This window comes from Leucoraja erinacea, chromosome 50 (genome assembly GCF_028641065.1).
Source record: "Leucoraja erinacea ecotype New England chromosome 50, Leri_hhj_1, whole genome shotgun sequence".
In the NCBI taxonomy this organism is placed as follows: domain Eukaryota; kingdom Metazoa; phylum Chordata; class Chondrichthyes; order Rajiformes; family Rajidae; genus Leucoraja; species Leucoraja erinaceus.
In genome coordinates this window covers 147,774-291,952 of record NC_073426.1, presented here as the reverse complement: position 1 = coordinate 291,952, position 144,179 = coordinate 147,774, and the positions used below count along the sequence as shown (strand labels likewise).

Here is a 144,179-nt window from a genome sequence, read left to right as displayed (position 1 = left end):
ACCAAAGTTGTAATGCAAAAATCGGATGGCCAGGTTACAGTTTTCCAAGAAGTACTCAAAAGAGTAATCACAGTTCTGGAAAAAAGTCTTGTGGACAGATGGACAAAGATTAACTTATATCAGAGTGGTGACAAGAGCAAAGTATGGAGGACAGAAGGAACTGCCCAAGATCCAAAGCATACCATCTCATCTGTGAAACACGGTGGTGGGGTGCTATAGCCTGGGCATGTGTGGCTGCTGAAGATACTGGCTCACTTATCTTCATTGATACAACTGCTGATGGCAGTAGCATAATAAATTCTGAAGTGTACAGATGCATCCTATCTGCTCAAGTTCAAACAAATGCCTCAAAACTCATTGGCCAGTGGTTCATTCTGCAACATGACAATGATCCCAAACATTACTGTTAAAGCAACAAAGGAGTAAAACATGGTAAATTCTTGAGTGACCCGATCTGAACCCAATTGAGCTTTATACGTGAGCTTTTATATGCTGAAGAGAAAACTGAAAGGGACTAGCCCCCAAAACAAGCAAAACCTAAAGATGGCTGCAATACAGGCCTAGCAGAGCATCACCAGAGAAGACACCCAGCTACTGATGATGTCCATGAATTGCAGACTTCAAGCAGTCATTGCAAGCAAAGGATATGCAACAAAATAGTAAACATGACCTTTCATTTACATGACATTGCTGTGTCCCAAATATTATGGTGCCCTGAAATGGGGGTGACTATGTATAAACACAGCTGTAATTTCTACATGGTGAAATCAAAATGAAAAAAATGACCTTTATTAAAATCTGACAATGTGCACTTTAACCACATGTTTTTTTAAATTACAAATATCAACTGTTGCTATTGGCATCCTAACTCACTGGCAACAAATTCACCCATCCCTAGTCTCACTTCTGTTGGCTGTTGCCGTGTTCATCGATTCTACATGTAGTCCGTGGGGGGAAAAGGAAAGTTGATGGTTTAGGTCAAGAACCTGCATCAGCATAGGATGCTCATTTTTGCTTCACAGATGCTGCTTTCCTTTGAACTGACTTCCTTTGGCAGCTTATTTTTTCATTTTATTCCAACATATGTAGTTTCTTGAAGATAGACACAAAACGCTGAAGTAACTCAGCAGGACCGGCAGCATCTCTGGAGAGAAGAAATGGGTGCCGTTTCGGGTCGAGACCCTTCAATTTCTTGTCCTGTCCCATTGACTGCAGGTACACCCACTGCTGCTGGTCTGTGATTCCCCACACCCACTGCTGCTGGTCTGTGATCCCCCACACCCACTGCTGCTGGTCTGTGATTCCCCACACCCACTGCTGCTGGTCTGTGATCCCCCACACCCACTGCTGCTGGTCTGTGATTCCCCACACCCACTGCTGCTGCTGGTCTGTGATTCCCCACACCCACTGCTGCTGCTGGTCTGTGATTCCCCACACCCACTGCTGCTGCTGGTCTGTGATCCCCCACATCCACTGCTGCTGCTGGTCTGTGATTCCCCCACACCCACTGCTGCTGCTGGTCTGTGATTCCCCCACACCCACTGCTGCTGCTGCTGGTCTGTGATTCCCCACACCCACTGCTGCTGCTGGTCTGTGATTCCCCACCCCCACATCCACTGCTGCTGCTGGTCTGTGATTCCCCACACCCACTGCTGCTGCTGGTCTGTGATTCCCCACACCCACTGCTGCTGCTGGTCTGTGATTCCCCACACCCACTGCTGCTGCTCTGTGTGATCCCCACACCCACTGCTGCTCTGTGATTCCCCACACCCACTGCTGCTGCTGGTCTGTGACTGCTGCTGCTGGTCTGTGATTCCCCACACCCACTGCTGCTGCTGGTCTGTGATTCCCCACACCCACTGCTGCTGCTGGTCTGTGATTCCCCACACCCACCACTGCTGCTGGTCTGTGATTCCCCACACCCACTGCTGCTGCTGGTCTGTGATTCCCCACAGATCACTGCTGCTGCTGGTCTGTGATTCCCCACACCCACTGCTGCTGCTGGTGTGTGATTCCCCACACCCACTGCTGCTGGTCTGTATTTCGCCCGCACGTCATTGCTGCTGGGTCTGTGATTCCCCACACCACTGCTGCTGCTGGTCTGTGATTCCCCCACCCACTGCCTGCTGGTCTGTGATTCCCCCACCCACTGCTGCTGCTGGTCTGTGATTCCCCACACCCCCTTGGCTGGTCTGAGATTCCCCACACCACCCATTGCTGCTGCTGGTCTGTGATTCCCCACCCACTGGCTGCTGCTGGTCTGTGATTCCCCACACCCATTGGCTGCTGGTCTGTGATTCCCCACACACCACTGCCTGGTCTGTGATTCCCCCACCCACTGCTGCTGCTGGTCTGTGATTCCCCCACCCACTGCTGCTGCTGGTCTGTGATTCCCCACACCCACTGCTGCTGCTGGTCGGTGATTCCCCACCCACTGGCCTGGAGAGGGCGCCACCTGCTGTGGCTGGTCTGGATTGGGCACTGGGCTGGTCTGGATTCCCCACACCCGGCTGCTGCTGTCTGTGATGCCCCACCGCTCGGGCCGTGGTCTGAGATTTCCTGAGGGACTGCTGCTGGTCTGTAATTCCCCACACCCACTGCTGCTGCTGGTCTGTGATTCCCCACACCCACTGCTGCTGGTCTGTGATTCCCCACACCCACTGCTGCTCCAGTTGACCACCTCCTCTTGCCCAAAGATCCTTGCCCGCTGTCTACCCACTCCCATTGGCTGGTGGTTCACCACTCCCATTGGCTTATTTCGCCGCGCACGTCCATTGGTCGCGGGTTGGACGCCACCTATTGGCCATGGAGAGGGCGCCACCTATTGGCCAGGGAGACGGCGCCACCCATTGGCCAGGGAGACGGCGCCACCCATTGGCCAGGGAGACGGCGCCACCCATTGGCCAGGGAGAGGGCGCCACCCATTGGCCATGGAGAGGGCGCCACCCATTGGCCATGGAGAGGGCGCCACCCATTGGCCAGGGAGAGGGCGCCACCCATTGGCCAGGGAGAGGGCGCCACCTAGTGGCTAGGAGGAGTGGGCGCTGGGGATGGCGGTGGTAGTGGCGGCGGCCGAGCTGCTGCTCCGCTCCGGGCCGTTGGAGATCTTCCTGAGGGACCGGGGTTGGCACCGGGTACAGGCCGAGCTGCGGCAGAGCAGCCTGCGCCTCAGCGGCGAGGGGCCGCCACCCGAAGCTAATGCCTGGGACGGGCTGTCCAACGGATCCCCGCGGGCGCGGAGTCCGAGCCCCAGCCCGGTGCACATGAGCCCGGCGAGGCCCGGGATCCACGGCGGCAGCCCCGGGACACTGATCCATGGAGGCAGCCCAGGGACAGTGATCCATGGGGACAGCCCGGGCCCCGGGACGGGGGACAGCCCGGGCCCTGGGCCGGCGGCGCTGCCGGACCGGGTGCGCACGGTGCGGGTGCTGAAGCAGGAGGCCGGCGGGCTGGGCATCAGTATCAAGGGCGGCCGCGAGAACCGCATGCCTATCGTCATCTCCAAGATCTTCCGCGGCCTGGCGGCCGACCACACTGGCGCTCTCTTCGTGGGCGACGCCATCCTGGCGGTGAACGGAGCCGGGCTGCAGGACGCCACCCACGACCAGGCCGTCCAGGCCCTGAAGAAGGCCGGCAAGGAGGTGACCCTCGAGGGTGAGCGGAGCCTGGCGATGAAGGTGTCTAGTGTTCCAGGGGAGAGAGCGGGAAGGAGCGCCGGGCTGTACCCCCGGGGAGGGGGAGGGAGGGGGTGGGAGAGCCGTGGGAGGCACGCCCCCTCCCACCACACCCCACACACACCCGCAAGGGCAGGAGAGAATGAGGGGACTGGAATATTTTTTAATTGAGATGAGTGGATTTTTAACCAGAAATTAGGAAATCGGAACATAGCAACTAAACCCCCTTTTGTTTTTGTTATAAAAAAAGATTTGAAAACATTACGTGGAAACGAGTTTTGGTCAAAGAGAACCAGAGTCGTTTCTGAGCTATCAATTCGAATGATCTATTCCCCAGGGTGTTAATTGGTGGCTGATATTCTGGTTTTCCAAATTTCTGTTAATGGTAGGATTGTTATTGTCGATTGTATCTCTGGTCTAAGCAGATTTCCCTGGTTGTCGAGTCAAGAACTAAGCAAAGACAGTAAAAACTGTAGTAACTCAGTGGGTCAGACAGTATCTCTGGAGAAAAGGAATCGGTTTCGGGTCAAGACCCTTCTTCAGACTCCTTGTCCTTTTCTCCAGAGATGCTCTCTGACCCGCTGAGTTGCTCTAACTATTTGAGTCAGTCTTTGGTTTAAAGAAGCATTTACAGTTCCTCCCTACACTGAAACTAGGCATTACGATTTTAGAATTAGCATTATTGTTTAGGATTGCTCATGGGAGGTTATTGAATCTTTTGAGATTTGCTGCATTCTAGGGCTGTGGAAGTCTGTTTAATTTTGGGATATTAAGGGAAATGGTTAATACAGGAAGGTAGTGTTGAGATGGAAGATGAGCCATGTTGAGGAATGGCAGTAGTAGATTACGAGTAGTAGTAGAGGGAAAAGGGGCTTTATTCAGGCAAATAGGAATGACATAAATTGGCAATGTGGCGTGAAAGAAGTGTGCTGAAAGGGATAGTTTCTGTACTGTACAACTCAATGATTCTGTGAAGTTAAATACGGTATTAAATGTTAAGGAAATATTTGTAAAGTGGGGAAAAAACAACCAGCCTGAGGATTGAGAGTGCTCAAATTCACTGCTCAAGATTGCAGCATTGGCAGTCACTTGTCTCAATCAGTTTTCCCCAATAGTTCTCTGTGAGGCTCGTTACTTGCATAGATTGAAGGCTGTGAGAGTCAGATGCTTAAACTGTAGGGGAGGGGGGAATCTGATGAGACAGTGTTGGTACAGCAATGAATGTTGGAGTGGGCTCCAGGGATCTCCTTACCTGCTCTTGTTTCTTATTCTGTGTTTTCATCGGGATTATTCTGTTGGGAACAGCTGGGGCAATGTCCAGACCTTTTATTTCTTAGCCAAGGCCAGTATGTTACCCCAAATACTGCATGTTCCCCATTTGTTCAATAACATTTATTGAAGGGCTCCAGCAACTGATTTGTCCTCGTATATTATACTGGTTATCGTCTCAAAAATTTCCACAGATCGGTTAAATGTGAACTAATAATTTCCTTCTTGACATATTCCAGCCCATGGTTCAGGCTGATGGGCCTGTAGTTGTCAGGAGTGGGGGTCCATTTGATGTCTCTGGTAAACATCAGGGCTTTTGTAGATGACAATTAATGTATCCATCTGGTGTATAAAATCATGAGGGGAATTCTCACAGAGGTTGTTGGGTGTATGGAACATGCTACAAGTGGCGGTAGTGAGGCAGGTACTATAAACAACATTGAAAAGGGATTTGGACAAGTACATGGATAGGAATGGTATAGAGGGATATGGACCAAATACGGGCAGGTGGGACTAGCGTAGATGGGGTATCTTGGTTAGCATGGGCCAGTTTTGCTGAAGCTGTTTATCTGCTGTATGATTATCTCCATAGCTGCTTCTTAATGCTGCTCATTGAGCCCTGGCAATATATTTGCTTTCAAACCCATTACTTTCTTCGACACATTTTTTAACAATGCTATTTCCTTTGAGCAGCTGTTCTGTGATATTCCCTGAAAGTGTTCCAGGGTCTTGTGAATTCCAACCTAGTTTATGGTCTTTGACGGCCCACATTGACTTTAGCTTTGACAGTATCTCATCAACCATTGCATATCGCTGTTCCTTCACCATTGATGGATGAAAATCCTGAAACTCTGTCCCTAACAAACTCTCAAGGACTACAATGGTTCATGAAGGCAGCTCTCCACCACCCTCTCAAGGCGACTGGAATGGGCAATTAAATGCTGGCTCGGCCTGCGATGCCCACATCCCTTGGGTGAATGAAAGATCTTCTAACTGACTAAACATACCTCCTGCATTCACCTCCCGTTGACTCAACTCTGTCGGTTATTTGTCGTGTTGTCCGGCACTGAAAGCTGAGCTTCATCCTGCGCATTCCCAACGTGTTTTATTGAAGATTTCAGTGTTTAAATCTCCCATGCAGCTGAAGTGCATTTCTTGCATGTGACAGCTCTATGGTTAGTTGCAGTGTAGTCTTCTCGATTCCACCTTCCCCAGCCAAGGATGAGGATTGAATTTAACGGGAAATAGATTCTAAAATAAAAGGAGAGACAAGGTTCTGAATGGTAGGCTGCTCTGGAAGGTTAGATCGCATGGGATCCAAGGAGAGATAGGTGAATGGATAGCAAATTGGCTCCATGGAAGGAGGCTGAGGGTGATGGTGGAAAGTTGCTTCTCAGACTGGAGGTCTGTGACTAGTGGTGTGCCTCAGGGTTCGATGCTGGGCCCGTTACGGTTTGTCATCTATATCAATGATTTTGTGACTTGCTTGTGAGAGGACCTCAGTGACTACGCTTCAGGGCTCTGAGCGACCGAGTCACTCCTGTGAGTCAGCAGCGTTTCCACAGGAATTGGGGGAGTAGCTGTATGGGGCGCTCGGTTTTTAGCTCCTGCATGCTGGTGTTTGTAGACATTTCATCATAGAATAAAAAGGAGTAAGAGATCCAATTAGAGTAAAACCAAATGCGGACTGGAACTACCAGTTTTGTTTGGGCTATTGTCACGTGTACCGAGGTACAGTGAAAATCTCTTGTTTGCGTGCTTTGCAATCAAAGAAAAGACAATACACATAAAATCAAACCATCCACACTGCACAGATAAAGGATGAAGTCCGATTAAAGATACTTCAAAGGTCTCCAGTGAGGTAGATGGGATGTCAGGCCTGCACTCTAACTGATCAGTTGCCTGATAATAGCAGGGAAGAAACTGTCCCTAAATCTGGAAGCATGCGTTTTTAAACTTTTCTACTTCTTGCCCAAGGGGAGAAGAGAAAGTGACCGGGGTGCGACTCGTCCTTGATTATGCTGATGACTTTGCCAATATAGTGTGAAATGTAGATGGAGTCAATGGAAGGGAGGTTGGTTTGTGCAATGGTCTGGGCACGTCCACACTCTCTGCAATTTCGTGGATGGAGTTGTTCCCAAACCCGGCTGTGATGTATCCTGATAAAATGATGTCTAGGACCCATCTGTAGAGGAAGGTTGTTGGTGATGTTACTTGATGGTGAGCTGGGACAAGCCTGTTTCCACTAAAACAAGGCAGGGCTACCAAACCAAGACCAGGGTCGAAAGAGGAGGCACAAACAACTATCTTCTGTCATGAAGGTACACACAGAATGCTGGAGTAACTCAGCAGGAAGGGCAGCATTTCTGGAGAGATGGAATGCATTACATTTCAGACCCTTCTTCACACTGATCTTCTGTCACTTGCTGATATGCGAATACTGCAGGAAACCTGGGAGAAAAATAGAGAATTGAATAAAATGAAAGAATGAAGGTCATGAGGGAGAGAGGACATGTTGGAGCGACACAGCCATGTGTACGTGGGGGATTGTGCGTGAAGTTCTTGTTGGTGATAGCAGCAATGCGTTCACTAAAGCCAGGGCAATACTGGTGTAGTTAAGGAAGAAACATTGGATGGGATAAGGATAAGAACAGAGGACATATGAAAAGGATTAGTTTCTTTGAAATTGGAGAGTTTCTAGATTAAGTATTATCAAGCTGTTATTTATAAGAAGGGAAAAGAGGAAATTAAAGTGGCTTTGACGTCATTTTTGATCAGCGCTGGTTGCAGAAGTGATTCCATCTGCCAGGTCAAAGATTGGCTAAGATTTAGGAAACAGCAAAGAATGACTAATAAGTTGGTAAGGAAGTAAAAATGAAAACACGAGGGGATGCTAGCCAGAAATTGAGTGCAGTGTGGGGGGGGGGGGGGGGGGGGGGGCAGCTGTTAGACTGCTACCATCAGGTTGGGCAGCCTCAACGTGTACCTATTCGCGATTTAATGAGTGATAGGCGTCTGGACTAAAACATAATATCCAAGTGGTCTTGACAGTGTGGATGTGGGAAGATGTTTGTTCTTGTGGGAGAATCTAGAAGTCAGGTTTATTTAAAAAATAAGACTTATGTGCTGTTCCCACTTAGGCGACTGTCAAGTTGGCGGCAGTCATGTGAAAAACCGGCAATTGGAACGGCGACTCAGAGTGACAGAGAGACGCACACACACACACACACACACACGACAACACACGACAACACACGACAGCGCTCCCCCCGCTTGCCCTGTCTATTAAGACGGCTAAAACACAGTATTTGGTAGGTCCTTTAAAAAGGGGGGGAGAAGGAGTGGAGCCAAGTTTTAAGAAGCCAGAGAAACACGGCTGTGAAGCTTGGCGGACATTTAACGCATCCTTGGTTCAAAAACTACTGCTTACCTTTTTCCCCCCCAATGAGCCAATGAAATTCACCGGTCAGCACCGGCTACAACCTAAGCGAATCTTCGACCTTCTGGCGACTCATTAGGACCTCCTAGCGACCCACCTACGGCTCGAGAATTCTCGCTGCTCTCCATGGCGGCTTCATTCTAGGCGCCATGTTGAAAAATTCACAGCGACCATAATGAGGCCGCGACTAGTTCCCAGAATGTGGGAACTCCTCACGACCGTGAAGGCGACTCCACGGCAAACATGTGGTGACCGCATAGTCTCCTGCAGTTGCCTAAGTGGGACAGGCACATAAAGAGTTAAGGTTTAATTATCATATATACTAACAACAGATCAATGAAATTCTTGCCTGCAGTTGCCTAACAGACCAGTAACATAATACACATATATAAATGTATCGTAAACAAAAATTCAATAAATGAATAACCACAATACTAGTGCAGAATAAAAGCCTCGAGTACCTCATTGCAACAAAAGTCCATACTTCATCGGTTACTGTTGTGTTCTAGATCCCTGATGGTTTCCAGGCTCCTATACCAGCTACCCAATGGTAGGAGTGAGATGAGCACGTGGCCAGAGTGGTATGGGTCCCTGCTGGTTGCCTTATTCAGCTGGATGGTGTCCACCATTCTCTGTCATCTCCTTCGTTCCTGGGCGTTCCAGTTGCTGAATCAAACCGTGGTGCAACCAGTCATTATGTTCTCTACCGTACACCTGTAGGTGTTCAAGAGAGTATTTGTGGACATATTGAGCCTTCTCAATCTTCTGGGAAAGTAGGGATGTTGTTGGAATTTCTTTGATTGCATAAAAGTGCTGGAAACAGGACAGATCGTCAGACATATGCAAACCCAGGAATTTGAAGTGACTGTACACAAAAATGCTGGAGAAACTCTTCTTCAGACTGATAGGGGGTGGGGGGGGGGGGGGGGGAAGAAGGAAGGAAAAAGGGAGGAGGAGGAGCCCGAGGGCGGGGCATGGGAGGAGACAGCTTGAAGGTTAAGGAAGGGGAGGAGACAGCAAGGGCTAGCAAAATTGGGAGAATTCAATGTTAATGCCCTCCGGACGCAGGCTACCCAGGCGGAATATGAGGTGCTGTTCCTCCAATTTCCGGTGTTGCTCACTCTGGCAATGGAGGAGATCCAGGACAGAGAGGTCGGATTGAGAATGGGAGGGGGAAGTTGAAGTGCTGAGCCACCGGGAGTTCAGGTAGGTTATTGCGGACTGAGCGGAGGTGTTCGGCGAAACGATCGCCCAACCTTCGCTTAGTCTCCCCGATGTAAATCAGCTGGCATCTAGAGCAGCGGATGCAGTAGATGAGGTTGGAGGAGATACAGGTGAACCTTTGTCGCACCTGGAACGACTGCTTGGGTCCTTGAATGGAGTCGAGGGGGGAGGTAAAGGGACAGGTGTTGCATTTCTTGCGGTTGCAACGGAAAGTGCCCGGGGAGGAGGTGGTACGGGATGGAAGGGAAGAATTGACAAGGGAGTTGCGGAGGGAGCGGTCTTTGCGGAAGGCAGACATAGGGGGAGATGGGAAGATGTGGCGAGTGGTGGGTCACGTTGGAGGTTGTGAAAATGGCAGAGGATGATATGTTGCATTTACCGGCTGGTGGGGTGAAAGGTGAGGACTAGGGGGACTCTGCCCTTGTTGTGAGTGCGGGGATGGGGAGAGAGAGCAGTGTTGCGAGGTATGGAAGAGACCTTGGTGCGAGCCTCATCTATGGTGGCGGAGGGGAATCCCCGTTCCCTGAAGAGCGAGGACATTTCCGATGCCCTGGTGTGGAACGTCTCATTCTGGGAACAGATGCGGCGTAGGCGGAGGAATTGGGAGAAGGGGATGGAGTCTTTACAGGGGGCAGGGTGGGAAGACGTGTAGTCCAGATAGCCATGTGAGTCAGTGGGTTTGTTGTGTATGTCGGTCAGAAGTCTATCCCCTGCGATGGAGATGGTGAGGTCAAGGAATGGTAGGGAAGTGTCGGAAATGGTCCAGGTGTATTGGAGTGCCGGATGGAAGTTGGTGGTGACAATTTGAAGTGACTGTCTTTTTAAACAGACTAGGCATCACTTTGCTGAGAGTTGAGTCATTGGAACTGTTTTCCTTAAAGGATGCTGGCAGCAGTCTTTGAATATCTTGAAGGCCGAGGCTGACAGAACCTCGATGTGGAAGGGTCTGGTATGGGGATGGGGGTTAATGTTACTGGAGATTGTGGACTTGAGGTAATGACCAACTGTAAGAAGGGACAGAGCCGGCTGTACTTTGTGAGAAGGCTCCACTCATTCAACGTCTGCAGTGGTGGTAGCCAGTGCTATCTTCTACGGTGTTGTGTGCTGAAGTAGCAGCACTAAGGCCGCGGATGCCAACAGAATCAACAAACTCGTCAGGAACGCTGGCTCCGTCCTGGGAGCGGAGCTGGATTAATTGGAGGTGGTCTTGGAGGGGAGGATGCTCCTCAAACTGTGGAGCATCTTGGACAATACAGCTCACCCCCTCCATGACACACTGGTCAACCTGAGAAGCACCTTCAGCATCAGACTGGTTCCACCAAGAAGCAGCACAGAACACCACAGGAGATCCTTTTTCCCTGTAGCTATCAAACTGTACAACTCCTCCCCCTTCTGTCATGGGATAAACTGAATCTCTTTCCAACTCCCACCCACCTCCCCAATCTTTGCACATTCTCAATCCTGGACTTTCCTCTCATCATTTTAATTTCATGTTTCATGTATCTTGTTGTGTTTTGTGACTGTTGGCCGACCAATTCCACTCCTGGGATAAATAAAGTTCTATCGTATCATATAGCTCTTGGTGGTTCAACTGATTTGAGGGGAAGTTTCTCACTAATTTGTTTGTTTTAGACACTGTTGGTGATGATTAAAAAAGAGGAAAGCTGAGTAATTCCAGGCTGCTTGTTTTACTTCAGTGATGGACAAATTATTGCTGTCTAATCTGAGTAATGGCCGTGTCTGTCCAACAGTGATTTTTTTCTGCGGTGACATAGATTTCCACAAGATGAACCCACATGATATGCCGGTGAAAAATGATCTGTCGTGAATATCTTTTGATGCTGAGATCTGCATTTTTCTTGGGTTTGTTTTGAAGAAGAGGAATAGAGGGCAGCACGAAGGGGAGCAGTAATGTATGCATGCATGAGTGTGGGGAGGGTGTTGAGGCCAGGACCCTGACCCTGGGACATAAAGAGTGTTCAGTGTGGGGGAGAGCTGTCAGGTGTGGGGAAACATGAACCCTTTCTTTGTTGGTGTACAGAAACAACTTGTAGCAGCTTCAGTGTGTTTATTGTCCCAAATTGTGTCTCACTGACAATAGTTGATAGTAGTGAACAAGTTCTGAGAGTAGAGGAGAAAAGGCAGGGATTGTGGGAATGCATTCTAGCCCATGGGCCGGGCAGCTATTGTGTGTGGCAGATTGGTTACACTTTCCCAGTGCAGTGTGTGAAGTCATTGCTTGCCTACGGCAGGGTCATGTACTGTGTTGAGTAAGGAAAATTACAAACTGAAACATTATTTCAGTCTGATTCAATGAAATGTAATGGGAGCTCTGGAGTATACAGGAGTGTCAGTGTAAGCATCTAATAGAAATAGATGTTAGTCAAGTCAAGGGTGTTTTATTGTCATACGAGACTAAGTGGAACCGGCGGGTCCCAGCTTCACACGGGAGGGTGGTCCTCCAACGCAATATTCCACCTCTCCACCAATTCTCTCTCTCACACACACACACACACACACACACACACACACACACACACACACACACACACACACACACACACACACACACACACACACACACACACACACCTCCCACACCACACACACCACACACACCTACCCCACCTCACACACACACACATACACACTCACATTCACATATATGACAGTAAACTTTCTTGAACCTACTCACACGGCTGTGCGCGGCCTCCTCACTGTGGGGTTTCCGCAGTCAGCAGCACTACCGCAATCAGCGCGACCTCTGCACTCACCAGAAATTACGCAATCAGCGCGACCTGTCCACTAAGCGGAAGTTGGACCTAATAAAGCATTTATTCCTTCCAAGCACAGTCGGACCTAATAAAGCATTGCAGTTTCAAGCACAGGCAGGGCAGCAGGCCAAACAACTCAAGGCATTTTCATTTCATTTCCAATTAAGCATTGCACTTTCAAGCATAGACAGGGCAGCAGGCCAAACAACTCATGGCATTGTCATTAGGGGCTAACAAATCATTTATTGCAAATACATTGCAGACTCACAGTTCAGTTGATTCACAGCTTAGAATGACAGTCGTGGCCTCACCCTCGCGATCTTGCAGAGTGACTGACTCGCGTCCAGGCATCTGGGGTTTTATAGTCCTGCCTCCCCCAGGAGGGGCGTTACCTTCATCGCGGTGATTGACAGGCGAGAGGACCAATCAGCTGCTCAAGGTTTTTTAAACATTCATAACTTTTTTATTTTTCATCGATGGGAAAAATCCTACGGGGTAGCGTTTTTTTCTAAAATCAATATACAGCGCAGGCAGGAAGTGATCAAGATGACACTTTAAATTATATAGATGGTCCTAAATGGAACAATGAAATTCTTACTTGCAGCAGCGCAACAGATATGTAAAACCCATAATGAACACCAACAAAAAACTTTCAGTATATAACAACAAAAAAATAAATAAATTGTACTAGTGCAATGTCAAAAATAATGTCCCCAATTCTATATCGTTTGGAGCCTATTTTGAGGTTGTAGTGTTTAATAGCCTGATAGCTGTAGGGTAGAAGTTGCTCCTAAACCTGGACGTTATAGTTTTTGGGCTTCTATACCTTCTTCCCAATGAGTGTATGGCCAGGATGGTGTGGGTCTCTGATGCTGGCTATATTTTGAGGCAACAACTCTTGAAGATCTCTTCGATGGTGAAGAGGTCAGTACCCATGATGGACTGGGAAATGTCCAACACTTTTTACAACCATCCTTGTTCCTGGACATTCCAGTTGCCGAACCAGGGCCGCGATGCAACCAGTCAATATGCTTTCTACTATACGCCTGCAGAAGTTCAAGAGAGTTATCGGTGGGATACCAAATCTTGGTACTTACCAGGATTGAGAACAAAATAGTTTGTCTTTGAAACATGTTAATTGTCCTTCCTTGACGTGTCATTTTTTCCTTCCAGTTACTTACATCCAGGAAGTGACGCAGTACTTTAAAAAGCCCTCGTTGATTGCAGATCTTGCATGGGACAGTCTGATGCCTCAGTCTCCATATCTGGGAGGTGATTCCTCTGGTTCTCCAAACCACAGTGCCAAAGACAGCAAGATTTTTCCGTTGAAGATGTGCTACGTCACAAGGAATCTGAGCATGTCTGACCCAGAGAACAGGTTAAGTTTCACCTTTGTAAATAATCAAAGATGGTCAAAGATTGAACCAGATTCCGTTATGTATCTGCGCTTGGGGGTTTGGGTTTCATAAATAAAGGCACAGAGCACACCTCAAGCAAATCACCAGAGCCCTTTTTAAGATGCTGTCTGGGCCACAGCTGGAATATGTAGCCAGTCTGTCCAGCTCACAGGGCAAGATGCAAAGGCCTGCAGTGGTGACATGGAATGATGAAAGGCTTCAGTTTCGTGGGCATGCTCTGTTCTCCGTGGCACAGACCTCAGGGTAGACACAAAAAGCTGGAGTAACTCAGCGAGACAGGCATGTCTGGAGAGAATGAATGGGTGACGTTTCGGGTCGAGACCCTTCTTCAGTCTGAAGACACAGATCCGAAACATTACCCATTCCTTCCCTCCAGAGATGCTGCCTATCCCACTGAGTTACTCTCGCTTTTTCTGTCTATGGTTTTAAACAACATCTGCATTTCCTTCTTACACAGACCTCAGGGTATCTGGAGAGCTATTTAAAATCATGCTGATCTACAGACAGTGTATAGAGATATAGACACAACCCAGAATTGTCACTGATACACTACGCCTGTTGCAACACACAGAGACAACACATGGCCCTGACTGGCAACATGGCGCTCATTTCCACACCCTTCATGTCATTGTGACTGTCTCCTGCAACAGCCCCAGTGACTCTCACTACCTGCTGCACTATTGCCGGAGCCTTGGCTCTTGCATTGGGGTTAGCTGCAGCAACTGAGTGCAGGTGTGGGTGCGTGGATCTCACTGGTCACCTGGCTGCATCCCGTCACCGATATCCCTTGCGCTTGGCTACATGCCGTCCAACTGGAGGTTCACCGGCTCCGGTGTCTGTGTCTGCTGCTGATTCTCTGCTCTCTGTTGCTCCCGTAGGTTATTTGAACTTCGCTCCCCTGACGGCAGGCATGCGATCGTGCTGCGGGGCAGAGATGTTGCTACAGCGCATGCCTGGTTCATGGCGATCCATGGCAGCATCGCAGCTCTCACCCCGCAGGTACTGGTGGAGTTGCGTGAGGTCTTGGGCCCAAGCTGCAGGGCCGTCCAGCACCTGGGCTGGCTGGCAGAGCAGGTAGAGTTACTGGTGTCCGTGGTGCAGGTAGAGTTCCCGACGCATGCTCCGCATCTCAAAGTTTGGTTGTACTCTCCCGCCACTCTGTTCTTGCTGCGCTGTAACCTGACCAAGGAACAGCACATCCTCTCCGCTGACAGTTGTGTGAGTGGTTGATGATTCGGGGGAGGCCACCTCTGCCTCCATTGGCCACTGGACCTGCACGAGCTTGTAGTGGCTGATGCAGATTTAATAAACACACTGGGCACACGAGGACACTGAATACACACAATTTATTTTCCGCCATTCCTTTACATCCCAGCAACATGTCTGACCCGGAGGCTCAGCACTTCAACTCCCCCTCCCATTCCCAATCCGACCTCTCTGCCCTGGGTCTCCTCCATTGCCAGAGTGAGCGACACCGGAAATTGGAGGAACCTCGTATTCCGCCAGGGTTGCTTGCGTCCGGATGGCATGAACGTTGCATTCTCCCAATTTTGCTAGCTCGAGCTGTCTCCTCCCACCCTCCCATCCCCCCGCCCTGGGGCTCCTCTTCCTCCCTTTTTCCTTCCTTCTCCCCCCCACCCTCCCATCAGTCTGAAGAAGGGTTTCGGCCCGAAACGTCGCCTATTTTCTTCGCTCCATAGATGCTGCTGCACCCGCTGCGTTTCTCCAGCATTTTTGTGTGCCTTCGATCTTCCAGCATCTGCAGTTCCTTCTTGAACAACATGTCTGACCTTTCTGACTCATAGTAACACTTACATACAACGTCAGTGACCATCACAGTGGCAGCTGCCCGTCTGACTCTGCGTGAGGTTGAGTGGCTGGTGGTCCTATGGCAGGGGATGTGCTGGAGTCGGGGGGTTGTCCCGGTTGGGGATGCCCAGGGTGGGTGAGGTGGGAGGTTTGTGCTGTTCGTGGGCTGCCCTGTGGATGTCTGTGCAATGCTGTCATCTCTCTTGTGCTTGGGCCCTAGTTGAAGATGGAAGGTGGCAAACAGGAATGGAAACCGGTGGTGGCCATCCTGACAGATAAAGATCTGTTGCTTTACAAAGCCGTTCCCTGGAACCGGGACCTGTGGGCGTCTCCCTGCCAAATCCACCCGCTGCTGGCAACCAGGTACGCAGGGATTGGGTGTGTCCTTTCCTCTTCCAGTGCTGCTCCTCTGCCCCCCCCCCCCTCACCCCCCCCCCCCCCCCCCCCCCCGCCGTGCCAAACGGGAGTAAAGCAGAATGAAAGGCACCTCCTGATTCAGGTGGGATCAGAGAGAGGTTCATTCCCTCCTTGCGTGGGCTTACGTTGCTTATTTGAAATGAGGAACGATGTTAAAATAAATCTTTGGGGGCTGATGGATGCTCATATTGAGCTGTTTCTGTGATGTATATGGAATGAACAGCCAGAGGAATCTGGAATTACAAAGTTTAAAAAAACATTTTGACAATGAATAGTGGATAGGAAAGGTTTAGAGCAATATAAAACAAGTAGGACTCACCCAGATAGACATCTTGGTCAGCCTGGACGAGTTGGGCCGAAGGGCCTGTTTCTGTGTTGTATAACTGACTCTGATTAGACACAAAGTGCTGGAGTAACTCAGTGGGGCAGGCAGCATCTCTGGAGAGATGGAATGGGTAACGTTTTGGGTTGGAACCCTTCTTGAAGAGTCTCAAGAAGGGTCTCAACCTGAAACGTCACCCATTTCTTCTATTCAAGGATGCTGCCTGTCCCGTTGAGTTCTCCAGCATTTTGTGTCTATCTTTGGTGTAAACTAACATCTGCAGTTCCTTCCTTCCCATTTGTATTACCAACTCCATGGCCCTCTGTATTTGCCCACACAATTCCCCCCCCTATCCCTGTGCCAGAGGTGGTGCAAGCTGAAATGATACATGCATTTAAGAGACTTTTAGATAGGCACCAAGGAATGGAGGGATATGGATCACGTGTAGGCAGAGGAGATGAGCTTGTGAACAGTACAGACATTGTGGGCCAAAGGTCGCGTTCCTGTGCTGTACTGTTCCATATTCTATTGGGATCTTTATCAGTGTGGTTTTATGTTGTTACTCATAGCTGGAGGGGAAAGAGCAGAGTGCGTTGTCAGGGAGAAGGTGAAAGTGCGGGATCTCTCGGTGATCAGAGATATTTGGACTGGTTGCTAACATCAGTGTTGTCCACTGTGTGTCCAGCTGGAGTGAGTGCTGAGTAAGGTGAAGCACAATCACCTGATTTGGTTGGGTATTAACATGAAACGACCATGTTGGGATGGAATTCTCTGACTCTTCCTCCTCTCACCCATCACCCAGATTGGTTCACTCGGGGTCTGCACGCAGCTCCCCATCTATCAGCTCGGAGCTGATGTTTGCCACCAGGACAGGCTCGCGACAAGGCATTGAGACGCACGTGTTCCGCGTGGAGACGCACCGGGAACTGTCGACATGGACGCGGATGCTCGTCCGAGGCTGTCACGGGGCTTCCGAGCTGATAAAGGAGGTGACCCTGGGTACGTGTGCTCAGCACATCTCTTGTCAGCGTTGTGTGTGTTCTGTATCGGATGGTAGATGGAGGAAGTATGCTGTAAAGCAGGGAAACAGGCCCTTCGGCCCACTCCGTCCATGCTGAATAGGTTAGCATCCAGAGCTCGTCACATTTGGCCCATATTCCTTTAAACCCTTCCTATCCATATATATGTCCAAATGTATTTTAAGTCTTAATTGTATTATCTTCTATATCTTCCTCTGGCAGCTTGTTCCAGATACTGACCACCCTCTGGAAAAAGTTGTCCCTGAGCTCCCTCTTAAATCTCTCCCCTCTCGCATAAACCTATCATAGAATCCTCCTAGATTATGTGAACGTTTTCATCAGCATCTTGTGATAGGAGCGCGGTCAAGTATTGAGGCCATTCAGCCTCTTTGCTGTGCTATCTGGTGATAATGTGGCTAATCTATGAGCTCATTCGGAGAGGAATGTGGAAGGAAGAACTGCAGGCAACAGAGGCAGTGGAAGACCGCCCTTCTCTAGTGTCATCCAAAAATAGGCAAAGGATTCAACTGTAGGAGGCCGGTCCTGACATCTGTTTGCTACCTCACAGTATCTCTTCATTGATAAGATGATCCTAAAGTAACAAATCAACATGTGGAAGCAGGTGAGTGGGACTGAATGTTAATTCCTGCTCCGGTTTTCTGTGTGTTTTTATGTATTGAGTTGTTTCTGTACCCTGGGCTAGATGCTGTCAACTTTTACTGACACAGTGAAACGATGAGTGAACCCTCTAACTCTAATTACAGAATCTTTTAATTTTCCCCAGGATGTACTTGGAACGGGCGGGATGTCAAGCTGACCATCAACTACGAGAGTGGTTTTGTGATGTCCCAGGGCGGCGCCATGTCAGATTCGCCCAACATCCTACTGCAGTATCCGTTCGAGAGGCTGAAGTCGTCTGCTGACGATGGCATCCGGATGCTCTACCTGGACTTTGAGGGGCCGGAGGGAGAGCTGGTGTGTACAGGCTCTGCAGAATCTGATTTGTGACCTAATTTGTGCAAATTGTGTGACTACAGGCTCCAGATTAGCCTCAGTCACACAGATGGAAACAGGCCCCTCAGCCCAACACGTCCATGCCAACCAAGATGCCGTTTCAGTCATTTCCATGCCACCTGTGTTTGGCCCATATCCCCCTCTACCTTTCTTATCCATGGACCTGTCAAAATGTATTTTTAAATATTGTTACTGTATCTACCACAACTACCTCTTACAGTTCATTCCATATATAGCCACCACCTTCCGTGTAGAAATAAATTGTCCCTTGGGTTCCTATTAAATCATGCCCCTCTTATTTTAAACCACTATCTTCTGGTTTTTGATTCCTCTACCTTGCGTAAAAGACCGTGTGCATTCATCCTATCTATTCTCATGAATTTATATATCTCTATAAGATCACTGCTCATCCTCCTGCACTCCTAGCCTGCCTAATCTCGCCTTAGAACTCAGGCCTGGCAGCATCCTCATAAATCTTCTCTACACTCGTTCCAGCATCTGTATTGATATCCCTTGAGAATGTCTGATCACTAAAACGCCACAGTCCTCTTGCCTGAGGCTTCCAGAACGCTACCTCTTGCTTTGAAACTCTGATCCCTGATTCTAGAAGCTCCACATGGAATCATCTTCCCTGTATCGACATGTTCACAGTGATTTTTGAGGCCAAACCCACCCACAGCCCATGATGATGCTGAAAGCTTCTAAATCGTTCTCGGGTGCTGGGAGGGGATTAGGAGTTTGTGTTGAAAGATTGAAGGTGATACTGGACCTGGTTGATGTATATTGAGTCATTTTTTAAATTTTTTTTTATATTTCTCTCTCCAGGCCCTGGACTTGCACTCTTGCCCAAAGCCTGCAGTCTTTGTAGTTCATTCATTCCTCTCGGCTAAAGTGACACGGATGGGGCTCGTTGTTTGAATGTTTGCCTGGTGGGACGTCTGGATCATCAACTCAACCAAAGCTGGTGTGTCTCGGGGAACTGCAGGAGTGACGATGCTGCTGGTGAACGACCAAGTAGTGGATGGGAGACATCGCAAGGCTGACTCGTGTCGATGTGACTGACTCTTGCCAAATGTGCCTTTCAATACTGAATAACTCAATTCTTAGAATTGCACATTAAGCTTATTGATGTAACTAACGACAGTTGCTTTAACTTTGGAGTACGTAGTTTTGTAACTTTTCAATGATCTTAACTCTAAGCTAGCTGGTCTGGTGTAACCCTGCACCTTGTGCAATACATTTCAATCAGGGGGGCACGGTATTATCATCTTTGAACACGCCTGTCGTGGAACCAGGGGCTTTGTGATGTGGCATGGGGCTCTTTGTGGTCACAGCAGGATGTCGTGTAAATCCCCAGGCTTTGATATGTGTGGCTTGATTCTGGAGCAGCCTGTCCCTGTAGGTAGTGTTTGGCGTTGCCAGCACAGATCGTCAGTGGTTGGTGGTGCCAGGACGGCTCGGTCTGGGCATGGATGCCAATGTTTGGGCAATGCTTGATATGGAGTTGTGGGGGTGAGAGGACAGTTTCCTCCCCCTGCCTGGTGGTCACCTACATGAAGGATGTGATTAAACTGGAGAGGGTGCAGAAGAGATTCACCAGGTTGTTGCCGGGGCTGGAGTGCTTGAGCTAGAAGAAGAGACTGGATAGGCCCCGGAATGGAGGAGGTGATCGATAGGCTATAACATGATGGGCAAGGTAGATGATCACACTTTTCCACGGGATCTGGGAATCTAAAACTAGAGGGGGTAGGTTTAAGTTGAGAGGGGGAAGATAAGACGACCTGAGCGACGCCTTTTCCCCACACGGTAGGTATGTGGAATGAGCTGCCAGAGGAGGCTGTGGAGGTAGGTATAACTATGCTTCGAGGAGATTGGGACATATATATGGGTAGGCAAATGGGACTAGCCAAGGTAGATATTTGGTGAACATGTGCAAGTTGGGCAGAAATGTCTGTTTCCGTGCTGCACGACTATGTGGAATCCACTCCTTCACTGTTTACTGTGACACAGTCATAGCGCAATGGTGGAGAGTATTTATAGTTAATGGTGTGACAGGGCAGCATCTGCTTTAAACAAGGCTCCGTGCAGTGGCTGTGGGCCTTTGGATGGAGAGCACTGTATGTGTTGATCTCTGTGGAATCTGACAGTAGCCTCGGACTCGGTGCTCCCTCCGACAGAGAGGGACACCTGGCTTTGTGCTTTGCAAGTGTTGGGTGGAATTCCTATCTCACTGACACACTGCCCAGTCACGTGCTCGAGGAGTGGCGGCCTGCTGACTTGCAACGGAGTTTGATTGTGTTCTATTGTCTTCCTCCAAGGCCTCCTGTGTCTTATTCCTGAATGTTTATGGCTCAGTGTTACATGTGGGTAAGCTCTTGTATTAGATAGATCTAAAACCGACTCTGTGAGAGTTGGGGAAGAGGACTGCGTCTTATGATTTCTCTTTCATTATTTACGCTGAAACCCTGGAGTGACCCTCTCCCAGTCTAGTGTCTGTTTCGCTGCCTGATTAACACTACACCCACTGCACTTTATGCACAGAGCCTGGCCTGCTGCTGTGCTTGAACGTCTGGCACCGAGCAGTTAGACTACCGGTCAGCAAATCATTAGTCTCGTAACTCACCTCACTGTCTCGTGGTTCACCTCTGCCTCGCCTTATTGACTGTCAGTGGGATTGTGAGTGGACAAGGATGAACATGGCTTCAAGGGGAGATGAATGGGTGAGAACGTCAAGGGTGAAGTCACCCACTGAGATACCAAACACGGTGATCGTTAAAGGGACCCAGGTTTCCGTGTACAAAAGTCAGTCAAAGCAACATGATACCTGCAGAGAAATGGTTCAATCCTGACACATGGTGCTGTCTGTGCGGAGTTTGCACATCCTCCAGATGCTCAAGTTTCCTCCCACATTTCAACAACATGCGGCTGCTGTAAAATTCCCCTTGTGTAGGTGAGTGGTAGATATTAGATAGGAACATATGGACCAGGGAGGAGGAGTCTGACCCAGTTAGTCTGCTCCCCCATTTGCCTTTTCGCCATGACCACCAACCATGGTTTGGTCACCCTTGACTTTCCTATTGACCATTAGGGCCTTGAACATATTGCGACTCATTCTGAGATCTCTAGAGAATTACATTTCTCTCCATATGAACAATGTGCTACCTTTCTGGGTTTTTCACCATTCCTTGTCCACTCTTGGCTTTTACACTGCTTCAAAGGCTCTACACAACTTTCCCACCATTGTACAGTTAGTACATTATATTCCTTCATCTAAATTATTGACTTTAAGTGTTAACACCAATGTGCCAATATAAAGATGATATAATTACCCTGACCCATTTGTGTTAGTTAGATTATCCATTCTAATACATTGGCCCTACCACCATCAACTCTTGCCTTATGCCGCATTCTTCTGCAGTAGCTTATTGAATGCTTTAAAATACTTAGTGTTCCATGGTAACCATCGACCTTCTGGTCCTTGGATACCATCCAGGCCTTGCTCATCTGCCACACAACTCAAGGCTGATGATGCAAGAGAGTAGTTGTGAGAGGGCCCTTTGCTCTGGGTCTGAGTGTGTTGTTTAGTGTGGATTAGCCGGTAGGTGCAGATGGTGAATGTGAACACTCTCCGTAAGCTGGTGGACATAACTGACAACGATGGCACCTGATGGTTATATTTGTACAGAACTTATCACGCAACATAAATGCCCCAGGAAAATTCCTGTCACTGACGAGTGCCTTGGAGAAAGCTGTTCTGTCACTGTAGGCACAAGAACAGCATCCACTTCCAGTCACCTTCGTGTTTGATTAAAGTGTAACTGAGCTCCTGTGAATCGGGAGACATTTCTAATTGCCAAAAATTCTATTTTTTTAACTGTCTTGTGCTTGAATCCTGTATTGTGATACCAAAGTTAAAATGGTGGGACATTCAGAGTTTTCTGGGGTTCCCCCTTCCCCCTTCCCCCTTCCCCCCCCCCCCCCCTTGCATCTGTAACTGAGACAAAAGATTGTATCTGCACTGGACCCCAGTGCTACCTCTTTGTATATCACATGTATAGAAATAAATTATCCATTTTACCTTCTGTTGATTTTTTACCTTTTTTTAACCATTTTCTGGTATTTGTTGTGGAAAAAAGGCTCGCTGAGATGCATTATATTTGGGCTCGGGTGCTGCAGGATGAATGTGACGATATGACATGACGTGACGAGCCTCGTGAGCATGTGGCCAGGAATGTAGAAGTGAGGAGAGAAATCCTGGGCAGAGAGTGTCTTTCATAGTCAAACAGCACAGAAATAGGCCCAACTCATTCAAGATGACTATGCTAGTTCATATACCTGCTCCTAATCTCTCAATCTCCTGTAATCTGTACACTTGTCCAAGCATCTGTGAAACGTTATGATTATACCCATTTCTAAACTGGGTGGCAGTGTGGGCTGCGATGAGGCTGCCGGGTGACTTGGACAGGTTAGGTAAGTAGGCAGATGCATTATAATGTGGATAAATGTGAGGTTATCCACTTTGGTGGCAAGAACAGGAAGGCAGATTATTATCTGAATGGTGTATGATTAGGAAAAGGGGACATGCAACGAGACCTGGGTGTGCTTGTAGATAGATAGATAGATAGATAGATAGATAGATCCTTTATTGTCATTCAGACCTTTCGGTCTGAACGAAATTATGTTGTATATCAGTTACAGAATTTTTTTTCTTGTCTTTATTGGTTTGCCCAAACCATAATTTGTCACAAACCAAACAATGATATAACATGACCCATTACATTTTTTTCATCTGTGTCAATATTTTCTGATTGACTATATTTTAGCCTGGAATCATCTGCTACTGAATGTTCAGATATTTTGTTACCCGACTCAGCTACAAATGTGTTGCTTGGATCTGTTGAGTCATCCAGATACAATTTTGCATTCTGATGCTTTTTTTCCCCCCATCTTCTTTGGTAGATAAAATATCTTCTGGTACTGGACATGGCGCTGTGGGGGGCGGCGGCTCCGGGCCGGACGCGGCGCTGTGGGGGGCGGCGCTGTACTGGGGCCGGGCCGGACGCGGCGCTGTACTGGGGCCGGGCCGGACGCGGCGCTGTGGGGGGCGGCGCTGTACTGGGGCCGGGCCGGACGCGGCGCTGTGGGGGGGCGGCGCTGTACTGGGGCCGGGCCGGACGCGGCGCTGTGGGGGGCTGCGCTGTACTGGGGCCGGGCCGGACGCGGCGCTGTACTGGGGCCGGGCCGGACGCGGCGCTGTAGGGGGGCGGCGGCTCCGGGCCGGACGCGGCCACTCTTGTCTCCTCTGTCAGTGACGTCGCGCAGTTGCTCCGCCCGCCGCCATTTTGCGGTTCGGAGCCGGGAGCGGGAGCAGGCGAGCCCGAGGCCCAGGCTGAGCCCGAGCGGAGGCCGCGGCGCACCACCACCACCACCGGGAGGGGGCCCGTCCGCTGAGCACAGTCGGAGCGCCCGGAGATGTGAGATGTCAGCGCCCAACACCCTCCAGGTAGCGGGGTCTCCGGCCCGTTCCCACAGACCCCCCCCCCCCCCACCCTCCCCACACAGACACCCCCCCTCCACACAGACACCCCCCTCCACACAGACACCCACACTCCTTAGACACCCCCCCCCCCCCACAAACCTCCCTCCCCACAGACACCCCCTTCCCTCCCCAGACCCCTCACCACACCCCCTCCCAGATCCTCCTTATCCCCAACCCCTCTCCTCCCCCCAGTTCCTACCTCGCCGCCTCCGTCCCCTTGCTCTCTACAACCGCTGCTCCCCCTCCTCCACCTAGGTTCTCTATGCGCTGGGACTGGGGTCTGAGCTCCCCTGCACTTTCTCCAGCACTCTCATATCCCCCACATACCTTGGTGTCCAAAACTGAGGTCTGGTCAAGCTGGAGCATCACATCCTAACTCTTGTACTCAATATTGTGACTGATTGCCTGCACCCCATCTACCTTCTTGCTAGTTCTGTTCTGTTAGCTTTGAGGCTTTTGGATTTGTCATCAAATTCCCTCTGTTCCTGAAGAGCATCCAACCATTCATGGTGTATGCCCTAGCTTTATTAGTGCTCCCAAATGCATAACCTCATATTTATTGGGATTAAACTCCATCTGCCATTACTCAGCCCATTTCACCAACACATTAATATTACACTTTAGTCTAAGATTATCCTCCACTCTGTCAACTCCACCAATCTTTGTATCATTTGTGAATTTTTTGATGGTAGGAAGGAACTGCGGATGCTGGTTAATACCAAAGATAGACACAAAATGCTGGAGTAATTCAGTGGGACAGACAGCATCTATGGATACAAGGAATGGGTAACGTGTTGGGTGGAGACCCTTGTTCAAACTGAGAATCAGGGGAGAGGGAGATACAGCGATATGGAAGGGAAAACGAGAGATCAAAGGGGATGAAGTTCAAGGGAAATGGAGAATAGATCATTGTTAACTAGCAGAAGGTGACAGGAGGTATACAAATATATAATTGAATCAGGAGGATAGTCAGACTGATTGGAAAATTATTCTGGTTGGCAATTATAGATGTTAGTTTGAAATCAGTGGTGGGAAAATTAATGGAAAGGATATTTAGAGATAATATATAAGCATCTGGATAAACAGGGTCTGATTAGGAACAGTCAACATGGATTTGTGTCTGGAAGGTCATGTTTGACTAATCTTGAATTTTTTGAGGTTACTAGGGAAATTGATGAGGGTAAAGCAGTGGATGTTGTCTATATGGACTTTAGTAAGGCCTTTGACAAGGTTCCTCATGGAAGGTTGGTTAAGAAGGTTCAATTGTTGGGTATTAATGCAGGAGTAGCAAAATGGATTCAACGGTGGCTGAATGGGAGGTGCCAGAGAGTAATGGTGGATGGCTGTTTGTCAGGTTGGAGGCAGGTGACTAGTGGGGTGCCTCAGGGATCTGTGTTGGGTCCACTGTTGTTTGTCATGTACATCAATGATCTGGATGATGGTGTGGTAAATTGGATTAGTAAGTATGTGGTGTTGGAGATAATGAAGTAGATCTCCAAAGTCTACAGAGAGATTTAGGCCATTTGGAAGAATGGGCTGAAAGATGGCAGATGGAGTTTAATGCTGATAAGTGTGAGGTGCTACATCTTGGCAGGACAAATCAAAATAGGATGTACATGGTAAATAGTAGCGAATTGAGGAATGCAGTTGAACAGAGGGATCTAGGAATAACTGCATAGTTCCCTGAAGGTGGAATCTCATGTAGAAAGGGTGGTAAAGAAAGCTTTTGGTGTGCAAGCCTTTATAAATCAGAGCATTGAGTATAGAAGTTGGGATGTAATGTTAAAATTGTACAAGGCATTGGTGAGACCAATTCTGGAGTATGGTGTACAATTTTGGTCGCCTAATTATAGGAAGGATGTCAACAAAATAAAGAGAGTACAGAGGAGAGTTACTAGAATGTTGCCTGAGTTTCAGCAACTAAGTTACAGAGAAAAGTTGAATAAGTTAGGTCTATTCTTTGGAGCGCAGAAGGTTAAGGGGGGACTTGATAGAGGTCTTTAAAATGATGAGAGGGATAGACAGAGTTGACGTGGATAAGCTTTTCTCATTGAGAGTAGGGAAGATTCAAACAAGAGGACATGACTTCAGAATTAAGGGACGGAAGTTTAGGGCTAACATGAGGGGGAACCTCTTTACTCAGAGAGTGATAGCTGTGTGGAATGAGCTTCCAGTGGAAGTGGTGGAGGCAGGTTCGATTTTATCATTTAAAAATAAATTGGATATGTATATGGATGGGAAAGGAATGGAGGGTTATGGTCTGAGTGCAGGTAGATGGGATTAGGGGAAAATAAGTTTTCGGCACAGACTTGTAGGGCCGAGATGGTCTGTTTCCGTGCTGTAATTGTTATATGGAGAACTAGAATGGAGGAGGGATGGAGAGAGGGGGAAAGCAAGGGTTACTTGAAGTTTGAAAAGTCAACTTTCATACCGCTGGGTTGTAAGCTGCCCAAGTGAAATATGAGGTGCTGATTCTCCAATTGGCATTGGGCCTCACTCTGAAAGTGGAGGAGACCCAGGACAGAAAGGTCAGTGTGGGAATGGAAGGGGGAGTTAAAGTGTTGATCAACCGGGAGATCACGTAGGTCTAGGCGGACTGAGCAGAGGTGTTCAGCGAAACGATCGCCGAGCCTGCGCTTGGTTTTGCCGATATATACATCACATCTGGAACAGCGGATACAGTAGATGAAGTTGGAGGAGGTGCAAGCGAATCTCTGTCTCACCTGAAAGGACTGTCGGGGTCCTTGGACAGAGTGATGGGGGGAGGTATAAGGACAGGTGTTGCACCTCCTGCAGTTGCAGGGGAAAGTACCTGGGATGGGGGTGGTTTGGGTGGAAATTGATGTGTTAACGTGCCGCATGCGATGGCTGATAGGGTGAAAGTTGGGAACTAGGGGGACTGTGTCGCTGTTGCGACTGGGAGGAGGGGGAGCGAGAGTGGAGCTGCGGGGTACCGAGGAAACCCTAGTGAGGGCCTCATCTATGATGAAAGAGGGGAACACCCGTTCCCTAACGAATGAGGACATCTCCGATGACTTGGTATCTTGGGCACAGAGGCAGGGTGGGAAGAAATGTCGTCTAAATAGCTGTGGGAGTCAGTAGGTTTTAAAATAGATGTCAATCTTCTGCGATGGAGACAGTGAGATCAAGAAACGGTAGGGAGATGTCATAGATGGTTCAATTGAATTTGAGCGCAGGATGGAAATTAGTTGTGAAGTCCGTGAGTTCTGCATGGGTGGAGGAGGTAGCACCGATGCAGTTGTCAATGTAGCAGTGATAGAGTTCAGGGATAGAGCCAGTGTACGCCTGGAACAGGAATTGTTCGATGTACCCTACAAATAGGCAGAGCTGAGGCCCATTCCAGTGCCCATACCTACGCCTTAGAATTGGAGAAATGGGAGGAGTCGTAGGAGAAGTTGTCAAGGGTAAGGACCAACTCTGTTCGGCGGAGGAGAGTGTTGGTCGTGGGAGATTGGCTGGTTAATTGATCCTTTATTGATTTATTGATAATTTACTGATTCACAGTCCAATATAAAAAAGACCACTGTTATTTACATGGAGCTCCCCTTTCACCCTGCTGCCAGGAGCTTTTCATTATCTTCAGTACAGATATTTGCTCAGTTTTCCACTGTCATTTTTCATTTCTGAGTTTGTAAAATACTCTCACATATGGAAATGGCAAAGACCTAGAGTGAGTGTTGTAAATCGAGGGGAGGCCATTGAAAAGTGTCCAGGAAGGCTCTGGGCATCAGGTATTTCCCACGGAGTGGATGAGGGGGTCTGTTTGTTCCTGACGATAACCATTCACTATAAAATAAAGATTTTCTTCATGTAGCTGTTTTTCAGTATTCCTTTATTTTTGATCCCTGTGCCATTGCAAATAATTTTTCACTGCATCAACACCATTCATGAACTTAAATACGTGTCAGATCATCCTGCATCTTGCATTGATCCCAGTTCAGCAATCCAAGCTTTTCCTTTTTATCCATGTAACCCACATCCTCATTTTAAACAATTTATTCTGCACCCTCTGTAAAGTTTTTCCATCTTAAAGAGCGATGCCCAGAACTTGACTCATAAGACATAGGGGCAGAATTAGGCCATTGAGTCTGGAGCATAGTTCAGAGCACCGAATATAAAAATGTATATGTTGTAAGTGCAACTTTACAAAACACTGTGAGAGGGAAGGGGGAGCTACAAAAGACTGGTTAGGCTGTAGTGGTGTGCTGTGTGGAGTTCTGGTCACCACACAAGAGGAGGGCTGTGAATGATGTGCCGAGAGTGCAGAATATATTCACCCAGATGAATCTCCAATGGGAGGGCTGCTTGGTTATAGGGAGCGATTGAAAAGGCTGTCATTGTTTTCCCTAGTGCAAAGGAGGCGTAGAAAGGTCAAATAGACAAAAACTCGTTCCCGTGGTAGGGGTATCAAAAACAAAAGGGCATTGTTTTAAAGTATGGGGGTGGGAGTTGTAAATCTTGGGTACATTTTCTTACAGTGATTAAAATCTGGAACTTTCTGCCAGACGGATACAATTGCTATGTTTTAGAAACATTTAGACATTTAAATCAGCAGGGCATAGAAGAATAGTGTCCACAGCAGAAAAAGGATGGCATGGGATGTGGTAGGCCGAAGGGCCCATTTCTGTCCTGTGTGCCCCCGTGACTTTGTATACATTTTGTACAGGTGTTTTGTGACTGCTCTTCTCACTTCACAAAGATTTGTTGGATCAGAAGTGTATTTAGTTCCAGTTAAGAAACCCGTCCCCATCTAAGAGAATGTTTGGATAGTTTAGATCTCCAATTATATGACCGTATGATATTAGCGAATCTCTGTATTCTTGCTGTTCAGTATCCTCCCCACAGCAGGAGGTCTAGACAACAATCTGAGTTCAAGAAATCACACTCCATTTGTTTTGCAGACTTGATTTCAATGTCATTTTGTTAACCTCTGCTTCATAATCTCACTGAATATGAATAATGCAGCCAGTGTCATGATGAGTTGCACTTTGCCATGTGCAAGTGCCTCTGGAAATTCCTTGCAGCTCTCTTTCTCCATTGCCACCTTACAGATGTGAAAGGAAAGGTTGAAGAGATGAAGCAGAAGAGCTGCAGTCCTGCTTTTATTGCTTAAATCGGGATTGTGCTATCGAGTAAGTAGGATCAAGAACGAAGGATGTCATTAAGTTGGGAAGGGTGCAGAAGAAATTCATTGGCATGTTTCTGGAAACTTCAGTATGAGTTATAGAGAGGCTGGAAAGACTGGGACTCTTTTCCCAGGAGCACAGGAAGCCAAGGGGTAACCTTACGGAGGTATACAAAATCATTCCTCACAGTTCCATCCACCCAGCCCACCCCCTTAACTCTAATGCAGGCTTCTCCTTCCTTTCCTAACAGATTCCATCAGCTGCAGCTCTTTGTTTCTACCTATCACCTCCCTGCTTCTGTTGCTATCTTCACCCTTCCCTCCCTTACCTGACGCCATCTGCCAATCAGCCCCATCCATATCTGAGGAGGGATGTGCTGCTGTTGGAGAGAGTCCAGAGGAGGTTCATGAGAATGATCCCGTGGATGATTGGTTTAACGTATGATAAGCATTTGATGGCATTGGGCCTGTACTTGCTGCAGTTTAGGATGAGGGGGAACCTCATTAAAGCTTACCAAAAACGAAAGGCCGGGATAGAGTGAATGTGGCGAGGATGTTTTCAGTAGAGCGAGTGTCTAAGACCAGAGGGCTCAGTCTCAGCATAAAAGGACGTACATTTAGAAAGAAGATGAGGAGGAATTTCTTTAGTCAGTGGTGGGGAATCTGTAGAATTAATTGCCACAGACACTGTGGAAGTCAAGACATTGGGTATCTTTTAACCGGACATTGATAGGTTCTTCATTAGTAAGGAAAAGGCAGGAGAATGGTTTGGAGGGAAAAGGCAAGAGACTGGTTGGGAGGGAAAGATAGATCAGCCATGATTGAATGGCAAATGGGCCGAATGGCATAATTCTGCTCCAATGACTTAAGAACCCTTCCTTGCCTGGATCCAACAGTTCATGCCTATCCCTCCTCTTCTCTTCTTTATACTGGCTGTCTTCTCTTCTTTCAGTCCAGATAAAAGGTCCTGACCAAAACATTATCTGTCCATTTCTCTCCACAGATGCTGCCTGACCCGCCAAGTTCCTCCATTCTTTGTGTCATCTGTGAACTTGCTAACCAGTCACTGCCTTTCCTAGCCATTGTTAATCCTTTCCCTCAATTTTTTAACGAATAACTTCCCTCCTCTTGATGCACGGCTCACAGTTCTGAAGTTACCGGCGTGGAGACGGTACATTTGCTGTCCTCCAATCATCTGGAACCTCATTTTGTGGCAGAGAAGAATTTAAAATCTCAGCCAGATCCCCAGCATACTGGCCTCCCCTATCTGCCTGAGATAAATATCAATTGGCCCTGGGAATTTATCCACGTTTTAGCCCGCTGAGGCATCAAGCAGGATTTCATCTCGTTCACCAAACCCTTCAACTGCAAAGTCTGTTTCCTCTGTGAATAACTATTAAACTGTAGGTTCAGTCTTGCTGGTTCTGGAGAAAGTATGTTTTTATGGGACATTTATTGTACAAAATGAAAAAACTGTGAGGAAAATGGTCTGCTTATTTTGACCGTGGTTACAGTAGACTCTGTTAATTGGAGACACAAGAGACTGCAGATGCTGAACTTAAGTATAAAAACAAACTTGGAGAAACTCGGTTGGTCAGGCAGCAACTGTGTAGGGAAATTGATAAACAATGTTTCAAGCCAAGTTCTAACTAACCCTTCCCAAAGGGTGACCATCCAAAACATTAGCTGACCATTCCCCACGCAGATGTTGCCTGACCCACTGAGCCCCTCCAGCCTTGACTTTCACCCACCACGCTTGATTGTTTGATTGCTAGCATTTTTTGGAATTCACTTTTTTTGTTTTTAATTTTCAGAAAGCGATTGATCTTGTAACTAAAGCCACAGAAGAAGACAAGGCTAAGAATTATGAGGAGGCGTTGAGACTGTATCAGCATGCAGTCGAATACTTCTTGCATGCTATTAAATGTGAGTTCTCCAGTGTCTCAGTAGAGGGATGATGATGGAACATACATGGGTGCAGGCACAGGCCCCTCTGGCTGTTCAAAGCTGATCCACAATCATTCATTTGTGACATATCTGATCTTGGTCTGTCCTGATCTTGACTGTATTCAATCATTTGGTGCTTGAGAATTCCAAGGGTTCTTGCCTCAGAATAGACATTCCTCCTCCAGGTCTGAAATTGGAAACTTTTTATTCATAAATGTCCCAACTTGCTTCAGGAATCACCCCCGTAAACTTTTATTGATCTGTCTCCAATGCCAGAATATCTATTTTTAAATGAGGAGAACAAAACTGCCTAGAGTGCTCCAGGTATCGTCTCTCTAATGCCCGGTGCGGTTTGCTCCTAATCCTGTGGGAGGACAATCACTGAGGGCTGCTGCGCTTCAACAAGGAGGCTCGTCACCACCGCAGATGTGGGTAACAAATGTTGGCCTTGACAATGAAATCAGTTCCCAGAAATAAATAGAGGTCCTCTGCTCCTGATCACTACCTTGACCCCTGGGTTAGGGTGGAGGTTTGGGGTTAGTGAGGCTGTCTTTATTCCCAGTCACCATGCCGTGATGTATTCAGCTGGCAGCCTGTGTGGTGCCATGGGATGGGTCAGGGGATGGTCCCCCAGTTTGCCAACAGTCTGCTGCTTGAATCTGTCATGGACGAGCCACGTGGGCGCGGTGCTGGTGTGACGATTCCTTGGGACCTGGAGGAACCTGACACCTGGGGTGGTGGAAGTAGAGTGGCATTTGATTCAACCTTGACTGACATAATGCAATGTTCTCATTACAGATGAGGCGCATGGAGACAAGGCGAAGGAGAGTATTCGAGCCAAATGTGTTCAGTACCTGGACAGAGCAGAGAAACTGAAGGAGTATTTAAAAAACAAAGACAAGCAGGGCAAAAAGCCAGTGAAAGAGTCGCAGCAAAATGACAAAGGGTATGTGCAGATAAGTGATGATTTTTGGGGAGATTGGTCTCCAGGGTAGTAGACAAATAACAATTCCAGTCCCGTTACCTCCATCAACTTTGGGTCTGTCTGTGTCCTGCCCGCCCACTGTCTCATCCTCAGCATTAACTGAGAAGTTACTGGATAACCATTACTGCAATATCTAAATGTCCATCATCTCTGTCTTGGACATGCCCCATAGCTGAGCCTCGGTGTTCTCTTGGTTATCGTTTCCAAGTATTTCCCACCCACAGAGTGAAGCCAGTTTGTGATGTCAATGCTTTATCCTTGTTTTAGGATAGTGTGACCTTTGGTTGTAGACATGCTAGCTGGGTAAATTGTGAATCCACCTCCCGTCAGCTGCCAAGCTCTGGACAGTCTGGGTCCCGGGTTCCTACTCTCCACCCAGGAGTCAGTCTGGTGAACATTTGCTACCTTGGATGGGGAGACCAGGCTGGTGCATGGTTTCCAGGCGCAGTCTCACCGGAGCTGTCAACATCTGAACAACTGCTTGTGAGACTTCCAGGTTGTCTCCGTTGGTGATATCCATGGTACATCCAACAGCCTCTGAACATGCACGATTTTTCCACCAGTCATTAAAATCCTCCCCTATTCCATTTCCTAATTGAACTGTGACTTTGAAGTTTTCCACATGTATTTCATCTGCACTCAATAAACGGATGGAATGGTGGCACAGCAGTAGAGTTGCTAGCTTACAGCGCCAGAGACCCATGTTCGATCCTGGCTACGGGTGCTGTTTGTATGGTGTTTGTACGTTCTCCCCGTGACCTGTGTGGGATTTCTCTGCAAAGCTCCGGTTTTCTCCCACACTCCAAAGACGTGCAGGTTTGTAGGCTATTGGCTTGGTTAATTGTCCCTAGTGTGTGTAGGATAGTGTTAATATGGTCGGCACCGACTTGGTGGGCCGAAGGGCCTGCTTCCGCACTGTATCTCTAAACTAACCAGACATTTCTTCAAAAGCATATTAGGAGAGATGCTGAGAAGTTGCATATCACTGCAAGCCTACTGTAAGCGATCTTTACCACTTGATCTACTTGTGTTGCCACTTTCAGGAGCTATGTACTTGAACCCCAAGATTCCACTGTACAACAATGCTCAGTTTTGCAGAATTTTGTGTTTAGTTTAGAGATACAGCACGGAAACAGGCCCTTCGACCCAGATGGTCCACGCCGACCAGCGATCCCCGCACACTAACACTATCCGATACCCACTAAGGACATTTTTTTTTTTTTACATTTACACCAATCCATTTAACCTATAGACCTCTATGTCTTTGGAGTGGGGGAGGAAACCGAAGATCTCGGAGAAAACTCACGCAGATCACGGGGAGGATGTATAAACTCCATACAGACAGCACCCGTAGTTGGGATTGAACCCAGGTCTCCGGCGCTGCATTAGCTGTAAGGCAGCAACTCTACTGCTGTGCCACCGTACAGCCAGAGAGAAATCTGTTTGCGTGGTTGGGGTGGCACCTGTTGTGTGGGTGGGGCCCATAATGCAGAGAGTTTCAGGAATATAGGATGATTTTAACTTTCCTAATATAGACTGGCTCTGCCATAGTGCTAAGGGTTTAGATGGGATAGAATTTGTCCCGTGTGTTCAGGAATGTTTGCTCTGGTAATACATAGAGGACTCAATTAGGGAGAGGGCAAAGCTTGGTTTTCTCTTGGGGAAATAGGGCAGGGCAAATGACTGAGGTGCCGGTGGGAGTACACTTTGGGATCAGTGATTACAGTTCTATTAGCTTTAAAATAATAATGGATATGGGCAGAACTAGTCCACAAGCTCTAAATTAGGGTAAGGTCAAGGTTGACGGTAGTAGACATGAACTTGTAAGCGTAGGAGTAGTTGTTTGAGGGCAAAGAGGTCTATCAAGTGGGAGGCTTTTAAAAGTCTTATCTAAGGTGAATTTGAGGTCTGCATGTTCATGTTAGAATAAAGAGAAGGCTGGCAGGCGTACGGGACCCTAGCTGATGAAAGATATGGATGCACGGTGGCACAGCGATACAGATGCTGCCTTACAGCACCGGGTTCAATCCTGCCTAGTGACCACGTGGGTGCTGTCGAGTGACCACGTGGGTTTCTCCAGGTCCTTCGGTTTTCTCATAAATCCCAAAGACGAGCAGGTTCTGAAGTCTGAAAAACTTCACCTATTCCCTTTCTCCAGTGATGCTGGCTGACCCGCTGAATTACTCCAGCTTTTTGTATCTATCTTAGGCTGGTAGGTTAATTGGCCTCTGTAAATTGTACCTAGTGTGTAGGATAGAACTATTGGACGGGTGATAGCTGGTTGGCGAGGACTCAGTGGGCCGAAAGGCCTATTTCCATGCTGTGTCCAAACGCAGCTAAACTAAATATTTAAGTTGTGGTCAGAAGAAAAAAGGATGCATGGGCCAGGCAGAGATCGCTGAGATCAAATGTAACCTGGATGTTGTCAAGTTGCTTTGCAGCTGATGGCGCTGCTCTCATTCTAGCAAATGAAATGGCTCTCAGATTAAACAAGCTTTCAACGGTGCATTAATACCCAGCGCATCGGGATGCCAGAGTTTTAATCTGACTTTTTTTCTCAGGAGTGACAGTGACAGCGAAGGAGAAAATCCAGAGAAGAAGAAACTACAAGAGCAGCTGATGGGTGAGTGAGCTCCTTACTATTGCAGAGGTAGCTGCAACTTCCCTCTTACGCCATCTCTAGTTGCAGAGCCGTACAATTAGATTGCACCCAGCCTGTCTTAACGTCCAGGTTGAAAAGCCTGGGTAAAATCAAGGACTGTCAGGCGTGGAGCCTCGTGCGGCTGTTGTAGACGTGCCGGAAAGCAGGAGGCAAGGAGGCATGTCAGTGAGGGATCCCGGTGGGCAGGAATTGTCGTGGTGAATAGGGGGGAGTGTGGTGAACGGGAGGGGGGGGAATGCGGTGGGGGTTTGTGGTGAGCGGGGGTAGTGTGGTGAACGAGGGGAAGTGTGGTGAGCGGGGGGGTAGTGGTGGGGGGGGGTGTGGTGAGCGGGGGTAGTGTGTTGAGTGGGAGGCGTGCGGTGAGCGGGGAGGATACAGTAAGCGATGAGGATGCGGTGAACGGGGGAGGGGTGAGGGGTGAGGGGGGGTTTGTGGTGAGTGGGGGGGAGTGGTGAGCGAGGGGAGGGGTGAGCTGGGGGAGTGTGGTGAGTGGGGAGGGGTGCGGTGAGCAGGGAGGGGTGCGGTGGGGGTTTGTGGTGAGCGGGGGGAGTGGTGAACGGGGGAGGGGTGAGTGGGGGGCGTGCGGTGAGCGGGGAGGGTGTGGTGAGCGGGGGAATGCGGTGGGGGTTTGTGGTGAGCGAAGGGGGGGGGGGTTGTGGTGAGCGGGGAGGAGTGCTGATGAGGAATCCCGGTGGGCAGGGAGTTATTTCGGAGGCATGTGGGGGGTTGGGTGTTGGTGAGCATGGAGGTCTCTGATGACCATCCTCTCTATCAACAACTGCACTAATCCTTGCGTCATCCATTCCCTTACTGATCATGCCTCTGATATCCACATCCAAGTTATTCACTGAACTATCAACAGCAAGGATCCCAGTGCCAATCGATGTGAAACACCAATAGTTGCGAGCATCCAATTACAAAAACGGCCTTGACCCTCGCCGTTATTCAGGTCATGTTGCAGCTTTATTAAACTTTAATTAGGATACATTTGGTGTATTGTATGCAGTTCCCATCATCACGTTCCAAGAAGGATATAGAGGCTTTGGGGAGGGTGTAAGAGGTGGACCAGAATGCTGTCTGCATTAGAGGGTATCAGCTACAAGTAGTTGGACAAATTTGGATTGTTTTCTCTCGTGTGTTGGTAGCTGAAGAGATACCCGGTAGGTACAATATATCAAATTATGAGGGGCACAGATGAAGTAGACAATTAGAACCTTTATCCCAGGTGAAAATGTCAAAGACTAGAGGTCACAGTTTATGCTAAGAGGGGGGCAGTTTGAAAAAGACATTGAGATCCTGGGGAGATATCCACATTAATATTGTTCAAACCATGCAGCCACCTCCTGAGTGTCAACATGCCTCTCCCTGATCTCTGTGTCATTCTCATCAGAATAGCAAGTTTTGCCGGTTGCATCCAAATTCCAGTTGAATAAGTTCAAGAAGAAACTGCAGATGCTGGAAAATCGAAGGTAGACAAAATTGCTGGTGAAACTCAGCGAGAGGCTGCATCTATGGAGCGAAGGAAATAGGCAACGTTTTGGGCCGAAACCCTTTCGGCCCGAAACGTTGCCTATTTCCTTCGCTCCATAGATGCTGCCTCACCCGCTGAGTTTCTTAAATTGAATAAGTAATGGATAAGTGAGTTTATTGTTTATGGTTTATGTACGTATCTACGTTATTACATTCTAAGTGCCTGTTACCACTTACTTAAAAATAGATACTGGTATTTTTGCTGCTTTTGAAGTCAGGTTAACTGCTTTGTGCTTCCAGCTTCCAGCTCAGTGATATGAATATTGATTTCTCTCAATTCAGGTGGCCCGACATTCCCTCTCCATCCCTCCTCCACCCAAGTCGCACTAGCTTCTCGTTTTCACCCTACAAGTGGCCTGTTTCCTTTATCAGCGTTACTTTTTTGCATGTCTTTCATTCATTGTTCTTTCTCTCTCCACATCACCGTCTATATCTCTCGTTTCCCTTATCCCTAACCAGTCTGAAGAAGAGTCTCAACCCGAAACGTCATCCATTCCTTCTCTCCAGAGATGCTGCCTGTCCTGCTGAGTTACTCCAGCTTTTTGTGTCTGTTATCAGAATGCAAGGCCTGCTATGAGAATGCAGGGTGACTTGGACAGGTTGGGTGTGTGGGCAGGTACATGGCAGATGAAATTTAATGCAGATAATGGTGAGGTTATCCACTTTGTTAGCAAAAACAGGTAGGCAGATTATTATCTAAATGGCGTCAAGTTGGGAAAAGGGGAAGTACAACGGATCCTGGGGGGTCCTTGTACATCAGTCTATGAAAGTAAGCGTGCAGGTACAGCAGGCAGTGAAGAAAGCAAATGAGGGGTTGGACAGGCTAGATGCCGGAAGATTGCTCCCGATGTTGGGGAAGTCCAGGACAAGGGGTCACAGCTTAAGGATAAGGGGGAAATCCTTTAAAACCGAGATGAGAAGAACTTTTTTCACACAGAGTGGTGAATGTCTGGAACTCTCTGCCGCAGAGGGTAGTCGAGGCCAGTTCATTGGCTAGATTTAAGAGGGAGTTAGATGTGGCCCTTGTGGCTAAGGGGATCAGAGGGTATGGAGAGAAGGCAGGTACGGGATACTGAGTTGGATTATCAGCCATGATCATATTGAATGGCGGTGCAGGCTCGAAGGGCCGAATGGCCTACTCCTGCACCTGATTTCTATGTTTCTATGACATGTTGGCCTTTATAACAAGCGGAATCGAATATAGGAGCAAAGAGGTCCTTCTGCTGTTGTACAGAGCCCTAGTGAGACCACACCTGGAGTATTGTGTGCAGTTTTGGTCCCCTAATTTGAGGAAGGACATTCTTGCTATTGAGGGAGTGCAGCGTAGGTTTACAATGTTAATTCCCGGGATGGCAGGACTGTCCTATGCTGAGAGAATGGAGCAGCTGGGCTTGTACACTCTGGAGTTTAGAAGGATGAGAGGGAATCTCATTGAAACATATAAGATTGTTAAGGGTTTGGACACGTTAGAGGCAGGAAACGTGTTCCCGATTTTGGGGGCGTCCAGAACCAGGGGTCACAGTTTAAGAATAAGGAGTAAGCAATTTAGAACGGAGACAAGGAAACACTTTTTCTCACAGAGAGTAGTGAGTCTGTGGAATTCTCTGCCTCAAAGGGCGGTGGAGGCAGGTTCTCTGGACGATTTCAAGAGAGAGCTAGATAGGGCTCTTAAAAATAGCGGAGTCAGGAGATATGGGGAGAAGGCAGGAACCGGGTACTGATTGGGGATGATCAGCCATGATCACATTGAAGGGCCGAATGGCCTACTCCTGCACCTATTGTCTATTGTCTGTTCCTACTTTCAATCTCCCTCTTCTGAAATAGTGGGCTTCCATTCACTTGGTTGTAAGGCTATATTCTGTATATAGTGTCTCCGAGGATCCTCCAGTGCTTCTACTCAGCGGCTGTGGAAAGCATCTTGTCCGGAAATATTACAATCTGGTTTGGGAATTGCTCTACCCAGGACAAGAAGGCTCTACAGAGAGTAGTGCATTCGGCCAAACGCACTATGGGAACTTCACTCGCCCCTCTGCAGGAACTATACATCAGGAGGTGCAACTCCAGAGCCAATAAGATCATGGGAGACCCCTTCCACCCATGCAACGGACTGTTCCATCTGCTATGGTCAGGCAAACGCCTCCGTTGCCGTGCTGTGAGAACGGAGAGGTTGAGAGGAGTTTCTTCACAGAGGCCATTAGGACTGTAGGCTCCTATCTCACCAGGGACGAACTTTACTGAACCACTCTGCTGCTTTTTTAAAAAATTGCTGGTTTTTATTTTCCCTTTTTCCTTCCGCCCACAATATTTAATATGTAAAAGAATATGTGATTCTGTTCCATTCTGTTTGTAGTTTGTTTATGTTTGTTTTTTTGCACAAAGTCCGCGAGCATTGCCACTTTTCATTTCACTGCACATCTCGTATGTGTATGTGACAAATAAACTTGACTTGACTTGACTTGACTTGACTTGTATGGATATTATTTTCAGTGCATTACCTGTTGTATTCGTGTATGGCATGCTTGGACTGGATAGCACGCAACAAAGCTCTTTACTGTACCTTGGTACATGTGACAATAATAAAGACACGCCAATAAACAAAGCATGAAACCTGCTGCACTGCACTGCACTGTCCATGGCCACGTCCAACACCCTGGCAAACAGCTCGGCAGCTTCATGCGCATTATCGGCTTTCGGCTAAATTAGTTTCTCTGCTAATGATTTATTTTGACAAATTCGGGTGATGAAGCATTATAACAGACCATTTGGCCCACCATGTCCACTGAGCACCAGCCTGTGTGAATCTCATCGTTGGCCACCGTCTTTAATGACTATTCACGTGATCACCTGGACTCTGCAATACTGATGTGACTCTGCCTCCAGCATCTCTTTGGCAATGCATTCCAGGTACTCGCACTCCCTGGGTGAAGAAGGTCCCCCCAGATCCCCCCAAATATCCTCGCTCACCCTAAATCTATGTCCCTTTGTTCATTTCTTTCAGCTCTTTAGACCTCTTGTGGGCCACTATTTATGATAATTCATATGTTGACATCCCATGAAGCAGGCAGATTTTTGTTTAATTTTAATTGAACTTGGTTTCTTTATTTGATTCTTGTTTTCCAGGTGCTATTGTGATGGAGAAGCCCAATGTACGATGGAATGACGTGGCAGGGTTGGAGGTAGCAAAGGAGGCTCTGAAGGAAGCAGTGATATTGCCTATCAAATTCCCTCACCTGTTCACAGGTATGGTTTTAAAGCTGGCAGCGAACCTTAGTTGACATTTTATCCCTGCTCAACGTTTGTCCCTTGTTCTGACCTTTGTATCTTTTCTGCCTTCTCTCTGGGAAATGGTCATAAAATGTAACTGCTGAATTATTTTACTGTGGGTTACATCTTTGTAGAGAATTAGAGTTTGTGTTTTGGGTTAAAGATCTTCATTGGGATTAGGTGGAAAGGAAAACGTCTGCCCTCTCACATTAAACGTGTGCTGTCTAGATTTTGACCCCTACCCAGGGATCTTGTTCCCCTCATAACTGTTAACATTCCATAAGGTCACCCTTTTAGATTCTCTCGTATTAATAACAGCCCTCCATTGCAGAAAAATCTCTTCTACTCACGCCACTCTCTCTAATGCCACCACATCAAGGTGGCGACCAGAACTGTACATAAAACTTCCAGTGCCTAGAGTGGTCTAAACAATCTTTGTACAGTTTTAACACTGCCCACTAGTCATTGCCTCAACCTACAAAGGCAAGTGTGCCAAATACCTTGTTCACTTTTGTTCCACTTGTGTCATCACTTTCAGGAGGTATAGATTAGCATTCCAAGGTTTCTCTGTCCATCAATGCTTCTAAGGTCCCTGCCATTTACTCTTGATGTTTTACTGTAATTTAATTTCCCAAAGAGCATCACCTCACACTTGTCTGGATTAAATCCAATCTGCCAATATTCTGGTGTACTTTCCAGCTGATTGATGTGCTACTGTATCAGTTTAATTAATCACTGAATTTAATTCATTATTTTTAAAAGTCAATTAGTTTAAACCCTTCCCAACAGCAAGAGCAAATCTCCCTGCAGGGATCTTGGACTTGTTTATATTGCTGCATTTCACCGTTCTTCCATAATATCACTGCCATTTCTCAGCATTAAACTTACCCAGCCACCTATCTACCCAACCCATCAACGTGAATGCTTATTTTACTCTCCTCATCACAGCTCATGCAGTAAACACAAGGAACGCAGGTGATGACATCAGTCATTTTACATATAAAGGACCACAAAGTGACAATAAAAGGCTATCTATCTATCTATCAAAGGTGGCTCTTGGGGAAAGCTCTACTGGCCAGTTCCCTCCAATATTGTAATATAGATTAACATTACATTACTGAAGGGAAATCTGGAGTGCAAAGAGGAGACACAAAATATCCAGACAAATATTTGAATTGCCAAGGCATAGAGATCTACAGACCAAGTACTACGATTAGTATCAATGGGTGGATGAGTGGACGTTTTCTGCGCTCGTGTCTGTATCCACTAGAGGGCACAGTTCTGAAAGGTGGACAAGAGCAAACAGATTGTGTGGTCTGTGTACAGGACTTAAAAATGGCAGGTAGGTTGAACAAGTGGTTTACCTAATGTAAGTGAAAGAAGCTGTCAACTAGCAGAGATCAGCCTAAGTAAATACTTTCTTCTCATGGGTCAAGACAGGCCCTGAGAAAATATCAGCTTCAATCAGATGTTACTAGGGTGGAAAATTGAACCAGGATGTCAATTAGGAGCAGGATTCAGAGAGCCAGACAGCAAACAGACCTTTCAGCCCAATGCATCCATGCCGACCTTTTTGCCCATCTGTACTAATCCCTTTGCGTCACCATTTAATGTCATGGCCAATTTGATTAGAACCACATTCCTGTCGACCCACCTTGCAACATCTTTTTTTTAAACTAAGTTTCAATCTACTGCTGCTGCAAAAATATTCAATGTATTTTATTTGTTGCTCATCCACATATTAAATGGAGCCACACGCTATTGAACAACAGCCCACAGTTCTAGTTTCTCCCAATATCTCAACCATTTACAACCGTCAGGATATACCTTTGCCTATAATGGTTGGTGATGTTTAACATTTCTGGGAGAGGTAGTCATTTGCAGACTCAAAGCTCAGAGTTCCAGCTGTGGCATCCTGAGGTACTGCTAATAGACTGTCCATCAGAGCTGGCAACATTGTGAGGTTCTCAGAGACATGATGGTTGGATCACTGGACGATGTTACTCACTTTCTCCAGGATAATAGAAATGCAGAGAATTGAAGGCAGCCAAGAAACGGCTGAAGGGGAATCCTGACCTGAGCAAGCTGCTCTTCTGTGGTCCAGCGTAGAGACTGAACCGTACTCTCAGTCACCGAGGACAGCAAGAGGTTGAAGAGAAGCACGTGACTTCAACAAAGGAGCAAGACGTCATGTCTAACAGAAAGACCAAAGACCCTGCAGGGTAGGCTAGTTCGGAAGGTCAGATGACATGAGAACCTGGATGAACTAGCCGACTGATTACAATGTTGACTGAAAGAAGCAGTCAGGATGTGGCCTTTGACCATTGGTGTGCAGCGGGGATAACAGCTTGGTCTGCCTCTGTTTGACATGTATATTAATAAACTGAATAAGAATGTAGGTTTGTAGATGATACCTGCTGGTTTAATGGACAGTGAAGAATGTTGCTAAGGTTACAACAGGATGTAGATCCACTGGGAAAGTAGGTCAAGCAATGGCAGATCAAATTATATTTAGACCAATATGAAGTGGTGCATTTTAACATTAAACCAGGACCATTTTGAAGTGGTGTTAAACCAGGACATGTAGTGAAGGGCAGAGAATTGGGGAGTGTTGTATAACAAATAGATCTTGGTGTCAAGTATATAGCTCCCTGAAAGTAGCGAGACAGTACTCAGAATCTGCCGGCTTGAGTACAAGAGTTAAAACGTTATGGTACATCTGCACAAGATGTTGGTGGACTGAACTTGGAACATTGTGTGCAGTTTTGGTTGCCCAGCTACAGGAATGATATGTTTAGTGGGAAAGGAGGCAGAAAACATTGGATTGGGAAACAAAGCTGGCCAGGTAACTGGTATTTCAGTGGAACAGTGATCACAACTCCGTACATTTTAGGATAGTTATGAATAAGGATGTCTGCCTTGACTTAAGGTACCAAATTGGGATAAGACAGATGACAACATTATTAAGTCGAAGCTGGGGAGAGTAACCTGGGAGCAGGTATCGACTAAGTCCACAACTGACGCATTTAAAGGCCAGTTGCAGAGTTCAGAGATAGCTGGATGTTCTAGTAGGGAGGGAAGGTAAGGGAACCATGGATGGACAAAGATGTTGTACATTTGGTCAAGAAGGAAAAGGAAGTGTATGTAAGGTTTAAGAAGATGAAATCGGACAGGGCCTTTGAGGAATATAAAGCAAGCAGGAAATAACTAGGGTGGGCAGTTAGAAGGGCCACAAATTGGTTTTGCGCGCAAGATTTGAGAAAACCCCAAGGATATTAGATTGGATTCCAAACTTGGATTGTTGTCTCTGGTGTGTTGGAGGTTGCGGGAAGACCTGACAGAAGTATGTACAATTATGATAGGGATAGATAGGATGCTCAGTCTTCTACCCTGGACAGAAATGTCAAATTCTAGAAGCTATAGGCTTAAGGTGAGAGGGGGAAAGTTTAAAGGAGATGTGAAGGGCAAGTGCTTGTTTTAACAGAGTGGTGTGTGCCTGGAATGTGCCGCCAGGGATGGTCGTGGAAGCAGATACGACACTGACATTTAAGAGGTTGTTAGATAGGTATGTGGGTATGCAGGGAATGGAGGGATGTAGACCATGTGCAGGCTGACCATATAGCATCATGGTCAGCACAAACTTCATGGGATGAAGGGTCTGTTCCTATGTGTAGTTTTACTATAAACTGACAGACAAAGCAGCCTGAAAAAAACATTGCCAGGTAAAATCAAGTCAAGTCCTAAAGATTTATTTCTAAGCGTGTGAAAGAAAATAGTAGATTTCACAATGACTCTCTGCCCTCTTGTGAAGGCAGCTGTAATGGATACAATGTTAGTTGGGCCATTGATGGAGTAGTGTGCAGTTCTGATCACCGCACCGTGGGAAGCTGGTGATAGAAGCATGAGTTCACCACAGGTTTATAGGTGGAACAGGGAGTGTTCGAGATGTATTGTGAGGAGAGATTGTCATGGTTGGATGTTTCAGGGCAAGAGTGAGGGCAGATTTGAGGAATGCATAATGAAGGTGACACACTTTGAGCAGAGAGGTCCAATAGTGGAGGAGTGAATAACGTGGAGATGTGGAAAGCTCTTCAACGAAAGACATGGACATCTGGAACTTGCTGCCTTGAGCATGGTGGCGTCAGAGATTCTCACCATAATTAAGGGTTACCTTGATGAGTGCTTTGAGAGCCATAAACTACAAGGTTACAGGGCTAGGGCTGGACAGGAATGTCCAATTGTAGAGGCACGGATCTCCACTGTAGAGGCACGGATCTCCACTGTAGAGGCACGGATCTCCACTGTAGAGGCACGGATCTCCACTGTAGAGGCACGGATCTCCACTGTAGAGGCACGGATCTCCACTGTAGAGGCACGGATCTCCATTGTAGAGGCACGGAGATGATGGGCCAGATACTGTAGCTGTCCCCTGTGGCATGAATTGTACATGATTCTGCGATTGAAAATAAATGTTTTCTTGTCCCTTGCAATCATTGTAGGATTGTGACTGGGGCTATCTAATTGTTGCTGTGGTCTGTTCATGTTTGTAGGTAAAAGAACACCTTGGCGTGGGATCTTGCTGTTTGGCCCTCCAGGTACAGGGAAATCCTACCTAGCCAAAGCTGTAGCAACCGAGGCCAATAACTCAACATTCTTCTCTGTATCTTCATCTGACCTCATGTCCAAATGGTTAGGAGAAAGTGAGAAGTAAGTGACCTCTGATACCTGCACTCCACGAGCTTCTATGTCAGGAACAGTTCCATCTCTCGGCAGAGTTACACATTTGCCACCTGATTGATTGTCCAAAGAGGCAGGTACTTAATGAATCTACAGAAATAAATGCTTGGTGATGTCGCCACCTGTTGTTAGATCAGAGAACACGGAGAAACAGATTGCATGTGTTTCTACAACACCACCCACCAGCCTAAAATTAGCTTCACAATCAAAATCACACTTCAAAGGGAAATGATGAGGAATTGCTGTGGTGAGTGTGAAGGTTAGATTGGAGGCTGTGGTGACTTTCGTGGCAGATCAGGCTCCACAACTGGTGTCCAGTTTAAAAGAGAGGAGCCAGGGTGAAAGCCAGAGACACAGTGGCCATCGCATCTATGTAGGAACTATGAGGGAATCATTCTTGCAAGATTCATCAGAATGCTGTTTTAGGAAAGTGAAGTCGGAGAGCACAAATAGAATTCATGAGAACACATTTACCCAAAGCATCTGGAGAAATCGTTTTTACTCAGAGGATAGTCAAGCTGAAAAAAACAGTAGAAAAATCTTAGTGAGTTGTTTGTTTCTTGATTCCAGTAGTTCATCTGGCACTTTGCTGTCTGTGATCTTTAGAGAGAGTGAACTCCACACCTTTAGAAAAACTTCCATTTATTCTGTGTCTTTACACAAGCCTTTATCAAACAAATTTGACATATGGCGGGTAAGGTTTAGAGCGATATGGGCCAAATGCAAACATATGGGATGAGTTGCGATGCGGCATCTTGGTTGGCATAGATGAGTTGGGCCAAAGGCCCTGTGTTCATGCTGTATGGCTCTATGACACACACAGGTATAAAGGTGACCTAAACCTTGGGTCAAGTTCAAGTTCAAGTTCGTTTATTGTCATGTGTCCCTGTATAGGACAATGAAATTCTTGCTTTGCTTCAGCACACAGAACATAGTAGGCATTTACTACAAAACAGATAAATGTGTCCATATACCATAATATAAATATATACACACATGAATAAATAAACTGATAAAGTGCAAATAACAGAAAATGGGTTATTAATAATCAGAGTTTTGTCCGATCCAGGTTTAATAGCCTGATGGCTGTGGGGAAGTAGCTATTCCTGAACCTGGTTGTTGCAGTCTTCGGGCTCTTGTACTTTCTACCTGAAGGTAGCAGGGAGATGAGTGTGTGGCCAGGATGATGTGGGTCCTTGATGATACTGCCAGCCTTTTTGAGGCAGCGACTGCGATAAATCCCCTCGATGGAAGGAAGGTCAGAGCCGATGATGGACTGGGCAGTGTTTGCTACTTTTTGTAGTCTTTTCCTCTCCAGGGCGCTCAAGTTGCCGAACCAAGCCATGATGCAACCGGTCAGCATGCTCTCGACTGTGCACCTGTAGAAGTTAGAGAGAGTCTTCCTTGACAAACCAACTCTCCGTAATCTTCTCAGGAAGTAGAGGCGCTGATGAGCTTTCTTGATAATTGCGTTAGTGTTCTCGGACCAGGAAAGATCTTCAGAGATGTGCACGCCCAGGAATTTGAAGCTCTTGACCCTTTCAACCATCGACCCGTTGATATAAATGGGTCTGTGGGTCCCCATCCTACTCCTTCCAAAGTCCACAATCAGTTCCTTGGTTTTGCTGGTGTTGAGGGCCAGGTTATTGCGCTGACACCATATGGACAGTTGCTCGATCTCTCATCTATACTCTGACACATCCCCATCAGTGATACGCCCCACAACAGTGGTGTCGTCAGCGAACTTGATGATGGAGTTCGCACTGTGACTGGCTACGCAAAGAAGTAGGTTTTAAGTTGCATCTTGGAGGGGAGGGACATAAATAGGGTGTGTTTTAAGAAGAAAATTCTATTTTGCCTGTAAAGATAAAAAATCAGGGCATGAGGAATTTGGGTGTTGAAGAATGAGAAATGCGGAGATTTGAGCAAATGGGGAGAGAACCAAACACATACTGTTCATCTCTGCTTCACCCTCTTCACAATCCTGCAGGATGCTCATGTACTCTGCACCACCTCGCTCTCTCTCTCTCTCTCTCTCTCATGTGCTTACAAATACTTCTGTAGCATTGTCACACAGCACAGAACCAGGTCCTTTGGCCCAGCTTGTTCATGCAGTCCAAAAAGCTAGTCCCACCCGCACACATTTTATCCATATCCCTCTAAACCAGGGATGGGGAATCTTTTTATGTTTGTAGGCCGCAGTAAGTTAGCTGTAATCTAATAAGGCCGCATCCAAGAAACTTCAATTAGATATACTTCAAAATGTACAATATTTTGTAAAATTCTAACTACTGTACTAACTTCAAGAAAATGAAAAAAATGTGTTCATAAAGTTAACTAACTTTTTAATGACTTTGTTGTGACTGCTTTTTGCGGGAAAGCATTTGAATATTTGTTTGCAAAATGGAGGTACGCAGTTTCAGCTGATCTTCTAGATGGGTATGTGTTAGGTAGGAGAATGTAGATTTGCAGCAATTAGTGGTTGAAAAGCAAGAAAGCATTTTTCATGCATGTTGCGGATGACGTGGATATTCTATTGCATTTCTCCATATTTCAATTGGATCTCTCGTAGTGTCAAGTAAGGACTTTAAAATGTCATCTTCTGAGAGCTCAATCAATTCCATCTGTAGTTCTTTAGGAGCCTTGGAGACATCAACTAGGTGAGGTTGAAATGCTCATTTGAGTGTGATGTCATGATTCTCAAAGTCGGTGAACATTTCATTGTATTCTTTAAATAATAATTCTATAACAGCTGCGTATTCTTCAAATGATTCGCATGAATCCTCCTGCTCAACAATGACCTTCGCTAACGCGGGAAAATGTTTGGATTTTATTGCCACATATATAGAGACTTAGTTTTACCTTGCAAAGAAACATTCATTTTGATATCACACAGAAATGCAGTATTTCTATAGAATTCTTTCAATAATTCACATTGCTGATTCTGTTCTTCATGAAATTTAACAATCTTCTCGCAAAGAAAAAAACGTTGCTAACACCTGTCGCTGCGATAGCCAACGCACTTTACAATGATACGGCAAATCCACGCTGAATGCCTCATCGTCCAACTTTAGCATATCACGAAACTGATGATGCCGTGTTGCATTTGCACGAATATAGTTAACAATACTTATAACTTGTTGCAAAGTGTCACTTAAATAATAGATTTAGCACAGAGATTTTGCTGATGTAAGATACAATGAAAAGAAATGAGAACATTAATAATAATAATAAATTTTATTTATGGGCGCCTTTCAAGAGTCTCAAGGACACCTTACAAAAATTTAGCAGGTAGAGGAAAAACATGTAAGGGGAATGAAATAAATAGTAGAGACGTGACTAGTACACATAGTAAATACAGAATTCAATACAAAACACAGTATGAGGCAATTAATGCACAGATGAAAAGGGACGGCACGTGGGGCTAAGGATAGGCAGCGGTGAAGAGATGGGTCTTGAGGCGGGACTGGAAGATGGTGAGGGACACGGAATTGCGGATCAGTTGGGGGAGGGAGTTCCAGAGCCTGGGAGCTGCCCTGGAGAAGGCTCTGTCCCCAAAACTGCGGAGGTTGGACTTGTGGATGGAGAGGAGACCGGCTGATGTGGATCTGAGGGACCGTGAGGGTTGGTAGGGGAAGAGGAGGTCAGTGAGATATGGGGGGGCCAGATGGTGGAGGGCTTTGTAGGTGAGGATCAGGATTTTATAGGTGATCCGCTGGGAGATGGGAAGCCAGTGAAGTTGTTTGAGGACTGGAGTGATGTGATGCCAGGATTTGGTGTGGGTGATGAGTCGGGCGGCTGCGTTCTGGACCAGTTGGAGTCGGTTGATGTAGGTGGAGCTGATGCCAAGGAGAAGTAAGTTGCAGTAGTCCAGTCTGGAGGAGATGAAGGCATGGATGAGTCTTTCAGCAGCGGGAGGTGTGAGAGAGGGTCTGATTTTGGCGATGTTGCGGAGGTGAAAGAAGGAAGTTTTAATGACATGGCGGATGTGAGGCTCAAGGGAGAGGGTGGAATCAAAGATCATGCCAAGGTTGCGGGCCTGGGGAGATGGGGAGACAGTGGTGCCGTCGATGGTGAGAGTGGGGTTATTGATTTTGCTGAGTGTGGATTTGGAGCCTATGAGGAGGAATTCTGTCTTATCGCTGTTGAGTTTGAGGAAATTATGTTGCATCCAGGTTTTTATAGCTGACAAACAGGTGTTGATATTGGAGAGTGGGGGGAGTTGTGGGGGGATTTGGTGCCGAGGTAGATCTGGGTGTCATCGGCGTAACAGTGGAAGTCCAGGTTGAAGTGGCGGAGTATCTGACCAAGGGGGAGGATGTAGATGATGAAGAGGAGGGGGCCGAGTACGGAGCCTTGGGGAACGCCTTGAGTGACTGTGGCTGTAGCAGAGGTGTGGTTATGGAGAGAGATGAAGTGGGATCTGTTGGAAAGGTAGGAACGGAGCCAGCTGAGTGCAGAACCTTCAATGCCGAGGTCTTTGAGTCTGGTGAGCAGGATGTTATTGTTCACTGTATCGAAGGCTGCGCTCAGGTCGAGGAGGATGAGGATGTTGAGGGAACCAGTGTCAGCAGAGGTGAGGAGGTCGTTGAGGACTTTGAGGAGAGCAGTTTCTGTGCTATGGAGGGGGTGAAAGTCAGATTGGAGGGGTTCAAGTCGGCTATACGTAAGAAGGTGGGAATCTGGATCTGGATTTGGATCTGATAATATTTGTGCATCCTCTATTTTATCTAATTTATCTGTGCAATAAACCCTTCACGTTTTCCTGTCATGGAAGGTGCACCATCTGAACATACACTCACTAAATTAACCAAATCCAGTCCAACTTCACGACATTTATCTTGAAAGTTGTTGAAGAAATCTATTCCTCGTGTTCCACCCATAAGAGTGTCCAAAGCGAGTAACTCTTCGTAGCAAAGAAAATCTTCTGATATGGCCCGAATGAAGTATAAAACCTGTGCCGAGTCAGTAGTATCAGTTGATTCATCCAAAGCGATTGAATTATGTATATTTTCCTGCGTGGTTGTTCTGTTACGTTGAGGCTAATTCATGCTACCGATCAGTTATAGTTCTCCTTGAAAGAGGCAGTTGTTTGTACGTTGAAACCTTATCGGGGTCTAAGCATCCTACAACTTCGACAATGCATTCTTTTATGATTTCTACATTACTAAATGGCTTCCCTTTGTAAATAATTATAAAAAATACGGTCAAACAAATACGCTGTTTAACTATTCTCAAATTCAGTTTCAAACGGAAAGCCCCTTGCACCGCTATCAAATGTTGATAATACTGAAGATTGGAGGGCCAGTGGACACTCCCTGACATTTTCCCTCTCGTCAACCAGCATCAGGCGGTGGTGGCGCCAGTCAGGCAGGGAGGTTAACGTACATTCTAGAGTGGCATTAGAATCAAATCATGAGCATAACAGGTGTTAAAATAGCCCTCATGACTTACTAATGTTTTAATTGTGGCTGTCAGTCGGGGAGGATTATTTTGTTGAATCTTCTTTTACTCTTTGGTATTCTAAATACTTTCATTTCAAGATTAAAATAAAAATAATAAAAGATGAACAAAAACATTAATAAAAATAAAAGGATTTGTTCTACAAAATTTGGATTCATCCAAAAGGCCGCACTTAATGGCCTAGAAGGCCGCAGGTTCCCCACCCCTGCTCTAAACCTTTCCTATCCACGTACCTGTCCAAATGTCTTTTAAACGTTGTTGTAGTGCCTGCCTCAACTACTTCCTCTGCAACTCATTCAAAATGCCCACCAGCTTACTTCTGAGAAAGTTGCCCCTCGGGTTCCTATTCAATCTTTCCCCTCACCTGACACCAGTTCTTGATTTCCTCGAACCTAGAAAAAGACACCGCGTATACCTTATCTATTCCACTCATGATTTCATCCACCTCTATAAGATCACCCCTCGGCCTCCTGCAATCCAAGGAATAAAGTCCTAAATTGCCCAATCTCTCCATGCAGCTGAGACCCTTGAGTCCTGACAACATTCTTTCTCATATTTTCTCTGCTCTCTATCCAGCTTAATAACAACTTTTCTATAGCAGCATGTTGCTGATTGACGAGCTGATTACAAATTTGAACTTTCTTTTCAAATTCATTCAAGGAGTCTAAAACATGTTCAGCACATGGAAGACATGGATGGTTTCATTCCAGGCCAGGCCAATCTCCCTTGCCTTGCCTTTCCTGAAATCATTTTTAAATCCCATTATCCTTGAAAGGTGCTCTGGGGTTTTGTGTGATGTTTGTTTCCCTATCTCCCCTCAGACTTGTGAAAAATCTATTTGAGTTGGCCCGACAGCACCGACCTTCCATCATATTTATTGATGAGGTCGATTCTCTTTGTGGATCCAGGAATGAGAATGAGAGTGAAGCCGCCCGGCGCATCAAAACAGAATTTCTGGTCCAGATGCAAGGTACGGTAGAGCCCGTTTACACCTGGCCTGAACAATGCACTTTATATCCACCTGTTTCATTTACTAGTTTCTGGGCAAGTTCACTGATAGTACTTATATTTCTGTAGAAGGGTCAGTTTTAAATAGGAACGGGTCAAGTGATGGAGCTTGTATCATTAGACTTGAATCTTTTGTTTTTCTTGCACCAATTGTGGATATACAAGCAAAGGATTATTAAGGGTTTGGACACGCTAGAGGCACGAAACATGTTCCCGATGTTGGGGAGTCCAGAACCAGGGGCCACAGTTTAAGAATAAGGAGTAAGCCATTTGGAATGGAAACGAGGAAACACTTTTTCTCACAGGGAATTGTGAGTCTGTGGAATTCTCTGTCTCAGAGGGCGGTGGAGGCCGATCCCTGGATACTTTCAAGAGAGAACTAGATAGGGCTCTTAAAGATCGCAGAGTCAGGGGATATGGGGAGAAGGCAGGAACGGGGTACTGATTGGGGATGATCAGCCATGATCACATTGAATGGCGGTGCTGGCTGGAAGGGCCGAATGGCCTACTCCTGCACCTATTGTCTATTGGCCCATTTGATTCAGATGTGGATCCTGTGTGTCGTTGTAACTTGCTTAAAGGACGGTAGAGGAAATCTTTGAATATTTTCAAGACAGACAAGAATGTTCTTCATAAGCACGAGGGCAAACGGTTGCAGTTTGAAAGGTTAAAGGGGTTGGTCTAAGCGCAGTTGACCTTCTGGTCGATCAGATGGAGTAACCTTGTCTTGCTTGTGATTCACGTGATTGATGTCTGCTTGTGTCAGTGTTTGGACCCACTGGATCTGGGATCAGCTTACTAAAGCACCTTGCATTTAGGCTGTGACTTGTTGCTTCCTAGCTTGTAAACACCTTAATCCATTGGAATGGGAGCCTGTGCTAAAACTGACCTGGTTACTCTGCATTTATGTGTTTTATTCACAAATAATTTGTTTCACTTCTTCAGGTGTTGGGAATAGCAGTGATGGAATCTTGGTTCTGGGAGCGACTAATATCCCCTGGGTGCTGGATTCTGCCATTCGCAGGAGGTCAGCATCAGCTTAGCATCTGACGCCAAACTTTCCAGATAGTTTCAATCAATATGTGAAAGCATTTACAAATGTCTTCTTTTGTTTATTCTGTCAAGATTTGAAAAGCGGATTTATATCCCATTGCCAGAGGAGCCAGCCAGAGTGCACATGTTTAACATACATCTAGGCACAACCCCACACTGCCTCGGAGAGGCTGACTTCAGGGAACTTGGCAGGAAGACAGAAGGATACTCTGGAGCGGACATCGGCGTCATTGTACGCGATGCACTAATGCAGCCAGTGCGCAAAGTGCAGTCAGCCACCCATTTTAAAAAGGTAAGAGAGGGCGCAGAAGCTTTGTATAGGGTGCAGGAATGGTAACAGGATGCAGGAAGGATTCCCGTATTAGAGACATTGACTAGAAGGAGCCGTTAGACAATAGGATCTTGATCGATTGGCCAGGTGGGCTGAGGAATGGTTGATGGAATTTAAACAGAAAAATGTGAGGGCACTGGGGAGAGTTGTAGAGCAGAGGGATCTAGGGGTACAGGTGCATGGTTCCTTGAAGGTCGAGTTGCAGATAGATAAGGTGGTCAAAAAGGCTTTTAGAACGTTGGCCTTCATCAGTCAGAGTATTAACTATAGAAGTTGAGAGGTCATGTTGCAGTTGTATAAGACATTGGTGAGACCGCATTTACAGTATTGTGCTCAGTTCTGGGCACCATGTTATAGGAAAGATGTTGACAAGCTGGAAAGGGTACAGATTTACGAGGATGTTGCCAGGACTAGAGCGCCTGACCTATAGGGAGAGGTTGAGTAGGCTGGGACTCTATTCGTTGGAGCACAGGAGGATGAGGGGTGATCTGATAGAGGTGTATAAGATCATGAGAGGAGTAGATCGGGTAGATGCACAGTCTCTTGTCCAGAGTAGGGGAATCGAGAACCTTAGGACATAGGTTTAAAGTGAAAAGGGGTAATGTTTTCACACAAAGGGTGGTGGGTGTATGGAACAAGCTGCCAGAGGAGATAGTAGAGGCAGCGACTATCCTAATATTTAAGAGACAGTTAGATAGATACATAGATAGGACAAGTTTGGAGGGATTTGGACCACATGAGGGCAGGTGGGACAAGTGTAGCTGGGACATGTTGACGGTGTGGGCAAGTTGGGCTAAAAGGCCTATTTCCACACTGTATCACTATGACTCTATGGAATATTATTTCTGGAGCATCAAAGGTTGAGGGGATGACCTGTTAGAAGTTTATAAAATTATGAGAGTCAGAACTTTTTTCCCAGGATGGAGACGTCAAATACCAGAGGGCATAGCTATAAAGGCCGAACAGCAAAATGTAAATGATGTATGGGGCAGGTAGTGGGTACCTGAATGAGCTGCCATGGGTGGTGGTGTAGGCAGACATGATATTTAAGAGATGGAATTTAAGAGGCTTTTATGGGCACATGGATATGAAGGGAATGGAGAAATATGATCACCTGCAGGCGGAGATTAACTGGGCAAAGTGACGGCATTGTGGGCTGAAGTGCCTGTTTCTGTGGTGTTTTGTGCCAGGAATGGCTTATCGCGATGTCTCCTCAACTCATTATATGCTGGTGGAACCTCGTGGAATGAGTAAGCTACTGACAGCGCTTTATGCATTGTTTGTCAAGAAAGACCATATTGTTGAAGTTATTCTTAAAAAAGATTGATAGGAAAGCACAAAGCTGCAGGTGAACCTACAACAGCAGAGTTGGGGACTGATCACCATGTTTCACTCCTCAGTGGTTTCTGATTGCAGAGAATGCCACAGAGTGTGAGTTTGGTGGGCCTGGTCTGTCACCAGCTGCTTGTTTAGAAATAATCACACTGCGTTGCTCTCAGGTCGAAGTAGTGTTCATTTTCCGATCTCTTCTCATCAGATGCAAGGTCCATCCAGGACTAACCCAAATGTGATGGTGGATGACCTTCTGACACCCTGTTCGCCAGGGGACCCGGCTGCCATTGAGTTGACCTGGGTGGATGTTCCCAGTGACAAGTTACTGGAGCCCGTGGTTTGCATGGTAAGGCAGCTTCTCTCTGTCCCTCTTTGCTGTAATGATGCAATGACTAGAATACATGAAGGGGTGGAGTGATGGAGGCTACTCTTTCTCAGTCTCTGGTCCTCCGCTTAACATTTAGGCCAACAGCAGTCAGACCTCAGGGGAGTGTGAGAGGTTGGACTGGGATCAAGGTTGTATGTTCTTATTCAGATCATTATGTTCCCTTTGACCATGTGCCTCCCTGCTTGTCCCTGCTTGTCCCAGTATGTCTTGCCCACCAATTCCCCTGTAATCTGAGGCTGCACATCCCTCCTCCAGAGGTCAGGAGCCCTTCCGCTGACACTTCCCCTCCCTGGAGCTTGGTGCCTCTCCTCAATTGCCTCCCGTTACAACAGCTGTTGGAGCTGACTGGTCTTGAAGTGTAAATCATGTCAGGGTCAGGCTTTCCCTGTGGTGGGACTGCGCTGTGGTTCTAATCCTGCGTCTGGTTTCTTTGTGCAGGTCGACATGCTCCGTTCACTGGCCACCACTCGGCCGACAGTCAATGCTGACGATCTTCACAAGGTGAAGAAATTTACAGAGGATTTTGGGCAAGAAGGCTGAATCGTCTCTGAAACTGGATCGTCCAGTTGACTCCACTCTGAAATCGAGTGGAATTGTCTGTGCAAGAGTGAAACTAGCTTCAGGTGCTATTGCCACAGAGTGGGAGGGAAACCTGCAATTGCTGCCATTTCACCAGCTGACTTTGGTTTGTTTTACTGAAGACATTTAGCTGTCCATTGGCTTCAGGCAGCAAACTCCAGTATGATCGTCACATCATCGGAGCTCAGAAACCCCTTTGTACCTACTTGTTCCCATCTCTGTAAAGGTTCTGAGATTTCCGTTTATTCAGTGATTGAGAGCCTTAAAATAAAATGATTTCTTGCTGCTCCCTATTCCATCTAGATTCACATATCTTTATTCCTGCTCCCTGTCTTTCAGCAGCCACTTACTGCCATTTTTGAGGTGAGGGCTTATTATTAGTCACTAGACCAAGTGCGGTCCGTTCGGTCTGTTCCCCCAATGTGTGGTTGCGGTGGAGGGGGGTTGGCGGCATGCAGCACACACTAACTACCCCCCTTGATATTATATAAATATTATTACTTTGCTCCTTTTACCCCATAACTGCCCTTTCCACTGGCGCATAGCCCCCAACTCGCAGGCACCTCTAGGGGGGAGGGGGTGGGGGTTAGAGAGTGAGGGCAGAGTGAGAATGGGGAGAGACAGTGGGACGGAGGGGAGGAAGGATGGGAGTAGAGGGGGGGAAAGGAGGGCTGAGAGGGGGTGGGAAGGGAGAGTGGGTGGACGGAGATGGAGGGAAGGGGGGGGAGGGTGTGGAGGGGGAAAGGGGGTTTAGGGTAGGGAGGGGGGGGAGAGGGCAGGGGGTTGGGGGAGAGGGAGGGGAGAGGAGAGAGAGGGGAGAGGGACGGGGTAGGGAGAGAGAAGAGAGGGGGAGAGAGGAGAGGGACAGGACGGTGGACGGTGAAAAAAAGCAGCAGGGGGGGTGGGGGGGGGGGGAGAACCAGCCGATCGTGGCTTCCACCAGCGTGACAAAGCAGAGCAGAGCCGGGCCGGTGGGGGGGGGTGGGGGTGGTCAGACGATCGTCCCCTGTGACGGGTAGAGAGCAAAGATCCTATAGCGGTATCAACAGCAGTTGATAACTGCCAGATGACAACAGCCGTTTAAAGCCGCTAAGGTAAGACGCGTTCGCCCAGGAGCGAGCGTTGACAGCAAAGAAGCACCGGCTTCTGACTCTCTGGAAACCCACAGCTGGGAGGGACGGGGTTTCATGAGCTGCACCGGCAGTGAGGAAAAGGTTCAACGTGAGAGGCGCCGCTGATCCGAGATCTGCAGAAGAAAGGTCCTATAGCGGAATGGAGCTGTAGAATATTTCTCCTGATAATATTATTAGAATATTTATCTATAATAGATGGCTTAAACGACGGGTTATTAGCTATTGGTGAAAGAAGTGATACATTTCTTAGTTTAAAAGTTGATTTTACTTGTCTCCAGATTCGTAAAGTGCTGTGAATAATTGGATTTTTATCATATAGTGTGTTCTTCAACTTCAACTCTCTCCATTATTAACCAGTCTACCTGTTGACATGCGTTATCCAGCCAATACATTACTTTTTTAATTTTTGTTGTCCAATAATAGTATAAGTAATTGGGGAGAGTCAATCTGCCCTTTTCTGTGGGTTTGCATAGATGTCGTTTATGAATTCTATAGTAAGTCATTTTTATTTATATAGCACTTTTAAATCAAATCACGTTGAAGCCAAAGTGCTTTACAGAGAAGAAATTAGATTTCCACACATCCATATAAAAGAAAAAAGACACAGTACACTATAGGATTCAACATGAAACGTCCTCCCATAGCCAAATCCACTGTGAGGGAAGGCACCAAAAAGTCCAGTTCTCCTACTCATAGTCCACCCGAGGTCGGGGCCTATTTGTGGCCTCAGCCAGTCCGATGTTTTCAGGCCCTCATTGCCAGGAAGATGGAACATCGGCGTCGGGTGAACACTCTTCAGCGGCTTGGAATGTCTGAAGCGGCCGCTTCCTCCCCGGAGACTGCACCAACCAAATTCTATGTGTTTTATAATCCAAGATAAATTTTGTAATCCGAGAATCAAGATTATTAAAACATTTTTTAGGTAGGTATATCGGTATTGATTGAAATAGAGAATTTGTGGGAGGAAGATCATTTTTATATCATTTATTCTGCATATTAGAGACATCGGAAGTGTATGTCGTATGAGATCCATTGTGATTGGACATCTGTGCGGTGGCGCTGTGACTCGTGCAGCAGTTTGATTTTAAATTTTTTTGCTGTTATGTGAACAATTTTATTCAAAATCTGGGGAAATAATTGACCAAATCTAGAGGAGTGGATTTCTGAAATCATGTTCTGAAATTCCTACCGAAATATGTAAAATTCTCTGCGTTTTTGTCTGGTTTTTGAGGAAATACGTTTCAAAGGCAAAATGACATACACCCCCGCACACACAGAGTTTTAATAGTTACTAGACCAAGTGCAGACCCGTTGGGTCTGTTCTCCCAACGTGTGCTTGGGGGGGGGGGGGGGGTAGTGGTGGCATGCAGCGTCACACACACTAACTACCCCCCTTGATATTATATTAATATTATTAATTCGCTCCTTTTACCCTATAACCGTCCTATCCACTGACGCATAGCCCCCAACTCACAGGCTTGTCTAGAGGGGGGGGGGGAGTAGAGAGTGAGAGCAGAGAGAATGTGGAGAGACAGAGAGAAAGGGGCAAGCAGAAGGGCAAGAGACAGAGGGGGAGGGGAGAGAGGGTGGGTGGGGGGAGGGGGGAGGGAGCGTGGGGAGGGGAGGCGGTAGGGGAGGGGGAGAGGGGTCCAGGGGAGAGTGGGTGAAGAGTGGGGAGGGAGGGAGATGGGGGAGGGGGAAGAGTGGGGAAGGGGAGAGGGGTGGGGGCAGTCCATCTATTCCCCACTCCTCTCCCTTTATTTCCACACTCTCCTTCCTCACCTCCCCCCCCCCCCCCCCCCCCTCCCTCAATCCCCCCACTCCCCCTCTTCACTCCCCAGGATATCGTCTGTCCTCCAGATCTGCAGAACTTGCTTGTTCGAGAAGGAGTCAGAGAGCCAAATGCCAGCGCGCATCGGGATGTTGATGTAACTCGGCCGCGCGACGCCCGCAGCCGTTGATAACTGCCAGCTGACAACAGCCCATTAAAGCCGCTAGGGCAAGACTTGTTTGCCCAGGAGCGAGCGTTCACAGCAAAGAAACACCGGCTTCTGACTCTCTGGAAATTCTCTCTGGGGTCTGAAGCACGTTCGGGGACCTGACCCAACGGGTGTGTGTGTGTGGGGGGTATATACACACTCACACATATATATAGATACACACACACACAGATATATATCTATATTACTAAAAGTCTGTTCTTGACCGGATTTGGCTTCCTGTGCTGCGATTTCCGAAAGTATGCCGCCACCTACGGCCGTCATTTTTGGCCACCTCGCTCAGAGCCCCCCTCCCCCGCATGTGTGCCGAGGATTTTTCCCGTCGATGAAATATGACAGAGATATTAATGTTTTTACAAAATTCCCCATTCTCTCTGCTGCTCCTGCTGGTGGGATGGGGGAGGGACTATAAAACCAGGAAGTGGTGTGCCCCAATCAGTCTCTACAACATGGAGGTCTGAGCTCTGAATGACTGAACAAATGTCTACACAACTGTGGTTATGGTTAGTTTGAAGGAAAAAAGCAGTGCCTGCAAATGGTTGTTTGGGGGGTTTGGGTTCTCTCTCTCCCCCCTCTCCTCTTCCCCTCCTCTCTCCACTATCCCTTCTCCCCACCCCCCTCCTCTCCTCACCCCTCCTCCCCCTCTCCCATCCTCCACCCTCCCTCCCCTCCAGACCCTCTTCCCTCCACGCTCCTCACCTCACCCCCCTCTCAGCACCCCCTCTCTCCTCCCCTCTCTCTCAGCCCCTTCTCTCTCTGCCCTCACTCTCTACCCCCGCCCCCCCCTCTCTAGATGTGACTGCAAGTTGGGGGCTATACGTCAGTAGATAGGGTGGTTATGGGGTAAAAGGAGCAAATTAATAATAATATATCAAGGGGGGTAATTAGCGTGAGTGCGGGGCATAGTTAGTGTGTGTGACGCTGCATGCCGCCTCCCCCCCACAACCGCACGTTGGGGGAACAGACCCAACGGGTCTGCACTTGGTCTAGTATATATCTATTAATATATAAAACTCAAATCAGTCCACCTGCAGTACAGATCCCTTCCTGCCGTTTGATTCGTTGACGGCTGCTCCTTCCTATCAGCTTCCAACACACTTCGAAACAAAGTTGCAAGACAGGAACACTGAACTTTTCACTGCTGCAGCAGGCAGGGGAGGTGCAATTGAGGGAGGCAGGGGAGTGCTGGAAACTTACATTTGGCAACGGCTTCAGTTCCATTGGAGGAGACGGGTGCATGGTGGAATATTGGGTTGGGGGAATCACACCATTGGGGGAGCAGACCCAACGGGTCTGCACTTAGTCTAGTATATAATTAAAAGTCCCATCTTGACCACTTCCTCTCTGCACTGTATATTGATTTTAGAAAAAACGCTACCCTGTATCGCTGTGATTTCTGGCCATCTTACTCACAGTCCTCCTTCGCTGGAATGAGCACGCAGGGGATGGGAGGGGTGCGCAGGCGGGTGGGGCTTCGCGAGCTGCGCCAGCAGTGAGGAGTTCAGCGGTAGTGGGACAGAGCTGCAGAACTTATGAGAAGTTCAGTGCGTGAGTAGTCGCTGCCCCGAGATCTGTAGAACAAAGAAGCTGTAGAGGAACGCAGCTATAGAATCTTTGTTCTGCAGATCTATCTCTGCGCCTTTAATCCACAGTGGCGGAGCCAGGACGCAGGTAGGCCTGGATTGATGGGCATTGTGACGTCAGTAGCTGGTGAGCGTGTGAACAATTGAGTTTTGTGAACAATTTTATACAAAATCTGGGTAAATAATTGACCAAGGAGTGGATTTCTGAAGTTAAATCCCTACCGAAATATGTAAAATTCTCCGCGTTTTGCGTCTGGTTTTCGATGAAATACGTTTCAAAGGCAAAATGACATACACACAGATACTAGACCAAGTGCAGACCCGTTGGGTCTGTTCCTCCAACACCCGGTTGCGGTGGGGGGGACGGCATGCAGCATCACACACACTAACCCCCCCTTGATATTATATAATAGATTCTCTGACAGACAATTCCTCACTGAGGAGAAAGTGAATCTATTCCGGCACGTGTAAAACAGTAAAACACAAGCTCAGTCTCCCCCAGGAATATTGAAGCCATTTCAGATCAACTGTAAAAAGTCTGACTGTGAGAACCACGAGTACGGTGAAAATGTCACCAATGCTGGGCAGAGTCCAGACCCTACTTGGGTCTCTGACGTGGCTGAACTGTGGTTACACAAAACATTATGTAATATTAAGCTCGGCATCAGGTGGAAAGTTGTGATCTTTTCTTTAATCCGTTCAGTAAGGATGTAGCAGAGATTAGGGACCATTTACATGGAAAGACCAGAGAACTGGGAGTGGTGCTCTCCTGAAACTCCTCCAACCTCATCAGCTATTGAGTACTCTTTAAATGTAAGGCAGTTGCCCCACACTTCCCCCCGAGCCTGGTGGACTGAAGATCATGTCCAAACCTGTATCTCAGATACTCTCCTGCCTGATCCCAATGGCCATTTAAATCACTAAAAATCCATTGATTTCACATTTGTTACATGGTCGATGACCGACCACTCTCAATACACCAGGGTAGAGAAGTCCAACGATAGCTGTATGGGGTAATAAGCAGGCGTGAGAAGATAATCAGAAACACTTCTAATCATGGGGTCATGCCCAGGCGTGGGCAGGTACACGTCCAATCAGTTAGCAAAAATGATAAAAAGATAAATGTGACGATAGCTTTTTGTCCGAATGCATAAGATGTTCGTTATAAACGACACATAATTTAATGTCACAAATAAAAAGTGTTATCCAGAACTGGCAACAAAATCTTGCTGTGGTTATGGAAGGCTATATGTGCCATATGATAGCAGAAGTGAATGTTTTCTGATGAAGCTTGGCTACACAGCACAGAAACACCAACACTGACGTCACCTCTCGGGGCTGGGCAACTCACGGCCATCCCTGTGTTTCGGCAAGGGGAGGGGGGATTCATGCCTAGAAAAGGGGGAGGGATCAGGAATTTACGTGGTTTGCCGTGAGGTGAGTTTGCCGTGAGAAACACAGTTAAACAATGAACAACGTTCATTCACTGGTCACAGCTTCTGGTGAATTTTATTCAGTTTCCCACATGTGGGTGGATTTGTAAAATGTGTCATTGGCTGAACCACTCATTTCTCAATGTGGCCACGCAGGGTTCAGGGGCTGCTTGTCCTCAGTGATAGGGAAGCCACTGCCAATGGGATCTTGCTGTGCCAGTTGCATGGCAGCATCACCATGACGCTCGCTCCAGCGCTTCCTGCCAGCGCAGGTTCTGGAAGGTTCTGCTGTCCATCAGGTCGATGAAGAGCCGCCCATCCAGGTGGTCCACCTCATGTTGCAAGATTCGTGCTGTCCAGCCTGATACCGTCCAGCTTAGCGGCTGCCCCTGCTCATCCAGCCCTGCAACACAACAGGGGGTTAGAGAGTGTGGGACCCATGGAGACCACCATAACCCACCACCCGTCCAGCCCCGCAACACATGGGGGAGGGGGGTCAGAGGAATTAGGCCCTGGACACCTGACTCCAAACCCCTCCTACCCCACCGGACCTCTCCAAACCTTTCCTCCCACCCCCCTCTCCAGCTCGTCCCAGATCTGCAACACAAGGGGGATGGGTCAGAGGAAGCGGCCCGGGACACCTACCCCCTTCAAACTTCTACCTCCGCTTGTCCAGCCCTGCAACACAAGGCGGGGTCAAAGAGAGGGGGGGGGGCACTTGGAACCCGCAGTCCCCACTATCCCCGGCCCAACCCCCACTACCCCGGCCCAACCCCCACTATATACGGCCCAACCCCCACTATATACGGCCCAGCCCCCACTACCCCGGCCCAGCCCCCACTATCCCGGCCCAGCCCCCACTATATACGCCCCCAGCCCCCACTATATACGGCCCAACCCCCACTACCCCGGCCCCCCCCCACCACACCGGCCCAGCCCCCACTACACCGGCCCAGCCCCCACTATATACGGCCCAACCCCCACTACACCGGCCCAACCCCCACTACACCGGCCCAACCCCCACTACACCGGCCCAGCCCCCACTATATACGGCCCAACCCCCACTACACCGGCCCAACCCCCACTACACTGGCCCAACCCCCACTACACCGGCCCAGCCCCCACTATATACGGCCCACCCCCACTACTACCGGCCCAACCCCCACTACTACACCGGCCCAACCCCCACTACACCGGCCCAGCCCCCACTACACCGGCCCAGCCCCCACTATATACGGCCCAACCCCCACTACACCGGCCCAACCCCCACTATATACGGCCCAACCCCCCACTACCCCGGCCCAACCCCCACTATATACGGCCCAACCCCCCACTACCCGGCCCAGCCCCCCACTATATACGGCCCAACCCCCACACTACCCCGGCCCAACCCCCACTATCCCGGCCCAACCCCCACTATATGCGCCCAACCCCCACTACCCCCGGCCCAACCCCCCACTATATACGGCCCAACCCCCACTATATACGGCCCAGCCCCCACTACCCCGGCCCAGCCCCCACTATCCCGGCCCAACCCCCCCCACTACCCCGGCCCAGCCCCCACTATATACGGCCCAACCCCCACTACACCGGCCCAACCCCCACTACACCGGCACGGCCCGGTCCGGCCCAACCCCCACTACCCCGGCCCAACCCCCACTATCCCGGCCCAGCCCCCACTATATACGGCCCAACCCCCACTACACCGGCCCAACCCCCACTACACCGGCACGGCCCGGTCCGGCCCAACCCCCACTACCCCGGCCCAACCCCCACTACCCCGGCCCAGCCCCCACTATATACGGCCCAACCCCCACTACACCCGGCCCAACCCCCACTACACCGGCACGGCCCGGTCCGGCCCAACCCCCACTACCCCGGCCCAACCCCCACTACCCCGGCCCAACCCCCCACTATCCCGGCCCAGCCCCCACTATATACGGCCCAACCCCCCACTATATACGGCCCAGCCCCCACTACCCCGGCCCGCCCCCCACTATATACGGCCCAACCCCCACTACCCCGGCCCAGCCCCCACTATCCCGGCCCAGCCCCCACTATATACGGCCCAACCCCCACTATATACGGCCCAACCCCCACTACCCCGGCCCAGCCCCCACTACCCCGGTCCGGCCCAACCCCCACTACCCCGGCCCAGCCCCCCCACTATATACGGCCCAACCCCCACTACCCGGCCCAGCCCCCACTATATACGGCCCCACCCCCACTACCCCGCCCAGCCCCCACTACCCCGGTCCGGCCCAACCCCCACTACCCCGGCCCAGCCCCCACTATATACGGCCCAACCCCCACTACCCCGGCCCAGCCCCCACTATATACGGCCCAACCCCCACTATATACGGCCCAACCCCCACTACCCCGGCCCAGCCCCCACTACCCCGGCACGGTCCGGTCCGGCCCGACCCACCTGTCACCTCCACGGCGCGGTGCCGGGCCACACAGGCGGCGATGCCGGGGAGGCTGTGACAGGCCTCGGGCAGGACGACGGGGCGCGGGTCGACAACGCGGATCCGCGGGGTTGACGATGACGCGCAGGGGCACGGCCACCATGTCGCGCGCCTCGCGGACGCGCGCATTCTCGGTCTCGAGCACGCGCTCGGACACCTCCAGTACGAGCACGCGCAGCGCGACCCCGAGCTGGGGGGCGCGCTCAGCCCCACCGCGTCAGCCCGACGCAGCGCGGCCACCAGCGCGTGCACGAGCCGCTGCACCTCGGGGCCGCGCACCTGGTCCGCGGGCACGGCCGCCGCCACGGCGCGCAACACCGGCGCCCCCACCAGGCACGGCCGGCGGTAGGGCGGCTCCGGCGGGCCGAGTAGACGCCGCCGCAGCGCCTGCCAGTAACTCCGCTGCTCCACGCGGTAGCGCCGCGCCGGGCCGCCCAGCGCGTGCACCTGCCCCGGGCGCGCGCACGGGAACAGGGCGCCGCGCAGCAGCTGGAGGCTCGAGAGCGCGCGAGTCCGGAACATGGCGGCGAGGGGCGGGGCTGGTGAGACCACGCCCCATGAACGGGGTCAATCCAGTTACGTCACGCCCCGGAAATCGGGCCTGTGGTAGCCCCGCCCATTGAGGGAATTCGCCCGTACCGTCCAATGGGCGCGTCTGCTGTTGCCCCCGGCCCGGTGGCCAGCGTAGGCCCGCCCAGAGGTGTGCGTGGCTGAAGCTCCGCCCACGGAGGGGGCGTGCGTGCGTTACACAAGCCACGCCCATTGAGGGCGTGCGTGGATGAAGCCCCGCCCACCGAGGGCGTGCGTGACACATTGAGGGCGTGTTGGTGGAAGCCACGCCCATTGAGATTGTGTGTGTGTGTGTGTGACTGAAGCTGTGTGTGAAATGGAGATAATCCTCTGACATTTTTGACACCTCCAACGTGACCCCACCACTTGCCACATCTTCCCATCTCCTCCCCTGTCGGCTTTCCGCAGAGACGGCTCCCTCTGTAACTCCCTGGTCAATTTGTCTCTTCCCACCCAAACCACCCCAGCTCCTGTTACTTTCTCTTGCAACCACAGGAAATGCTACACTTGTCGCTTTACCTACCCCCTTGACTCCATTCAAGGACCCAAGCAGTCTTTCCATGTGAGGCAGAGGTTCACCTGCACCTCCTCCAACATCATCTATTGCATCCTCTGCTCTAGGTGTGAGCTGCACTACATCGGTGAGACCAAGCATAGGCTTGGCGATTGTTTTGCCCAACACCTCCGCTCGGTTCGCAATAACCAACCTGATCTCTCGTTGGGTCAGCACTTCAACTCACCCTCCCATTCCGAATCCGACCTGTCGGTCCTGGGCCTCCTCCATGGGCAGAGTGAGTCCCACCGCAAATTGGAGGAACAGCACCTCATATTTCGCTTGGGTAATTTACACCCCAGCGGTATGAACATTGACTTCTCCAATTTCAGGTAATCCTTGCTTTCTCCCTTCTTCCCCTCCCATTCCCAGCTCTCCCACAGCCCACTGTCTCCGCCTCTTCCTTTCTTCTTCCCACCTCCACATCAGTCTGAAGAAGAGTCTCGACCCAAAACGTCACCTATTCCTTTGCTCCATAGATGCTGCCTCACCTGCTGAGTTTCTCCAGAATTTCTGTCAACCTTGGAGAGGTCATGGTGGACATAAAATGCTGGAGTAACTCAGCGGGACAGGTAGCATCTCTGGAGAGAAGGAATGGGTGATGTTTCGGGTCAAGACCCTTAATGGTGTATGGACAGAGGTTCAGTGCAGCCGGAGCTCACTGGAGTCTCTGTGGCAAAATAAACATCGGGGAATTTTAACTAGCGGGTGTGTGGTTGGGGTAACCTGGTTAAAAGAGGGAAAGAGGGGGAAGGGGAAGACCCATCACTAATGCGGTTCCCTGCGGGAGTGGTGGGGGGGGGGGGGGGGGGGGAGCCTGGTGCTGAGCAGAACTCTGGTGAAGTAACTGCTCTGGTCCGCTGGTGGCCGGTGGAGAGGCGAGGGTTGGCGGAGTCACTGGTGGAGGCCCGTGGGGGGCTGGAGTAGAGATACGGGTCGGTGGCAGCAGCATCGGTGGCCCCAGGAAGACAGTGACGGTCAGCGGCAGTGGCCTCGGGAGGTGGTGAGATTAAGTGACCACAGCGGTGGCCCCAGGGAGGCGGTGAGAGTCGGCAGCCGTGGCAGTTTCGGTGGTCCGGGCCTGGGTTTGGCCGGGAAGATGGTGAAGGTCGGAGAGGAGGTGGATGTTGTTGCTGCTTTTCATGGTGGCCATCTCAGCCTCGAGGGTCGGGTGGGCGCGTCGCGGTGGAGCTCTGGGCCTGCAGACGGGCAGTCGAGTCAAGCAGTGTCAGTAGAAGTGGGCAAGCTGCTGATCATTCGTAGAGTCCAGATAGGCGAGGAAGCGTTTGTTCAGGGTGTGGATCTGGCATCAAATGAAGTACAGTTGTGGTTCCTTGCAGGTGTGAGTGAGTGAGTGGGTGAGTGAGTGAGTAGGTGAGTGAGTGCGTGAGAGAGTGAGTGGGTGGGTGAGTGAGTGGGTGAGTAGGTGAGTGAGTGGGTGGGTGGGTGAGTGAGTGGGTGAGTGAGTGAGTGAGTGGGTGGGTGAGTGAGTGAGTGAGTGAGTGAGTGAGTGAGTGAGTGAGTGAGTGAGTGAGTGAGTGAGTGAGTGGGTGTGGTGAGTGAGTGAGTGAGATAAGTGTGAGGTGCTACATCTTGGCAGGACAAAACAAAATAGCACGTACATGGTAAATGGTAGGGAATTGAAGAATACAGTTGAACAGAGGGATCTGGGAATAACTGTGCACAGTTCCCTGAAAGTGGAATCTCATGTAGATAGGGTGGTAAAGAAAGCTTTTTGGTGTGCTGGCCTTTATAAATCAGAGCATTGAGTATAGATGTTGGGATGTAATGTTAAAATTGTACAAGACAAAATTGTGAGGCCAGTTCTGGAGTATGGTGTACAATTTTGGTTGCCTAATTATAGGAAGGATGTCAACAAAATAGAGAGCGCACAGAGGAGATTTACTAGAATGTTGCCTGGGTTTCAGCAACTAAGTTACAGAGAAAGGTTGAACAAGTTAGGGCTTTATTCTTTGGAGCACAGAAGGTTAAGGGGGGACTTGATAGAGGTCATTAAAATGATGAGAGGGATAGACAGAGTTGACGTGGAAAAGCATTTCCCACTGAGAGTAGGGAAGATTCAAACAAGGGGACATGACATGAGAATTAAGGGACTGAAGTTTAGGGGTAACATGAGGGGGAACTTCTTTACTCAGAGAGTGGTAGCTGTGTGGAATGAGCTTCCAGTGAAGGTGGTGGAGGCAGGTTCGTTTTTATCATTTAAAAATAAATTGGATAGTTATATGGATGGGAAGGGAATGGAGGGTTATGGTCTGAGCACAGGTATATGGGACTAGGGGAGAATACGTGTTCAGCACGGACTAGAAGGGTCGAGATGGCCTGTTTCCGTGCTGTAATTGTTATACGGTTATTTGGTGAGTGAGTGAGTGAATGGGTGGGTGAGTGAGTGAGTGAGTGAGTGAGTGAGTGAGTGAGTGCGTGCGTGTGTGAGTGTGAAGGCCCAGGGCTGCGGGAGAGTCACAGACTAGAAGGGTCGAGATGGCCTGTTTCCGTGCTGTAATTGTTATATGGTTATATGGTGAGTGAGTGAGTGAATGGGTGAGTGGGTGAGTGAGTGAGTGTGAAGGCCCATAGCTGCGGGACACCTCTGTAAAAATACATGATCACCGTCTTTTTCTTTACTTGCTTGATAATTATATTTCATGATAATTAGTGAGTGCAACCGGGCAATATTTTGACCTACTATTAAATAAAGTATTATATGTTTTATTGTACTAGTTATATATAGGGATGTAATGATCGACTTGTTTGAGATCAGCTATAATCTCATTAGACCCTCTTGGGAGACTAGTTCCCCCCCAAAGCAAAACCTGAAATGGCGCCCGTTTGACACTCCGGCACCTAAAACATTAGCCAGAGCACCAAGTAGTACAGATTTTCCATATTTTGTACGGAAATGCGATCAGAATACTGATGTACGGATTTGCTTTGTAAAATACGCATTTTTTAAAAATCGGCCCGATTTCCTGTTTTATCTTGCTGCTTAAAAAATGCAAGGATATAAAAAGTCATACTATAATTCAAAAAATTGTAGCAGATTAAATCTATCAGTATTTTAAATTTCAAGATCTGGATGAGGGAGGGAAAGAGAGGAAGAAGGGAGAGAGAGCAAGGGAGGGAAAGGGAGGCTTCCAAAATAGCTTCTACATCAATCGATCAATCAATCAATCAATCAATCAATCAATCAATCAATCAATCAATCAGTTTTATTCATCACATTGCACATAAAGTGCAAGTGAAATGAATTTGCCAGCAGCGGTACAATGAGAAAAAACACACAATACACAATACAATTTTAACACAAACATCCACCACATCCATTCATCATTGTGGTGGAAGGCACAAAATTCGGCCAGCCCTCCTCCATTTTCCCCCGTGGTCGGGACCTCAACCCTCCTCAGTCGCCGCTGCGAGCGTCCAGAAGATAAAAGTCAAGGTAAGTCCTGAATCGGTGCCTCGGTCCAGCGAAACGGAGCGCTCCCCTCCAGCGAGCCCCAGCGAGGGCTCGCCCGCTCCACGCCGAGAATCCGCGCTGCGCCCGCCGCTGAAGCCCCGGGCGCGTCTCCAGGAAAGGCCCCACCGATCCTCGTTGTTAGGCCACGGGGGAGGTGACCTGGAAAAAGTCACCTCTCCGTGGAGGAGGAGACCAAAACGGTTTCCCCCTCACCCCCCCCAACACAAAACACTCAAAGAAACATTAAAAAGTACCATCATCTGGTATTAAAAGCAGGACGCAGCCGATCAAACAGAAGTATACAAAGAGATGGCAATAAATGCAGTCAAGGAAGGTGCATAGGGAACATGTCAATTGGTAGCAATGTTATGCATTCTTGTACTCTTACATGGGTATGACCGCACATATAAAACAACATTTTTTTCAGCAAAGTGGCACTGCGTAAAAATACTGATTTCCTCAGCAAAATACTGATTTTCAGGTACTAGAATACTGCCAAAACTTGGCAGCTCTGATTTGCATTGTCACACTGTGTATAGATGATGATTCAGACTATAGGTGGGAGAACGCTAACTGACTAAATGGTGCCAGCACAACACTCTAGCCCTACACTCATCCCTAGATCACCTAGTTAAGAGAGACATCTGTGTCTGACTCCTATTTATAGACTACAGCTCTGCCTATAGCACCAATGTACCAGCCAAGCTCATCAGCAAACTCATGAGACTTGAAGTCAGCACTCTTTAGTTTAGTTTAGAGATACAGCACACAAAGAGGTCCTTCGGCCCACCGAGTCCATACCGACAAGCCATCCCCGCACATTAACACTATCCTACACACACTGGGGACAATTTTACATTTATACTAAGCCACAAGCCGGTAAGACTTTGGAGAGCTCGGAGAAAACCCAGGGGGTCACGTTGAGAACATACAAACTCCATACACAGCTCCCGTAATCTGGATCGAACCCTGGTCTCCTGTGCTGCAAGGCAGCAACTGTACCACCATGCTACTGTACCACCCAGTAGCAAATCATCCTCCATGATAATGCTCAACACTGGTGCTCCACAAGGATGCATTCTCAGCCCCCTTCTTTACTCCTTGTACACCTACAACTGTGAAGCCATGTACAAATCTAAATTTGCAGACAACACCACCATTGTGGGCCGGATATCAAATAATGGTGAGATTAAGTACAGGTAGGAGATTGTAAACCTCATTTCCTGGTGTCGAGACAACAACCTTTTTCTCAATGTCATCAAGATAAAGCAGATGCAAATCACTTCAGGAAGTGATTCAGTACACGTACTCCAGTTTGTATCGACGGTGCCGATGTAGAGATGGTTGGAAACTTCAAATTCTCTTGGACCACCCATATTATCGAAGCAAAGACCAAGAAAGCACACCACCTCCTTGGAAGGATTAGGAAGTTTGGCGTGTTCCCTACAACTCTCCCCAACTTCCACAGATGCACCATAGAAAGCATTTTATCAGGATGCATCACAGCTTGGTTTGGGAACAGATCCATGCAAGACCCCAAGAAATTGAAGTGAATTGTGGACGTGGCCCAGACTATCACACAAACCAACCTCCCTTCTAATGACTCCATTTATACCTCACGCTGCCTCGGCAAGGACAGCAGCATAATCAAGGACGAGTCGCATCCTGGCCACTCCCTCTTCTCCCCTCTCCCATCAGGCAAAAGATATAGAAGTGTGAAAATGCACACCTCCAGATTCAGGAATAGTTTCTTCCCAGCTGTTATTAGGCAACTGAATCATCCTACCGGACGAGGGACCACTGGAGGGTCGCTCCGGTTGCGGTGGTCTGTGGCGTTTTTTGGCCGTTTTCGGCCGTGGAACGATTGTCACCCTGCGGCCTATATTGCTAGCCGCAAGAACCGCTAGAACCCTGCACGCTGCCCGGAGAGGACGCTGGCGTTGATTGTTCGCCGCTTCTCCGCCCGCCGCCCCCCCCCCCCCCCTTTTGTTACCTGTCTGTTACCTACCTGTTACCTACCTGTTACCTACCTGCCTGTGCCTGTGCCTGTGCACCATCGACGTTGGATCCTCTCTGCACCTGCACTGCTGGATACTCTCTGCACCCTCATCGCTGGACTACCTCTACACCTGCTCTGCTGGACAACCTATCTGCTCCCTCAAAGCTGGACACCTCGCTGTATCTGCACTTAAATCGGACGCGGGGCTTGTTTTCACAGAGGCCCAGGACCGTCGGAGAGCAGTGGAGGAGGGTCAGGGCTTTTACCGAAATCCGTAACGTTCCACACTCCATAGGGAGGGTTCTGGTGGAAGCCGCTGATTGGTGGAAGCAGACTAGAGGAAGCAGCTGATTGGGTGCAACCTCAGGTTAGCATTTGTGCTTTCTGGTTAAAGGTACAGTGAGCTAAGGGTACAGTGCTTTTTGTTTATATAATAAAGGTGCAGTTTAAAGGTCACGAGGGAGCAGCTGTTGTGTGTCAGATACCTGCTGATTTCTCCCAGCAGTTTCTATTGTATTATACTGTTATCAGATCCAGGGTAAGGCGGGAGAATGACAGCCAGATCAGTGTACTGTTCTGGATGTCAGATGTGGGAGGTTATAGTGTCGGATGGCCCTCCAGACGTCCACATCTGCACCAGGTGCAGCGAGATGGGGCTCCTAAGGGACCGTATTAGGATCCTGGAGCAGCAGCTCGATGACCTCTGTCTGATCAGGGAGAGTGAGGAGGTCATAGAGGGGAGTTATAGAGAGGTGGTCATTCCAAAACCACGGGAGAGAGACATGTGGGTCACGTTAAAGAAGGGCAAGGGGCAGAGGCAGGAACGAGTGAGTACTCCAATGTCGGTACACCTCGCAAATAAGTACTCCTGTTTGAGTACGGATGGGGGTGACAGCCTACCCGGGGGTAGTGACAGCGGACGGGCCTCCAGCACAGAGACCGGCCCTGTTGCTCCAAAAGGTAGGGACAAAAAGAGGGCAATAGTAATTGGGGACTTTATTGTTAGGGGGTCGGATAGGCGATTCTGTGGACGCAGTCGGGAGACCAGGATGGTGGTCTGCCTCCCTGGTGCCAAGGTCTCGGACGTGTCTCAACGCATCCAAGATATCCTTAAATCAGAGGGAGAGGAGCCTGAGGTCGTGGTACATATAGGTACCAATGACATAGGTAAAAAAAGGGAAGAGGTCCTGAAGGGAGGATTTAGGGAGTTGGGAGGAGAGTTAAGAAAAAGGACCAAAAAGGTAACAATCTCAGGATTACTGCCTGTGCCACGCGACGGTGAGAGTAGGAATGGAGCGAGGTGGAGGATAAATGCGTGGCTGAAAGACTGGTGCAGAGGGCATGGATTCAAGTTCCTGGATCATTGGGACTTCTTTTGGGGAAGGTGGGACCTGTACAGAAAGGATGGGTTGCACTTGAACCCGAGGGGGACCAATATCCTAGCGGGGAAATTTGCAAAGGCAGCTGGGGAGACTTTAAACTAGAATGGTTGGGGCGAGGGACTCAAATAGCGAAAGCTAGTAGACAGAATGGGAGGCAGGAAGCAGAAATGGGAAGCACTCGGACACAAGAGGAGAAAGAAAAAAAAGGAAATAAACAGAGAATAAGAGACGGTGGTTTTCTTAAATGTGCATATTTTAATGCTAGGAGCATTGTAAGAAAGGTGGATGAGCTTAGAGTCTGGATAGACACCTGGAAGTATGATGTTGTGGCGATCAGTGAAACGTGGTTGCAAGAGGGCTGTGATTGGAAACTAAATATTCCAGGATTTCGCTGCTTCAGGTGTGATAGAATTGGAGGGGCAAGAGGTGGAGGTGTTGCATTGCTAGTCAGGGAAGATATTACAGCAGTGCTTTGGCAGGATAGATTGGAGGGCTCATCTAGGGAGGCTATTTGGGTGGAATTGAGAAGTGGGAAAGGTGTAGCAACTCTTATAGGGGTGTATTATAGACCGCCAAACGGGGAACGAGAATTGGAAGAGCAAATATGTAAGGAGATAGCAGATATTAGTAGTAAGCACAAGGTAGTGATTGTGGGAGATTTCAACTTTCCACACACAGACTGGGAAACACATTCTGTAAATGGGCTGGATGGGTTGGAGTTTGTAAAATGTGTGCAGGATAGTTTTTTGCAGCAATACATAGAGGTACCTACTAGAGGAGGGGCAGTGCTGGACCTCCTGTTAGGAAATGAGACGGGACAGGTGGCGGAGGTATGCGTTGGGGAGCACTTCGGGTCCAGTGATCACAATACCATTAGTTTCAATATAATTATGGAGAGGGTCAGAACTGGACCTAGGGTTGAGATTTTTGATTGGAGAAAAGCTAACTTTGATGCGATGCGAGATGATTTAAAAGGAGTGAACTGGGACATTTTGTTTTATGGGAAAGATGTAGAAGAGAAATGGAGGACATTTAAAGGGGAAATTTTAAGAGTACAGAATCTTTATGTTCCTGTTCGGTTGAAAGGAAACAGTAAAAATTGGAAAGAGCCCTGGTTTTCAAGAGAAATTGGACATCTTGTTCGGAAAAAGAGGGAGATCTACAATAATTATAGGCAGCATGAAGTAAATGAGGTGCTTGAGGAGTATAAGGAATGTAAAAAGAATCTTGAGAAAGAAATTAGAAAAGCTAAAAGAAGATATGAGGTTGCTTTGGCAAGTAAGGTGAAAGTAAATCCAAAGGGTTTCTACAGCTATATTAATAGCAAAAGGATAACGAGGGATAAAATTGGTCCATTGGACAGACAGAGTGGACAGCTATCTGCAGAGCCAAAAGAGATGGGGGAGATATTGAACAATTTTTTTTCTTCGGTATTCACCAAGGAGAAGGATATTGAATTATGTGAGGTAAGGGAAACTAGTAGAGTAGCTATGGATACTATGAGGTTCAAAGTAAAAGAAGTACTGACATTTTTGAAAAATATAAAAGCTTGTCCACATCAACTCTGTCTATCCCTCTCATCATTTTAAAGACCTCTATCAAATCCCCCCTTAACCTTCTGCGCTCCAGAGAATAAAGACCTAACTTATTCAACCTTTCTCTGTAACTTAGTTGTTGAAACCCAGGCAACATTCTAGTAAATCTCCTCTGTTATCTCTCTATTTTGTTGACATCCTTCCTATAATTGGGCGACCAAAATTGTACAACATACTCCAGATTTGGTCTCACCAATGCCTTGTACAATTTTAACATTACATCCCAGCTTCTATACTCAATACTCTGATTTATAAAGGCTAGCATACCAAAAGCTTTCTTTACCACCCTATCTATATGAGATTCCACCTTCAAGGAACTATGCACGGTTATTTCCAGATCCCTCTGTTCAACTTCATTCTTCAATTCCCTACCAGTTAACCTTGTACATCCTATTTTGATTTGTCCTGCCAAGGTGTAGCACCTCACATTTATCAGAATTAAACTCCATCTGCCATCTTTCAGCCCATTCTTCCAAATGGCCTAAATCACTCGGTAGACTTTGGAAATCCTCTTCATTATCCACAACACCCCCTATCTTGGTATCATCTGCATACTTACTAATCCAATTTACCACACCTTCATTCAGATCATTGATGTACATGACAAACAACAAAGGACCCAACACAGATCCCTGAGGCACCCCACTAGTCACCTGCCTCCAACCCGACAAACAGCCATCCACCATTACCCTCTGGCGTCTCCCATTCAGCCACTGTTGAATCCATCTTGCTACTCCTGCATTTATACCCAACAGTTGAACCTTCTTAACCAACCTTCCATGAGGAACCTTGTCAAAGGCCTTACTAAAATCCATATAGACAACATCCACGTCAATACCCTCGTCAATTTCCCTAGTAACCTCTTCAAAACATTCAAGAAGATTAGTCAAACATGACCTTCCAGGCACAAATCCATGTTGACTGTTCCTAATCAGACCCTGTTTATCCAGATGCTTATATATATTATCTCTAAGTATCTTTTCCATTAATTTGCCCACCACTGAAGTCAAACTAACAGGTCTATAATAGTAAGATTAAACGAGAACTTACCAGTTTGAAGTTTGATCTGTATTTTATGAGGAGTTACGATGAGGGATTACGTGAAGAACCCGCTCAGCACGCATGCGCGGCATACTTCAAAGCAGCGGTGTGTAATCACAGATAGACACAGTTATTGAAGTAAACATAGTAAAGAAAAGGAGACATCAGTTATCAGTTTGACCTATATGATGAGGGTGGGAGCGGAGGGCACGTAATCCCTCATCGTAACTGCTCATAAAATACAGATCAAACTTCAAACTGGTAAGTTCTCGTTTAATTTTACTATTTTACTTCGGAGTCACATGAGTGACTACGTGAAGACTTCAAAGCTCTGTGATTTCAAACCGTGTAACAGTTTTATTTCACTCACTGCCGAAGTTCTTGAGGGAGGAAGTGTGTTATCGTAACCAACCAATGAATCTGTTTTTTGAGAAACAAAATTGGTATTTAGTAACAATAACAAATTAATTGCTCCCCCGGGCTTAAATTAAATATTTGCAGTTTGTAAAATTTTTCTGCAAACAAGTCAGGTTTCGTCAATGGCTTATTGCAAAAATTTTTGAATGTCGTTTCCCTCGACCATTCTGCTGTCGTCAGAATATGGTCAACCGGTACGTCCATTCTTTCGGCCGTTGATGTAGGCGCTGCCCTGGTGGAATGAGATTTGAAAAAAGTTAGTGTCTATTCCGGCAGCCTTTAGTACCTGCTTGAGCCACCTTGCAATGGTTTGGCTCGTTACCCAGCCATGAGGTTTTTTGTGGTTGACCCATAAGGCTTTTTCACTCCCTCTGATGTTATAGGTTGTGTCTATATAATATAGTAGATAGGTCATGACACACAACTGCGGCTCTGGCGGGTAAACCCGGAACACCACAACTGGATTGGCTATACCTGGCCTGCTCTGTTCTACCAGACCCTGGATGATGAACGAGATCTGGTCTGGGGTGGTCACCATGTTGTCCAGTCGCAATCGATGTAGTGACTGGACCCTTTGAGTGGATACAAGTGCCATCCACATGAGCGTTTTCACGGTAGTTTGTTCGAGGCTGAGGGATCTGGCTGGTGGTCATCCCCTGAGGTACGTCAGGACCACACTGACATCCCATAAATGGGTATACCTTGGTCTAGGGGTTTGATGTTATAGATGCCCTTCATTAATTTGACCACCAGCCAGGATTCCATCGGCTGTTGTCCTGGTGCTGGTTTCAAATAAGCAGACAGGGCACTACTTGCTGTGTTGACGGCACTGTAGCTGATTCCTCTTTGTGGTGTAGGTAGGCCAGGAACCCCAGTGCGTTGGATCAGCAACAACGATGAGCTGGCCTACAGGGAGGAGGTCCAGCACTTAGCAGCATGGTGCGCAGCCAACAACCTGGCCCTTAACTCCAAGAAGACCAAGGAGCTCATTGTATACTTCAGGAAGTCCAGAGGCGGAAGTCCATCCACATTAACGGGACGGAGGTGGAACGTGTTTCTAGCTTCAGGTTCCTGGGAGTCAACATCTCCGATGACCTCTCTTGGACCCACTCTGATCAAGAAGGCTCATCAGCGTCTCTTCTTCCTGAGGAGACTGAAGAAGGTCCATCTGTCTCCTCAGATCCTGGTGAACTTCTACCGCTGCACCATCGAGAGCATCCTTACCAACTGCATCACAGTATGGTATGGCAACTGCTCTGTCTCCGACCGGAAGGCATTGCAGAGGGTGGTGAAAATTGCCCAACGCATCACCGGTTCCTCACTCCCCTCCATTGAGTCTGTCCAAAGCAAGCGCTGTCTGCGGAGGGCGCTCAGCATCCCCAAGGACTGCTCTCACCCCAACCATGGACTGTTTAACCTCCTACCATCCGGGAGGCGCTACAGGTCTCTCCGTTGCCGAACCAGCAGGTCGAGGAACAGCTTCTTTCCGGCGGCTGTCACTCTATTCAACAATGTACCTCGGTGACTGCCAATCACCACCCCTCCCCCGGACACTTATTATTATTTATTCAAATCGTTTGCTATGTCGCTCTTCCAGGGAGATGCTAAATGCATTTCGTTGTCTCTGTAATTTACACTGACAATGACAATTAAAATTGAATCTGAATCTGAATCTGACTGTTGCTGTTGTGTACGTGGTCCCTGTTTCCTGGCAGTACTTCTCCCATTTCTTGATGCTGGTTAAGTACTGCTTCTTAGTGGATGTTCGAAAGGGATGCTGACATGGTGTTGATGGTTTGTTCTGACTTCAACAAACATGTCATGCAGTACTGGGAACAATGGCTGTGTAGGCCAGTCGGGTATTATCAAACCCTGATGCAGAGTCCATCTGTAGTTTTCATAGTACAGGTACCTGACTGATGAGGCAGAAGGGAGGGAAAACATAGAAGAAGGAATTTCCCCAATCCAGCGTGAAGGCATCTACTACCGCTGCTGCCTCTGGGTCTGGTTCCCAAGCGACATGTATAGGTATCTGGTGATTTAGCCTTGATGCAAATAAATCGATATCTGGCGTGCCATATAGCTTGATAATTTTTGCAAATACTTTGGGTTTTACATCCATTCGATGTTGTCATTGAATTTGCGTGACCTGGTGTCTGCCACTGTATTTAGCTTACCTGATAGGTAAGTTGCTGACAGCCAAATATGTCTTTTTGACACACCATTGCCAAATTGTGTTGACCAATTTGTTGCATGATAACGATTTTATGCCTTCCATATGGTTAATGTAGGCCACCACCGTAGTATTATCCATTTGTAACCGTACATGCAGTGATGCATATTTGATGTATATGCTTTTAATCCATAAAAGGCACCCAACATCGCTAAATAATTAATGCCCCGTGTAAGTAGTAATGACTTTTAGGTTAGTCCATCTACCACCTGTTAGATAATGATAGGGCTGAAACTATGCCAACTGTTTTGATATAGTTTCAGTGGGTAATTTCATGACCCGATCATAATGACCTGCATAATATTTTAATGCCTGTACCTTTGCTCTTTGTAGATTTTATAATGCAATGGTCCGAATTGTGTAGTCAGGAATGCTGCTACCATTTTCCCAATTACTCTTGCTACTTGTCGAATAGTTGGTCGCTCGTTGACCATTAAATTGTGGCATAATTGTGCCAGTTCAACTGTTTTGTCTTTTGGCAAGTTACAGTCATATGGACTGAATGAATTGTGAAGTCTAAGTAGTCCATGATAGTGGATGGCTTCAACTTTGATTTATCTGGATGTAAAACAAACCCCAGGGTTTCGAAAGCTGTTTTGTAGCTGAAAAACAGCTGACATAGCCAGTTCCATGGTCTTCTTATTAATTTTGCCAGGGCTGGTTTTAGTATCTTAATGAATAACCTTGAGCTGACGTTACCCCATGGGGTAATGCTTGAACTGTCATAGTTGCCCCCATCCAGGAAAATTTTAGGTATCTGCGTAGATCCTTTTGAATGGGTACTGAATAGTAAGCATATTTGAGGCCAATGCTTGCCATAAAGTATCCTTTGAAATTAGATTCCTTATTTTACATATTTTTGTAGGCACCAGACCCACCTACCTCCATGGATATGGGCATTTCTTCTGTCTCTTCCCAGACCAGCAAGTCTGGCGCGTTGGGGAGTGGCGCATTTTCCATGGGGTCCTGCTCTGGGCCGTGGTCTAAAAGACTCCCGGGCATAAAAAAATGCGGTCCCCGAGCTTTCACCAGTCCCATATGGTAGACGTCGACTGGTGGACGCGATGGGGTGCTGCCGCTTGGCTATTGTATTTTTGGGGTTTCCTCGTCCTGGGGCCTGCCCTCATGAGGCCGAACGTTTTTATTCCCATGAGGTTTTTTGCCAAAGAGCAGTGAGTGACTCAGTGGCTGGGGTTTAGCACAACCCAAATTCGGGATTTAGGGCGGGTCTTATGATTTATATACGGAGGTAATTTATCTCGCTGTGTGTGTTGCACAACAGTGTGACAGTGATTTGTTAGTTAGTGGTCATGTCCGTATTGTCCACAGAAAACGAGCAAATGGCGTGATGGCTGACGTCAGGAGTCTGAGGATCCGCTGCAGTATCAGCACCTGGTCCGAGTATTTGTCCCGACGTGCCCCCAGATTTGGCTGTTGACTGCCGGCACTTCGAAGGACTATAATTTATTAGAGCTGTACATTTTAATGCCTCATTGAAGCCTGTAGGTGCCTGTCGGAGAGGTGGTCAACGCTGGCCGTTAGTTTTTAGGCTCTAATGGCCTTCCTGCACGTGGGGTAGCCACGTAGCGGTCCACACACACCCAGCAGCTCTTCCTGTTCCTGCACCCCTGGCATACTCCCGAATTCTTCAGCCAGAGACCCCCTCTTCATGACCAGCCCAGCCCTGGTCACCCCAAAGCTAACCACACTAAGGAGGAAGCGATGGGCAGTGCCTAGGCACTGAGGAGGGTATGCCTGAACCCTCCAGCGAGACTGCCCCTCACGTAGCGTGTCTCGCAGGAGCTCCTGCTCCAGGAGCCGCCCCAGCGGCTCAGGCAACTGTCTCTCTCCCATGCGGGTGGAGAGACGTCCCCTCCGACAAGTCGGGAGCCACCGGCCGGATGCCTCTTCGGATGGCTAAACATCCAGCCCGCAGCTCAGGCACTGGGACTGGGCTCGGCGCGGTGATGGGGATAGCGGAGCGCCCGGTAATTGTTCCTACCGCCTGTTGCTGCCCCCCCCCCCCCTGCAATGGAACGCTCCTCCGCTGGAGTCGAGCGGGGGACAGGTTCTTCTAGAGCTTTTATGCCTTGTAGAAGCGAGAGCGCCCCTCAAGCAGCGCGTCTCGCGGGCACCTGCTCCGAGAGCCACTCCAGCGGCTCACTCTCCCCCCCGTGCGGGTGGAGACGTCCCGTCCGAAATCGGGAAAACACCTGCCGGATGTCTCTTCGGGTGGCTATGCATCCAGCCCGCTGCTCAGGTACTAGCGGCCTGGGCTCGGCACGGTGTCGGGGAATAGCGGAACACCGGGTAAACGCTCCTACTGCCTGTTGCTGCCCCTCTCCCTGACGGAAAACTTTCCTCCTCGAACGGGGGACAGTTTTGTTCCAGAGCCTTTTTCTCTACCTATAAAAATACAAGCAGAAAAAGGCTCCCCTGTAATAGAAACCCGACCTCAGGGTACTCACCTGACGGTCCGTTTCATTCTGTTGGGAGCGCCTCACTCCCGTTGCAGCCGCTGTTGCACTGTGACATTAATGCCGCGCATGCGCGCTGAGCGGGTTCTTCACGTAGTCACTCATGTGACTCCGAAGTAAAATTGCTAGGTTTACTCTTAGAACCCTTTTTAAACAATGGAACAACATGCGCAGTACGCCAATCCTCGGAGACTATTCCCATTTCTAATGACATTTGAAATATTTCTGTCATAGCCCCGGCTATTTCTACACTAACTTCCCTCAATGTCCTAGGGAATATCCTGTCAGGACCTGGAGACTTATCCACTTTTATATTTTTCAAAAGTGTCAGTACTTCTTTTACTTTGTGCAACAAGCGTACCTCCAGTCTTCCAAAATATGTTTCAGAAGTCTGTGGATAGTGGAGAACTCTGAGAAGATTGGCTGAATGCTAACAATGTTCCCATCTATAAAAAAGGAGATAGGATAAATCCTGCAAATTATCGGCCAGTTTCACAGACCTCCACACCATGCAAGATTCTCCAACATATAATCCAGCGACATATTATGGACCATATTGACTTCCACAAGGTACTAAGGAACCACCACATGGCTTTAGACAGGGTCAATCATGTGAATCTCAACTGGCGGGACTCATTGATGATCTAGCCTGGTCATTTGATAACAAGGGTCAGATTGTCCTGATTATATTAAGACTTCGGTAAGGCTTTTGATAAGGTTCCCCACAAGCAGCTCCTGTATAAGCTCAACCATGTAGGAATAGACGGCAACCTCTTAAAATGGATTGAGATATTTTTGACAAGGAGACACCAGCGAGCTCTCTTGGATGGAGAGACGTCTATTGAAACTTTTGTGACATCAGGTGTACCACAGGCGACCGTCATGGGTCCATTGCTCTTACTACTGTATATCAATGACATTCCAAATGCAGTTTTGTCCAGAGTTCGACTCTTCGCAGATGATGCCATAATTTATAGAGAGATTAAAACACCAGAAGACAGCTTGTCCTTACAGAAGGATGTGGATGCTCTCTGTGAGTGGGGAAAAACCTGGCAGATGTCATTCAATACAACCGGATGTCATACCATATCGGGGTGGAAGATTGCAACCTTCACATGGTCCGCCCTGTTTCGACGCATGCATCAACCCACGTGCACATTCAAATATGATCAAATAGAACAAGTTGTCCTACAATTTTAGACTGTGTACGCCATACGCAAGAAGAAGATCACCCATATCTAGGAGTCGAATTAAGCAAAGATTTAAGTTGGGCGACGCATTTTAGTCAAGTGTCCAACAATGCATATAGAACTCTCGGCCTTCTTAAAATAAATTTTCATGCATGTAGTACATCCGTCAAATAGAGTGCCTACAAGTCCTTGGTCGGGCCCAAATTTGAGTAGAAGAATGAGGGAGCCCGTCATTGAAACGTGCAGAATAGTGAAAGGCTTGAATAGAGTGGATGTGGAGAGGATATTTCCACTAGTGGGAGAGTCTAGGACTAGAGGTCACAGCCTCGAAATTGAAGGACATTCTTTTAGGAAGGAGATGTGGTGGAATTTCTTTAGTCAGAGGGTGGCGAATCAGTGGAATTCTTTGCAACAGAAGGCTGTGGAGGCAATTTCAGTGGATATATTTAAGGTAGAGATAGATTCTTGATTAGTACGGGTGTCAGAGGTTATGGGGAGAAGGCAGGAGAATGGGGTTAGGAGGGAGAGATAGATCAGCCATGGTTGAATGGCAAAATAGACTAGATGGGCCGAATGGCCTAATTCTGTTCCTAAAACTTATGACTTGACTCTTGTATAGTGTGATCTGATTTAACTGGAAAGTATGCTAACAAATAGCTTGTCACTATATCTCTGTAAATGTGACATCAATAACACACCAAAGCGGTCAGGTGTACAGCTCTGACTACAACAACACCCTATGATGTTACAGTAGAAGGGTGGGACTGTATTAAAGGTGAGCTCTGATATCACTGAACGGCAGAGGAAGCTCAAGGGACTGAAAGGACCACCTCCTGATTCTTCAATCTTAGCTGCTGCACAAAATAAAACAAACTGCTGACAGTTCCTGAAAACTATCAATTATCAGGAAAGCATCTCTGCTGAAATGACAAAACAGCTCTAATCACCTCGGAGCTGGAGCCAGAAGTTGATCAAACAAGGAGACATTTATTCTCCAAAATCATGATTAGTTTCAAACAGAAGTTTCCCTGAACCAGAAGATAAAGTGCCGAGGGTCAACAGTTGCAGTTAGTCATCGTTTCATTGGGTCAATTACGAATCCGTAAAGGGATAAAACCGGTGGTCCTGCACACTGGAGAAAACAACAAAAAAGTATTAATTCATCTGAGTTCTCAGAATTCATTCACAGAATTATTACATTTTAAGACACAAGAGGTCAGTTAATGAGGAACCATCAGCTTAATCCCAGTGCCCAGAAATGCTGCTACAGATTCCCAACATCAGATAATATGAAGACTGTCGCTACCACTCTTTCTGGCATCAAATTACAGATCACTACTACCCTCTGGATGAAAGCATTCCCCCTCATCTTCCATCTAATCCAATGCCTTACCACCTCTATGCTCAGGGAAATCTTTACTTTATCTATGGCATCACATGTTATATATAGCAATCAATTCTCCTCCCCAGGCTTTGAGAATAATGGTTGAGGAATTAAACAAAGTCTTTCTGCTTATCTTCACAAAAGACACCAAACATTCTGCCAGAAGAAAAATGTGACCCAAGGGACGTAAAAATGTGAATCATAAAAACATTTAAAAAATAACTGAAATATGTTAACGAGGTTGAAAGGTGATGAAGCCAAGGATTTGGAACAAAGACTGTAGATGCTGTGATTATCTAGAGATACTGGAACGATTGCTGCCAACTAGAGAGCAGCCAATGTGACCACACTATTTACACAGGGAGTCGGGAACAGCCATTCTCTCAGCCTGATACCTATTATAGGGAAATGCTGGAGTTTATGTGAAAGGATGTAAGTCAGGTGAATTGTTAAATGTTAAGGGGAGCTGAGTGTCCTTGTACATAACTTACTGAAAGCAAATGTGCAAGTCAGCAATCATACAGCGTGGAAACAGGTCCTTTGGCTCATAAGGCCCATCTACACTAGTCTCACGTGCCTGTGATACATGCATATCCTTCTAAACCCATCCTATCCATGTACCTATTTAAACATCTTTTAAACATTACGAAAGTACTTGCGTCAATTACCTCCTCCGGCAGCTCGTTCTATATATCCACCATCTTTTGCCTCAACAATAAGTTGCCTCTCGGGTTCTTCTCAAGTCTTTCTCCATTCACCTTAAACCTATGTCCCCTGATTCTTGATTCCCCTATTCTGTGTAATAATCTACATTTACCCCATCTGTTCCTCTCATGATATACTGCACCTCTATAAGATCACCCCCTATCCTACTGCTGCAAGGAATAAAGTCCTAGCCTGCTCAACCTCTCCCTATAGTTCAGGCTCTCGAGTCCTGGTAACATCCTTGCAAATCTTCTCTGCAGCCTTTCCAGCTTAACAACATTTTTTCTATAACAGGGTGACTAAAACTGAACACAATACTCCAAATGTGGCCACACCAATATCTTGTATAATTGTTACATAACTTCCCAACTTCTATACTCAATACTCTGATGACGGCCAATGTGCTGGAAGCCTTCTTGACCACCCCATCTACCAGTTGTGTCCACACCACTTCCCAGAGCCCTGCCCTGGCTTGACTTCCCAATATTTAACACCTTGGTTGATAAATCCTCTTGCAAAGAAGGTCAATTAGTAGCCGTTTGAGTACAAAAGGATGGTGTCACTGTCAATTACATGGAGTTTTAGTAAGACCAGAAACCAAGTAGTGTGTGCAAACTATCTATCTCCCTCCTTCCCCCCCTGACATCAGTCTGAAGAAGGGTCTCGACCCGAAACATCATCCATTCCTTCTCTCCAGAGACGTTGCCTCTCCAGAGACGTTGTCTAAGTTACTCCAGCATGTTGTGTCTATCTTTGGTTTAAACCAGCATCTGCAGTTCCTTCATACAGATACTGTGTGCAAATTTGGTCTTATCTAAAAACTATATATTTGCTACAGAGGCACGCCCTGGCATGGTTGGTCTGTTGAATAAGAGATTGATAATTCAGCGGGTCAGGCAGCATCTCTGGAGAGAAGAGATTGAGTTGGCTCATTCTTTATTCTCTAAAGTTTAGGAGATCTTATTGAAATGTACAAAATTCTTAGCAAGCTTAATACCGTAGTTTAGAACCAGGGTCATGGTCTCAGAATAAGTGGATCTGCCATTCAGATCTGAATTGAGAAGGAAGTCCTTCACCTAAAAGAGTGAGTTATCTTTGACCATTCACTGCCCCCTGGTGCAGAGAATTTATGTCAACAATGGTATTACAACCATTGATTCCAGATTCCTGGAAATTAAATGAATCAGGGACATGGTAACATGGCAGGAACTAAGTGCCTGAGGTAGATCAGCCAGAATCCCGTGTTGAATGACAAAGCAAATTTGTGCATGCTAATAGCTTACTCCTGCTCCGATTCCTTATATTACCATGTGGCAACTTGAATGAATATTTTGTACTCAACTCGTGTCCTAACCAGCTCTGGTATAGGTCCTGCAAAACCTTGAGCAGAAAAAGCTGCTGAAATCTCAGTGGGTCAGGCTGCATCTTTGGAGGGAACTAGACAGATGGCGTTTTGGGTCTGGACTCTTCTTCAGTCAGATCTGACCTGAAATGTCAAGGATAAAGGACAGAATTGATGCTTGGGGGTCAGAGGATGCAGGTGAGGTACTAAACATGTACTTTGCATTTGTATTCACCAAGGGGAAAGACATGGAGGACAGTGAGATCAGCGTGGGGTAACCCCTTTTGCGAAGGCATTTTAAGATCAAGAGTATGGGTTTCATGAAGAGCATCAGATGGATGTCCCCAGGGCCTGATGAGGTCTATCTCTGGTTATTGAGGGACAAGCAAGGATTTCATTCCATGCAAATTTTAAACTTCACAGTCTAATCCCACTCTCTTTTCAGTCCCTAAACGTTAATAGACCAACCAGTCTAGTCTGACCCTCTCTCATCCCAGTATAATCTTCCCTCATCCCTCACCCCGTGGTGGCGGGGCCACGACTGTGATGCGTGCCCGAATGCTCGGCAGACGGTGGGACCGTGAACCCGCCTGAAGGCTAGTCGGAGTCGGCCTGGCGATTCGGCAGTCGGCATAGCCGGCAGGGAGCTGGAGAGGTCGGATGTGAGGAGCAAGGACCAGTCGGAGGGTGAACCAGGGTAATGTCTCCAGTGCCTTAAAGGTAGTCTGCAGGAGATGCCCCCGGGACACACAGATGGACAGGTGAATAGACGAGTGGGCTACTGCTCCACTACATCGAGAGCACAAGCTGACCGGACTTTGAACTCTGAATAATGGCGCCAAAGATTGCAGCGCTCGCATGTGGAATATATGCAAATTGAATTTCAGCGTGCAGTTGCACACGACAAATAAAGCACGATTTTCTATTGAATATTATTGTAGCAGCACCTGCTGGTGCTCGCAGGTAGTCGAACCCTGCGGTCTGGTGCCTCAGACATGTGACTCTGGGGAAGGGTTGTGTTTCACGCGATTTCTGGGCAATGCCCCTTCAGTCGCTCTGTGGCTGGATCTGCTTATTGGTTGTGTTGAGATACTTCGTCAGTTTACTTGTTTTGTTAATAAACTTATTTGAACACTCGACTCTCGTCTTATCCACCAAATTATCTTTATTATTGCACCCAGTATAATCTTTCTCTTCCCATCCCCTGCACCTCCCACTGCTGTCCTCTGCCTCGTCCCACTGACAGGAAAAGAAAAAGCAAGTGCCCAACTTACATTTTCATCTGGCACACCCTCCAGTTCCTGTTTAATCCCAGCAACAAATGAAGATCACCTTCTGTCAGCTCAAAGTCAAAAACCTGCAGCCAAACACACAGAGACCACAATGAGCTCCACAAATGCTCCAAGCTACTGCACATTGATAACTCCAGCAGACAGCGGCTGATGCAAGCTGTGTTCACCACACAATCCACTCTGGCCATGGCCTACAGTTTATTTAAAGTCACAAGGTGGTGATTCAGTGTATGTTATCTAACCTGTGCCCTGAGGAGATGATTTTAATTGAATGAGAATTATAATACTGACTCTTACATGTAACCCTCAGATTGTGAGCTGGTGACTGTTTTAAGTCGTGCATCAAGAAATGAAATAAGAATTCACGTTCCTTCTGCAAATCACTCCTCAGTGCCCAGGTCCCTTGAACTCCCTGTCCCCGACTCCCTTCCCCGTCCCCTGATTCCATCCACTCCCAGGTAACTCATCCCTACTCCTTCCTTTCGCTCTCAACCCTCCATCCCCGATTCCACCCACCCGCCCCACACCCCAAATCCATCCCCCTTTCCTGTCCCTTGTTCCCCAAGTACACCCCATCCATGATTGCAACCACTCTCACCACCTCAGACACAGCAGCTGCTTGGGTTAAACACTCCAGCCCGACCCATGATAGACATGGCTGAGAAAATGCATCCCCACCATGAAGCTATCAGCACATTTGTCAATCTGCCCACTCAGTCATACCTGCCATGGACTAAGTGACTGGCTATGTCTTACAAATATTAGCTCCAAAGCCTTACAGAACTCGAGAGTTCTAATACAGGTGATCAGCTGAGACTGAAATCTACTGATCACAATAAATATATTAATGCAAAGACCTTGTCAGGTTTCTCGCTGAGATTTCAGCAGGTTGTCCCCAGTCAGATGGTTCCAGCTGCTACACAAGATCATACTTTACAATCATGGAGTCATACAGCACAGAAACAGGCCCTTCGGCCCATCTCCTCCATGCTATTCATGATGCTTATCTGCACTCTTATAATATGCCTGCAGTAGACCTGAATTTCTCCTCGCGATTCCTATTTAAGTAACGGGGCAGGTGCCTTTCAAACACTGAAACTCTGTCTCAGAGGTGAACTCAGTGATGGCGAGAATGTTTTGTGGTGAACATTCCATCCACGACTGTTAAACGGCCAAAGTTGTATCAGGCATAAACTACAGGTCATTTTGCTGCAAATTGTACAGACAAATGCCTGAGGCATGGGTGAATACTGGTGGCCGTGGGCCCCACCACCTTCCACCATGTCCATCGAGTGCTTGTGTGATCACCGTCATGGGCTGCAGAGTGACCAGTTCAGCTCTCACTGACGGAACCACAGAGTGATGGGGCGTTAGTTTGAATTTACCTCGGTATTCTTGCATATCCTTTCAGGTGAAATACTCTTTGGAATTGTTGCTATGTTTCGCTGAATATGAAAACGCAGCAATATCTGTTTTGGGAAAAACACAATAAAAAATTGCAGAATGAGGGAACTTTAATCCTGGAAGTAGTTTTAATCTTGACTGAATGTTCACTTCCCTGGAAAAAATACAGCAATTCATAGTAAAGCATGGTTAAAAAGCCGGCAGAAGATGCTGAGAGCTTCAAAGAAACATAGAAAATAGGTGCAGGTGGAGGCCATTCGGCCCTTCGAGCCAGCACCGCCATTCATTGCGATCATGGCTGATGGTCCCCAATCAATAACCCGTGCCTGCCTTCGCCCCATATCCCTTGATTCCACTAGCCCCTAGAGCGCTATCTAACTCTCTCTTAAATCCATCCAGTGACTTGGCCTCCACTGCCCTCTCTGGCAGGGAATTCCACAAATTCACAACTCTCTGGGTAAAAATGTTTTTTCTCACCTCAGTCCGAAATGGCCTCCCCTTTATTCTAAGACTGTGGCCCCTGGTTCTGGACTAGTCCAACATTGGGAACATTTTTCCTGCATCTAGCTTGTCCAGTCCTTTTATATGTTTCTATAAGATTCCCCCTCATCCTTCTAAACTCCAGTGAATACAAGCCTAGTCTTTTCAATCTTTCCTCATATGACAGTCCCACCATCCCAGGGATCAATCTCGTGAACTGCACTGTCTCAATCACAAGGATGTCCTTCCTCAAATTAGGAGACCAAAACTGTACACAATACTCCAGATGTGGTCTTACCAGAGCCCTATATTGTGCCTGTGTTCTATACCACAGAATCATCGAGTATATTCAAGATAGACCCAGCCTCCAAGACAGCCTTGATCCGCACCATTTCACCCACTGCCACAACAGGCCCACAACAGGTGCCATGCCCCTGACTCTACACGCATCACTCTACACGCACCACTCTACACGCACCACTCTACACGCACCACTCTACACGCATCACTCTACACGCATCACTCTACACGCATCACTCTACACTCACCACTCTACACGCACCACTCTACACGCACCACTCTACACGCACCACTCTACACGCACCACTCTACACGCACCACTCTACACGCACCACTCTACACGCACCACTCTACACGCATCACTCTACACGCACCACTCTACACGCACCACTCTACACGCACCACTCTACACGCATCACTCTCTACACGCATCACTCTACACGCACCACTCTACACGCACCACTCTACACGCACCACTCTACACGCATCACTCTACACGCATCACTCTACACGCATCACTCTACACGCATCACTGTACACTCATCACTCTACACGCATCACTCTACACGCATCACTCTACACGCATCACTGCACACGCACCACTCTACACGCATCACTCTACACGCACCACTCTACACGCATCACTCTACACGCACCACTCTACACGCACCACTCTACACGCACCACTCTACACGCATCACTACACGCATCACTCTACACGCATCACTCTACACTCATCCCTAGAACATCTGGGTAACAAGGTCACATACAATAAACTGTTTTGGTAAAGATAGACACGAAATACTGGGGGGAAGGAATGAGTGACGTTTGGGTCGAGGCCCTTCTTCAGACTGGTTTCAGCAGGGTTTCGACCCGAAACATCACCCATTCTTTCTCTCCGGAGATGCTGCTTGTTCCGCTGAGTTACTCCAGCATTTGTTCCTAACTACCGTGTAAATCAGCATCTGCCATTCCTACACATCCTATTTATTGGCAATAGCTCTGCTTTCAACATCATAATCCCAGCCAAACTTGCCTTCAAAATCCTGGATGTAAGACTCATAATCTCTCTCTGCACTAGATCCTCAATTTCCTCACCCGTAGGACCACAGTCGTTAAGAATAGATGACAAACATTTTCACTATAACTGGTGCCCCACAAGGATACGTTCTCACCCCTTGTTATTCTCCCTGTCCACTCACAACTGTGTGGGCCAACCTGCTCAACTCCATTTACAAGTTTGTGGATGATACCGCCATAGTGCGCCGGATTTCAAACAATGACAAGACGGAGTACAGGAACGAGATGGTGTCGAGATAACAAACTGTCCCTCAATGCCAGCAGATTGAAGGAGCCGGTCACTGAATTGAAACGGGGATGCCCCAGTCTGCATCAATGGTGCTGAAGTGGAGATGGCAGAGCTTCAAGTTCCTAAGTGTAAATACCACCAATAATTTGTACTAGTCCAATCACATTGAGGCATGACCAAGAAAGCACATTCAGACCTCTACTTCCCCAGAAGACTAAGGATCTCTTCAATGAATCACCAATTTTTACAGATACAACACGGAAAGCATCCTATCTGGACACATCACAGCTTCTTTTCACGATTTTTCTGCCTACATCTGAAATTGCATACTGTGGATGTAGCCCAGCCTTCTCCCCCCACTCTATCAACTCCATCCACATATCACTGAGCCAACAATCAAAGACAATGTTCTCCTCTCTTATCCCACTGAGCAGAAGATTTAAAATCTTGAAAATCAAGGGCTTGTCCCACTTAGGCGACTTTTTAGGCGAGTGCAGGAGACTGCGCTCGCCACATGATCACTGGTGGTCTCTGGTGAGTCTCCTTCATGGTCGCGAGGAGTTCCCGCATTCTGGGAACTAGTCGCGGCTTCAGTTTGGCTCATTGGGGAAAAAAAATGTAGGCACGAGTTTTCAGAACCAAGGATAACTGACCGGTGATGTTAAATGTCCGCCAAACTTCACAGCTGTGTATCTCTGGCTTATTAAAAGTTGTTTGGCTTCTTAAAAGTGTCTCCACTCCTTCTCGCCGCCCTCTTCTTTTAAAGGACTTATCGTACACTGTGCTAGCTGTCTTAACCTTCCTGTTCATCACGGTGTGTGTCTGTATCACCTTGGCTTTGCACCGTGTGAATTTCAGACAGCGCTCCCCCCGCTTTCCCTGGCCCCGCCTTTTCGATGTGTGTGTGTATGTGTGTTCCACTCTGACAGTTGCTGTTCCAGTTCCCGGTTTTTCAGGCGACTGCCACAAACTTGACAGTCGCCGGCAGTCCGCTGAAAAATCGCCTAAGTGGGACAGGCCCTTAAGTTCCATCATATTCAGACACTGTTTCATACCCTGTGTTACCATACTACTGAATGGACAAACGAAGGATGTAGTCCTAATCTCCCAATCTACCTCACTGTGGAACAAGTGCTTTCTTTCAATCTCCACTTTCTACACTTTCAGTAACAGTGATTTCATATTCTGCACCCGTTGATTCTCTTTGCACTACTTTGCACATATGATATGATTTGCCTCGATAGGACAAATATATCCCTGGACACGAGGGCTTCAGTTATAGGAAGAGGATGGGCAGGCTACAACTTTATTCCTTAAGCCGCAAGAGTCTGAGGGATGATCTTGTAGAGGTGCAGAACAGGGCCGCGGAGCGTTTTTGAAGTGGGGGGGGGGGGGGGGGGGGGGGGGGGGGCTGAGCGACTGGCCTCGGGGTACCCGGCGAGCATGTGAAGAGACCGAGCGGTGGGAGGGTGTGGACTTTTTTGAATTTTGATGAATTAAAATCATGTTTTCATGCATTGTAGAAGTATGATTTCAATGTTTTTTGTTTGAAGTATTTTTAAGATAATGTAGGGCCTACATGAGAGAAAGGAGCAAGTGATTATTATTTTTGACCCGAAACGATACGTCACCCATTCATTTTCCCCAGAGTTGCTGCCTCACTGAGTTACTCCAGCATTTTGTGTCTATCTCCCCTATTGCCTTGCCCTTCCTCACAGACTTTTACAAGGTTTCCCCTTCAGTGCTAGGCCCACCCTCTTTGTGAAGGGTCTCCTGAAGCGCTGTCTCTCCACTCTCTGCCGAGTTTGTTGTCTGCCGTTGCCTCTGGTGTGATCACCCAAAGTCCATGTTGTACGTCTCTTGGAACAACTTCTCCTCGTTTGTTCCACCACAGGATTGTGAACAAGCTCAGTCTCCTACTCTCCTCCCCTGCAACGTAAATAGTCCAAGTCTACACATGACTGAGTCTTTCATTGCTCACCCATTCTGTGTTACGGGTGAGGTTGGTGCTTCCTGCAGACACTGAACCGTCCATGTCATGTCGGTCACTAAAGTACATCCGCTGGGCTGGCCGCTAACACCCGGGGAAAACATTGCTAAAAAAGTGGGAGGGCTGCAGCACCCCCCCCCCCCCAGGGTCCACAACCCATGCATAAAATCTTCAGGGGAATAGAGTGAACACAGTCTTTTACCCAGGGTAGGGGAATCAAGAACCAGGACATAGGTTTACGGTGAGGGAGAGGGGTGAAGATTTAATAGGAACCAGAGGGGCAACATTTTTACACAAAGGATGGTCCGTATATGGTACAAGCTGCCGAAGGAGGTAGTTGAGGCAGGTACTATCATAATGTTTAAGAAACATTTAGACAGGTACATGGAAAGGGTGGGTTTGTAGGGATATGGACTAAACGCAGGCAGGTAGGGATGGTGTAGATGGAGCATGTTGGTCGGTGTTGGCAAGTTGGGCTGAAGAGACTGTTTCCCTGCTGTCTGACTATCTCAATAACTCCATGAGAAGCAAGAATGTGACCATAGACAGACAGAAACATAGTCAAATGGCCTGACATGCTGCTCATTCCCAGCTTCATCAACTGAGGAATATGAGGAAGGAGTAGGGTATTCCAACTGGAACTGGGACCAGGAGGCCCACCTTCAAAGGCCCACCTTTTATTGTCACGTGTACCAATTAACGTACAGAGATAATCAAATTACCATATCATACCAAATTCATCCAAGGTTACAGAGGGAAGAACGAGTTATACAAACTATTTTGGATTGAAAAGGGCTTTGTGGAAGGTGGACAGTGGGAATATTTGTGGATTGTCAAAGAGTAATGGAGAGAGAATGGGATGGCAAGGTTAGCTTGTGGTTGGTTTTAGGCTGTGAGCAGTCACCAGAACATTAGGATTGGAGAGAGTGTATGGAGAGAAAGCAGGTACGGGATACTGAGTTGGATGATCAGCCATGATCATATTGAATGGTGGTGCAGGCTCGAAGGGCCGATTGGCCTACTCCTGCACCTATTTTCTATGTTTCTATGATTATTATCTAATCCTGTATTGGCCAGTCACTGCTTAATCTAGGGTTGTGCTGGTTTAGTCGAGGTCTAGTAATGATGTATTTTAATCAATTCTACATCCCATACCTGGGCTGGGCTCTTGCTGTGCTTCTCTGCAATCATCTTCACCACTGGGTCTTTGAGAAGATCCTTTGGATCGGCAGACTCATTCAAGCTGTAAGGAAATTATCTGTAGATACATCATTACAGTCAGAGAGTCAACCAGTTTAAAAGCAGACCTTTCATCCCAGCATGTCAACACAGAGGGTGATGGTGGAAGGATGTTGTTTGGACTGGAGGCCGATGACTATTGGTGCGGGTGCAGGCCCTTTGCTGCTTGTGCTTTATATGAAAGATTTGGATGAGAATGTTCAAGGCACAATTAGTAAGTTTGCAGATGGCCCTGTGTGGGTGGTATCGTAAATAGCAATGATAATCAGCAAAAAATTGCAGCAGGATCTTGTCAGCAAGTGGGCCGACAGAGTCCACCTTGGAAGCGAGATCGGGTGAGAGGGGAGGGAGCCCCAAGGTGACTGAGCGTGTTCTGTCGGTGGCGGGGGGGACAATGAAGAATACACTGTGGTGCGGACTAGCGGCACCTAGTTTTACAATGAAACGACATACAGTGCTGGAGTAACTCAGCCGATTGAATCAGTCTGAGGAAGGATCCTGATGTCATCTGTTCTCCAGAGATCCTGACCCGCTGAATTACTCAGCATTTTGTGTGCTTTCGGTGGGTGCACCTTGCCAGTCGGGAGTGGGGGCCCAGGAAGGGCCGGGGAGACGGTGCGAGTCTTTGTGAAACAGTTAGGAAGGAAGATTGAGAGCAGCGTTGGCTCATTCACCACCAGACGGACACGACCGGAAAGAGCGCTCGCCACTCGCCACTCACAACGCCACCTATGGCCGCTCAAGGAATTTCAACAGAGCTCGTAATTTTGTCCAGATTATAGGGGTGGGCGGACCATCAGTTGCTGGAAATTTGGAGTTCAACCTGTTTGGCATTGTGAAAGGACAGTACAAGTGTGCCTCTCACTGCCAAATTGCACTCACAAGACCAGACTGCGGCCGGGAGATCCAAGCGGGCTAAATGCAGTCAACGCAATGTTTCTTGACATGCAGAATTCCACCAGCTCGGTCTGAGTCAGGTATGGGTGAAGTTCCACCTGCAATTAAGAAGGAAGGAAACCAATAAATAAGCTGTGGGAGAGCTGGCCTTGCACATAATCAGTTTTCCTCCTCCTAAGATGGACACAAATAGCTGAAATAACTCAGTGGGCCAGACAGCATCTCTGGAGGAAAGGAATAGGTGACGTTTCAGGTCGAGGGTCGAGGTCTGAAGAAGGGTCTTGACCCAAAGCGTCACCTATTCCTTTTTTCCAGAGATGCTTTCTGACACACTGAGTTACTCCAGCACTTGTGTCTATCTTCAGTGTAAACCAGCATCTGCAGTTTCTTCCAACACACCTCCTCCTCCTCCTCGTTACTTGCTTTGTAGTTCTCCCTTTATCTGCTATTCCTGTACTTGAGTCCAAATCAAATTCCTTGCTTTACTCTCATCTATAATTTCTCAGCCAGAGGTGAATCACCAAGCATTAGCTAGGTGCCAGGGCAAAAACTCTGACTGTGGGGCAGTTATTACACGTTAGGCACCCAGCTACAGGAAAGATGCCGTCTAAGCTGGAATGAGTATGGAAATGATTTGAGCAACTGTGTCAAAAGGAGAGGTTGGGCAGGCTAAGACTGAGAAGGCATAAGTTTAAGGTGAGAGGGGAAAGATTTAATAGGAACCTGATGGGCAATGTGAGGAAAGAGTTAATAGACATGGTTGATTTAGACTAGGGATAGAAAAATATAACTTAGAAAGAAATAAGATGTCAACAGAAGCCAGACTGCTAGTAGAATAGAAAGTAACGATATAAAGAACAGAGAGAAATTCCAGATAAAAAGTAGCAATAGAAATACTTCAGCAGAAGTTTGGGTGGGCGTTCCACGACGTTCTCGTGGGAATCTGGGTTTTATGTTATGATTGGAAGAAGCTCAATGGGTGTGAAAATAATGAAAAGAAATGTATAAATATAGAAGACATCCCGATCCTCGGTGCGCCTCTAGGGGACATCAGAGAAGAGGCACCTATTCTGCAGAATATGAACTTAATAAAAACACTTCTTTGCCTGAATTTGTCTCAAAAGCATTTGTGAATTTGAATCTCACAACTTGGGGGCTCGGTTTCTGGGATCAAATACTCTGGACAGCTGACGGGAGTAGACGGACGAAGGGAAGCTGCACCCTGCTGAGTACAACGGTCTCAGACTCCTTGCTTGTCGTCAGCTGTTTGAGCAGTAGTATCCGGACCAAACAGAGACTCGGCAAAGAAGTGGGAGTGATAGGAGATCGCGAAAATCGAGTGATTCTGTGCATAGTAAGAAAATTTGACTATTATAGTATTACCTGGGCAATTTGATAAGAGATCGGAGAGGAATTCTGATCGAGAGAATGGGAAATGTAAATGAAAAACCTGAAAGGGAGGGGAAAGGCCGTAAGCCAAATCCCCGCATTCTGCCCAATAGTCCGTTGGGGCGAATGCTGAAACGCTGGGGGGCAGGAAATACCCAGGGGTTGGAGAAGACAACAATGATAAGGTATTGTTATTTTGAATGGCCAAAACACCCGATAAAATGAGCTTCGGTCTGGTGGCCAGAGGATGGGTCAGATGAGGATTGGGTACAGCAGGCATTGAATGTATATGTGAATAATAAACCCAATCCAATGATAGAAACCATGTATGCCGCTGTATGGGAAACGGGATGTAATCTGTTGAAATTAAAAGAAGAGGTTGAACAGTCAAATTCCTCTGCACCCTCATGGAATTTACTGGAGAACCTAGCTCCTCCCTATGTACATCAATTACCCGAAGTAGCATCGCCAATTCAACCCCCGCCCCCACTCGTGGCGACTGGGGTGGAAAAGGTGACACCAGGATCCGCTCTGGTGGTAAAGAGAAAGGTCAGGGTAAAACAAGAATTTAATGATGATGTTACTGACAGTGATGACATCGACAGTGACCTACCGGACCCCAGGAGTGAGAAAGAAAAGGGAATAAAGAGACAGGAGGCGGTCGGGGTAGATGAATTAAATCCCCCGTCACCAGGAGAGGGAGTCAGAAGGTCAGACAGAGTAAAAAGAAGATCGGTAAAAATTAGACCCCTAAGAGAGGTACCCATGGGAAGACCCCAAGGGGGAATGGGGTTTGTTAATGTCCCCTTAACTAGTACTGAAGTGAGGAATTTCAAGAAAGAAATGAAAAGCCTCCTAGGGGATCCTTTAGGTCTGGCAGAGCAGTTAGATCAATTCCTTGGGCCAAACACTTATACATGGGAGGAGTTGATGGCCATTATGGGGAATCTCTTCACATCAGAGGAGAGACAAATGATTAGGGCAGCAGCAATGAAAAAGTGGGAACAGGAGAACCCTCCAGGGCAGCAGAATGCAGCGGCAGCAGATAAATTCCCAGTACAAGAGCCAGATTGGGACAAGGGAACAGCAGCAGGACGACGGAATATGAAGTACCTGCGGGATATCATTATAAAAAGATAAGAGTTCGAACGAGCATTTGAGAATGGACAGCAGAAAGATGAGTCCCCGACAGTGTTCCTTCAGAGACTCAGGAAGAACATGCAACAGTATTCCGGAATAGACCCGGACTCAGGGGCAGGACAACAATTGCTTAGGGCCAATTTCGTGACCAAATCCTGGTCTGATGTGAGGAAGAAATTAGAAAAGATGGATGACTGGAATGAGAAACCACTACCTCAGTTGCTTACAGAGGCCCAGAGAGTGTACATGCGGAGAGATGAGATAAAACAGAAGGGGAAGGCACTGATTATGATGCAGGCTGTAAAGCGAGTGGTAGATGTTAAGGAACAGGTAGGTACAGGATGGAGAGGGAATTACTCCCGAGGTAGAGGGAGAAGGGGATGGCAGAAGAGAGGGAGAAGCAGAGAGGGAGAAGGGCAGAAGAGAGGGAGAAGGATACGGCAGGGGTCGGGAAGAGGACAAATACGGAACCACGTTGGAGGGTGGGACCTATAAGATGTCATAATTGTAACAGAGAAGGACACTTGAGACGGGAATGCCCTGAGCTTGTAGCGGAGTTCCGCACGTACAAAATGATGGAAAATGAATAGGGGGGTCAGGGGTTCCCGTCCCTGGGGTTAGGGGGATACAGAAGGGAATCTCTGGTAAATTTAAAGATAGGACCCCAGGGAGAGGATATGGTGTTTATGGTAGATTCAGGAGCGGAGCGATCAAGTGTAATCAAAGTACCCGCAGGTATGGAGGCAGGACAAGGGAGAATAAAAATTACCGGGGTTGGGGGAACTGTGATGGTAGCTCCCGAGATAGGAGGAGTAAATGTAAGGTATGAACACCGGGAGGCAGTAGAGGACCTGATCTCAGTCCCTCAGGCTGGTGTAAATTTAATGGGCAGGGATTTACAAATACAATTGGGAATAGGTACAGCACCGATAGAAGGAAGAATAGTGGTTCAGCTGTATGCTCTAAGAGAGGAGGATGAGCAAAGAATTAATGATCAAGTATGGGCCAAGGAAGGAAACAGAGGAGGTTTGCAAATACCCCCTCTTCAAATAGCATTAAAAGATGGTGCAGACATAGTACGAGTAAGACAGTACCCCATTTCGACCGAGGGACGAAAAGGCTTACAACCGATCATTGAGAATTTATTAGAGGACGGGTTATTGGAACCATGTATGTCCCCCTACAATACTCCGATCCTACCAGTCAGAAAGACCGATGGGACGTTTAGACTTGTACAGGACTTGAGGGAACTGAACAAGGTGGTCCAAGCCCGACACCCGGTAGTGCTTAACCCTTACACCATCATGGGACGGATACCCCCAAGCCACAAATGGTTTAGTGTGGTAGATTTAAAGGATGCCTTCTGGAGCTGTCCGCTGGCAACAGAGAGTAGAGACTTATTCGCCTTTGAGTGGGAAAACCTAAAAACCGGGCGAAAGCAACAATTCCGGTGGGCGGTGCTCCCTCAAGGTTTTACTGAATCACCAAATGTATTCGGCCAAATTTTAGAGCAGGTATTGGCGGATTTCCCAGGTCACGGGGAAACGCAACAATTACAGTATGTGGATGACCTCCTTTTGTCAGGAGAGAGAGAAGAGGAAGTAAGGGACGCCACAATAAGCCTGTTAAACTTATTGGGAAAGAAGGGGTTAAGAGTGTCCCGTAACAAGCTTCAATTTGTGAAACAAGAGGTAAACTATCTGGGACATCTGATAAGTGGAGGAAAGAGACGAATAAACCCCGAAAGGATAGCTGGGATCACGGGAGTACCACTACCAAAGAATAAGAAAGAGATCCGAAAATGCCTGGGATTGATAGGATACTGTCGACTGTGGATAGATGATTACTCCAGACAAGTAAAATTCCTGTATGATAAATTGGGAGAAGAAAAAGACAAAGTTCAGTGGACCCCAGAACAGGAGTTGAAATTTGGGAAATTAAAGAACAGTTTGATTACTGCTCCTGTGTTGGCTCTGCCCTCAGTAGAACAACCTGTCCACCTGTTTGTAAATTCAGACAAGGGGGTGGCACTAGGGGTACTCACCCAGAAAAGAGGGGGAAATCGACAGCCAGTGGCCTTCCTCTCGAAAATATTAGATCCAGTCTCCAGGGGATGGCCGGGATGCATACAAGCGGTAGCAGCTACCGCAATATTGGTGGAAGAGAGTAGGAAATTAACCTTTGGAGGCACTCTGGTTGTTTCTACACCACACACAGTAAGAACCATACTCACTCAGAAATCCAACAGATGGTTAACAGACTAAACTTTTAAGACATCCCTCTCCTCCGCCCCTTCCCTCCCACTGCTAACCGCTTCTCCTCCTCTCTAACCCTTCCCACCCCCTTCTCCCACCCCCTCTCCCCTCCCCACCCCTCCCCCTCACCTCCCCTTCTCCATCCCCCCTCCTGCCCCCCCCCCCCCTCTCTCTTTCTCTGCCCCACTCTCTCTGCCCCTCTCTCTCTCTACCCCCCTCCCTCTCTAGCCATGTCTGAAAGGTGGGAGCGATGCGTAAGTGGATAGCACGGGGATGGGGTAAAAGGAGCCAATGAAAAATATTAATATAATATCAAAGGGGAGTGGCTAGTGTGTGTGTGACGCCGCAGGCCACCCTCCCCCCCCCGCAACCGCTCATGAGGACGGGACCCAATGGGGGAAAACAGTTCAAAACTGAGGAATTTGGTTTGTAAATTGGTACATTAGACAATTTATGAGTCAATATTAGCAAGAAGGCTCTTAGGGAGCGGCAGTGAGTGAAGTGCCATGTGAGAAAAGTGTGAGTCTTCGGCTCGAGAGTCTTCGGGCCGAGGAGAGGAGGCTACACAAAACGCTGGAGAGGGAGAGATGAAAGAAGGAGATGTGAAGCAAGCTGATTCAGTGCGATGCTTGCAGTATGTGGGAGGTCAAGGACACTGCAGGTGCCTCTGGCAGCTCCAAATGTGAGAAGTGCATCCAGGTAGAGCTCCTGAAGGACCGTGTTGGGGAACTGGAGAAGCAAGTAGATGACCTCAGGTTCGTCCGAGATGCTGAGCCAAAACCAAAGAGGCCAACGTCAGGCAACGCCATTGTAGAGGGAGACTCCATTGTGAGAGGTACGGACAGGGGTTTCTGCTGCAACAGACGGGATTCGAGGATGGTGTGCTGCCTTCCTGGTGCCAGGATCCAGGATGTCATGGACAGAGTGCCGAAAATCCTCAAGGGCGAAGGTGAACAGCCGGACGTTGTAGTGCATGATGGCACAAACGACGTCGGAAAGAAGGGGATGAATATTCTGCAGCGTGACTTTAGAGAGCTGGGAAAAATGCTGAAAAGCAGGACCTCCAGGGTTGTTATCTCCGGTTTGCTTCCAGTTTCTCGTGCTGGCGAGAGCAGGAACAGGGACATACGGGACCTGAACGTGTGGCTGGGGAACTGGTGCAGGGGGCAGGGATTTAGATTCTTATATCATTGGGATCTGTTTTGGAGTAAGGGGGAACTGTACAAAAGGGACGGATTGCATCTTAACAGGTGGGGGACCAGCATTCTGGCAGGCAGGTTTGCTACTGCAACACAGGTGGTTTTAAACTAAATAAGGGGAGGGGGTCAAATGGGATAGTCAAGGACGGAGTTAAAGGGAAAGGGAGTAAAGGGATAGTTCATGACCCCAGAATTAACGGGAAAGAAAGCTCACAAAGGGATAGGAGAGTATGGCCAAGTGTAATAGGGATCGATGTGAAATGTGAGATGCGTAAGGAATTAAAAGTACTATATTTGAATGCGCAAAATATAAGAAGTAAAATAGATGAGCTTGAGGCTCAGTTAGAAGTTGGTAGATATGACATTGTGGGGATTACCGAGACGTGGCTGCAGGAGGATCGGGTCTGAGAACTTAATATTCAGGGTTATACATCCTATAGAAAGGACAGGTAGGTGGGCAGAGGAGGGAGGTGTAGCTCTTCTGGTGAGGAATGGAATTCAGTCCCTTGCGAGGGAAGACATAGGGACTGACGAGGTAGAGTCACTGTGGATTGAGTTGAGGAATTGTAAAGGCAAGTAGACACTAATTGGTGTTACAGGGTATTTACAGACCCCCAAATAATAGCCCGGATGTAGGGTGTAAGTTGCAGCAGGAGTTAAAACTGGCATGTAACAAAGGTAATGGCACTGTGGTGATGGGGGATTTCAATATGCAGGTAGACTGGGAAAATCAGGTTGGTTCAGGACCCCAAGAGAGTTTGTAGAATGCCTCAGAGATGGATTCTTAGAGCAGCTTGTAATGGAGCCGACCAGAGAAAAAACAATCCTGGATTTAGTGTTATCCAAAGAAACAAATTTGATAAGAGAACTTGAGGTAAAGGAACCGCTTGGAGGTAGTGATCATAATATGATTAGTTTTAATCTGCAATTTGAGAAGGGGAACGTTAAGTCAGAAGTGGCAGTGATGCAGTTGAACAAAGTACTATGAAGGCATGAGAGGGGAGCTGGCCAATGTAGACTGGAAAGGGATCCTAGCAGGAATGACGGTGGAACAGCAATGGCAGGAATTTCTGGGCATAATCCGGAAGACGCAGGATCATTTCATTCCTAAAAGGAAGAAAGATTCTAAGGGGAGTAGGAGGCAACCGTGGCTGACAAGAGAAGTTAGGGGCAGAAGGTTAAGGGGGGACGATAGAGGTCTTTAAAATGATGAGAGGGATAGACAGAGTTGACGTGGATAAGCTTTTCCCACTGAGAGTAGGGAAGATTCAAACAAGGGGACATGACTTGAGAATTAAGGGACTGAAGTTTAGGGGTAACATGAGGGGGAACTTCTTTACTCAGAGAGTGGTGGCTGTGTGGAATGAGCTTCCAGTGAAGGTGGTGGAGGCAGGTTCGTTTTTATCATTTAAAAATAAATTGGATAGTTATATGGACGGGAAAGGTATGGAGGGTTATGGTCTGAGCGCAGGTGTATGGGACTAGGGGAGAATACGTGTTCGGCACGGACTAGAAGGGTCGAGATGGCCTGTTTCCGTGCTGTAATTGTTATATGGTTATATGAAGGGTATTTAAGGGGGTAGAGGAACTGAAAGAAATTGTCATTAGGCGAGAAATATCTGCAGAGCCAAATGAGATGGGGGAGATATTGAACAGTTTCTTTTCTTCGGTATTCACCAAGGAGAAGGATATTGAATTATGTGAGGTAAGGGAAACAAGTAGAGTAGCTATGGAAACTATGAGGATCAAAGAAGAGGAAGTACTGACACTTTTGAGAAATATAAAAGTGGATAAGTCTCCAGGTCCGGACAGGATATTCCCTGGGACCTTGAGGGAAGTTAGTGTAGAAATAGCAGGGGCTATGGCAGAAATGTTTCAAATGTCATTAGAAACGGGAATAGTGCCGGAGGATTGGCGTGCTGCGCATGTTGTTCCATTGTTTAAAAAGGGGTCTAAGAGTAAACCTAGCAATTATAGACCTGTTAGTTTGACGTCAGTGGTGGGCAAATTAATGGAAAGAATACTTAGAGATAATATATATAAGCATCTGGATAAACAGGGTCTGATTAGGAACAGTCAACATGGATTTGTGCCTGGAAGATCATGTTTAACTAATCTTCTTGAATTTTTTGAAGATGTTACTCGGGAAATTGATGAGGGTAAAGCAGTGGATGTTGTGTATATGGACTTCAGTAAGGCCTTTGACAAGGTTCCTCATGGAAGATTGGTTAAGAAGGTTCAATGGTTGGGTATTAATGGTGGAGTAGCAAGATGGATTCAACAGTGGCTGAATGGGAGATGCCAGAGAGTAATGGTGGATGGTTGTTTGTCAGGTTGGAGGCCAGTGACGAGTGGGGTGCCACAGGGATCTGTGTTGGGTCCACTGTTGTTTGTCATGTACATCAATGATCTGGATGATGGTGTGGTAAATTGGAATAGTAAGTATGCAGATGATACTAAGATAGGTGGGGTTGCGGGTAATGAAGTAGAGTTTCAAAGTCTACAGAGAGATTTATGCCAGTTGGAAGAGTGGGCTGAAAGATGGCAGATGGAGTTTAATGCTGATAAGTGTGAGGTGCTACATCTTGGCAGGACAAATCAAAATAGGACGTACATGGTAAATGGTAGGGAATTGAAGAATGTAGGTGAACAGAGGGATCTGGGAATAACTGTGCACAGTTCCCTGAAAGTGGAATCCCATGTAGATAGGGTGGTAAAGAAAGCTTTTGGTGTGCTGGCCTTTATAAATCAGAGCATTGAGTATAAAGTTGGGATGTAATGTTAAAATTGTACAAGGCATTGGTGAGGCCAATTCTGGAGTATGGTGTACAATTTTGGTCGCCTAATTATAGGAAGGATGTCAACAAAATAGAGAGAGTACAGAGGAGATTTACTAGAATGTTGCCTGGGTTTCAGCAACTAAGTTACAGAGAAAGGTTGAACAAGTTAAGGCTTTATTCTTTGGAGCGCAGAAGGTTAAGGGGGGACTTGATAGAGGTTTTTAAAATGATGAGAGGGATAGACAAAGTTGACGTGGAAAAGCTTTTCCCACTGAGAGTAGGGAAGATTCAAACAAGGGGACATGACTTGAGAATTAAGGGACTGAAGTTTAGGGGTAACATGAGGGGGAACTTCTTTACTCAGAGAGTGGTGGCTGTGTGGAATGAGCTTCCAGTGAAGGTGGTGGAGGCAGGCTCGTTTTTATCATTTAAAAATAAATTGGATAGTTATATGGATGGGAAGGGAATGGAGGGTTATGGTCTGAGCGCAGGTATATGGGAATAGGGGAGATTATGTGTTCGGCACGGACTAGAAGGGTCGAGATGGCCTGTTTCCGTGCTGTAATTGTTATATGGTTAAATAGTATTGGGTAGGCTAATGGGACTGAAGGATGATAAATCCCCTGGGCCTGATGGACTGCATCTCAGGGTCCTCAGGGAGGTGGCTCTAGAAATAGTGGACGCATTGGTGATTATTTTCCAATGTTCAATAGATTCAGGATCAGTTCCTGTGGATTGGAGGATAGCTAATGTTATCCCACTTTTCAAGAAAGGAGCGAGAGAGAAAACGGGGAATTACAGACCAGTTAGCCTGACTTCGGTGGTGGGAAAGATGCTGGAGTCAATTATTAAAGAGGTAATAATGGGGCATTTGGATAGCAGTAAAAGGATTAGTCCAAGTCAGCATGGATTTATGAAAGGGAAATCATGCTTGACTAATCTTCTGGAATTTTTTAGGATGTGACAAGTAAAATGGATGAAGGGGTGCCAGTGGATGTAGTGTATCTAGACTTTCAGAAAGCCTTTGATAAGGTCCCGCACGGGAGACTGGCGAGTAAAATCAGAACACATGGTATTGGGGGTAGGGTGTTGACATGGATAGAAAATTGGTTGGCAGATCGGAAGCAAAGAGTAGGAGTGAACGGGTCCTTTTCAGAATGTCAGGCAGTGGCGAGTGGAGTGCCGCAAGGCTCAGTGTTGGGGCCGCAACTGTTTACCATATATATTAATGATTTGGAAGAGGGAATTAGGAGCAACACTAGCAAGTTTGCGGATGACACAAAGCTGTGTGGCAGTGTGAACTGTGAAGAGGATGTTAGGAGGTTGCTGGGTGACCTGGGCAGGTTGAGTGAGTGGGCAGATGCGTGGCAGATGCAGTATAATTTAGATAAATGTGAGGTTATCCACTTTGGTGGCAAAAACAAGGGGGCAGATTATTATCTCAATGGGGTTAGGTTAGATAGGGGGAGGTACAGCGAGACCTGGGTGTCCTTGTACACCGATCACTGAACGTTGGTGTGCAGGTACAGCAGGTAGTGAAGAAACCTAATGGAATGTTGGTCTTCATAACAAGAGGATTTCAGTATAGGAGTAAAGAGGTTCTTCTGTGTTATATAGGGCTCTGGTGAGACCACATATGGAGTATTGTGTATAGTTTTGGTCTCCTAATTTGAGGAAGGACATCCTTGTGATTGAGGCAATGCAGCGTAGGTTCCGAAGATTGATCCCCGAGATGGTGGGACTGTCATATGAGGAAAGATTGAAAAGACTAGGCTTGTATTCACTGGAGTTTAGAAGGATGAGGGGGATCTTATAGAAACATAGAAAATTATAAATGGACTGGACAAGCTAGATGCAGGAAAAATGTTCCCTATGTTGGGCGAGTCCAGAACCAGGGGCCACAGTCTTAGAATAAAGGGGAGGTCATTTAATACTGAGGTGAGAAAAAACTTTTTCTCCCAGAGAGTTGTGAATTTATGGAATTCCCTGCCACAGAGGGCAGTGGAGGCCAAATCACTGGATGGATTTTAGAGAGAGTTAGATAGATCTCTAGGGGCTAGTGGAATCAAGGGATATGGGGTGAAGGCAGGCACGGGTTATCGAAGGGCTGAATGGCCTCCTCCTGCACCTATTTTCTATGTTTCTATAACTAATTTGCCTGCACATGATCGATATTCCAGCATTTGCTGCATATCCATAGGCCTATCTAAAAGCCTCTTCAATGCCACTGTTGTATCTGCATCCTCATTTACTCCTGGCAGCTCATTCCAGCCACTCTGGGTAAGAAAAAAATGAACTTGCACAATGCCTTTAAATTTCACCCCTCTCACCTTAAGGCTATGCCCTTAAGTCGGGGGACGGCAACCTACTGAACGCGGCCCGTGACCCAAAATCATCCGGCTTGCAGGCGTATTTATATTTCCGTAATTATCCAGCCCGCAGACTTCCATCATCTTTAGTACCTTCCGGGCCCGAGGCTCCCAGGTGCGGTGACACAAGGACACATGTGCTGAGACCACAATGAGGGAGCAGCCAAGCTCTATCACATACAATGATAGATGTGGCCCGCCGTCCACTCATAGACATACGTCCTGGCCCCTATGCAGAACAAGGTTGCCGACCCCTGCCGTAAGTCTTTGACACTGATGTGTGGTATAGATAGGGTAGACAATCAGAACAATTTTCTCAGGGTGGAAATATTTTAATTGACACTTTGTTACCACTTTCAGGAAGTTATAGACTTGGACCCCAAGATCCCTTGGTTATGGGTTTTGCCAATTAGGGTCCAATGGGAGCAGCTTATTTGGGTTACCTCAGACCTCATGGATGAGTTGGGCTTAAGGGTCTATTTCCGTACTACGCACACTCCAGTTACTGTTTGTCATCTATAGCAATGATTTGGATGAGAACATACAGGGCAAGATTAGCAAGTTTGCTGATGATACAAAAGTGGGTGGTTTTGCAGATAGTGAAGATGGTTGTGAAAGATTACAGCAGGGTCTTGATCAATTGGTGGTCTGAGGAATGGTTGATGGAATTTAATGCCGAAAAAATGTGAGGTGTTGGATTTTGGGAAGTCTAACATGGGCAGGACCTACACAGTGAATGGTAGGCCTCTGGGGAGTGTTGTAGAGCAGCGGGATCTAGGAGTGCAGGTGCATGGTTCCTTGAAGGTCGAGTCGCAGGTACATCGGGTGGACAAAAAGGCTTTTGGCATATTCCCTTTCATCAGTCAGAATTTTGAGTATAGAAGTTGGGAGGTCATGTTGCAGTTGTATAAGACATTAGTGGGTCCACATTTAGAGTAATGTGTTCAGTTCTGGGCACAGTGTTATAAGAAAGATGTTGTCAAGCTGGAAAGGGCACAGAGAAGTTTTTCGAGGTTGTTGCCAAGACTAGAGGGTCTGGGCTATAGGCAGAGGTTGAGTAGGCTGGGACTCTATTCCTTGGAGCACGGGAGGATGAGGAGTGATCTTATAGAGGTGTATAAAATAATGAGAGGAATACTGTAGATCGGGTAGATGCAGTGTCTCTTGCCCAGAGTAGGTGAATCGAGGACCAGAGGACATAGGTTTAAGGTGAAGGAGAAAAGATTTAATAAGAATCTGAGGAGTAACTTTTCCACACAAAGTGTGGTTGGTGTATGGAACAAGCTGCCAGAGCAGGTACTTGAGGCAGGGACTGTCCCAACATTTAAGAAGTAGTGGGACTAGTGTAGCTGGGACATGTTGCCTAATGTGGGCAACGTGAGCAAGTTGGGCAAGTTGGGCCGAAGGGCCTGTTTCCACATTGTATCACTCTATGACACCATGACACATTCTCGGCTGGAATTGTTTCATTTGGAACAAGGAGACTCATAAAATTAAAGGTCGTTACAGGGTTGAAGAATTACCCGATTTATCTTGGAGGAAATTGTATTAATTAGGAAATATACGTTTAAATTGATTGATAGATGAAATAGGGAAGCATGAGGTCAATCTGTAAAGTTGCTTGGAGCTGAAGTGTTCATATCATTAAAATTACACCTAGATGTCTAGAACTGCAATCTGTACTGCTCTAGACCAAAAAATGGATAATTGGTTTACTCAAACTCCATGAGTGCAACGGTCCAAAATGTATTGCAATTCTAGAAATGTTTCCACCATCACCAGGAACTCCTGCTCCATCAGTTCATTAACAGTAGCTTCACTACACTCACTGCAAAGATAGAACCACCCATCTTTTTCATGGGAAAATACATTCTGGCCTTGCTGTAATGATCATTTCATAAAAATGACTAATTAAAAAACAAAAATAAGTTAGAGGATGGAAATTGCGAGCAGTGCTTAATGAACGGTACGGGCAGCTTCCAGTCCACTATATTTACGGCAGTGTTGGCATAGTTATGTCCATCTGCGCACAAGGCAGAGAGACAACACAGACATGGACTTGGTGATCACTATTGGGTCTGTGCATTAACTCACAGGGTGATGGGAGTGATCAATACCTGATTGACAGCAGGAAATATCCGGGCTTTTGATAGGAGTCTCTGCAGCTGAGAAATGTTAAAGTTTGAAACGCCGATAGACTTCACGAACCCCTCATCCACCAAGGCTTCCATCGCCTGCTCAGCAAAAAATAAAACATTTCATGACGGACTGAAGCAAATACATAGAATTATCAAGCAACAGTGAATGGATGCTGATTGTAATAGAACAGGGATTGGTCAGTTAATACAACCAACATAGTAAGTAGCTACTGAAACCTACAGGTGGGCTCGGCACAATTTTCATTCTTAAAAAAAACAGTATGTGATTGGGAGAAGAATTTGTCACTGTTTTGGAGGTCTTTGTTGGGAGAGGTCTTCCAGTTTCACTGACAGTGCAGGAGGCCAAGGACAGGCAGATCAGTGTGGGATTTAAATTGGGTTAGCAACCAAGTGCTCCAGCAAACCCTGGCTAACAGCATGTGTTCAGTGAAACTGGTGCTTACTCTCATCAATGGAGAGGAGGCCACATCGAGAACAAAGGATGTCATTGAAAAGATTGTAGGAGGTACAAGTAAAACTTTGTGTCTGAACAAGAAACATTGTCTGGCCATATTCCTCCACAAATGATGCCAGGCCTGCGATGATGCCAGGCCTGCGAAGATGCCAGGCCTGCGAAGATGCCAGGCCTGCGATGATGCCAGGCCTGCGATGATGCCAGGCCTGCGATGATGCCAGGCCTGCGATGATGCCAGGCCTGCGATGATGCCAGGCCTGCGAAGATGCCAGGCCTGCGAAGATGCCAGGCCTGCGATGATGCCAGGCCTGCGAAGATGCCAGGCCTGCGATGATGCCAGGCCTGCGATGATGCCAGGCCTGCGATGATGCCAGGCCTGCGATGATGCCAGGCCTGCGAAGATGCCAGGCCTGCGATGATGCCAGGCCTGCGATGATGCCAGGCCTGCGAAGATGCCAGGCCTGCGATGATGCCAGGCCTGCGATGATGCCAGGCCTGCGATGATGCCAGGCCTGCGATGATGCCAGGCCTGCGAAGATGCCAGGCCTGCGATGATGCCAGGCCTGCGATGATGCCAGGCCTGCGATGATGCCAGGCCTGCGATGATGCCAGGCCTGCGATGATGCCAGGCCTGCGATGATGCCAGGCCTGCGATGATGCCAGGCCTGCGATGATGCCAGGCCTGCGAATTTCTTTCGCCAGTGTGTATTTGCTCAAGGTTCCAACATATGCTGCCTCTTGTTTCTCCAACTCCCTGCAAGTTATCTCCTTTGTCCAATTATCTTGGTTGTACCTGCCCAAGCCCTGGAGATTTATCTACCTTCATACATTTTCAGTCCAGCACCACCTCTACGGCAATGTGGACTATCCCCCATTATCTTATCCGAGTTCCCTAGTCTTCACATCTGTCTTCATGGTAAAGACAGGAGAAATATTCACTGAGGACTGCCCAGCAACTCCATGGATAGATGTTCACTTTGGAGCCTTATTCTCTCCATCGATACTCTGAATATACGTACAGTGTTCTTTGGTTTGTCTTTAATCTTTTCTGCCAATAGGATATGGTAAAGGAAGATCCTAAGGTATTCTACGTACTGTATATGAAGATCAAACGGGTAACTTGGGAGAGACTAGGTAAAATTTAGGATAAATGTGATCACAGGAGGTGGGCAAGGAATTAAATGAATTCTTCCCACCTGCATTCACTGTAGAGAAAGTCATGAGGCTAAGGAATTAGGGAAAATTAATAGCGATGTAGGACGTACATGGTAAATGGTAGGGAATTGAAGAATACAGTTGAACAGAGGGATCTGGGTATAACCGTGCATAGTTCCTTGAAGGTGGAATCTCATATAGATAGGGTGGTAAAGAAAGCTTTTGGTATGCTAGCCTTTATAAATCGGAGCATTGAGTATAGAAGCTGGGATGTAATGTTAAAATTGTACAAGGCATTGGTGAGACCAAATCTGGAGTATGGGGTACAATTTTGGTCGCCAAATTATAGGAAGGATGTCAACAAAATAGAGAGAGTACAGAGGAGATTTACTAGAATGTTGCCTGGGTTTCAACAACTAAGTTACAGAGATAGGTTGAATAAGTTAGGTCTTTATTCTCTGGAGCGCAGAAGGTTAAGGGGGGACCTGATAGAGGTCTTTAAAATGATGAGAGGGATAGACAGAGTTGATGTGGACAAGCTTTTCCCTTTGAGAATAGGGAAGATCCAAACAAGGGGACATGACTTCAGAATTAAGGGACAGAAGTTTAGGGATAATATGAGGGGGAACTTCTTTACGCAGAGAGTGGTGGCGGTGTGGAATGAGCTCCCAGTGGAAGTGATGGAGGCAGGTTCATTGGTATCATTTAAAAATAAATTGTATAGGCATATGGATGAGAAGGGAATGGAGGGTTATGGTACGAGTGCAGGCAGGTGGGACTAAGGGGAAAAAAATTTGTTCGGCATGGACTTGTAGGGCCGAGATGGCCTGTTTCCGTGCTGTAATTGTTATATGGTTATATGGTTATGTATTAAAACATAACTACATTACGAAAGAGGAGGCATATTAATGAAGGTGGATATTAATGAAGGCATATTAATGAAGGTGGATAAATCTCCGGGGCCTGATCAAGTGTATCCAAAGACATTGAGGGACGCTGGGTAAAGATATTTACACCACCTTTAGATGTGGCTGAGGCTCCAAAGGATTGAAGATCGCTAATGCCCTCGTTTTAAAAAGGCTGCAAGGACAAGCCACAACAATGGGCCTGTGTGACTAACAGCAGTGGTAGGAAAGCAGCTGGGCAGGATTGTGCGTGATAGTATATATCTAATTACGGATAGGCACCATGGCTTTGTGCATGAGAAATTAGTGGTGAATAGAACATCAAACAAAGCACAAGAACATCAAACATGCCGCACAAGAACAGCCCAGCCCCTTCAGCACATAATGCCTGTGCTGAACATGATGTTACGACAAACCTTATCTGCCTACACATAATCTGCTAATATATCAGCGGAAAGACAATACATGATTACAATGAAACCATCCATGGCGTACAGATACATGATAAAGGGAATAACATTTTGTGCAAGATAAAGTCCAATAAAGTTCGATCAAAGATAGTCTGCGGGTCTCCAATGAGGTAGATAGTAGCTCATGACTGCTCTCTAGTTGTTGGTAGGATGGTTCAGTTGCCTGACAACAGCTAGGGAAAAAACATTGTCCCCAAATCTGGAGGTGTGCGTTTTCACAATTCTAGACCTCTTGCCAGATGGGAGAGAGTGGAGGTGGGAGTAGCCAGGGTGCAGCTAATCCTTGATTAGATCCATATATCTGCCAGAGGAAGTAGTTGGGGAAGGTACAATAACTATATTTAAAAGTAATTTAGAAATCTGAATGTGACAGCAGGTATTTAATATAGAAATGGATGGCAAAGCATGGAGGCAGGATTAATGTAAATCCCCAGTAGTTTAGAAATATATTAACAGCACATGGGTAATTGGGGAAAGAGTGCAATCTATTAGGGACTGAAGGGACAATCTGTGCTTGGAGCCACGGTCTCTTCACATCTTTGGGAAATCAAACATTATTGAGCTACCAGTGAAGCAGTTGAGGCAGGTATCAATAAAACATTTAAAAGACATTTGGATAGGTACAAGGATAGGAAAGGTTTATAGGTACATGGGCCAAATGGATAAAAATTGATCAAGAAGGAACTGCAGATGCTGGAAAATCGAAGGTACACAAAAATGCTGGAGAAACTAAGCGGGTGCAGCAGCATCTATGGAGCGAGTTTCTCCAGCATTTTTGTGTACCTTGGATAAAAATTGAACTGCTTTGATGGGCAACTTGGTCAAGGGCCTGTTTTCATGCTCTGTGACTTTCATTGCAAGTTCATGTTCTTTTTAACATCATTGCTATCTCCAGTTCATCTGACATTTTCAGTCTATCACTGCAGTCAAGTTGCCTGATCATTTGATTATTTTCAACTTTTATTCTTATTACATGCTGATTAATGCTGATAAACGTGAGGTGCTACACCTTGGCAGGACAAATCAAAATAGGACGTACATGGTAAATGGTAGGGAATTGAAGAATACGGTTGAAGAGAGGGATCTGGGAATAACCGTGCATAGTTCCTTGAAGGTGGAATCTCATATAGATAGGGTGGTAAAGAAAGCTTTTGGTATGCTAGCCTTTATAAATCAGAGCATTGAGTATAGAAGCTGGAATGTAATGTTAAATTTGTACAAGGCAATTTGTGAGACCAAATCTGGAGTATGGTGTACAATTTTGGTCGCCCAATTATAGGAAGGATGTCAACAAAATAGAGAGAGTACAGAGGAGATTTACCTCTGTTGCCTGGGTTTCAACAACTAAGTTACTAAAATTGGTCGCCCAATTATAGGAAGGATGTCAACAAAATAGAGAGAGTACAGAGGAGATTTACCTCTGTTGCCTGGGTTTCAACAACTAAGAGATAGGTTGAATAAGTTAGGTCTTTATTCTCTGGAGCGCAGAAGGTTAAGGGGGGACTTGATAGAGGTCTTTAAAATGATGAGAGGGATAGACAGAGTTGATATGTACAAGCTTTTCCCTTTGAGAATAGGGAAGATTCAAACGAGAGGACATGACTTCAGAATTAAGGGACAGATGTTTAAGGGTAACATGAGGGGGGACTTCTTTACTCAGAGAGTGGCAGCGGTGTGGAATGAGCTTCCAGTGGAAGTGGTGGCGGCATGTTCATTGGTATCATTTAAAAATAAATTGGATAGGCATATGGATGAGAAGAGAATGGAGGGTTGTGGTATGAGTGCAGGCAGGTGGGACTAAGGGAAAGAAAGTTGTTCGGCACGGACTTGTAGGGCCGAAATGGCCTGTTTCCGTGCTGTAATTGTTATATCGTTATATGGTTACATAATTCTATGAGCAGCCAGGCTTCAGTCCCTGACTGAGAACCTGACCTGTGTAAAAGTATTCACCTCTGACACTAAGATACTCACTTTCCAGGTGTCCACATAGTCAATCTCGCTCACCAGGACTTTGCCCTCGTGTCTTGGCAACAGCTCACCAGGGACCTTCTGTTCAAGAGAAAGTTATCAATAGAGCCAGGATGTTTAGGCGCTAAAAATCTCTGAAATAGGCAGGCAAAAAGGCATCATAAAATTACAAAAAAGGCACAACAAAGGCATTTATTGGAAAAAAAAAAAAAAGGCATAAAAAGGTAATTATTTCCACCAAAATATGGGTAAAAATGATAATATAAAGGTATACTCCATTAAATTACCAAAGATGCCTGGTTGCACATAACTACTAGCATTTTTATCAAATGATCTGGTGTTAAACTATGCCGTCTTCAGACAGAATATGCTACAGTTGTGAAAAACTTGTTTCTATCCCAGCTAAGGTAACTGGTACATACCTGAAACAAGCTACAAACTCTACATTCATGTTGATATCTTGTGCATTACAACTACCTTTGAGAACTTTAGCTATGTTTTATTTCTTCAAGATCTCTGTTAGCTAAAATCACCCTCTCACATTTTCCTTGTATATCTTTACCTACATCGCCAGAAACTTTAAGTACAAAGTACAGCAAGTGAAGATGTAAACAACTGAGCAATAGTTGTGCTCTTTGACTTCTCCAATAATTCCGATGTCAAGAAATACTCCTTTGATGGTTGACCTGCCTCCAGTATACCGATGACCACATTGGCAACATATCTCCCCACAGCATCGATTGTCTCGTCTATTGAGATCCATATTTTGTTGCGTGCAACTTTGTCTCTAATTTTCCGCACAACAATGTTGAAGTATCTGTCAACATAATTGTTCCATAATGATGACTCGCTCGGTATATGTTCCTCTGTGTATTTCTCTAAAAAATCTCTGAGAGATTTGTTTTCCAATTTCCACAGTGGAATTCCAGCATCATGCTTTGCCCAGATCACTCGAAAACTCAGATTTGCGACTGGAGCCAGCGGTAAATGTTGTGAGGAGATAAGCTTGCCTACCTTCAGTTTCTCTGCTGCCGACTTGTGTTTAGCTGTCTGTACATGCTGGGAGACAAAATTTTTCTTCTCATGAATCACTGCTTTCTCACATGCTTTGCAAAACAGCACACAGTTGTCTGTCTAAAATATATCACTCCCGTACACTCTCACCAAATCGTTCAGTTTTTTACAAGGCATTGGCTAGACTTTAGGCATTTTGACGCTTGCAGGGGTAGATCCTACAGGAGCGGGGATGCAGACCTCTACAGGCAGGCCAAGTATAAGCAGAGAAGAGGAATCAGAGCTGCCAAGGAAAGATACTCTGAGATGTTGAGGAGCAAGTTCTCAACAAATGACTCTTCTTCAGTGTGGAAGGGCTTGCAAGTAATCACCAAAGATCCTATAGCGAAGCAAGATAGGCTACTCCTGCTAAATGCAATGGACTGACGTGTAGTACGCTATGGAGGGGATCATGGGCATTTTTCCACGCCCATTTTAGCTACCTGAGCCTACCTAACCCGACCCGACTCGCACTGTAATCAATGTTGCGGGGCAACAGTTTGTGTGGGTTAGATTCATAAATCTGTCAGTTCAAACTTCTTGTCAAGAACAAAATTTGATTCTGGTAATTGTCTTTTTTAATGTTTTTTAAATCATTTCTTTTTAAATGGCTCACAAGCAGTGTTTGAGTTGATTTTGTAGTAACCGGAACCGACCCGACTCGCAGGGTGATTGACAGGGGGGGACTTTTTGTGCGTGATATAGGGTTAGATTCATAATTCTGTTAGGTCATAATTCTGTTGATTTTTGTTAAAGAATAAAATGTTTATAAACACACATACATGAAAATTATATAAATGTTTATAACACACACAATTATATTTCTTCTAATCCAATAACGAACTTTATTTCAGATTAGACAAGGGACATTAAATAAGAAACATTGTAAATAAGAAACATTGTAAACCTCCCTGCAACTTCACACACACTAGGCCTTATCCCCCCCGGCACTCTCTTGCCTGCCCCCTTACTACAATGTCCCCCCCCCCCCCCCCCTCCTATGCCCCTCCCCTCGCCGCCCCGGCCCCCACACTCCCTCTCCCCGCTGCCCCGCACTCCCTCTCCTCGCCGCCCCGGGCCCCCACACTCCCTCTCCTCGCTGCCCCGGGCCCCACACTCCCTCTCCTCGCTGCCCCGGGCCCCGCACTCCCTCTCCCCGCTGCCCCGGGCCCCACACTCCCTCTCCTCGCTGCCCCGGGCCCCACACTCCCTCTCCCCGCTGCCCCGGGCCCCACACTCCCTCTCCCCGCTGCCCTGGACACACACACTCCCTCTTCCCGCTGCCCCGGGCCCCACACTCCCTCTCCTCGCTGCCCCGGGCCCCACACTCCCTCTCCTCGCTGCCCCGGGCCCCACACTCCCTCTCCTCGCTGCCCCGGGCCCCACACTCCCTCTCCTCGCTGCCCCGGGCCCCACACTCCCTCTTCCCGCTGCCCCGGGCCCCACACTCCCTCTCCTCGCTGCCCCGGGCCCCACACTCCCTCTCCCCGCTGCCCCGGGCCCCACACTCTCCTCGCTGCCCCGGGCCGCACACTCCTTCTCCTCGCTGCCCCGCACTCCTTCTCCCCGCTGCCCCGGGCCGCGCACTCCTTCTCCCCGCTGCGGATCCAATGTTTGGCCGGAAGCAAGAAGGCGGGAGCAAGATGGCGGAACAAGATGGCGGAGGCAGGTTGCTAAAATGGGTCATAAAATCGTCCATGAATCCACCCATGAACGTACTTCACTTTTGCGTGAGAGTAACCCATCTTGCTCTGCTATAGGAACTTTGGTAATCACAAGCTACAAGAGGAAAACTTCTTGGGCAATCGTCCTTGGGCAATTGCTCCTTGGGCAATCGTCAGCTGACCAACAACCTGAACGAGTTCTACTGCAGGAACTTAACCCTGATATCTCACACCCCTCCCCAACCAACACTTCACACCTAATCATAGCTTGACTCCAGTTTGAAAATACTAGATCCTTCCCTCTCCTCCTACTCCTCCCCAATTACCACTTCACACCTACTTAAAGCATGACTCCAGTCTGCAAAGACGACCCTTCCCCACGCACCCCTCTCCAGTCACCACTTCACACCCAATTACTGCCGGGTTTCGCCCCTGTGGTGTAAATTTTCTTGTAAGTTACGTTAAAATGCTGATTTAGGCACTCAATCGTGAAAAAGGCATTATCTTCCTGAAATCATCAAAAAAAGCATGAAAAGGCACATGGCATTTATGGCAAAATCCTGGCTCTAGTTATCAGTGACATTAAGAACAAGTATAGTGGCCCGTTCTGCCCTTCACCACGAGTTAGCCACAGCTGATGGAGGCCTCATGCGTATTATCTCTTTGAAGAAAGACAGGATAGACTTGGTTTATACTCTCTAGAATTTAGGAGATTGAGAGGGGATCTTATAGAAACTTACAAAATTCTTAAGGGGTTGGACAGGCTAGATGCAGGAAGATTGTTCCCGATGTTGGGGAAGTCCAGGACAAGGGGTCACAGTTTAAGGATAAGGGGGAAATCCTTTAGAAACATAGAAACATAGAAATTAGGTGCAGGAGTAGGCCATTCGGAACTTCGAGCCTGCACCGCCATTTAATATGATCATGGCTGATCATCCAACTCAGTATCCCGTACCTGCCTTCTCTCCATACCCTCTGATCCCCTTGGCCACAAGGGCCACATCTAACTCCCTCTTAAACCGAGATGAGAAAAACTTTTTTCACACAGAGAGTGTTGAATCTCTGGAACTCTCTGCCACAGAGGGTAGTTGAGGCCAGTTCATTGGCTATATTTAAGAGGGAGTTAGATGTGGCCCTTGTGGCTAAGGGGATCAGAGGGCATGGAGAGAAGGCAGGTACGCGATACGGAGTTGGATGATCAGCCATGATCATATTGAATGGCGGTGCAGGCTCGAAGGGCCGAATGGCCTACTCCTGCACCTAATTTCTATTTTTCTATCTCCATTTACAACATTCTGACCCGCTCAACAGCAAGGGTTCTCTAGATCATAACTTGCATCCCACTGCCGCGCCCAATACGTAATCCTCTGCTATTTCTGTCTACTCCAACACAGTTCCACCTACAATTATATCCTTTCCTCTACCCCACTTTCTGTTGCCCACATGGACCACTCTGGTTCCCTGCTCCACCCACCCCTAAGCACTTCCCACCAAAACTACAGGTATAACACCTGCCCCTACACCTCCTCACCACCACCCAGGCACCTAAACAGCTCTGAGGAGTGAGGCAGGGGTTCAGCTGCATCTTTTCCAGGCTGGTGTACAGCAATGATGTGGCCCCCACTACCTCCTCTGCTCTTGATGTGTCCTCCTCTGCACTGGTGAAGCCAAGCCCAGACCAGGCAGCCATTCTGCAGTTGCATAGTATTTTAACTCCCGCCTCCACTCCCACATCAGCATGTCTGCTCTCTGCCTTCTCTATTGCTACAGGTAAGCTGAACATAAAATTGGAAGAACATTTTGTATTCCCCTCGAGTAGTCTGGACCAATGGTATGAACATTGAATTTTTCTGTGCCCTTTCCCCCACCCTCTGCCTGCTCTCCCCCCCCCCCCGCTGCTCTCTCCCCACCCCTCTGCCTGCTCTCCCCCCCTCCCTCTCCCCCACCCCTCTACCTGCTCTCCCCCCACCATCTCCCCCCCACCCCGCTGCTGCCCTCCTCCCCCTACCTACCCCTCCACACACACTCCTATCTGCTCAGATCCCTTCTCCCTTTGTTCTTCCCTCCCATCCCCTCCCCGTTTAGCTTCATCATTACCTCCAAATCTGGCTCCACCAACCAGCCTCCTCACCTGCTACCTACTGCTATATACTAGCAAGCTCATGGAGGCTCTCATTCCTGTTGCAAGGTCTCAAGCTGCAATGCCAACTTGCACCTTTTGCCTCCAGAGATGGTGCTTGACCCTAGTCTCTGAATTAACCATGCCACTTTCCATCCTAATGCAGAATTCCACCATATTATGCTCACTGTTGCCCAAGGGGCTTTGCACAACAAGATCACTAACTAACCTTTCCTCATTACACAATACCCAGACTAGGATGGCCTGTCCTCTCGTCGGTTTTTCGACATATTGGTTTAAAAACAACATCCAGGAAATCCTTCTCCTCAGCGCTGCTACCAATTTGGTTGGCCTAAACTATATGTAGATTAAAGTCACCCATGATAACTGCTGTCCCTTTGCTGCACACATCCCTAATTTCCTGCTTGTTGCTAACCCCAACCTCCCTACTGCTGCTTGGTGGTCTGTGTACAACACCAAAAATTGTTCATCCCCATCTTGCAACAGGGAAAGCGGCTCAACTGTGACTAACGAGGGAAATCAAGGATAGAACGTAGCCAAAAATGCTGGAGAAACATAGTGGGTGAGGCAGCATCTATGGAGTGAAGGAATAGGTGATTTCGGGTCGAGACCCTTCTTCAGATTGATGTGGGGGTGGGGGGTAGCGGGGGGAAGAAGAAAGGAAGAGGCGGAGACAGTGGGCTGTGGGAGAGCTGGGAAGGGGAGCAAAAGGAGGGAGAAAGCAAGGACTACCTAAAATTGGAGAAGTCAATATTCATACTGCTGGGGTGTAAACTACCCAAGCGAAATATGAGGTGCTGCACCTCCAATTTGTGGTGGGACTCACTCTGGCCATGGAGGAGGCCCAGGACAGAAAGGTCGGATACGGAATGGGAGGGGGAGTTGAAGTGCTGAGTCACCGGGAGATCGGGTTGGTTAATGCGGACTGTGCCGAGGTGTTGTGCGAAGCGGTCGGCAAGTCTGCGCTTGGTCTCACCGATGTAGAGCAGTTGACACCTAGAGCAGCGGATGCAATAGGCGAGGTTGGAGGAGGTGCAGGTGAACCTCTGCCTCACATGGAAAGACTGCTTGGGTCCTTGGATGGAGTTGAGGGGGGGGGAGGAAAAGCAACAAGTGTAGCATTTCCTGCGGTTGCAAGGGAAAGTACCGGGGAGGGTGTGGTTTGGGTGGGAAGGGACGAATTGACCAGGGAGTTCCGGAGGGAGTGGTCTCTGCGGAAAGGGGAGGAGATGGGAAGATGTGACCAGTGGTGGAATCCTGTTGGATGTGGCGAAAATGTCGGAGGATTATCTGTTGTATGTGACGGCCGGTGGGGTGGAAGGTGAGGACAAGGGGGACTCTGCCCTTGTTATGAGTGCGGGGGGTCGGGGAGTGAGAGCAGAGTTCTGGAATATAGAGGAGACCTTGGTGAGAGCCTCATATACCATATAACAATTACAGCACGGAAACAGGCCATCTCGACCCTTCTAGTCCGTGCCGAACACGTATTCTCCCCTAGTCCTGTATACCTACGCTCAGACCATAACTCCATTCATTTCCCGTCCATATAACTATCCAATTTATTTTTAAATGATAAAAACGAACCTGCCTCCACCACCTTCACTGGAAGCTCATTCCACTTAGCCACCACTCATATATAGTTAAAGAGGGGAAGCCCCGTTCCTTAAAGAATGATGAAATCTCCAACACCTCATCCTGGGTGTAGATGCTGCGCAGACTGAGGAATTGGCAGTGAGGGATGGAGTCCTTACAGGAAGCAGGGTGGGAAGAAGTGTAGCCCAGATAGCCATGGGAGTTAGTGGGTTTGAGCAAAGGCCTCTGCAGTCCGTCTGTCTTTTTTAAAATGTTTGTCCCGTTGGATGTATAGTTTATTAATGGTTTTTATATTGTTTTTAGCTGTGTATATGTGGGGGGTGGGGGAAACTTTTAAATCTCTTCCCTGTACGGGTGACCTGACCTTTTCTCTGTCGGCTCTCCGTTGTCGTTGGGGCCTAGCACCGTGGAGCGGCCTCCAACCGGAATGACCTGGGGGCTCCAGTCGCGGAGCCTGCGGACTTACCATCGTGGGGCTGGCCGGCTTCGGAGCGTGGGGAGCTGTGGTGGTGCGCGGCTACGACCCGACCCCGGAGCTTGGAGGCTCCAGCCGCAGGTCCGGTGGGCGGTGACATCGGGAGCTCGCGGGTCCCTGGTGGGAGATCGTTTTTAGAAGCTCCCGCAACGGCAACTTCTCCCGCCCGAAGTGCGGGGTTGAGGGTGACCCGGAGCGGGGCCTTGCTTCGCCTGGCGCGGCTTTAACGGCCGCGGGACTTGCCATCGCCCGCCGGGGGCGCCAACATTAAGACCCAGAGCGGGCCTTGCATTGCCCGGCGGGGACTTTAACATCGGGAGAAGATTGCAACACAGGGGAGAGACAAGACTTTACCTTCCATCACAGTGAGAAGGAGATTCACTGTGATGGATGTTTGTGTAAATTGTGTTCTTTGTGTGTCTTGGTTCTTTTCTTGTTGTATGACTGCAGAAACCAAATTTCGTTTGAACTTCTTTTGAGGTTCAAATGACAATAAATTTCTATTGTATTGTATTGTAGATGTCGGTCAGTAGTCTGTTGCGTGTGCCCATAGCTACGCCTTGGATTTGGAGGAAATGGGAGGAGTCAAAGGAAAAGCTGTTGAGGGTAAGGACCAGCTCTGGTAGGCGGAGGAGAATATCGGTTGATGGGGATGAGTTGGTTCTGCGGTCGAGGAAGAAATTTAAGACCCTCCTGGTAGGGGATGGAGGTGTAGAGTGACTGGACATCCATGGTGAAGATGAGGGAATGAGGAGGGGAACAAAGGTGAGGCCTCTGCTGAGGACAGACCGTTCGGTATCAGAGAGGTAGAAGTCAGGGGGGGGGGGGATGGTGAACACATGGCAAGGATGGGGGTTGGTGCTGGAGGAAGGCAGGTGAGTGGACGGAGGCTGAGGCGATGTCTGGGGGCTGATGGATGGTCAGGGATGAGAGGGGTATGAGGACTAACTTTATTCCCCTCCGTCCCCACCTCAATGAGTTGGGCGTCCGCCATGATGTGGAGCTCTTCCTCCGTCGCCTCCGCATCCAAGCGTTTTTCCTCACCCCCTAGTGATGACCCCTTCTCCCGTCTCCAACGCACCCCCTCCTCTTGGACCCTCCCTCATGGCCATCTACTGTACCTGCTTTAGACCTTTTTATTTTAAACTACCAGCGGGACATCAACCGCCTCAACTTCTCCACTCCCCTGTCTCACTCTAACCTCTCCCACCCCCGAACGTACAGCCCTCCACTCACTCCACAACAACCCAGACTGGGTGATCAAACCTGCCGACAAGGGAGGTGCCGTGGTATTCTAGTGCGCTGATCTCTACAAGGCTGAGGCCAGGCGCCAACTCTCAGACACCTCCTCCTACTTATCCTTGGACCATGACCCCACAGACGGGCCACTATCTCTAGCACCATCGCTGGCTTCATCAACTCCGGCTCCCTGCCCTCCCAAGCCTCCAACCTCATTGTTCCCCAGCCCCGCACGGCCCGATTTTACCTTCTCCCCAAAATCCACAAACCTGACTGTCCTGGCAGACCCATTGTTTCTGCTTCTTCTGGTCCAACCGAACTTATTTTCACATACCTCGACTCCATCCTCTTCAAATCCCTCCCTACCTACGTCCAAGACACCTCACACGCTCTTCGTCTCCTCCATGACTTCCGTTTTGTAAGCCCCCATTCCCTCATCTTCACCATGGATGTCCAGTCACTCTACACCTCAATCCCCCACCAGACTTGAGTCTGGAGAAGGGTCTCACCTATTCCTTCGCTCCATAGATGCTGCCTCTCACCTGCTGAGTTTCTCCAGCATTTTTGTCTACCTTCGATTTTTCCAGCATCTGCACTTCTTTCTTAAGAATAGGTAGGCCATTTAGGATTGAGATGAGGAAAAACGTTTTCACCCAGAGTGGTGTGAATCTGTGGAATTCTCTGCCACAGAAGGCGGTGGAGGCCAATTCACTGGATGTGTTCAAGAGAGAGTTAGATTGAGCTCTTAGGGATAATGAAATCAAGGGATATGGGGAAAAAGCAGGAACGGGGTACTGATTTTAGATGATCAGCCATGATCATATTGAATGGTGTGGGCGGTGCAGGCTTGAAGGGCCGAATGGCCTACTCAAGCACCTAATGTTCTACGTTTCTTTTGACTCACGGAGTTCGTCCTGTCTTCTGTTTTTGTTTCTCACTATCCAGGCACCTCATAATATTGTATATGTCTATCAGGTCACCTCAGCCTCCTCCATACCAAAGAAAACAAATATGCAGGAAGGAAAATAAAGGATTAAAGTGGAATGAGTAGTTAATGCAAAGTAATGGGCCAAAGAACATAATTACAGTTTCATTTGTCAACCCATTCTGACAGACACCTCACAGCTGAAATGCTGCTTCCCTGACAATATGGTGGTGAACACCATCTACATGGACATGGTGGGCCCAAGGACCTGCCTCTGCTCCACAATTATGACTTACCTGGAATCCCACAGGGAAGTGGATAAGATACAGATTTAGGTAAGTTAGCTGTAAGTTGTGGAGTGTTTCCATCACACTTGGTTTCACATCCTCTGGGGCGTGGAATGTGCACCACAGCTAGAAATAGGAGCAACAACAACAGGTTAGATCACTTGAATCTGGGAATATGCCCAGTGAGTAAGATTCACTTACTACTTGAAGTTTAAGACAAACAACAGTTTCAAATATATAATTCTAAAACGCCATAATTAAGTCAGGCCATATAGATTGAAGCGAGCAACAAAGATAGAAGAAGCAGGTTTACTAGAGTCTTGAATATGCTCTTGAAGTCAGAGGGAGATAATAGAACCATCAAAGGCAGGCATGGAGGAGGGGGGGGGGGGGAGAGGGGGAGGAGGGGGAGAGGGGGGAGAGGGAGAGAGGGGGGGGGGGAAGAGGGGGGGGAGGAGGGGGGGGGGGAAGGGGGGGGAGGGGGGGAGGGATAGGGAGGGGGGAGAGGGGGGGAGGAGGGGAGAGAGGGGGAGGGAGGGGGGAGGGAGGGGGGGGGGAGGGAGAGAGAGAGAGGGGGGGGAGGAGAGGGGGGGGAGAGAGGGGGAGAGGGGAGAAGGGGGAGAGAGGGGGGGGAGAGGGAGGAGAGGAGAGAGGGGGGGGAGAGAGAGAGAGGAGAGGAGAGAGAGGAGAGGGAGAGAGGAGAGGGAGAGAGGAGAGGGAGAGAGGAGAGGGAGAGAGGAGAGGGAGAGGAGAGGGAGAGGAGAGGGAGAGAGGAGAGGGAGAGAGGAGAGACAGAGGCCCAGGACCATTGGTGAGCAGTAGAGGAGGGTCAGGGCGGTGAGTATATAAATCGGGCGCGGAGCTTGTTTTCACAGAGGCCCAGGACCGTTGGAGAGCAGTGGAGGAGGGTCAGGGCTTTTTTTACCGAAATCCGTAACGTTCCACACTCCATAGTGAGGGTTCTGGTGGAAGCCGCTGATTGGTGGAAGCAGACTAGAGGAAGCAGCTGATTGGGTGCAACCTCAGGTTAGCATTTGTGCTTTCTCAGGTTAGCAGTGGGCCAAGGGTACAGTGAGCGAAGGGTACAATGCTTTAGAAAAGGTACAGTGAGCTAAGGGTACAGTGGGCTAAAGGTGCAGTGCTTTAGTAAAGGTACAGTGGGTTAAAGGTGCAGTGCTTTTTGTTTATATAATAAAGGTGCAGTTTAAAGGTCACGAGGGAGCAGCTGTTGTGAGTCAGATACCTGCTGATTTCTCCCAGCAGTTTCTATCGTATTATACTGGTATCAGATCCAGGTTAAGGCGGGAGAATGACAGTCAGAGCAGTGTACTGTTCTGGATGTCAGATGTGGGAGGTCATGGTGTCGGCTGGCCCTCCAGACGTCCACGTCTGCACCAGGTGCAGCGAGATGGGGCTCCTAAGGGACCGTATTAGGATCCTGGAGCAGCAGCTAGATGACCTCTGTCTGATCAGGGAGAGTGAGGAGGTCATAGAGGGGAGTTATAGGGAGGTGGTCACTCCAAAACCACGGGAGAGAGACATGTGGGTCACGTTAAGGAAGGGCAAGGGGCAGAGGCAGGAACGAGTGAGTACTCCAATGTCGGTACACCTCGCAAATAAGTACTCCTGTTTGAGTACGGATGGGGGTGACAGCCTACCCGGCGGTAGTGACAGCGGACGGGCCTCCAGCACAGAGACCGGCCCTGTTGCTCCAAAAGGTAGGGAAAAAAAGAGGGCAATAGTAATTGGGGACTCTATTGTTAGGGGGTCGGATAGGCGATTCTGTGGACGCAGTCGGGAGACCAGGATGGTGGTCTGCCTCCCTGGTGCCAAGGTCTCGGACGTGTCTCAACGCATCCAAGATATCCTTAAATCAGAGGGAGAGGAGCCTGAGGTCGTGGTACATATAGGCACCAATGACATAGGGAAAAAAAGGGAAGAGGTCCTGAAGGGAGGATTTAGGGAGTCGGGAGGAGAGTTAAGAAAAAGGACCAAAAAGGTAACAATCTCAGGATTACTGCCTGTGCCACGCGACAGTGAGAGTAGGAATGGAGCGAGGTGGAGGATAAATGCGTGGCTGAAAGACTGGTGCAGAGGGCATGGATTCAAGTTCCTGGATCATTGGGACTTCTTTTGGGGAAGGTGGGACCTGTACAGAAAGGATGGGCTGCACTTGAACCCGAGGGGGACCAATATCCTAGTGGGGAAATTTGCAAAGGCAGCTGGGGAGACTTTAAACTAGAATGGTTGGGGCGAGGGACTCAAATAGCGAAAGGTAGTAGGCAGAATGGGAAGCAGGAAGCAGAAATGGGAAGCACTCGGACACAAGAGGAGAAAGAAAAAAAAGGAAATAAACAGAGAATAAGAGACGGTGGTTTTCTTAAATGTGCATATTTTAATGCTAGGAGCATTGTAAGAAAGGTGGATGAGCTTAGAGTCTGGATAGACACCTGGAAGTATGATGTTGTGGCGATCAGTGAAACGTGGTTGCAGGAGGGCTGTGATTTGAAACTAAATATTCCAGGATTTCGTTGCTTCAGGTGTGATAGAATTGGAGGGGCAAGAGGTGGAGGTGTTGCATTGCTAGTCAGGGAAGATATTACAGCAGTGCTTTGACAGGATAGATTGGAGGGCTCATCTAGGGAGGCTATTTGGGTGGAATTGAGAAGTGGGAAAGGTGTAGCAACACTTATAGGGGTGTATTATAGACCGCCAAACGGGGAACGAGAATTGGAAGAGCAAATATGTAAGGAGATAGCAGAGATTAGTAGTAAGCACAAGGTAGTGATTGTGGGAGATTTCAACTTTCCACACATAGACAGGGAAACACATTCTGTAAATGGGCTGGATGGTTTGGAGTTTGTAAAATGTGTGCAGGATAGTTTTTTGCAGCAATACATAGAGGTACCTACTAGAGGAGGGGCAGTGCTGGACCTCCTGTTAGGAAATGAGACTGGACAGGTGGCGGAGGTATGCGTTGGGGAGCACTTCGGGTCCAGTGATCACAATACCATTAGTTTCAATATAATTATGGAGAGGGTCAGAACTGGACCTAGGGTTGAGATTTTTGATTGGAGAAAGGCTAAGTTTGATGCGATGCGAGATGATTTAAAAGGAGTGAACTGGGACATTTTGTTTTATGGGAAAGATGTAGAAGAGAAATGGAGGACATTTAAAGGGGAAATTTTAAGAGTACAGAATCTTTATGTTCCTGTTCGGTTGAAAGGAAACAGTAAAAATTGGAAAGAGCCCTGGTTTTCAAGGGAAATTGGACATCTTGTTCGGCAAAAGAGGGAGATCTACAATAATTATAGGCAGCATGAAGTAAATGAGGTGCTTGAGGAGTATAAGGAATGTAAAAAGAATCTTAAGAAAGAAATTAGAAAAGCTAAAAGAAAATATGAGGTTGCTTTGGCAAGTAAGTTGAAAGTCAATCCAAAGGGTTTCTACAGCTATATTAATAGCAAAAGGATAAGGAGGGATAAAATTGGTCCATTGGAGAGACAGAGTGGACAGCTATCTGCAGAGCCAAAGGAGATGGGGGAGATATTGAACAATTTTTTTTCTTCGGTATTCACCAAGGAGAAGGATATTGAATTATGTGAGGTAAGGGAAACTAGTAGAGTAGCTATGGATACTATGAGGTTCAAAGTAAAAGAAGTACTGACACTTTTGAAAAATATAAAAGTGGATAAGTCTCCAGGTCCTGACAGGATATTCCCTAGGACATTGAGGGAAGTTAGTGTAGAAATAGCCGGGGCTATGACAGAAATATTTCAAATGTCATTAGAAACGGGAATAGTCCCCGAGGATTGGCGTACTGCGCATGTTGTTCCATTGTTTAAAAAGGGTTCTAAGAGTAAACCTAGCAATTATAGACCTGTTAGTTTAACTTCAGTGGTGGGCAAATTAATGGAAAAGATACTTAGAGATAATATATATAAGCATCTAGATAAACAGGGTCTGATTAGGAACAGTCAACATGGATTTGTGCCTGGAAGGTCATGTTTGACTAATCTTCTTGAATTTTTTGAAGAGGTTACTAGGGAAATTGACGAGGGTAATGCAGTGGATGTTGTCTATATGGACTTTAGTAAGGCCTTTGACAAGGTTCCTCATGGAAGGTTGGTTAAGAAGGTTCAACTGTTGGGTATAAATGCAGGAATAGCAAGATGGATTCAACAGTGGCTGAATGGGAGAAGCCAGAGGGTAATGGTGGATGACTGTTTATCGGGTTGGAGGCAGGTGACTAGTGGGGTGCCTCAGGGATCTGTGTTGGGTCCTTTGTTGTTTGTCATGTACATCAATGATCTGGATGAAGGTGTGGTAAATTGGATTAGTAAGTATGCAGATGATACCAAGATAGTGGATAATGAAGAGGATTTCCAAAGTCTACAGAGTGATTTAGGCCATTTGGAAAAATGGGCTGAAAGATGGCAGATGGAGTTTAATGCTGATAAATGTGAGGTGCTACACCTTGGCCGGACAAATCAAAATAGGACGTACATGGTAAATGGTAGGGAATTGAAGAATACAGTTGAACAGAGGGATCTGGGTATAACCGTGCATAGTTCCTTGAAGGTGGAATCTCATATAGATAGGGTGGTAAAGAAAGCTTTTGGTATGCTAGCCTTTATAAATCAGAGCATTGAGTATAGAAGCTGGGATGTAATGTTAAAATTGTACAAGGCATTGGTGAGACCAAATCTGGAGTATGGTGTACAATTTTGGTCGCCCAAATATAGGAAGGATGTCAACAAAATAGAGAGAGTACAGAGGAGATTTACTAGAATGTTGCCTGGGTTTCAACAACTAAGTTACAGAGATAGGTTGAATAAGTTAGGTCTTTATTCTCTGGAGCGCAGAAGGTTAAGGGGGGACCTGATAGAGGTCTTTAAAATGATGAGAGGGATAGACAGAGTTGATGTGGACAAGCTTTTCCCTTTGAGAATAGGGAAGATTCAAACAAGAGGACATGACTTCTGAATTAAGGGACAGAAGTTTAGGGGTAATATGAGGGGGAACTTCTTTACGCAGAGAGTGGTGGTGGTGTGGAATGAGCTCCCAGTGGAAGTGGTGGAGGCAGGTTCATTGGTATCATTTAAAAATAAATTGGATAGGCATATGGATGAGAAGGGAATGGAGGGTTATGGTATGAGTGCAGGCAGGTGGGACTACGGGGAAAAAAAAAATTTGTTCGGCATGGACTTGTAGGGCCGAGATGGCCTGTTTCCGTGCTGTAAATTGTTATATGTTTTGTTAGGAGAGGGAGAGAGGAGAGTGGGGGGAGGGGGAGAGAGGGGAGGGGGAGGGGAGGGGAGGGGGAGGGGAGGGAGAGAGGGGAGGGGGAGAGGGGAGAGGGGGAGGGGGAGGGGGGGAAGGGGAGGGGGGAGGGGGGGGGGGAGGGGGGGGTAGAGGGGGGGGAGGGGGGTAGAGGGGGGGGGAGAGGGGAGAGAGGGAAAGAAGGTGAGAGGAAGAGAGGAGAGAGCGAGTTGAGAAAAAGGGTGGCGAGAGAGGGGGAGTGCGGAGAGACGGGTAGAGAGAGGGAGAGAGGGGGGAGGAGGGAGAGAGGGGGAGAGAGGGGAGGGGGGGAGAGAGGGGAGGGGGGAGAGAGGGAGGGGGGGAGAGGAGGGGGGGGGGGGAAGGGGGGAGAGGGGAGGGGGAAGAGGGGAGGGGGGGAGAGGGGGAGGGGGAGAGGGGGGAGGGGGGAGGGAGAGGAGGGGGGGGAGAGAGTGGGGAAGGGAGGTTAGAGGGGGGGGGGAGAAAGAGGAGGGGAAGAGAGAGAGGAAGGGGAGAGAGGAGAAGGGAGTGGGGGAGAGAGTGGGGGGGGGGGGGGGAGGTGGATGTGGGGGAGGGGAGAGGGTGAGGGGAGAGGGGGGGGAGAGGGTGAGGGGTGAGGGCAGAGGGGTGGAGGGGGATGAGGGGAGAGAAAGGAGGGGGAGAGTGGTGGAAGGGGGGGGGGGAAGGGAGGAAAGGGAAGGCGAGGGGGGAGGGACAGGGCACTACACTGTGCTGCGGATGGCCGGGCCAGTGCGAGTATTGACACAATCAGGGACTGCCGATGTTGAGTTTGCACGCAGGCGATCACCGAGTTGATGTATCGCCAACTTTATCAACGGAGTGCTCGACCTCCTGCGGCGACCAGCGTTCGCGGACAGCCTCCGGGGTCCACGTGGACACCGCGTGTTCCCTCTCCGGGGACACGCGGGTATGGGCCGGGAGGAGCGGCTGGCGGGCGGTCGACCCTGGTGTGGCCATCGGCTGCCAGTCTTGGCCGGGCACAGGAGCAGACGGACGGGGACATCCCCGCCAACCCTCCCGGCCCTCACCCCTCTGTACCGACCGGGTGCCCAGTTGGCAGTAGTGTGGGGCTGGGCTTGGGGAGCGGCCTGGATGTGCAGAGGATGTTTCCGCTAGTGAGTTTCCACCAGAGGCCATAGCCTCAGAACTAACGGATGTTCCTTTAGAAAGCAGATGAGGAGGAATTTCTTCAGTCATAGGGTGGTGAATCTGTGGAATTCATTGCCACAGAAGGCTGTCAATGGATATTTTTAAGGCAGAGATAGATACGATTCTTGAGTAGTACGGGTGTCAGGGGTTAAGGGGAGAAGACAGGAGAATGGGGTTAGGAGGGATGGCGGAGTAGACTTGAAGGGCTGTATGGCCTAATTCTACTCCTATTAGAAACTTATTACACTGGAACGATTGTCACCAGACTGATTCCTGGGATGTCAGGACTTTCATATGAAGAAAGACTGGATAGACTCGGTTTGTACTCGCTAGAATTTAGAAGATTGAGGGATAATCTTATAGAAACTTACAAAATTCTTAAGGGGTTGGACAGGCTAGATGCAGGAAGATTGTTCCCGATTTGATAGTTATATGGATGGGAAGGGAATGGAGGGTTATGGTCTGAGCGCAGGTATATGGGACTAGGGGAGATTATGTGTTCGGCACGGACTAGAAGGGTCGAGATGGCCTGTTTCCGTGCTGTAATTGTTATATGGTTATATGGTTATATGATGTTGGGGAAGTCCAGAACAAGGGGTCACAGTTTAATGATAAGGGGGAAATCTTTTAGGACCGAGATGAAGAAAACCTTTTTCACACAGAGAGTGGTGAATCTCTGGAATTCTCTCCCGCAGAAGGTAGTTGAGGCCAGTTCTTTGGCTATATTTAAGAGGGAGTTAGATGTGGCCCTTGTGACTAAAGGGATCAGGGGGGTATGGAGGGAAGGCAGGTACAGGATACTGAGTTGGATGATCAGCCATGATCATATTGAATGGTGGTGCAGGCTCGAAGGGCCAAATGTCCTACTCCTGCACCTATTTTCTATGTTTCTATGTTTCTAAAAGATTCACAAGAATGTTACCTGGATTATTGTAGAGGCTAGGGCTTTTTTCCCTACAAAGCAAAAGTCTGAGGTATATAAAATCATGAGGGGCTCAGATAAGGGGAAGACCATAGACTTTTACCCAGGGTAAGTATAATTAACATCAAACCCATTTTGGTCACATGACACAATGGGCTGAATGGCCTCCTTGAAAGGTTAACTGCCCAGCTGTAGCCACCCCTTGCATCAACAGTACAGAAGGGTCCCTGCACATGCTCACTCAGTGGTTGTCCTTTGTTAGGTGAGGGGTGATGAGCGTTTCAGTGTCAACAATTGGCATGAAAGATATCCGAGAAATGAAAAACTAAATTACCTGCATTCACGATTGTTAATACCATTAAACTGGGCAATGTTAGTGGTCAACCAAAACTCACTTTACTGACAATGAAAAGGTCTTCTCGGGTAACCACCCCTTCACTGATCTTCTTCTTCACAGCAGCTCCCACCTCCGCCTCATTCATGTAGCTGTAAGCTCCATCGATGTGCCGGTAGCCAGCATCAATCGCGGCTGAAACCGCATCGCCCACCATTTCCGGCTCACTCTGTGCAAAAGAATTCTCCAGAAATAAGCAGACTGAACTGAACCAGGAAAATAAGAAAAGATACATTGACTGAGCAATAGAATGATCACCAGTCACCAGATCACCAGATATCCACTGTATCCAGACCAACCAAAACACTGACTTGTAAATGCGACTACTTTTACTCACACTAACGTGGCTAACCCCAAATATTTCAATGGCCAGTGATGTACCCACCACCCAATCACCTTCACTCCCCAGACTCACCACAGCAAAGGTCCTGACATTAATCCCTCAGCAAAACTAACACTGCATCCCCAAGCCATGACCAGGGGTGTCGCAGGACATTGAGGGAAGCTAGACAAGGAAATACTGGAGCTCTGGAAGAGATTTTTGGATCTTCCCCAGTGAGGTACCAGAAGACTAGAGCGTAGCTAAAGTTGTGCCTTTAATTTAAAAGTTACAAGGACAACCCAGGGTTCTACAGGCCAGTGAGCCTAACATCAAAGGCGAGTATGTCAGTGGAGGGAAATTTGAGACATAGAATCTCTGCGTTTGGAAAAGCAGAGACTGATTAAGGATAGTTAGCATGGCTTTGTGTGTGGGAGATCACATCTCACAAATAATTGAGGCTTTTTAAAAAAAGATGTTACCAAGAGGATTGAGATGGCTGGATATTGTCTACATGGTCAGCAAGGTCCCACATGGCCAACAAGGTCCCACATGGTAGATTAGCCAAGAAGGTGAGATCTCATGGGATCTAAGGCAAATTTGTCAATTGGGTACAAAGTTGGCTTGCTGGAAGGTAGAGGGTGGTAGTAGGGGCTTGTTTGGCCCCTTATCCCTCTAAACCTGTCCTATCCATGTACCTATCTAGATGTTTCTTAAATGTTGTGATACAGCTTGCCTCAACTACCTCCTACAGCAGCTTGTTCCACACACCCACCACTCTCTGTGTGATAACATTTCTCCTGGGGTTCCTATTAAATCTCCCCCCCTCACCTTAAACCTATGTCCACTGGTTCATTATTCCCGTACTCTGGGCAAGAGAGACTGTGCATCTACCTGATCTATTCATCTCATGATAATGTATAGCTCTAGAAGATCACCCCTCATTCTCCTGCACTCCAAGGAATAGGGTCCTAGCCTGCTTAACCTCTCCCTACAACTCAGGCCCTCGAATCCTGACAACATCCACTTAAATCTTTTCTGCACCTTTCCATCTTGACACCATCTTTCCTATAACACAATGACCAAAACTGAATACTCCTAACCAACGTCTTATATAACTGCAACATGACCTTCCAACTTCTATAGTCAATACTCTGATGAAGACCAATTTGCCAAAAGCCTTCTAGATCACGATATCTACCTGAGATTACACTTTCATCAAACTATGTACCTGTAACCAAGTGGCATCATTAGAATGTTTAAGAAGGAACTGCAGATGCTGGAAAATCGAAGGTAGACAAAAATGCTGGAGAATAATTCTGGTCATAATCCGGAAGACGCAGGATCATTTCATTCCAAAAAGGAAGAAAGATTCTAAGGGGAATAGGAGGCAACTGTGGCTGACAAGAGAAGTTAGGGATAGAATAAAACTAAAAGAAAAGATGTATAACACAGCAAAGGCACAAACAATCTCCCAGATGTACTGGAGGACAGGATCTAAGGGGGTAGAGGAACTGAAATAAATTTTTATTAAGCAAGAAATAGTATTGGTTAGGCTAATGGGACTGAAGGTTGATAAATCCCCTGGGCCTGATGGTCTGCATCCCAGGGTCCTCAGGGAGGTGGCTCTAGAAATAGTGGACGCATTGGTGATTATTTTCCAATGTTCGATCGATTCAGGATCAGTTCCTGTGGATTGGAGGATAGCTAACGTTATACCTCTTTTCAAGAAAGGAGCGAGAGAGAAAACGGGGAATTACAGACCTGTTAACCTGACTTCGGTGGTGGGAAGGTTGCTGGAGTCAATTATTAAAGAGGTAATAATGGGGCATTTGGACAGCAGTAAAAGGATTAGTTCAAGGCAGCATGGATTTATGAAAGGAAAATCATGCTTGACTAATCTTCTGGAATTTTTTGAGGACATGACAAGTAAAATGGATGAAGGGGTGCCAGTGGATGTAGTGTTTCTAGACTTTCAGAAAGCCTTTGAGAGTATAGACTTTTGTGTATCTAGACTTTTGAAAGCCTTTGAAAGTCTCCAGAAAGTCCCGCACGGGAGACTGGTGACTAAAATTAGAGCACATGGTATTGGGGATATGGTGTTGACATGGATAGAAAATTGGTTGGCAGACAGGAAGCGAAGAGTAGGAGTGAATGGGTCCTTTTCAGAATGTCAGGCAGTGGCGAGTGGAGTGCCGCAAGGCTCGGTGTTGGGGCCGCAATTGTTTACCATATATATTAATGATTTGGAAGAGGGAATTAGGAATAACACTAGCAAGTTTGTGGATGACACAAAGCTGGATGGCAGTGTGAACTGTGAAGAGGATGTTAGGAGGTTGCAGGGTGACCTGGACAGGTTGAGTGAGTGGGCAGATGCATGGCAGATGCAGTATAATATAAATAAATGTGAGGTTATTCACAATGGTGGGAAAAATAAGGGGGCAGATTATTATCTCAATGGTAGGTAAGGGGGAGGTGCAGCGAGAACTGGGTGTCCTTGTACACCAGTCAGTGAAAGTTGGTGTGCAGGTACAGCAGGCAGTGAAGAAAGCTAATGGAATGTTGGCCTTCATAACAAGAGGATTTTACTTCGGAGTCACGTGAGTGATTACGTGAAGAACCCGTCCAGCACGCATGCGCGACATGAGCGTTCACGCAGTGCAACAGCGACGAACGGCAGTACAGGGCGCTCTCACTACATCCTTAAAAAAGACGGACCGTCAGGTAAGTTTACTCTGAGGTCGTATTAGAAAACTTTGCTTTGCTTTGTGTACACCAGGTCGAGACAACTGGGAAAAATGAACAAAGCAAGACAAGCAAAAAAGACTGTCCCCTGTTCCACTCCAACAGAGGAGCGTTCCATCAGTGGGGGGGCGAGAGGCGGCAGGATCGCACACCCTGCGGTCCGCAATTTCTGATACCGAGCCGAGCCCAGTACCGTTAGCGCAGCCCGAGCAGCGGACTGGAGGTAAATCGAGACGGAAGACCAACCAGCCAGTAACATCCGACAACTCAGATGAGGCAGTCTCACCGCCCGAGAGCGGTAGAGGCAGCCGCATGGTGCGGCTCATGGAGCAAATGCCCCAGCGAGACTTGCTTCGGGAGCTGGAGCAGTCTCGCCAAGGGAGTTCAGGCACTCCCGCCACAGTGCCTCACAACGCACTGGCCATCGCTTCTCCCTCGGCCGAGGGCAGCGTTGGCGACCAGGGCTGGGCTGGTCAAGAACAGGGGTCACTGGCCGAAGATGTCGGGAGTACGCTTGGAGTACAGGACCAGGAAGAGCTGCTGGGTGTGGTCAACCGCTACGTGGCTACACCACGAGCAGGACGGCCATTAGAGCCAAAACTGGCGGCCAGCATAAACTACCCGTCCTTCAAACCCCTACAAGAGCAGGTAGTCAATGAGGCACTAGAGCTGTATTCGGCCACAGAAAACTGCGTTTCGCTCAACGTACCGGCCGTTAACAGCCAAATCTGGGGGTACATTGGGCAGAACATCCGCAATCAAGAATTGAAGTATTCTCAGGCTCCTGACGTCAGCCATTACATCTTATGCTCGTTCTGTGGATTGGGTGGACATGACCATAAACCAGCAAGACACATTAGCTCTGCTGTGCAACACCCAAGAGATAAGCAACCTCCGTACGGAGATAATAAGACCTGCCCTCAACCCCAAATTTGCAGGATTGTGCAAAACACCGGCCTCAGAGCCACAAATCCTGCTCTTTGGTAAGGACCTGTCTAAAAAAGTAAAGGACCTGGAAGAAGAGTCCAAAACATTTGGCCTCATGAGGGCAGGCCCCGGAACAAGCAGACCCACAAAACCCAGACGGCAGTACCCCACCACATCCATCAGTCGACGTCAACCTCATGGGACTGGTGAAAGCTCGAATATTCATACCATCCCCGAAAACCATTTTTAGGCCAAGGCCCAGAGCGGACCCCATGGAAAATGCACCACCCCCAACCAGCAGCACATCCGACAGCACAACGTCAAACGAAGAAATAGAAGAAGGGAACACACCCATAACCATGGTGGTTGGTGGTTCTGGTTCCTACCAGCATATAAAAAATGGGGGATCTATACTAACAGGGGGGGAGATTACACCCGTTTGTGGAAGCATGGAGGTCTATCACGAATGATAAATATATACTCAACAGTATTTGTGGTTACAAAATAGAATTTGTTCAAGAAAACATGCCACCAGTTCAGCATACACCCCAAAGGGTCTTTACCCTCTCAGTTAAAGAAAAACTAGAGGGTCAAGCAGAACTGGTGAGGTTACTTACAAAGGGTATCATTGAGAAAACCAAACATGAACCTTTGGAATTTACTCAAATATACTTACTAAAACTAAAAAAGATGGTGGATGTCGCATGATCATTGACTTGACCTTACTAAATACGTTTGTTAAGTATATACATTTCAAAATGGAAACATTTGTAACTGCCAAACAACTGATTTCCAAAGGATACTTCATGGCAAGCATCGACTGAAAAGATGCCTACTATTCAGTACCCATTCAAAAGGATCATCGCAGATACCTGAAATTTACCTGGATGGAGGAACTATGGCAGTTTAAAGCGTTGCCTAATGGTCTAACATCAGCCCCAAGATTATTTACCAAGATACTAAAACCAGCCTTGACAATATTAAGAAAACAGAAACATATTGTCATGGCATATCTTGATGATATCTTAATAGAAGGCAAAACCATGGAATTGGCCAAATCAGCTGTGTCAGCTACCAAACAATTGTTTGAAACCTTGGGATTTGTCTTACATCCAGATAAATCTAAGTTGACGCCATCCACAACTATGGACTATCTGGGATTCACAATTAACTCAGTCCACATGTCTGTAACGTTGCCAAAAGAGAAAGCAGCAGAATTGGCACAAACATGTAACAATTTAATGGTCAACGATCGATAGTAGCAGCATTTCCAGCTAACAATTTGGACCTCTGCACTATCAAAACCTACAAAGAGCAAATTTGACCGAATCATGAAATTGCCCATTGAAGCAATGTCAGAATTACAATGGTAGGTAGGGAATGTTTGGCATAGTTCCAGCCCTATCGTCATCAATAACCCAACGTTAATTATACAAACAGATGCCAGTGCTCAAGGCTGGGTAGCAACTAATACCATATCCAGCACAGGTGGTAGATGGACTAATCTAGAGTCATCTTTACTACAGACACTGGGCATAAATTATCTGGAAATGTTGGGTGCATTTTATGGTTTAAAAGCATATTCTACGAATATACACCACTTGCATGTTCGTTTACAAATAGATAATTCCACGTGGTGGCCTATATTAACCATATGGGTGGAATAAAATCGATATCATGTGACAATTTGGTCAACACAATCTGGCAATGGTGTGTCGATAGACATATTTGGCTATCAGCAACTTACCTACCAGGTAAGCTAAATACAGTGGCAGACATCAGGTCACGCAAATTCAATGATAACAACGAATGGATGTTAAATCCCAAAGCATTTGTTAAAATTACAAAGCAATATGGCACGCCACATATCGATCTGTTTGCATCCAGACTAAATCATCAGGTACCAATGTATGTCGCTTGGGAACCAGACCCTGAGGCAGCAGCGATAGATGCATTTGCGCTGGACTGGGGAAAATTCTTCTTTTATGCTTTTCCTCCCTTCTGCCTCATCAGTCGGGTACTACGCAAAATACAACTGGACTCTGCTTCAGGCATTTTGATAGTACCCAACTGGCCTACAAAGCCATGGTTCCCAGTGGTCCTCGACATGTTCATCGAAACCCCAATAACCTTTCTCAGCAGCCCAGACTTATTAACTCACCCGGTATCAGGCACAAGCCACCCATGCCACAATAAAATTAAACTACTGGGTTGCAGATTATGAAAAGACCACTGCTGGGCCTGGGATTGTCAGACAGCACTATCAACACGATGACAGCATCCACCGCATGTCCACAAGGAAACAATACTTGTCGAACATCAGAAAGTGGGAAAGGTACTGTTCGAATACAGGAACTACATATTCAAATACTACAATAACCAATGCACTGGAGTTCCTGGCAGGCCTGCACCACAATGAAGGACTCAGCTACAGCACCATTAATACAGCCAGAAGTACTCTGTCAGCCTATTTAATTCAGGCACCAGGACAACAGGCCATAGGGTCTCACCCGCTGGTGATCAAACTCATGAGAGGCATATTCAACTCTAATCCCCCCAGACCTAGGTACACCCATATTTGGGATGTCAGTGTGGTCCTGACATACCTAAGGGGATGGTCACCAGCCAGATCCCTCACCCTGAAACAGCTAACCCCGAAGATGGTCATGCTGATGGCACTTTGTCTCAGCACAGAGTCCAGTCCCTCCATCTACTACGATTGGACAATATGGTTATAACACCAGACCGTGTCTCATTCACCATTCAGGAGCTGGTCAAGCAGAGCAGACCAGGAACATCAGGTCCAGTTATGGATTTCCGGGCATACCCACCTGAACCACAGTTATGTGTCATGACCCACTTACTAAATTACATCAACACAACAAGAAATCCCCGAGGGAGAGAAAAAGCCTATGGGTCAGCCACAAGAAACCTCATGGTCGGGTGACGAGCCAAACTGTCTCAAGATGGCTCAAGCAGGTACTGGGAGCTGCTGAAGTAAATACTAACGTGTATACATCTCACTCCACCAGGGCAGCATCCACATCGGCGGCTAAGAGGATGGACGTGCCTATGGACCACAGCGGGGTGGTCTAGGGAGAAAACGTTCCACACATTTTATAATAAGCCGCTGGCAGAACCTGTATCGTTTGCAGAAAAAGTGTTAGAATCTGCAAATATATAATTTAAGCCTATTTTTGCATTTTTATTTTTTGTTATTGTTTAATAAACACCATTATTGTTTTACAAACAGATTCATGGTTGATTACGATAAAATACTTCCTCCCTCGAATGACTTCGGCAGCGAGTGAAGTATGAACTGTTACACGGTTTAAAATCACAGAGCTTTAAAATCTTCACATAGTCACTCACGTGACTCCGAAGTAAAATATTAAGATTAAATGAGAACTTACCAGTTCGAAGTTTGATCTGTATTTTATGAGGAGTTACGATGAGGGATTACGTGTCCTCCGCTCCCACCCTCAATTATAGAGATCACCTGGTATTTAAGTTCTCATTTTCTTTACTATGTTTATTTCAATCATTGTGCCTTTCTGTGATTCCACACGGCTGCTTTGAAGTATGTCGCGCATGCGTGCTGGACGGGTTCTTCACGTAATCCCTCATCGTAACTCCTCATAAAATACAGATCAAACTTCGAACTGGTAAGTTCTCGTTTAATCTTACTATTTCAGTATACGAGTAAAGAGGTTCTTTAGTTGTATAGGGCTCTGGTGAGACCACATCTGGTGTATTGTGTACAGTTTTGGTCTCCGAATTTGAGGCAGGACATCCCTGTGATTGAGGCAGTTCAGCGTAAGTTCACAAGATTGATCCCTGGGATTGATAAGGCTGAATTAAGTTAAAAATATAAGAAGATATTAAATTGGTTCCTGGGCTAGCTTACAGCTTAAATTTAGTCTCAAATTAGGCTTTTCTCCAGTAGAATAATACAGAAAGGCAAGTTAGTTGCTGGGTGCTGTGTATTGAGATAATGAATACTATAACATTTGTCTCCCAAGTGACAAGAGAGGAAGCAGAGAAGAAGCTGGATTGATCTCTTTGATATGTAAAATGCCTTGCACCAAATGTCCGATGTTTATGAGGGAGGAAGTGACGAGAGCAAACTAGATTCATCTAAAAGGTATTAACAAATGGCCAAAGTCTTTAATATGAAAAAATCTTGTACCATATGACAAAATGTCTTTGATGTGATGCATTCTGTAGAAACCTTTATTTTCCTGTTCCTCTGACCATGACTAACGTTTGTGGAATGTGCTAAGGTGACAAAAAAACACTATATATACAATGTAATTCTGTTGTTCGAAGAAGTGGACTGAGGACAGTGAAGTGTCTGTATTGCTCACTTGACTAGAGTTCTCTCTCCCTTCCATCGGCCGATAATAAGTAAAATTTTGAACTGGTCAACTAAATGTTTGTGAGGTCTGTTTATTAAGAAGCGAACCTGGTCAGTAGTTATATAAGTAACTTTTTCAGGATGGAGGGACTGTCATTAGAGGAAAGATTGAAAAGACTAGGCTTGTATTCACTGGAGTTTAGAAGGATGAGGGGAATATCTTATAGAAACATAAAATTATAAAAGGATTGGACAAACTAGATGCAGGAAAAATGTTCCCAATGTTGGGCGAGTCCAGAACTAGGGGCCACAGTCTTAGAATGAAGGGGAGGCCATTTAAGACTGAGGTGAGAAATAACTTTTTCACCCAGAGAGTTGTGAATTTGTGGAATTCCCTGCCACAGAGCGCAGTGGAGGCCAATCACTGGATGGATTTAAGAGAGAGTTAGATAGAGCTCTAGGGGCTAGTGGAGTCAAGGGATATGGGGAGAAGGCAGGCACGGGTTATTGATTGGGGACGATCAGCCGTGATCACAATGGATGGCGGTGTTGGCTCGAAGGGCCGAATGGCCTCCTCCTGCACCTCTTTTCTATGTTTCTAAACTCAGCAGGTGAGGCAACATCGATGGAGCAAAGGAAATATTCAATGTTTCGGGTCGAACCATTGCTCATTTCCTTCGCTCCATAGATGCTGCCTCACCCGCTGAGTTTCTCCAGCAATTTTTTCTACCTCTGGCATAACTAGTAAATTTATGGATTACGTCAAAACTGGTGATGAGGTTATTTAAGGTTTCGATATGGGTTTGAAGAGGATATAGATCAACTGGGAAAGCGGGGAAAGGAAAGGCAGATGTCATTTAACACATCGAGTGCAAAGAGATGTAATTTGAGAATTTCAATGACAGGGCTGCAATGAGTGTCGTAGAACAGCAAGACCTAGGGATACAAGGTCATAGTTCCCCAAAAGTGGCAAATCTGTAAATAAAGGTGGTAAAGAAAGCAGACGGCACCCTCGCCTCTGCCAGATGGGCCACTGACTACAAGAATTGGGAGATCATGTACAGCTGTAGACGATGTTGGTGAGAATGTATTTGGAGTGGTTATAGAAGACCTGACTTGTGGAAATCCGTCTTCCAGACTCTATTCTTACAGGTAGACCACTTGAAACCCATGACCAGGAAGAAATGCAGAGATGACCTGTCCAACTCCTCCCTCTGATTGTAAATGTTCAAACTCTGAGCCAAGCTCGATAGCTGTCTTTTATTAAACTGCTTGCTGCTCCCATCACTCAACTAAGCCACATCCAAACGTCCAAACACTTCAACTCCCTGGTAACAACTCCTACCATCTACACTGACCTTCTCCAGTCTCGGCTTTGTATATCAGTCTCCAAGAACTGTTATGGCTCAATTATCAGTTTTGGGGAAATAATTCATTTCAAACTTGGGAAATTTTCCATGCACAGACAGTTGTCAAGGAGACTTGCATAATGGTGTTAATCTACAGATTTGCACAAGAACTCATACATAAACAACTACTGTGGCCTTGACATCCACCATCATGAAATGTTGAGAGGCTAGTTATGGAACGCAATAAATCCAGTCTACCCAGCGGCCTCGACCCACTGCAGTTTGCCTACCGCCACAACAGGTCCACCTCGGACTGGATCCTCAACTTCCTGACCAACACACCCCAATAAGTGAGGACAGGGGACAAATCATCCTCGATGATAATCCTCAACACTGGTGCTCCCCAAGGATGCGTTCACAGACCCCTTCTTTACTCCTTGCACACCCACGACTGTGCAGCCATGTACAAATCTAATTCAATTTTTAAATTCGCAGACGATACCAGCATTGTGGGCCTGATATCAAATAATGATGAGACAGAGTACAGGAAAGAGATTGAGAACCTCATGTCCTGGTGCCGAGATACAACCTTTCTCTCAACCTCAGCAAGACAAAGGAGATAGTGATCGACATCAGGAAGCAAAGTCTTCAGGAAGCGAAGTCTAACTGGGGTAACGTAGACCCTTGTTTGCATCGAAGGTGCCAAAGTAAAGATGGTTGAAAACCTCAAGTTCCTCGGAGTAAATATCACCAACAACTTCTCCTGGGCCACCCATATCGAAGCAACGGCCAAGAAAACACACAAACGCATCCTTAGAACGTTTAGTAAGTTCGGCATGCCCCAACAACTCTCACCAAAGTTTACAGATGCATTTTGTGTAGAAAGCATTTTATCGGGTTTGGGAACAGTTTCAGCTAGGTGTGCAAACACACACTTCCAGATTTAGGGACAATTTCTTACCAGCTGTTGTCAGGCAACTGGACCATCCTGCCACAACTGGAGTGCAGTCCTGAACTACCATCTACCTCATTGGAGACCCTCAGAGTATCTTTGATCAGACTTTACTGGCTTTATCTTGCACTAAACATTATTCACATTATTCCCTTTATCATGAACCTGTACAATGTGAATGGATCAATTGTAATCATGTATTGTCTTTCCACTGGCTGGTTAGCATGTAATGAAAGCGTTTCACTGTACCTTGGTACACTTGACAATAAACCAAACTAAACTAACTAAACTCTGTGTGTTGTGTGCAGTTCTGGTTGCCATTCTGCAATTAAGATGTGATTAAGCTAAAGAGGGTGCAGAAACAAATCACAGGGATATGACCGGGAACTAAAAGGAACTTATTTCCCTGGGCTGTGGTCTCAGGGCAGGGGAGTCTAAAACTAGAGACAAATGTTTAAGGTGAGAGGGAAATAATTTAAAGGGCACCTGAGGGACAGGTTTTGTACACAGAAGGTGGATTAAGTATTGGGAAGGGTACAGTTACAATGTATAAAAGACACAACCTTGTAACTGAGTGTGTCAGGAAACATCCCTGGAGCACATGGACAGGCGATGTTTAATGGCTGAGCCCTCCGTTAAATTCAGTTACAGAGAAAAGGCAGGAACAGGGGAGCCTGAAGTGACCTCTTCAATGGTGCAGCAGATATGAGGGGCCGAATGGCCTCCTGCTGCCCCTATTTTCTGTGTTTCAACATAATCTGCAATAAGACATTTGGCTAGACATCGCCGCACGGTCGGGTCTGGTTCAGGTCAGGTTAGGGTCAGGGCTGGGTGAAGTTAGGGTCAGGGCTGGGTGAAGTTAGGGTCAAGGCTGGGTCAGGTTAGGGTCAGGGCTGGGCTTGGCGGGCCAAGCAGATATGAGGGGCCGAATGGCTTCCTGCTGCCCCTATTTTCTGTGTTTCAACATAATCTGCAAAAGACATTTGGATAGACATCACCGCACGGTCGGGTCTGGTTCAGGTCAGGGCTGGGTGAAGTTAGGGTCAGGGCTGGGTCAGGTTAGGGTCAGGGCTGGGTCAGGTTAGGGTCAGGGCTGGGTCAGGTTAGGGTCAGGGCTGGGTCAGGTTAGGGTCAGGGCTGGGTCAGGTTAGGGTCAGGGCTGGGCTTGGCGGGCCAAGGGCCTGGCAAGCAGAGCAGAGGAGAGGGCCCGTGTTTCCCGTAGCCTGGGGCAACCTTCGCCCGCTCGGTCCCGTGTGTGCGCGTGAGCCGGATCCTAAAGCCCCGGCCGGGAGTCGCCTGTTACCTTCCAAGTTCCGAAGCCCAGGAGCGGCATCCAGGAGCCATCGTTGAGCTGCCGCCGGGCGGTGGAGACGCTCATCTCGCCGCGGCCGCTCCGCTCCATGTTGTTTGGTCAGGCCCAGGCCCGGCCCCTCCTCCTCCTCCTCCCGGCCCGGCCCGGCCCACTCCCTCTGGCTGGAGATAATTTGCAGGACAGTCGAGATCAAAGAACATAGAGCGGAGCAAGATGACCCACTTCTGCAAAATCCAACGGGCTGACGTGTGGTACGGAAAGCGTGAGTCGTTGTTTTCTCCCACAGTGGAGAATGTCTCACTTCAGATTCCACCTCCACCAGCCCAGCCCAGCCCTGTGTTTACTCCAGCGGGACAGACAGTACACGTGGAGAGGAGTGGGGTGGGGGTGGGGGCGTTTCGGGTCGAGATCCTTCTTCAGACCCATTCCTTCTCTCCAGAGATGCTGCCTGTCCCGTTGAATCACTACAGTATTTTGTGTCATTCTTCAGCATAAACCAGCATCTGCAGTTCCTTCCCACACAACAATGAACTGCAGATGCTCATGCTGGCTTACAAAAAAGCACACCGTGCTGGAGTATCTCAGTGGGTTATCCCGGGAGAACATGGATAGCCAATGTTTCGGGACTGGACCCTCCTTTGTGAATATGAAAAACAGTTCCTACCCTAAACTCACATATCCATGTTTTCCAGGGATGCTGTCTGATCCACGAGTTACTCCAGCACTTTGGATCATTTTGTTAATAAATCAACGTCTACAGTTCCATGTTTTTACAAGTAATTGCTGGATACAGGTGAGGGTTTTTTTGATAGGCAGATGGTTGAACAAAGGCCACAGATAAAAAGGCAAAAGGTGTGAGATAGGGATAGAAGTGTGAATTGTAAAGGCTGAGGAAAAAAAAGTTGGAAAAATGGCGGGTGGGGAGGCAGTGGAGAGAAATGATTGTAAGAGCTACCCAAGTGGAATATGAGGGGCTGTTCGTCCAGTTTGCGTGTGACCTCACTCGAGCAATGGATGAGGCCCAGAACAGAAAGGTCAATATGGGAATGGGAAGAGGAAGAGGAAGTAAAATAGTTAGCAACTGGGAGATCCAACAACTCTCAGCAGGTGCAAGTATTCGGCAAAATAGTGGCCGAGTCTACATTTGGTCACGCCGATGTAATGGGCACTGGATGAACTTAATCAATAGATAAGCTTGAGGGGGTGCACGTGGACCGTTGTCTCACCTGGAAGAACTGCTGTGGTTCCTGGATGGATGTGAGGCAGGAGGTATAGGGGGGTTGCACGTAAGGTCACTGGGTCATAGGGCTTGACGCATGGAGCCGGTCAATCCATCTGGAGGACACCCGTAACTTCCGGTATATGTTATTAATGCAAGAAACGCGTACTTTCCTACCTGTTAAAAAACGCCCAAATGTTGAATTAATGCGCTGAAAAAAATTGTGGAAGTCGGAGTAAGTGTGAGAGACTTGTACCCAACTCCAAACGTGAAGCGAAATGAAGAGAAGCGAGAGCTAAAGGGACTACAGCAGCTAAAGTGCTTGGCGAACATTGGCCGTGCAGATATCGGAATTGAAAATATTGGGAATTATCGCGTTTGCTCACTGCATTTCATCAACAGCTAGGCATTATTTGTGTTTTTTTCTTGATTCCTTTGGTATCTAAAAAGTCTCAGAAGTGATAAATCTGGCTGTAAATTTTTCTTCAGATGCGTTGTCATTTTGTATCTAAAAACCCACGAGAACCATGGCCGATTTATAAAATTTACAGCCAGATTTATCACTTCTGAAAATGTTTAGATGCCAAAGGAATCAAGAAAAAACACAAATAATGCCTTAGTTGATGAAATACAGTGAGCAAACGGCCAATGTTCGCCAAGTACTGTGGCTGTTGTTGTCCCTTCAGCTCTCGCTTCTATCTACTGTCATTTCTCATCACTTTTGGAATTCTGAAGTAGGCTAAATGTCTCACACGCTTATCACGATTTCCATAATTATTTACAGCGCAAAAATTGACAATTTCAGCGGGTTTTAATGGGCCCGCTACGCTGGAAACAATGGTAGAAACTGCAGTTCATCACGTGTAATCCAGTTGGTGTAGCGTAGCAACAGTACGGGTCATGCGTTGTGCCCGACTGCCGTGAAACCTCCCTATAGGGGAAGATGAAGGGAGAGTAGCTGGGGAAAGTACCCAGGGAGGGGCTGGTTTACGTGGGAAAGGATGAATGAACCGAGGAGTTGCGGAGGAAGCCGTCTCTGTGGAAGGCAGAAAGGGGTGGGGATGTGATTGGTGATCACGTTAAAGGTGATGGAAATGTGGGAGAATGGCAACGTTCCATTTATCCACCAATCTCTGTAGAAAATGTTGCCCTCCGTGTCCATTTCCCGCTCTCGCCCTAATCTCTCCTACCCCAGAGCATAGCAGAGGACACATAGCAGAGGACACAAATGACTAATGCCATTCACCTTATCAATGCCTTTTCTGGTTTTATTAACATCTGGTTTAGTTTAGTTTATGATTGTCAGGTGTACCAAGATACAGTGAAAAGCTTGTTTTTGTGCTATCCTGTCAAGGAAAAGCCTATTCAGGAATGCAATCAAGCCATCCACAGTGCACAGATAATTGGTCAAAATATAATTGATAATTGAAGTCTGATATGTTTACTTTAGTTTAGAGATGCAGCGCGGAAACAGACCCTTCAGCCTACTGGGTCCGCGCCAACCAGCGATCCCTGCACATTAACACTATCCGACACCCATTAGGGACAATTTTTTCATTTATCAAGCCAATTAACCTACAAACCTGTACATCTTTGGAGTCTCAGAGAAAACGGGTCATGGGGAGAAGGTACAAACTAGGTGCAGACAGCGCCTGTAGTCATGACCGAACCCGGGTCTCCGACGCTGGATTTGCTGTAAGGCAGCAACTCTATCGCTGTGCCACCGTGGCCGCCCTAAAGAAATACATAAAGGAAGTTTAAAGGTTCCCATTGAGGTAGATGGGAGGTCTGGACCGCACTGTAGCCGATATGAGGACTGTTCAGTTGCCCTATAATTGCATGAAAAAGAAATAAGCCTTATCAACCTCTGTATAAATCAAACCTTGTCTACCCAGCAACATCCCTTGAAAATCTCCTCTGCATTCTTTTCAATTTAATCACATCCTTCCTTTAACAGGCCACCAAGAACAATACGACAAGGAGCCACGCCAGCCTCTTGTACAGTTGTAAACTGACATGTAACTCCTGTACTCAATAAACTGGACAATGACGACAAGCATAGTAAATAGTGGCATTTAGGAGCGTTTTAGATGGGCACATGAATGTGGAAGGAATGAAGTGATATGGAACATGTGTAGGCAGCAGAGAACAGTTTTAGCACGGACTGTGGGCTGAGAGGTCTGTGCCCTCTGCTATGCTCTATGTTCCATGTCATGTATGATGATATTGACATGCTCATTACTGGGAACACACCTGACTATTATGTACACCACACACACAGAACCTTTGGCCACTGCATCTATTGCCTTAATTCCACACCCCTGTTTGCTCTGCTCAATCAAGTACTTATCCAGATGACTCTCAAAAGTTGTTATTATTTCTGCTTTTGTGTAAAAAAAATGTACTCCTCCCTTTAAACCACCTTTCTTTCACCTTAAACCCTGACCCTTTGTTTTGAACACTTTGACCATCACATCTCCTTTCATCCAGCCCATTCCCATTTCTCTCTTCCACCTTCTGGGAAAAGATACAGGGTTTGAAAGCTCAGATGTCCAGACTTAAGTACAGCTTTCTCCCCATTGTTATCAGACTCCTGAACCAATCACCTCTCTTACACCTTCTTCCTGAATGTGATGCCATGTACTCGCACCTTAATCGTTAACTTCTACACCTGAGACACCTCACACACTTCAACAACGGTGTCAGAGGTTATGGGGAGAAGGCAGGAGAATGGGGTTTGGGGAGAGAGATAGATCAGTCATGATTGAATGGCAGAGTGGACTTGATGGGCTGAATGGCCTTACTCTGTTCCTGTCACTTATGATCTTATGAACACATCAATAACTTCCAACTCCTGGGCCACCATTGCCGTATCTTTACTGTGGACGTCCAGTCCCTTTACACCTCCATTCCCATTAAAGTGTCGCAAGGCCCTCTGGAGCTTCCTTGAAAAGAAACCCATTCAGGTCACCACTACCAACATTTTCCTCCACCTGGCAGAACTTGCCCTCACCTTCAACATGCTCTCTTTTGACACTTCTCTCTTTCTTCAAGTTAATGGTGTAGCCATGGGCACTTGCATGTGCCCCAGCTATTGCTGCCATTTTGTCCTTTACACTGACCAGTCCTAGTTCCAAATGTCCACCGGCACCACCCTCTCTGCTACATCAATGACTGCCTCAGTGCTACCTCCTGCACCCATGCTGAACTCGTTGACTTCCTCAAGTTTACCACCATCTTCACCATTCCTTCATATTTACCTGGACTATCTGTGATACCTCTCTGTCTCCATCGCAAGGAACAGAGTATTGACTAATGTTTTCGATAAACCCACTTCAAGTTCAAGTTCAAGTGAGTTTATTGTCATGTCCCTGTATAGG

The 144,179-nt window shown here is 47.5% G+C and overlaps 4 protein-coding genes across 5 annotated transcripts; 2 read left to right on the top strand and 2 right to left on the bottom strand.

Annotated features, from left to right (window-relative positions):
* The first annotated feature begins 2,887 nt into the window (after positions 1–2,887).
* Positions 2,888–22,455, top strand: sntb2 (syntrophin, beta 2). Its single transcript, XM_055664936.1, has 7 exons — positions 2,888–3,654; positions 13,554–13,758; positions 14,677–14,872; positions 15,828–15,970; positions 17,149–17,345; positions 18,150–18,340; positions 19,205–22,455. The coding sequence occupies exons 1-7, from the start codon at positions 3,051–3,053 to the stop codon at positions 19,295–19,297; spliced, it is 1,629 nt and encodes a 542-aa protein (XP_055520911.1). The 5' UTR covers positions 2,888–3,050; the 3' UTR covers positions 19,298–22,455.
* Positions 22,456–23,678: 1,223 nt separating this feature from the next.
* On the top strand, positions 23,679–54,636 carry LOC129715074 (vacuolar protein sorting-associated protein 4A). Its single transcript, XM_055664917.1, has 11 exons — positions 23,679–23,882; positions 30,879–30,990; positions 31,810–31,957; positions 34,558–34,619; positions 39,309–39,428; positions 44,003–44,159; positions 50,474–50,622; positions 51,606–51,687; positions 51,786–52,005; positions 53,582–53,722; positions 54,203–54,636. Exons 1-11 carry the CDS (start codon positions 23,859–23,861, stop codon positions 54,302–54,304), a joined length of 1,317 nt encoding a protein of 438 aa, XP_055520892.1. The 5' UTR covers positions 23,679–23,858; the 3' UTR covers positions 54,305–54,636.
* Positions 54,637–60,551: 5,915 nt separating this feature from the next.
* pdf (peptide deformylase, mitochondrial) lies at positions 60,552–63,575 on the bottom strand. Its single transcript, XM_055664940.1, is given in 4 exon segments — positions 60,552–60,895; positions 62,921–63,029; positions 63,031–63,159; positions 63,162–63,575. Coding segments are annotated over 4 exon segments (729 nt in total). The 5' UTR covers positions 63,483–63,575; the 3' UTR covers positions 60,552–60,725.
* A 17,284-nt stretch (positions 63,576–80,859) lies between these two features.
* zgc:56622 (uncharacterized protein LOC326033 homolog) lies at positions 80,860–139,842 on the bottom strand. Of its 2 annotated transcripts, none has more exons than XM_055664939.1 (10): positions 139,572–139,842; positions 127,621–127,788; positions 119,863–119,979; positions 110,481–110,555; positions 105,484–105,600; positions 92,220–92,332; positions 91,254–91,341; positions 86,001–86,084; positions 84,598–84,680; positions 80,860–81,024 (listed from the first exon to the last, which is right to left on the bottom strand). In XM_055664939.1, exons 1-10 carry the CDS (start codon positions 139,668–139,670, stop codon positions 80,985–80,987), a joined length of 984 nt encoding a protein of 327 aa, XP_055520914.1. In that variant the 5' UTR covers positions 139,671–139,842; the 3' UTR covers positions 80,860–80,984. The 2 variants fall into 2 exon arrangements, with proteins under 2 accessions (XP_055520914.1, XP_055520913.1); XM_055664938.1 differs by having other exon boundaries at positions 110,481–110,558; positions 139,572–139,836.
* Positions 139,843–144,179: the final 4,337 nt, after the last annotated feature.

Excerpts from the sequence above, each read along its gene's own strand:
- LOC129715074 (XM_055664917.1), top strand. The coding sequence starts at position 23,859 with ATGTCAGCGCCCAACACCCTCCAG. Across the intron at positions 39,429-44,002 it reads ATTCCCTCACCTGTTCACAG|GTAAAAGAACACCTTGGCGT; the intron begins GTATGGTTTTAA and ends TCATGTTTGTAG. Across the intron at positions 53,723-54,202 it reads TGGAGCCCGTGGTTTGCATG|GTCGACATGCTCCGTTCACT; the intron begins GTAAGGCAGCTT and ends TTCTTTGTGCAG.
- zgc:56622 (XM_055664938.1), bottom strand. The coding sequence starts at position 139,670 with ATGGAGCGGAGCGGCCGCGGCGAGATGAGCGTCTCCACCGCCCGGCGG. Across the intron at positions 119,980-127,620 it reads ACCTTTTCATTGTCAGTAAA|CTGTGGTGCACATTCCACGC; the intron begins GTGAGTTTTGGT and ends TCCTATTTCTAG. Across the intron at positions 105,601-110,480 it reads ACTATGTGGACACCTGGAAA|GCGATGGAAGCCTTGGTGGA; the intron begins GTGAGTATCTTA and ends TTTGCTGAGCAG.
- sntb2 (XM_055664936.1), top strand. The coding sequence starts at position 3,051 with ATGGCGGTGGTAGTGGCGGCGGCCGAGCTGCTGCTCCGCTCCGGGCCG. Across the intron at positions 14,873-15,827 it reads TGGGCTGGCTGGCAGAGCAG|TTGAAGATGGAAGGTGGCAA; the intron begins GTAGAGTTACTG and ends CTTGGGCCCTAG. Across the intron at positions 18,341-19,204 it reads AGGGGCCGGAGGGAGAGCTG|GCCCTGGACTTGCACTCTTG; the intron begins GTGTGTACAGGC and ends TTCTCTCTCCAG.